Source organism: Brachypodium distachyon, chromosome 3, assembly GCF_000005505.3.
Source record: "Brachypodium distachyon strain Bd21 chromosome 3, Brachypodium_distachyon_v3.0, whole genome shotgun sequence".
Taxonomy (NCBI): domain Eukaryota; kingdom Viridiplantae; phylum Streptophyta; class Magnoliopsida; order Poales; family Poaceae; genus Brachypodium; species Brachypodium distachyon.
Window position 1 is genome coordinate 35,009,178 of NC_016133.3, and position 139,470 is coordinate 35,148,647.

A 139,470-nucleotide genomic window follows, 5' to 3' on the forward strand; every position below is an offset into this window, starting at 1 on the left:
GCACCGCCGGGCACACCGAGGAGACGAACACGGGCGCCCGCGGGCGCGCTGGAGTAGACAACCACGAGCGCCGCCGGAGCCGGGCGCACGGGAGGAGGAGGCCAGGAGCGTCGCGGGGCACGCTGGAGGCTGGCTAGGCGGGGGTTGACCAGCGGGTGCAGGCGGTGGACCGGCGGTGGCGGCCGAGGGGGAAGGCGAAGGACTGGCGTTGACGGCCGAGGAGGCCGGCGGCAGACCGGCAATGGCATGGGACAGAGACGGGAGTGAGGAGGAGAGAAGAGGAGGAGCTGGCGAAAGATCGGTATGGTTGACTAAAGGAGGGTGAATAGACGACTAACAAATTTTACATTTTCTTTTCACTTTTAAGGATACAAGTATCAATACACGGGTTCACTAAAATGTCTAAATGATGAACACCCCTAGTATGATGCAATAACCGAAGCACTAGCCGAAGCACAAGATAAACAATTAAGCTTAGTAAGTAAGTAAGTGGGCAAGAATGATACCACACGGGGAGACGAAGATTTCACCGGAGTTCCACCGGAGTGCTCTACCACAAAGGTAGAGGCACCACAAAGACTCACTCTATTCTCCAACTCACCACAACGCAAAGATGAGATGAGCTCTCACAGCACCACAAAGGCGATGTGAGTTCCACTAGTGGCTTCCTTGAGGACGAACGCCGAACCCGTACAAACAAGGAGAAGGGCACAACTCCACAACTTAATTGGAAGCTCCTTTCCGAATTCTCAAGCACCTCCTCACAAGATTGGAGGCCTTGAAGAGACACCTTCTGACTAGTGATCCCAAAATCCCAAGAGTAACAAAATACATAAAGGAAACAATGAGAATCAACTTTTTACTTTGGTGAAACCCTAGATCTAGGTCTTCTCCTCCAATCCTCAAAGAATCAACAAGGGGGGGGGGGCTCTATGGAGGGAGATCTAGCACTTTGAAGCTTTATAAATGGTGTGGAGAGAGTTGGACTTCGGATAAGTTCATCCCGGTAGGGGATAACTATTTATGGGGGTCCCGAAATCTAACCATTATGCACTTAGTCTACCAGGGGTGGAAGTTCCGGTGTAAGGGAGAAAGTTCCGGTACCCCAGAAGTTCCGCCCTTGCTCCGGTCCAACCTCCGGCCAACACAAATGAGTTCCAGTAGGATCACGAAGGTAGGCCGGAGGTAGGGTGGAAGTTCTGCCCTACCGGAGGTAGGCCGGAAGTTCCGGTCCTGGAACAGACTTGGCAACACAGTTAGACTTTGGGTGGCTCTCTCTCTCACTCTCTCTCTGTCTCTCTCTCTCACACGGGTAGGCTTTATGTGGGTGCAAATATAGAAGATTTGTGTACGTGAAGTTGATTCACCCAAACCTTTCCATGTGGACTCCCTCTTATTAGTACGGAGTTCCTACGACTGAATATAAATAAAAAGCCGCTAAACACCACTACGCTTCTTTCCTTTTTGAGGGAAGCGAACCGTCTTGTGCCATTTAATCTCAAATCTGAAACACTCGAGCACACGGTTAGTCCATGTGTCATGTTGTCATTAACACCAAAACACTTAGGGATCGAAATGCCTTTTCAGCTGGGCTGATGTGGCATGGATAGGGGCTTCCTTGGGGAGCCATTGTAAATGGGGGCTTGAAGGGGCATTCCCAGCGCCTTCCTGTTTTAGGGGCTCAAATAGAGGCCCTGTTGAAGACGGGTTTTCTTGCCTCTGGCCCCTATCATAGCATAGCATTGGACTGTTGGAAATATGCCCTAGAGGCAATAATAAATTTGTTATTATCATATTTCATTGTTCTTGATAAATGTTTATTGCCCATGCTATAATTGTATTGATTGGAAACTCAAATACATGTGTGGATAAATAAACAAATACCGTGTCCCTAATACGCCTCTACTAGATTAGCTCGTTGATTAAAGATGGTTAAGGTTTCCTAACCATAGACATGTGTTGTCATTTAATAACGAGATCATATCATTAGGAGAATGATGTGATGGACAGACCCAAACCTAAACATAGCTTTTGATCGTGTCACTTAAGTTTAAGTTGCTTATGTTTTATTATGTCAAGTATTATTTCTTTAGACCATGAGATCATGCCACTCCCTAGTACCGGAAGAATACTTTGTGGGCATCAACCGTCATCTCGTAACTGGGTGATCATAAAGGTGTTTTTCAGGTATCCCAGAAGGTGCTTGTTGGGTTGTATGGATCAAGACTGGGATTTGTCACTCCTTGTGACGGAGAGATATCTCTGGGCCCTCTCGGTAATATAACATCCTAATGAGCTTGCAAGCATGCGACTAATGTGTTTAGTTGCGGGGGTATTATATTACGGAACGAGTAAAGAGAACTTGCCGGTAACGAGATTAAACTAGGTATGGCGATACCGACGATCAAATCTCGGGCAAGTAATATATCGCGAGACAAAGAGAATTGGATACTGGATTAATTGAATCCTCGACATAGTGGTTCAACCGATGAGATCTTCGTGGAATATGTGGGAACTATTATGGACATCCAGGTCCCGCTATTGGTTATTGATATTTGATCATGTCCACATGTTCTCGAACCCGTAGGGTCACACACTTAACGTTTCATGTTGCTTGGGTTAGATGAGATAAATGATGATGATATCGAATTATGATTCGGAGTCTTGGATGGGATCCTACACGCAACGAGGAGCTCCGGAATGTTTCGGAGATAAAGATTTATATATGGAAAGTTGTTTTCAGGGTTCTGGAAAGTTTGGAATATTTCCCGGTTTTGACCGGGAAGCTTATAGAAGGTTCCGGAGGGATCCGGAGGGTTCCACCTTGAGGCCCACCTATCCCTAGGCTAAATGGGCCTGTGAGGGAGCACCCTGACCTTAATGGGCCGAGGGGCTAGCCCACAGGGCCCATGCGGCCAGGAGGAGAGTCCTGGCCGCGGGAGAGTCCTGGCCGCATGAGAGTCCTGGCCGCCGGAGAGTCCTGGCCACGGGATAGTCCTGGCCGGCCACGCCTCCTCTACCCCTATATAAATAGAAGGGGGGGCAAGGGAGAGAAACACCCCAAGCTTTCAGTTGGATCTCTCTCCCCTGAGCCCTCCTCTCCTCCTCTTCTCACGCGCACGGTGTAGCCCTGCCCGTGAGAATATTCACCATAGTCACCACGCCGTCGTGCTGCCGGGATCTCGTCTACCTCTCCCTCTCGCTTGCTGGATCGAGGAAGGAGGAGACAACGTGAAGCTGAACGTGTGGATACCAAGGAGGTGCTGTCCGTTCGGCACTGAGATTGATCTCATTGAAAGTTCCACTACACCAACAACGATCTCGTGATCGTAACGCTTAGCGGTCTACGAGGGTATGGTGTTCATGATCCCTCTCGTTACATACATCTAGTATATATATTCTTGGGTTTTCTTCCGCACTTCTCGTAGGAAATTTTTTGTTTCCTATGCAACGAACCTAACATGGACTACCTACGATGACAATTGGTGCTAAGAACATGGTAAGGGTATCCTATACTACTAGAAGAATCATAGCTAGCATAGGTACAATAATAATCCTAACAATGCAACTAGAAAATTCTAGTGCATAATAAAATAATAGGATGATGGTCAAAGTGAACTTGCCTTGATAGCAGTTGAATTCAAGCACTCTTCGCAATCACACAGTTCGCTCTCCGAGACAACTAAACGAAACAAACAATGCATACATAAACATACAATACAAGCAAAAAGAAATATATGCCATGATGCAATGCATATCATGTGACATGATTGGGTTGATTTTATTTGAATTAAAACCAGATTATATTTTTGGTCCAAAGCATTAGCAATTAAAAAAAATTATGCTAGGTTAAAAATCAAGGGATTAAAACCCTAAAACAAGATTTTATTGGCATCAGCCAATTAATTTAATTCAAAAAATTTATTTCTCTATCCCAATGGACAGAGGACAATAAAAAAAAATTGGGCACTGGTTTCAATTAAAAAGGATCTCTAAATTAAAAGATATGATTTAAATGGCATTGAAAGCCTTTCTGTAATTTGACTGTGGTTAAATTATTCAAATTGAAGTTTAAACTATGCTAAAAGATTCTACAGGTCAAGAGCTTTCCAAAAAGGTAAAATTTATTAAATTTGGCCCAGTGGTTTAAAAGATATGAACGTTTGAAGTTTCGGGGGCTTTTCTGCAAAAGTGCCATTTCAATTAATTCGGGAATAAAATTTACATTTTCTTTTTCTATTAAAGTGCCACGTGTCAACCTCTTATTGGTCGGTACCGGTTCACTTAAAAGATTAAAACGTTTTAATCTCGGCCGTTGGCCGAGATCTAACGGCCAGGATGCGTCAGGCTCACCTCCGGCGGGAACTAGGGTTCCGGCGGGCGTGTCCGGCGGCGGCGCGGTTTGGGCGGGGCGGCGGGCAGCGCTCCGGTGGTCTCCGGTCGTCGGGGAGGAGGTGGGCGGGGGCGGCGCGTCGGGGCGGAGACAGTGACGCGGTCGGCGCGGCGACGCGGGGTCGGGGACGACGCCTTGGACGGCAACAAGCGGCGGCGGCACGGTTCGGAACGCCGGCGAGCTCGACGGAGGGCGTCCGGGTGCTACGGTGCACAAAGTGAAGATCCGGCCGCGTCAAAATGTGCACAAGGAAAAGGGCAAAGGAGGTAGGCAGGGTGGCGGCGACTATTGACCTTTTGGTCACCGACGACGAGCCGAAGACGGTGGCGGCAGCGGGCTTCTCCGGTGAGGAATTCCGGCGGCCTGGGGGCGCTATCGGGAGTGGGGAAAGGGGGAAAAAAGAGAGGGGACAAAAGATTTATAGTGACGCGCAAGGGAACTCGCGAGGATCACGGGATTGACGGAATCCCGATGATGGCGGCGAGATTGGCGCCGCGGACGCGGCGGCGTGACGCGCGGCCGGTTTCCTTGCGGAGACGACGACCCTGACATGTGGGGTCCACTTGTCAGCGGCTCGGTGCGGGCGCGCGCGCCTAGGCTGGTCTGGCTCGGGCGGTTCGGGCGGGACGGGGCCGGTTCGGCCCATTTGGCCGGGCCAGTCCGGTTTTCTCTTCTTTTTTCCTTTTTCTTTTTCTGTTTATCCTTTGTAACTTTCTATTTTTGAACTCCAAATTGATCCAAATAAATTCCAGAAAAATTCTAAAATCATGTTTTATCATGATTCAATTTTTTGGGACAAAATTCCCTTCAAAATAAAATAGTTAAAATTAATTTTGCCTTATAAATGCCTTTAGGGCTTTATATCCATTTGAAATAAATAGTTTTTCAACTCCAAATTAAATCTTAAAAATTATGGGATAGCTCATTTATGCAATAAACCCCATTTATAGATAAACCCTATTGGTTTAAAGATCCAAGGCTCAAATGGGCGAAATGCTAGGGTTTTAAAATGAAATACAACATTTTCAAAGCCTTTTGAGATCCAAATTTGAATTCAAACATGCAAATGTGGCATGATGCTCATGGATGCAATGCATATGAAAGAGTTTGGAATTTTGGGGTGTTACAACCTCGGTTCCTTCCGGGACGGCCGGTAGCGAAGGGGCGACCGCGAGCTCCGTCGTAGCGACCATGCTTGCGGCGACGTCCGGATTGGTGAGGATTCCTTCTTCCTCGGGAGCCCCCGAGGCACTTGCTTTCTTCGTTTGTAACCGTGTAGACTTCGCGGCAAGTTGGGAACCCAAGGAAGTAGGCTTCGTCGGGGCCATTAAATCTTCAATTGCGGCGAGGATTTCTCACGGTCGGCGCCACTGTTGTTGTTCTCGACAACAATTAGAGTAAGGGGTGCTAATACTCGATGGCACAAGTGCGGGTATAAAAGTAGGGCGTGTACGCCGGCGTTATAGCGAAGGTCGCCGTACACTTGGACGAGTTGACACGTCGATATTTTTTTAATAGGTTCGGTCGACCCTGCGGGTGCGACTTAATCCTATGTTAGGAAAGGCTTCGAGGGGGTTGTTAGCCAAGTGCTTGGGCCGAGCGGATCTTCCCAAGACACCTTTAGCGAGAGATTCGTCGGGGCCGCCTCGTACTTGGACCGAACGCGTCTTTCCAAATATCGAGGTTAGGATAGCCTCGGAACTCTAACCCAACCCCTTCTCCTTCGAGCCCGTGCCAACCAAAGTTGGCTCGGAGCCTCGAAACTAGAGTCCCCTAGAAGACTTCCTCGAGGCCGATCGACTTTCAGTCGAGGGAGGCGCGCAAGAGCGAGCCTTAGAGGGAGCACTCTACCCCTCTCCCCTTGAGTTTATTCAAGTTGAGAGTGAATGATACATGCCCCCATGGGGGGTATTTATAGCCTAGGGGTCCATGACAAAAGACCATGGCTACCCTTAAGGGAGAGAGAAAAGCGGGAGCAAAGTGGTAAAAGTAGTTTTTTGGTCCATACCTTTTGTGTGCACCATGTGGAAAAAGTGAGGGTTCGTCCATGGTCCACCATGGACTAAAAGCCTCATCCCCACACCTTTCTTGCCCCTACTCTAACTCATTCCACCCTTTGACCCATTGCATGAGAGGCTTGACTTGTTGATTTGTCTTTTTTTGCCACGTAGAATTGACTATGACACGTGGGCATCTTAACTCACACTGGGAAATGTTGACTTAGTCGTCGTCACGTAGGATTTACGGCCCGGCTCATATAAATTTTTTATTTTACTATAACATATTTGTTTGGTCATATATGAGTAATTATATCTCGTTAGTTAAATAGGTGGCATAGGAACAAGCGCGAACCTTATAAATCCGGACAAAGAGAGTATTTGTAGCAAGATGTTCTTTTTTTTAAGGGAAATGCAAGATGTTCTTTTTTTTTTTTTGAGGGGATGCAAGATGTTGGGTTCTAGAGGTTTAGTGCCTCTGCAAGAATCCGGACAAAGAGAGTATTTGTATGTGGTTATTACTGATTGTTTGAATGCAAGATGTTCTCTCTTTTTTTAAGGGAAATGCAAGATGTTCTTTTTCTTTTTGAGGGGATGCAAGATGTTGGGTTCTAGAGGTTTAGTGCCTCTGCACGAATCCGGACAAAGAGAGTATTTCTATGTGGTTATTACTGATTGTTTGAATGCAAGATGTTCTCTCTTTTTTTAAAGGGAAATGCAAGATGTTCTTTCTTTTTTTGAGGGGATGCAAGATGTTGGGTTCTAGAGGTTTAGTGCCTCTGCACGGAAGTAACGGCCCATGACAGTCCATAACAGTACAGTAGGCTCATCCATAGACCATTACTAGGCCACCCACACGGAGTCCGAGTTTTCCCCTCGTCCAACCCACCAGCCCAAGCGACGGCCCAGCCTCCAAAATACCTGGAACAAAAATGACACACGATCCCACGGAACACGTGTATGACGCGGGTGGCGTGCGAAGCTGGAACACTCACGTGCACGGGACCCCGGAGACCCTGGACGGAATATTACGCCCCAAGATTCCGATGCCTTTTCTTTCGGTCGGTGGCGGTAGCTCTCCGTATCACGCTTCACGCACTCGACTAGACTACTTGCGCTGCGCGCGCTTATAGGAAGGAAAAACTATAAAACCAAACGATTTCTGGGAAAAAGAAAATAAAGAAGCAAGGGCAGGTATAATGGTTGATAAGACTGTCTTATCTTATGTGTTTCACGTCATTTAAAAAAGACAACAAAATATGTTGTACAATGATTTATCTTTTGATGTTATATCTTAAAATTAATTCTGAAATGAATAAAATTAACTAAATAAACGTTAAGAAAAGGCAAAATCCAGTACAACCTTATCTTTGTCTTATCATTCTTGTGAAGAGATCATATCTTAATTAAAAGAAGGTTTGCGACTTTTTTTCATTTCTCTTTTTTCCACGTCAGATTTTATACTATGTGGTATTGCTAAGAAAAGTCTGATGTCACCCCATTGTACACGCCCTAACACGAAGTCCACGGCGCTCAGGCGGACGTAATAAGTGACGTGTGTTCTGGTGTGACTCTCAGCTGAAAAGGCGGCGAAGCTTCGTCGCGTGATGTTAGCTAGCTGGTTAAGGATAATGCTAATCAATTAGTTAGGGCAACAGGAGAAAGGAATGGGATGACTGGTTGACCACTAGAGTCTGGACTCTGGAGCCGTCCATTCAAACGCGAGAGTAACAACATGTGCTTTCTTTGTTGACGTACAGATCTCACGGACAGAATCAGCAAAACAAATCTTAAGTAGTATATCATGCAAGGCTTTTGTGCAAACTGGTCAACAGTTCTGCCGGAGAAAAAAAACACACTCCTGACGACTTGAACTGCACTATTTTTCTAGTTGAGCTCGCTCTAACTCCGCAGCTCTAGTTGTTAGCAATGAAAAATATATAGAAGGATAGTCATGCAGACGCGACTTGATGATTTTACGTACACTGCTTTCTCTTTTCCAAATTGTTACGCCATCTCCGAGAGCTAAATTTGCAGAGCAATTAAACTTTGTCTTTTCCTCAAGACGTCGAGCGGATCAGCTAATCACAATACTCCCACCAGGCCACTTGGAGAAAAAAAGACAGGCTAATCTATCGCTTTACACCGCTGGAAGGATAGGATATATAAGTGGTATTATGATCATCATCTTACTACTGCAAAGATTAGTTGCATGATTATTAATATACATATGTTGTGTTGGGACCGGCCAGAAGCAACGTGTAGCTCATGCTCATGTCGGTGCCAGCCAAATTAACACACAGGACCCGTCGACGTCAAGCCGATTCAGCTCCGACTCGGCCAAGTCCCCCGGTCCTTTTCGGCCAGCTTCCCATGTCTGTTTGCTCGAATGCGCGCATATATGAGATGAGACCCTGCAGCTGCACGCGACGATTAATTAAAGCGAGGCGTTGGCAAACCAGGTTGGGGGGATCAGTGGGGGTTACGGGAACGAGCTAGTACTACGAGAGTACGACCGATGTGACGGGCGAAGGCTTGTGCGCCGTCATTTTGGGGTGTTGTCTGCGTGCATGGGGTGTCTCTTGGCTGGCAATGGCATGCTGGTGTCCCGGTGGTGGTGCCACTGGCTAGCCGACGATGGAGGTAGCTAGCGCGGAGTACGATCTAGGGGTGTGTGGGGCCCTGTCATAGCTTATCCTGTCGGCCGGCTGATTCGAGCCGTCCAGGTCGCCCTCCGTGCACGTGCTGGGTACGTAAAAGGACGGGGACGTAAACGGGGGCGTCTTTGGTTGGAGCAATCGGGTCGGTGAATTTACCTTGCTGTTTTCGCGCAAAGTCGCAAGCACGTAAACTGTATAGTAACCACACATTCAACAGGCAATGACTGGACATACATCTGTATATATCGAGCGTTGTGAAATGCGAACATCACATGGATATGAACCGCCGGCCCACGCTATTGCGGGCCCTAATTACGTAGCTACTACTCGATTAGATTAGTCCTGAGCTGAGCTAGTATCAGAACGTTCATGGCCGGTGCGTGTCTCTGCTGTTGCAATCTCCGTGGAAATTAACGTACTGTACGTCTTCCTGGACGGTCAGTGTGAGGTGTACGCGTAACGGCAGCATCAACGGGCGTCCGCGCATGCAACGCAACCATGTTACGTTGGGACAAATGTAATCCCGTCCGGCCGGCTGCCGATGGCTTAGCACGGAGTACGAACAAACGAGTTGACCACACAGATGCATGGCATCTTCGCATGCACCTCATCACAGGAGAAAAGAACAGTGAGTTGACCATGGCCGCATCAGTTTAGTTATGCTCCGACCGATCAGGAAACACTGTAGCATAGCATGCATGCCCACCACTTTGACTTTCTTTCCCTTCGCTGCAAAGCAACCACACACGTGTGCCAGGTAGGTAACTAGCCAGCACAGTGAACACGTCATCAAGACACGATCGTGGACGTGCTCTCGGCAGAAAACTAGGAAAAATAAGTCGTTCCGTCACCGGCCACTTATAACCGGCCGACCATGCAACGATCTTTTGGTTCACCATGCGGATCGAACTAGCAAACTGCTCCTCTCCTTTTTTTTCGCTTATCTTCTCCTTCCCGGTGCTGCTGGCAGCCAGCCAACGGCCCGTGCGCGCGGGCACGGCTCGTGCATACGAACACAGGTAAGGTACCATCAATATCCAGCAAAAGCGAGATCGCCACGATAGGATATGAATGCTGATGGATCACATGGTGGCCGGACCAGAGGATATCATATAAGTTGTCCTGGCACCGCGCCGTACGTTCCTGGATACTCCCTCCGGTGACGCAGCCACAGCTCAGCCTCAGCCTCAGCCAGCCAGCCAGCTCCCTCCACCGCCTTTGTATTTTCCTCTGGTTCCGTACGTGCGCGGTCCCGTGACCGGAGCCCCAGATTCGACGCGCTGCTAGCTGTTCTGGTAGTGCTAGCCTAGGACCAATCGCCAATGGATGCACGCAACAGGCTAGCATCGCGGGTGTACGCCGTCATTTCGAGCGAGCGACAGAGCTGTCCCTAGCGTTACGATGTGGACGCGGCCGTGCACGATAAAAAAAAAAAGGTGAAAAACTACTGTCTGGTCGCTGGGGCAGTGGAATGGAGTACATCATGCAACAACTCCTATTGCTTTTGGAGGGTTTATTAATTATGGTTGTATCTGGCCCGGCCGGGCAAATCAGAGAAAGCTATGGCTTGAATGAGATTTCATTAGAGTGAAACCCTGATAACGACACCAACGGGACGAGAGCCTGCAGCTCGTGGGGCCAACTACTTGTTACTGGACCAAATTAGTCAAGGAAAGCTATGCGGAATAAAGTTTATGCGAATATGCATGCTCTTATAATACGACAGAAAACGAGAACACGAGGTACACGATAAAATCAAACACTAAAGTCACTGATTAATAAAAGACCATTATTGCTAGTGGGTTCGTGTTGTTTTCATGAAATTATATACTCGTTTTTCATGCTCAATACGTGCGCTATTTACAACGATTGTAACCTACTTTTTCAGTGATAATTAATTCTCTCTACTTGATCGCAGAAAAGAAAAAGAAATAGGTGTGTAAAGTGTGTTATTTACAGTACATATTTTCACTCCTTCCTCCTTTGCATGTCGCCCAACTGATTCATGAGGAAATCATTCTTAGAGGCTTAGAGAGCTCCAGATGTTGTTGTAGGAGCTCAGCAGGAGGAACACTGTTGACTCCGTGACTTTTTTGTTTTGTTTTTTCGCCCGCTTCTATCTAATTATTTAAACTCTTCTTTCCAATCGAATGACAACCGACTGTATTTTTTTTAAAAAAAATGCAATATATTCCAACCAAAGATTCAACAACTATTATTGAAACGCTTCACAAAACTGGGTTTCTAGTCTTGCATGATTCTTTGGTATAATGGTATGTAAAACAGAGATGCCAACACAGTCGCCATCAATGAAGAAGACTCTTTGAAGTTGTGTTTCTTGGTGTAAGTCTAAATGATTATCAATACTACCCTATATGGTTCTAATTAATTTTGTTTATGTTTATTCGTACATGTCTGAAAATGTTTGTTAAAAAAATGTAACCTAGTGCCTACTCCGATGCTACAATCACTCATTGAATGTTTAAACTACTCCCTCCGTTTCAAAATAAGTGGCGTGGATTTGTATAAGAATCATTACAAATTCATGTCACTTATTTCGGGACGAAGGGAGTACCAAATTTCTCTACTTTAATTTGGATTTGGTACTTTCTTTGGGTATGTACCACGGTGTATTGAAATGCCATCTCCATCTAGTATTATGCTAGTGCTGGTCTCGCAGGGAAATTTTCTACATCAACTGCATTCCCCTTTCGTAGCGACCCTCCGACTCAAGATTGTTGGGTTCAGAGGTACTTTTACAAAAAAATTTGGTAATTTGGATTTATAGCTTATGTTTAACGTTTTTATATGAAGATTGTGTTGAGATGTATGTGAATTTTCAAGATGGAAGCCTGTTCCCCCAATCGAAAAGTTCTATCTCATTGAAGCTTCGTTCCATTTAACGTGTTGAAAGTTACAGAATCCAAGTAAAACTTCTGTACATCAATCCGGTTGAAAAATCTCCACGATCTTATCCAGGAATCGGCGGCTAAAAGATTCCAGATTCGCGGTTGAAAGTCACACTCCAGATTCCCTGTCACGACGAATAAATGGTGGTAAGAAAAATAGATCCATAACGAAAGTTACGCACCACCCCGATTCCCAGTCAACGACGTAGAAACAAAAGCACGATGACAAGGCGTGAAATGAAGGAAATGACAGGGAGAAAAATAAAATAAAGATTAGCTAGATAAGAAGGCGTGCAAGGAATGAAGATTGCCCTCTCCGCGCACGTTCCGATTCGCACTATTCCAATCTATTTCCACGGAGGATCCGAGTCAGGTCTCCGACCGAGTCAGCAGAATCCCCAGGGATCTCGCGGCATGGCAATGATGCCCGCTAACCTCTCACGTACCCCCACTGTGCTAATTTTTCAATCCTTTTTCCAGCTCACCTTTTCCTGCCCGTTTCGCGAGGCTTCCGAGCTCTCGATCTCTATAAGACCCGGCCGCCGCGCCTTCCTCCATTCTTGGATTCACCCATTCCTTCTTCCAAAGTCTCATCAGCCTTCCACCACCCCCTTGCCAGAGCCAGACGTGCACTGCACAAATCAAGAACAGAGACAGCCTCATCATCTCTCTTAGTCCCAGTCGGTTGATCGGTTTCAACCCTCGCAGCCTTGTTTGATTCGTTTTGTTCCGAGGAAGAAGAGATCGAGAGCAGAGTACGTGATTTGTTTCTCCATTTGCTTCTTCTCGCGTCCCTCCAGACTCCGACCTTCCATGGCCATCGCCTCCCGCGTCACGAAGCGCGCGCTCTCCACCTTCGCCGCCGCCGCCAAGCTCCCGGAGGCGGCCGTCTCGGCGGCCTCCATCGCCGCCGAGCCGGTGCATCCCGCGCCGCCGTCCGCGCAGCAGCAGGTGCTGGAGTTCGAGGACACCGGGAGGCTCTTCGTGGGCGAGCCGTCGGCCGCGCTGGTGCGCACGCTCGCGGCGCTGCAGCTCATGTCTGCGGGCCCGCTGGTGGACGTGTCCCTGGCGGCTCTCCGGTCCCCGGCCGTGGCCGCGAGCCCGCTGGTCCAGGCGGCCGCCCGCGCCACGGCGTACAAGCACTTCTGCGCCGGCGAGACCGCCGAGGAGGCCGCGGCGAGGGTGCAGCGCCTGTGGCATGGGGGCATGGGCGGGATCCTTGATTACGGCATCGAGGACGCTGAGGACGGCGCCGCCTGCGACCGCAACACCGCCGGCTTCCTCGCCGCCGTCGACGTGGCCGCCGCGCTCCCGCCGGGCTCGGTACGTGCTCCGCTTCGTTTCGTTTACTTTTCCTTTCTTTCTTTCTTTCCTCCGCCGTGGCGTGCGTTGGCGAACGGTGGTACGGAGAAGTGCCACGTCGGACGGAATCGGAATCCTCGGGCTCGGGGGGTGTTCGCCTGTCTGAGGTAGTGGACACGCGGATTCCTTGGGAATCTTCTCGTAGTGAAACGGGATCACACGGCTGTCACTGCTCCATGGGCCCTGAAAACATGCCGCCTAGTTTACTTCCGACAAGCTCGTCTTGGCTTTGGCTTCTCCGCCGCTCGTTTCCTTCACAACTTTATAAAACCGTACTAATCGTTTCCTTATTTAGACATTTCCCACTAGCTAAAATCAAAACAAGAGAATAAGGAAACGATTCCCTGAGAAAATGGTGTTTTTTGCGTGTCAGAATTAGTACTCCACTCCCGCACAAAAAAGAAAAGAATTAGCACTCCACTAAACTAAGTAGGCTAAGTAATTAGGCTTGAAGATTAAGCTTAACTAATTATGCTTTCGTTTTGTGCATGCGTGCAGGCGAGTGTGTGTATCAAGATCACGGCGCTGTGCCCGATCGCGCTGCTGGAGAAGACGAGCGACCTGCTCCGGTGGCAGCACAAGCACCCGTCGACGACGAAGCTGCCATGGAAGGCGCACTCGTTCCCGATCCTGGCCGACTCGAGCCCGCTGTACCTGACCCCGTCGGAGCCGGCGCCGCTGACGCCGGAGGAGGAGCGCGAGCTGCAGCTGGCCCACGAGCGGCTGCTGGTCGTGGGCGAGCGGTGCGCCGAGCACGGCATCGCGCTGCTGGTGGACGCCGAGTACGCCACGGTGCAGCCGGCCATCGACTACTTCACCTTCGCCGGCGCCCTCGCCTTCAATAGCTCCGGCTGCGGCGGCGGCGTGGGGGGCCGGCCCATCGTGCACGGCACCGTCCAGGCGTACCTCCGCGACGCGCGGGACCGGCTGGAGGCCATGGCGGGCGCCGCCGAGCGGGAGCGCGTCCGGCTCGGCGTCAAGGTCGTCCGGGGCGCGTACCTGACGCGGGAGACCCGGCTGGCGTCCGCCATGGGCGTGCCCTCGCCCATCCACGGCACCATCCAGGACACCCACGACTGCTACAACGGGTGCGCGGCGTTCCTCCTGGACCGCGTCCGGCGCGGGACGGCGTCGCTGATGCTCGCCACCCACAACGTGGAGTCCGGCCAGCTGGCGGCGGCCAGGGCGCAGGAGCTCGGGATCGGGAAAGGGGACGGCAACCTGCAGTTCGCGCAGCTCATGGGCATGGCGGACGGGCTCAGCCTCGGGCTCCGCAACGCCGGGTTCCAGGTCAGCAAGTACCTCCCCTACGGCCCCGTCGAGCACATCATCCCTTACCTCATCAGGCGAGCAGAGGAGAACAGGGGATTGCTCTCTGCTTCCTCCTTCGACAGGCACCTGCTCCGGTACGAACTGATGCCCAACACACGATGCATTTCTGGTCTAATCCTTCTGCAAACTTAATAATTCAAGCTTGTATTTTGCGACTGATATATGAATGATTGGATCGTGCAGGAAGGAGCTGGTGAGGAGGTTCAAGAACGCCGTGATGGGACGTGAGTGAGCCCTGCTCACTCAGTGAGGAGGTGATCGGTCGTCCGGAGCGTGGATTCGATGGGATGATAGAGAAGCAATCGAGTAGAAGTTTGTAAATACATCTTTCAGAATTATGCATTGATGTATCGCGATCTCAGTGAAATAAAGGAAATAATGTTTGTTCGCCTGCCTCTGGTCCATCAGTTCATCATCATCCTTGATCTTCAAGGTTCTCCTTTTCTTTTCTTTTTGGTATCCCCAAGTCTTTTAACCCGTCTTTTGTTAGCCGGTCTTGCTCAATGCTCACTAGTAGCCACAGAGCAGAAAGGAGGGAGTACCAAATGACGTAAATCCATGTCCAGTCATACGGTACACATTATGAATGAAGAACTCTAGCCATGATCATCTGATCCATTGCTGCCGCGCAGCATTTTTTGTTCATATATTTTCTCAGAGTTCTTTTTAGAACATATTTTCTCTTCCCAGAGGTTGGCACGGACATACTGGAGACGGGCTGATCAACGCGACAGTGGGCCGTTGTGCACAAGCACAAGTGGGCCTGGCTATCTCATCCAGCCCAAGTTAGCCAGCCCACGCACGCACGCTGCAGTGCCGATGGAGCTACGATTCCTCCTCTGAATCTCTGATGCATTGGGGGCAGTATCCCCAAATCTCGGAGACATCCTTTGTCGAAAAAAAAATCGCAGAGACATCCTCCTCCCCCGATCGAGTTCCTTCCTTCCTCCAAGCGAATCCCCAATCTCTCGCCGTCGAGTTACCGCCGAATGGTTTAGAAGTTGGCGTACGTTGCCGCGATAGTCAGGCGGCGAGATAGAGGAGATTTAATGGGGTGAGCATCGCCGGCGACAGGAGGGCAGGAGTTGGAGGTCAGGCGCGGCATCGGCGGCATTTCCATGGGCGACATGGGCGCGGTGCTACTTGGGTAAGAGCAACTGTGGTACCACTCGAATCCATTTAGTCCGAACTGCTCTTCGACTTCCAGCAAGCCTGGTTTGGCTTATAGACGCGGGTTGTAGCAGGGTTTGGCACTTTTTTTTTTGAGGGGAATGCCATTCGGCTAGCTTTATTGATCATCAAACAAAGTTACATCGTTCACCAAAGGCGAAAATAAAACGCTAGGGGGATCATCGTCCCAAACACAAGAGAATCTGGTGCTATAACAATTCTTAGCTATATCATGAGCTACCTCATTGGCTTCCCTACTTGGCAGCATTCACCAAGTAAGATACTCCAGATCAGAGTAAGTAGACTGTTTACGTCGTAGGGTCTAGTGTTAGAGTGGCGAGTGTACTTGAGGGGAGCTATGCCTCCCAGGATGGCGGGGGCAGGGGGGAGGGTAACTGGGTAAGCCCTGATCATTTATGGTTTCAAGTTTCCGCTGCCACGAGGCCTCATTTGTATCCCACCTATGAGGTTTCTCCCCAAATTGCTACTCCCTCCGATCCATAATAAGTGTTACTCCCTCCGTTCCATAATTCTTGTCTCAGATTTGCCCAAAAATGGATGTATCTATTCCTAAAAAGCGTTTAGATACATGTAATATTTTGACAAGAATTATGGGACAGAGGAAGTACTGATTTAGTATAGAGTTGTAAAATTTAGTGAAACAGGAATGAAACATCAATGGAATTCGAAATTTCCAATTTCATTACTGTTTCCTTAAGGTTTACGAAGATTTTCAACATTTATTTCCCTTGTGAGATAGGAGTGAAACCAGAGTGAAATCCCAGTGAAATAGAGACCTCGGTAAGCCTATTATATTTCGGTGGAACTTCTCTTTTTAAACTGAAAAAACAGCAGATGCACTATAGTATAGGCCAGTAAGGCAATGATCTTTTCAGATGATACAACCACAAGGCTGTCCTGATGATCTGAAAAGAGAGTGCATGAAGAAAAGAGTTGAGAAGACAGAAAATTAATAGGGAGTTCATAAAGTTATGGCCAAAGAATTTGAAATCCATATCAATGCTTTGATGAAGATTGAAATAAATGCAGTGTTTTTATTTATAGTGAGAGAACTTTACAAAGAAAAAGGGCTCCTATCCATTTGGAATATATTACTCATGTGTTCGTCCGTTTTGCATTTTCTGAACTTTTAAATATGAATGATAAGTCCTAAAATATTTAGAATAATAAAGTATTGCCAGACCTTTAAAGTAGCTTAGTCCCATATATGGTACTCCCGCCGTCCCATATTAAGTGACTCAAATTTGTCTAAATATGGACGTATCTATATACTAAAATACGTCTAGATACATGTAATATTTCGGCACTTAATATGGGACGGAGGGAGTAGTATTAGCTGTCAACTGGGGGTAACCATTGGAGTATAGGACCAGTTTTGGAATTAATCAGAGCAGTTTCTAACCTTTTTAAAAAGTACCGACTAATAATGAAGAATTGTCCTAAATACATCATCAATAAGCGGACTTTTTTTAAAAGAAAGTAGCCGTGTTAACTGTAGCTACCCAATACCTCAATACTACCATACTGCTTTAAGATGACCACTTCCATACTGCTTTAAGAGGAGTAGCTATCTGGCACGGTCTACTTTCTTAAAAAGCATGAAGCTCTAATCACTCGTCAAAACAATGAGCGTGCTTTATTTGCTATGAATAAGAACTCAGGAGAAATGGAGAATTGTGTTTTAGTTGATCTAGATATTTGGAACATACATTCATATGTGTTTGGAAACACAAACAATAGTGTGGAAAGGGATATGCTTTAACAGAAGGCTCAAGATTTCTTTGATGGCATCTTGCATTTTCTTTTTGTCGTCAAAATAGCAGTTTTCAGGAAAACAAGCCAGCTTATGCTTACTATATACAAAAATATTTAATCCACTGCCCTCTGGACCATCTGGTTTGCAAGGTATCTTATGTTGTTTGACAATATCATCGCTCCTACTATTCTTGTTACCAACATACTGAAACTCTGAAGCACAGTTACCGGATTCGTTCAAACCATCGTCAGACCCCGATTCCGATCGATCTAGATCGGGGTTCAAATTCACTCTGATTCGTACTGAATTCGATGTCCGATTAACGAACCACTCAGTGAACCCACAGGAGAAAAGCAAAGCATTGCTATCCGTCATTTCTGCTTGACCATGCTGCCCCCTTAGCTGCTGAAGCTCTGCTGCCACACCGGTGTCACCATCAGGAGTAGCAGGATGCAGTGCAGTATGGGAAGGATAATGGTAGGATGAGATGGGAGCAGCCAACAAGGCAGAAGGAGTATGGTGGAGGCTGGGTCGTTGGCTAGGGGAGTGGTGGCTGGGTATCAGCTTCTCAGGGAGCTGGGCAGAGAGGAGTTGGCCTTGAGATTGACGGTGCAGTTTAATACATTGAGCAATCCAATGGCTCTTGATCAACTGAGAAGAAGTGGCAGTAGCTGGGCTGGCCCAAGTACCGATGGGTCATCTTCTTTCTACTTTTATGCTTTAATCTTTGCCATGTGGGTATTCCATGTTTAATTGCTCAAATAAATATTGTATTTATCTTTGATTCACGAATTCTATCAAACCGATCTGATTCGCTGAAAGAGACAAAACCAAGCAAACTGCGAATCTGGTAACTGTGTTCTGAACTTTGGATGCATCTGGTGAAGCATAAGGAAAGATGGCCTTTCTTACACTGGATCGAGATGTGTCTAGATTAAGCTTTCTAGCTTTGTTTTTGACCGTTCGCCATGTGGTTCATGATGTACTTCTCTAGTTCTCTTCGTTTCTCTGATTCCCCTGTAACCTCCTTTCATACACTCCCCTATGTTGTTTTATTGAAAATTAGGTAGGGGCCTTCTGTCGTGAGGGTTGCTCCCTTAAAAGTGAGACTCAGCTACTGAATTGAGGTGCCGTGGTTGTGCAGCTCGCAGTATTGTGACCCCTGTTCCGGCTCATGTATCCTGCTGGTGTGATGTCAATATGCTGCGCAGCTTGCAGTATGTGACCGCTCTGCTGGCCCCTGGTATGCACAAAATCAAACTCATTTTGCTCTCAAGAAGTTGTGAGTAATGTGGCAGCTGAACGTTGAATTCCATTTATGCAAGATTAGTATGAGAGACACTAGTGTGTATTCTATTTACTGTGAGAAGAAGTAACGCCTGGTTTGTCTGTGCTTTTCCTCTGAAGTTTACAAAGAAAGGAGGATGCTTTTTCTTCCTTTCTATAGTTGCAGATTGCATGGTAATTAAGGGAGATCAAAGGGGCTAAATTGTTCTCCCGTGAACCAATTTTAAAAGTTTTTCTTAGTTGTAAATTATCCTGAAATGAAGTTTTTCTGAAGAATTTTTCCACTTGGATCTGGTGCAGGCACCAAGATAGTGCAGCTAGTTTGTGGAAGATGCCAGACTCTTCTAATGTACTTATGTGGCGTGACAAAGTATACAATGTTTCTTGCTGCCACTATCAACCTGGTCATGGAAGTCAACCAAAGCTTGTCTTTCTTTCTCTTTGTAATTGGTAGCAACCTGCATGTAAAATGCTCCTTCTTCTGAGGTTGGGAAAGCTCTAGCAATCAGTCTATAACCATTGGTGGCATAGGATGGCTTATCCTGAAGTCTGCTATATGCATTTTTTGTGATTCAGAAAGCAAAAGGTTTGACAATGATATCCTAAATCTGCCAAAGTTCTATGAATATCTCCTAGAGTTGCTGTGGACCTGCTAAACATGTCCTGCAATTATTAGAGGACTTACAAACACAAAGATACCGACTAGTGTTGATTCCTGACTTCCGAAGATCCTTGTTCCAGAACACACAAGAATGAGTGCCTGTCTAGTCTCAAACACTGTGAATGGCAAATGGTTCTCTTCTTCACTGCAGGAAATCAGGTTGTGCATTTAAACTGCATTATCTGCCGAATGGTGCAAGCTCTGTCAAATTTGCAGTCTGCAATTTTGTGACATCAGCTGGGGTAAGTATTCATCATCCAGACACCACTTAGTTCTGTGGATGGCTTATTGCAATTTTCTTATGGTATTTACATCATCTAATTGCCATTGTTGTTGTACTGCAACCTGAAATTTCATAACAAACATACCTGAAACACCTGGTGTCCTGGTCCGGCAGAAGCCCAGCAACTGAAATCTTGCAAGGGACAGCTTCCCTCCCTTGGTTGGACCTGACGAGCATCTGTACTTGTACCTGCCCTACGGCCTCTTGGAGCACATTATCTGCTTTCTCCTTTGACATGCAACTGCTCCGGCATGAAAACTTAGCACACGATGCATCTTTCTGACATGCAAATTGTTTGATAATGTGATTGTGTTAAGCTTGTATCACAACTGATGTGTGATCAGATGCAGGAAGGAACTGGTGAGGATGTTCAGGAACGTGATAATGGAACGGGAAGGAGGTGGCCAGTGGTTGACCGATTCAATTGAGTAGAAATTGGAAATACATCCTTAAGAAAATATGCAATGATGTACCACAACCTCCTGAGTTAGTGAATAAAATAAATGAAATGTTGTTGCTCCTCAAGCTCTGGTTCATCAATTCATCATCATTGTGTCATACAGTAATGTTACTTTTTTCATCCTTTGAGTGCCAATCTGTATTAATGCTTCGATGCACACTTACACCTGTTTTTCTGACTGGAATGCTAGCTTAAATTGAGCCGTTGCCATTGCGTGGAAACAGAATTTCAGCACAGTTTCTGAATCAGTTTATTTTACATAAGCATTTTTGCAGGTCTATGCTTGGTCACTTCCATTCAAGGGTATCAAAAGTAAAAACCGTAATTTAAATTTGTGGTATTTCACTCTCATGAGATCAAGAACTTATGGTTTGTCTCCATCATTTCTTATGACCATTCTGCAAATTTTGAAACTTTCGACTGAACAACCTCCAATTCCGTTATTTCAACTACACCAGATGATCTTTCGAATTTTTGAAAACTCTTGTTTATGGCCCCTCTTATTCTATATGGTGCCATTTATCTGAATCTGATTCATTAATAGGCTAGTGGTTTGACTTCGATTGTTATGGATTGGTACCAAAATCAAATCCTAGGCAAACGGATCTAATTTTAACAGACGGTATGGCAACAATGAAAGTTGCTCTTTCTTTAATGAGATTTTGTATGAGAAAATGTCACAAACCATATGTTTATTATGTTGCAACTTCAATTTATCAGATATGGTGATTTACTATGTCTCCTATCGGTGCATACATTTTGTTTGGAGAGAACTGTCCCTGCATATATTACTATTACAAGTCCAATAGGATAGCTATAACTATCCTGTTGTCCATCTCCTGTTTTTACGCCTATTATTTATCTTTGATTTCTGAGTTAGATTGTCATATGCTCCTAAATGAAATACATGTCATCCTGCAATATACCATGGGTGACCATTATTCAGTCCAGCTGTAGCCTCTTTCTGCAAAACTGGATCATCAACATGATACACATTCCAGGTACATTATATCATACTTTAGTCATCTTGGAAAGTATGTCTCAAAGGTTCTTTAATAAATCACATTTTCTTGGGTGAACCTTCTCCTGGAAGATGAAAGAGCATCTCCTTTCATCTTCTTTCTCATTGATCAGATGCCTTACGGCAGACATGTGGTCTGGTATCGGCGCATTAGCCAATTTCTAGTGATATATTCCTGCTTTATAGAAATTTACTAGATGGTATCATATTGTCAATTCTTTGTCAATTTAGCGCTACACAAGAAGCACGATGAGTTTAGTATTAGAAACAGACTTTGCATGTTTGATATGGACATGATATTCTGAGAAAAGCATAACTCACGAGCTTTGCTGGCATGAAGCTTGTTAGCAAGGACGGTTTCGAGAGCAAGATCTTTGATTCCCTCGTAGGTTGATGATTACTCCTAGTTGGTTCCTGGCTCTTCCTTTCTTTCTTGGACATGTCAAAATAATTTCTAGTCCCTTATATTGATCAGTGGCACCATTTCTGTTTTTGGCGTGAATTTAGTGACATTTAGTGAAGGTTTTTCTGCATGTTTTCCACATAAAGTTTTCTAGGGTATATTCAAGTTTAGTCAGTACATGATGAAGTTAGTGTTTTTTTAACAGGATGATGAGGTTAGTGTTTAGTTATGCAGAGCATGCAGCTTCGATTGAATCTTTTGACAGATACCAATTTAACTGACCAAGGTGAGTTGTTCTTTTAGAAATCTGTTACCAATTAGTGCACGTAATTTACACTCTTCTCGTTTCATATCACAAACAATTGTTCACTGATGCATTGGTTATTCTGTTACCAACTTGAGCTAGGATCATTGGACATCTCTTTGGACTTTGGCATATCTCTGCTCGCATATTCCCGAAAATAACTTAAGTGGTTGCAAAACCTTAGCATAAACATAGAATCTGCAGTTGACCCAAATAATGATCAACCAGACAACACTGAGAAATGTTGTCATTATTTATGCCTTATACACGGCTGATCCTTCAGATGGATGACTTGCTTGAGAGAACAATTCCATCACCTCCAAAGAACTGATTCGTAATGTCTATGTGTGATAATTAAACAAATAATAACTGCACTGACTTGACTTTCATTTATAGAGAGCAGGATAATGGCCCGTAGAAAATTGTCGGTAGAAAATGGCAGGATAACTTGTTTCACTAGCGACTTAGCTGTTACTGACAGAGCAGGATGGTGCAGAGAACTGGAAATAGGTACTAGTACCATTTTGCAACTAACTTATCTTTTTTCTAGCCACTTGCATAAGCTCTCCATGTGACCATGTCAGTTATAGATTCACTTCATGAAAATAGACCGGCAATGATAATTATAGATTTATTTATCTTTCCTGCTTTTCAGTTTCCTATTTTTACCCCTTTGCAATAAATAGTGTGACCTGTTTCATAAGACCACCTTTTCTCCGTTTCGAAAAAAGACCTAATTTTTCACCTTCCAATTCCCTTTCAGGTACCGGAGTGGTAACAAAATTCCGATAATCCAACTTCATCAGCCCTGGAATCACTCTTCACAGCAGGACCATACAGGACCTTGCTGAAGGAAAAAAGGAAAAATCAGTAGTACGTACGTAGACGCATGGCATGCATCATTCTGTCCGTTCCTTCCTTCTTTTTCAGATCAAAAGCAGGCCAAAAACTACCGTTCTTTCCCGGTCGGTCACCTCCTTTGATTGCTGCTTTCTCATTCCCTTCCCTGCTGCAACAGGCTCAACTCATTGCCCCATCACCGTTTGCACGTACTACTTGATAATGCTAGGCTATCTCTCACTAGCTGCTACAGCCAGGGCTTAACAGCCCTAAGCTATACACCATCTTTTCCCCATCAGAAACACTATCTTAGGGGCAAAAAGACGATGCAAAGGCTGGCTGGCCATTGCATGGTGCATGTGTTTGTCCGTGTGAGAGAGGGGGTGACCCCATGCCTGCCCTGCATCAACCTTGTAGTTGGCACCGAATCCCACTCTCCAAGGCGGCAGCGGCAGCTTCACCATGACACATCCATCTCTTTCTTTCTTTGCTCCATATCGTCATCATCATCATCTCCTACCCCCCACTTGGCTTTCTTCCTTTTGGCTCTCAAAAGTTGCGGATCCTTGGCTCTTCCCAAGGGAGGGAGTGTGTGTCTGTGTGCTTGGAGCCCACACACAATAAGCTGCTGCTACTCTACTGCTAGTAGGATTCTGCTACTGTTAGCTGGTCACTCCTCACTCGTCGTTGCATTGCATTGCTGCATTTCCTACTGGGCTCTGAATGAAATCTGAACCTGCCTGGATTTGAAAGATATCTGGAGGCCCCTTTGTGGCAGCGTCTTTGCGGCTTCTGATTCCCTGCTTGTTAAAGAAAGATACTCCGTAACAATATTTAGACCAATCGTCCCGCGCTGGATTCCTGCTGCTTTGACGGTTCTTGCAGGTGTGAAACCAAGCAGAGACTGAATTGTTTGGGTGCTGGAGGTGATTATGGGGGAATAAAGCGTGCTCTTGTCTTTGTGTTGGCACTGGCAGCAGATCACATTTCTAGCCGGCCTCCTTTTGTGGATGCATTGCTGGCTGTTTGGTTGGCTGATGAATTGATTCACGGAATACCTCGGCTAACACATGTACTAGTACCAAATATAGAACTATACATTTGGAGAATTAAAAGATGCAATGTTTCTCTCATTTTGTTCCTCGGACAAAAGATGCAGAAGTTTTACGAAAACAGGTCGGATGGGCTCCTGCAGAAACCGGGGAATTTTCTGGCACGCCAAAGAGACGGCAGGCTACTTGCCAAGAATTTTGTTTGATGATCTGAACCTTGGCACCGTCTCTGTAGCCATGAAGCAGGGCCACATGGCAGTGTCGCGGTGCCATGAACGAAGGACAGAATGCATGCAGCAAGCACGGGGTCCCTGCCTGGTGTGGGGGTGGTGCAGTCTGTTTGTCATGGCGCCTCTCGACGCGGCAGGCGGGTTTCCTTGCCTTGGGACGACGCTGCCGCCCCCTCCCCCGCTCCAGCCCCCGCGCCCCATTGCAGCCGGGGACCTGCCTGACCTGGCGCTTGATGTTAACCTGACCTGCTTCGTGCTGTCGCCGCAGCTGCAGCACAGAACAATGCGCTGTGTCTCTCCAGTGAATCACTGAGCACACATCCCGATCTGTCTCGCCATTCTGGAGATTGTCCCAGGTTATAAAAATAAATCTAAGCACGCATCCAGATATCCAATAGATCCAAAGGTACATACACCCAACGTTGCCGCTGCTGCTGTTCCTGACGTGCCACTGCCTACCCTGATCGATGATACATCACAGGTCCCCAGTCCAGTCCAGTCCCGTCCTGCTGGTTCAGAGCTCCAGGATCTACTATCTCCCAAGCGCGGGCGGCGTTCCAGCGACGTACGGCGGCCCACGGGGATAATTTTCCAGGGTCGGCTCAGACGGACAAAAACCAACCGGGGGGAGAGGCGATCAGGCGAAGGAAGAGGCAACCGGGGCTGGGCGAGCATGAGAATGCCAGTGGGGCGAGGCGAGGCTGATGCGAGCCATGTGCCGGTCGGCGACAAGGGTTCGACACGGCCGCGGTGGAGTAGTGCGCCGGCCGACCGACCGACCGACCGGCAGGCCGGGAGGGAGGTTCGTTTACATGGGCTAGACAGCTCCCGTTGTTCTGGCCGACGTTACGATATCGAACCAGATCTAACCGCACAGCGTGGCGAGATCCCGGACGCCCATCCGTTCGGGACCTAGTTACAACAGGTTCTAGTTTCACCTTTGTCAGTATTTCCATTTCTTTTTACCCCCTTATATCGGAGTCGTTGAGATTGAGATCATCAGGGTTGTGCAGTTTGATGTCGCTAGAGGCGAGCTATTGTCCTGAGTTCCAGATACTTATAGTCGAGCTCTTGGTCCAGTTCAGTCCTGCGACCTGATGCTGTCGTTCAGGAGCGATGCTATAGATGCAACTTAACTTGGTCGGTACGGTAATCAGACTCCTTTTTTGTCTACTGTCGGTAATCAAAGTCCTTCTGATATGTACATCGAGCAGAAAAAAAAAATGTATCGAGCAGAACCTGTTAGGCAACCGGCCGGTAGCTAGCTGCAGATAACACTACTTGGATGTCATTTCACGCACGCTAATTCGGCAGTAGTTCTACAATTGTGTCCTTGTAAAAGCTCTGTATTGTTATGTTAGCACACACACACCCGTCAGATGGTGCCGCTGGAATCGATTCCTTCACGTTCTTTAGCAAAATTCCTGCGCTCCACTCGCCGTAGCCACACGTACGACGCAGCCTGCGTTTTCGCGGCGACATTGACTTGGCCGACGACGGCATCATCGATCGGCATTGCTTACTCAATAAGGTTTCGGCCGACCTGCGCCGATCGATACTGGGAGGGGCCGGACGTTTTATTCCCTGCCCTTTGTACGCACGCCGTGGACGAATTCGGCACTCCGGTGAGTTAGGTTAGAGCCGGCCGGATCGGAGCTGTGTGATCCATGGCACGCACGCGCGAGATGCTGTGTGCTCGGTAAAGCTCGGCCGCTTTCCGGCACGCATGATTGCATGCCATCTTTGCATCTCCACCGCACGTACGCACACGTATATAAATTAACAAGCAGGATTCGGTATTGCCTCTAATGGCACGCACCCATCACTGTATGCTCTCTTCAAGGAGCAAGCAACGTGCATATGTATTGGCTAATCTGTCCGAACAAATTCTAACATGACGATTGTTTTGTCGTCGCGCGCTGTTGTCACCTTTTTTGTAAGGAGCTAGCAAAATGCATGAGCCTGCTGGTTTTAGCCGTCGTCGTGTGTGTGTGAATCTATGATTTGTGTGAGCTAGCTAGCGACACGTACGTAGACCGTGGTCCAGTTGGAACGAAATCGTGTGATTGATGCTCGACACACAGGAGTGTGCAATGAAGCTGCTAGTCGCAGTCATTACTCATTAGCACACCATCGTTGATTGATTAATTCCGGCCGATCGACCGATCAACGTGATGATCCGCTTACGACCTCGATGGGCGATGGCAACATGATGTTCGTCTAGTTTAATCTTCGGCGTAAGATCTGAGCCTGGTTCTGGATGTTTTCTGTAGGGGCTTGATTAAGCCATTTGGCTCGGCTAAGTCTAATCAGTTAGGATATCTTAACCGGGTGCAAGTTCTTGAGGATCCGACTGACGACGGAAAGATTTTGTGCTTGCTTGGGGCGCCCATGGCCGCTTTATTCGCTGTCGTTGTTTTTATTTCGCGGTCGTAACAGGAGGAGGAGGTCCTCGAGGTCACGCAATTCTCGTGCCATCCCGGCTATCAAGGTGTACGTACGGTACGTTCGTTTTTCCGGAAGATATTGTACTTACTCCGTCGTTTTTTACTGTACATATTAAATTCTGTTATCTCATTTATTATACCGATTTGTTAGGCGCAATCTGGCCTCCTCCAGGATTTCATAGCAAGAAGATAGTACGTACTCCGTAATTCAAATACTAGCCAGGAACTTGTCTGCTTTTTTGAAATTCTGCGAACCAAAAAGCACAAGTGTCTTACGAAATTTGCACCGTTTATTCCAGACTTGTCAGTAGCTAGGAACACCTGACACGATCAAAGGCAGAGGGTGCGAGCGGGACAGCAGACATTTCAAAACGCATTAGCCATTGATTTCACAGCAACAGAGCAGTAAGTACACAAGGTAGTCGTAGAGTAGAATGCAGCTGAGAAGCCAATCCTCTACTCATCGACCGACACGACGTACGGTTGTTTGAGCAGATCGAGCAGCAACCAGCCAGCGGCGACTCGATTAACGTAGTATATACTACTTCCAATTTAGGACACTTAACAACAACAAGCGAGGCGATCGGATCACACGGTCGATTCGGATCACATTACAACGACGAAACAACGACTCTGGGGGTAACTTGTAGGGTATGGACGGATTGGATTACTCGTGGTAGGATCATTAGTCCTAACTAAAAGTGTTGATCTTCTTCTTCTTTCACTCCGGCGCAAGGACGCCACCGGCGGCGATCGAGGTCGTCGATCAGCACCGCCACGCCGAGACGGATACGAGCTCGGCGCGCTGCCAGTAGAGGCACAGCGAGCCCGGGGCGCGCCTCTCGACGCGGAACCCGCGCACGGGCACCTTGTGCAGCAGCGACTCCGCCTGCGACTCCGCGAACGAGCTCGCCTGCGCCGGCGCGAACCCGGCCGCCGCGAACACCGCCCGCCACGGCATCATCCCCGGCGAGGCCCTGTCGCGGTGCCGCGCCACCACGCACTGCTCCACGGCCGGCTGGACCAGGAACCGCTCGACCCTCCCAGCCGTGTCCGGGTCCGCGCTTCCGAGCACGGCGTCGATGGACTCCAGGAGGAAGACGGCCGACTGGAACGCCTGGAACAGGTGCGCCGCGAAGGGCAGCTCCGCGCGGTCGCCGCCGCGGTCCACCGCGACCACGACCTTGGCGCCGAGGCGCTTCACGAGGCGGAGGACGGCCGGCGTGGATGCCGCGTGGGCCGCACCGACAGGGAGGTGGACGGCGAGGGCTTCGTCTCCGGCGCCGGCGACGATGGAGACGAGGTCGGCCGGGTCGAGGGTTTCGACGTTGAAGGCGGAGAACTGGAAGAGCACGCCGAGGTCGGCGGCGAAGCTGGAGAGGTTCTCGTGGATGAGCTGCAGCTCGAGCGGGTGGTGCGTCGCTGGCGAGACCAATGCGGTGACCTTCAGCGCCGCGGCTGCCGACGTGCGACGCTGTGACGAAGAAGCGAGCTCCTGCATCAGCGACGCCCACTGCTCGCCCATGCCGATGTCGAAGTCGAGCACGTGGACGCACCCCCTGTCGCCGAGCTCGTCCAGCACGGCCTGGACGCAGGTGAGGTGCGCGAACGGCAACACGGGGGAGGCCTCGGAGAAGGCCTTGTAGGCGCCGAGCTTGAGCACCACGTCGTAGGGCGTGGACGCCGGTGGCGTGGGGGAGTAGTACGCCTCGCCGCCGGCGGGGGTGGTGGAGAGCGCGAGGCGCAGCGCCTCCTTGAAGTAGAAGGCGGATCGGAGGAGGGGTGGCGTATTCCCGGCCGCTGGGGCGGCGGGGAGCCGATAATTGAGCCGCGCCAATATCTCGCGTGCGCCGTGGGCGTCGCCGGCCTCGGCCAGCTTGGCCGCCTCGGCTAGCTGTTCCACCGCGGCCATGGCCGCCGCCTCGTCCTGAGACGCCGCTGCCGCCTTGGGCTGCTTCAGGACGAACCCCCCGCCGCCGCTCGCCGGGGCGAGGTGGTGGGATGGGTAAGGAGGCAGCTTCGGCGGCGGCGCGGCGGCCATCGGGTGGTGCCGCTTCGTGGCCGCTGGCGGCGAGTCGAAGGACGGGTGCGAGCCGAAGAAGGCCGCGTGTGGCTGGGGGTGGTGAAGAAGGAAACCAGGGCCGTGGCCGAAAGGCTGCTGCGGCTTCGTGTCCTCCATGGCCGGCGCGAAGGACGACGACAGGTTGGGCGGCCCGAACGCCGCAGCGGCGGGCGAGGACATCATGGACGTGGCGTGGTCGAGCTCCAGGACGGGCGGATCCATGAGGACGCCACCGTCCTCGCCGCCGGCAATGATCCAGCGGAGGAACGAGCTGTCGGGGCCGGAGGGCGGCGCGGCGGCGGCGTCGTCCCAGTCGTCGCAGGGGGCGAGGCCCATGTTGTCGAGCGGCGCGAGCTGGTGCGCCCACTCCTCCTTAACCCCCGCGGCGTCCTCCCCGCCGCCGCCGCCAGGCCATGCCTGCTGCGGCGTCGGGGAGACGTTCTTGGCGTCGCCGCCGGCGAGGGCAGCCACTTCGGACGACGACAGCGTGGAAGCCGAAGATACGGGCGGGCTCGGGCTTGGGCTGTGCCGGAGGTCCAGCACAGACGTCGGCTCCCAGAGGGCGCCGCCGCTGCTTACCTTCCCGCCGCCGGCGAGAACCCCCTGTTGTTGTTGTTGCAGCAGCAGCAGCTGTATCCCCGCGTGGCTCTCTCCCGCAAAGGGCATTCCTCTCATCTAACCAAACAACAACACTTCATACCACCAATCCAGCTTCTTCTTCCTCCCCGCGCGGTACGCCTCCTTGTGCTGGGAGCTCTCGGCTCGAGTCTAGGGGGCCATTAGTAGTACTACTAGCAAGCTCAGCTCAGCTCAGCCTACCACCGCCAGCACCCTTCTCTCTGTGTGTCTACTGCTGTCGCTGTGGCCCCTGTCTCGATCTCTCTCCTCTTTGTCTATGTGAGGCTGTGCGGGAGGGAGAGAGTATTTTTATTCTCCTGACAGTGGCAGCGTCTTGATCTCGAAATGATAGCGTGCAACATGAAAAAGGCGATAAAGTGGCCTTCCCGCTGAGTACTTGCCTTCCTTCCCCTCCCTCCCTGGACCGGGGGACCGATTTCGCTTTCCCTCTCCCTCTCCCCCCTATCACTGTAGCTCGAGGCTCGGTGGCACTGGCAACGGAGAGGAAAGGCTGTGCAAAATTCCTGATGATGCAGGGAAGAAAGAGGGGTGTATGTATGTGGGACCAGACATAAAACTGTTTGCAGGAGCAGCACAGTGGTGGCGATCTCTCTACTGCATGTGCACCAATTTCCATGTCCTGTGCTACTGCCACAAACCTCTAGTCGCCAGGAAGTGCACGCTCCAGTGTCAAATTACTGCCTCCGTCCGATAACAAGGAAGCTATTAGCATCTTTTTGACCAATGTTTTGACCACAAATTACTCTATTAATATATAACTATATGTCATAGATTCATATCATTATATTCATACTCGAGGATATTTGCTTATGGTTATGATTTTGATCACATTAGTCACATATTCATGAAGTAATTTGTATTCAAAGACTTGATTAACCGAAATCTAATATGCCTCGTATTATCGGGGAATAATTATAATCCGTCTTTTCCTTATGTGTGAATTTTTATCAAGAACTGCACACGAAAGATCTCCATAATGTGGTCAGTGCAGGCAATGTTTCTCCTTGGTCACACCCAATCCTTGCCATACACCAAACAGCAGGAGCTGCAGAATTTCATCGTCTCGTGCAAGTGTTATCGTGAATCCGTTCATGCCGGCGTCTTGCTTTCCTTCAGCATATGCAGCTGCCGAACTAAATCAGGTCGGCAGGATATTGTACGTTTCAGCCTTTAGAATTTTTTCCTGCAGTGATCCCTGGCCAACGTTTTTGTCAATAGTAACCTCTTCTGAAAAGTATTGACAAAACTAATCTGATAAAAAGCTCAAAAAAAAAAGTGGACTATCCGTCCATGGCATCACACACAAGAAGAGGGTGAAAGTAGGGTAGAAAAGCTGAATCAGCTGTTTGCTCCCAAATGCATCATCATTTCACTCACTCGCATGGACACTTTTGACCTCGACGGCCAGTTAAACATTTCAAAATCGCTGCAATCTATGACTCTCTCTCTCCTCCTTTCCTTCCTCTCGATCTAGATTAGTTTGCTTGGGAGCATGCTAAAGCATCAGTGCTTCTACCCACAAAAAAAGCTGGCATATACTGTATATCTTTAGAGCTGATTACCTGTGTTTAAATCTGTAATCTCACCTTCAATAGCCTGTGATCAGTAGCGCAGGTTATTTGTATATCGAAACGTGGTTCAATGGTACGAGACAATAGAAGGTGCTTTGCTGATGAGATCTGATCAGCATCCTATGATTAATTCTTGCTTCATTGCTGCTGCCAATAGGTGTTGACTAAAAACCTTTTCTTCCATGCATCATTAGAAAAATATACATTTCTTTATCTTCCGAAAATGTACACTGACAAGTCCACATCCAATGCTGTTGGCAGCTAGAAAATTAGAAATTACATATGAATTCCTCTCGTTACTGACCTATCCGAATTTTTTAAATTAATTTGGAAGGTTGATGCATGCATCCACAAGGAAATTGGCACTAACTTGATTAACAACTTTTTTGCCCTACCCAGTCTAAATGGAATCCGGTTCTCGTCCTAGCTTTTTTTTTTGCCTTTTTTTTTGCTTCGGATGGTACGTCGACTTAGTTAATATTTTGAGGAGCTTCTAAGCCAGGGCTGAGGCGCACTATGTCTACGTCTGTATACACTCTGCCCATACCCAAGTCAAATCACATTGTATAAACCTGCAAAAAAAAAAACACATTGTATAAGAAACTGCTCATTTTTCTCTATCTTATATGATACTCCGTACATATAAACTATGGATTGTAATCAGTCCCACCGAACCACAAGTCCACAAGGTGGATTGTTGATGCTCATCAAGATAACAAGGAGTTGTTAATTCGTGGTGATGACGGTAAGTACTTCTACATGGTGATTGATGTTTAAATGCCAAAAATCGACCAAGATTGTGTCGTTTAGAATTCCATAGAAATCCACTCTACTTGATTCACATGATTCTCAAAACACGGGAGTTAGGGAAATTGAAACATCAAAGTGCCATGCCATATTCAATACTGCATGATTCAAATGATGTTTGAGGGGCCTCTTTGATATAAAGGTTTTTTTAAGGAGCTTTGGAGGATTCTAATCCTCTGAAATTTTCCTATGTTGATCGTTTGATTAATATGATTGCAAACTATATACAGGAAATATTTCATCCGCTCCAACCTCTTGAAAATAACCTACATTTTTAGTATGCACAATCAAACATCATTTGAATCCAGCAGTATTAAAGATGCACTTTGATCAAGCAATTTATCCCTATTTCTGTGTTTGCCAATCCCACGAATTAAAATGGCACAGGGTTTGAAAAAAAACATAAGAATCTTTTAAGAGGTTTTCGAGTGGATGAAATTTTCATAAAATATAGTGCAAATGAATCATAAGAAAAGATCCTTATGATTTGTAATTATATGATTTAAACTACTCACTCCGTCCAACAAAAGATGTCTCAAGTTTATTAAAATTTGAATGTATTTAGACATGACTTAATGTATAGATGCATACAAATTTAGTCAAAGTCAAGATATCATTTGTTTTGAACAGAGAAATATTTGAATCAAAGAAGTCCAACATCTTGATCCTTTATTTTTGTTCTGACTCCAAACAATCCTGTGCCAAAAGTGCAGAGTATTCATAGCTGCAGTAGATGGCACAGGGTACTTCCAACTTTGAAGCGAGGGGACAGGGCGAGGGGAGACATGACACATCGAACCATTGAATGCCATGTGAGCCCCCTGCATAGTTTATTCCGCAATCCCACAGTTCGTTTGATTAAGGATTACCAGTTGATTGATTGATTAATCCGGTCCCCTGGGGGCAGTTAGCTAACCAACAGCACGATTAATTGCACCGAGGCGGCCCTGCCTGTCGGTGCATTTCTCAATTAAATATAGTCCATAGTACTACGGAGTAGTACTGTACCAGTTTTTTCTCTCCCATTTATCGGAGATCGAGTTCACACAAATACAAATGCATGCCATTAGCCCAGCACCATATGATTGGATGATGTGAAGCCAGCAGGAGGGCGACCCTGGGCAGGAGACAGTCTGATTAATTAGCTAGGCTCTCTTCCGGCACCGTGATCTTTCGATGCGGATACATTGCTGAGACATCTGCATCTGATGTCGGCCGGCACCATGTGCAGCGTATTGTATTGCATTGCATGCTTAAACTTGGCTCCGGTGATTATTAAACAGGCGCAACTTGCTTGCTTGATGGCTTTGGTACGGTTAATCAGTCAGGTTGGTTAAGCCGTTAAGCTAAGCTCACTTCAAAGCTACTGCTAAGCTATCGCATGCTTGATATTGACGATGATGCTGCTGCACCAAGCAAGCAAGCGAGCGACCGTATCTGTCCAGTGCGCGCAGGGATTTCCGGCCAGACTTGCGACTCCACGAGGAGGAGAGGACGTAGAGGTCGCCGGGAGAAATGCTGTTTCGGTGCGCCCGGCGGCCGCGTGCCCCGTGTGGAATTTGTAACCGGCCGTTGCTAGGCTTTTCTTCGGCTTCGTGGGCTACTTGTCGGCCTGCAAGGTTAGGTGAACAAGTAGTTGTAAAGCCCAACGAGTGCAGACTCTCATTTGAGGAGCCCATTGGTGCCAAATGACTAGCCCAAGAAGGCCCGCAACTAGTTTCGCCTTCGCATGAACCAGAACCTGAGGCCCGAACCAGGCCCACGCTTGCTCAGTTGCTTCTGCCTCCGACCACGCCGCCGACGACGAGCGCAACCTCACGAGACGACACCACATCCGCAGGCGCAGATCTGAGCGTGAGCGAGAGAGAGAGATCGGTGGAGAGATGGCAGGGAGGCTGACCGCGATGGGGTCCCGCGTCCTTGGCGGCCACGGCGCCGCCGCACGCGCCGCAGCGTCCGCGCTGCGGCACCGCGCCGGCATGGGCCTCCCCGCCGGCAGGCACATCGTTCCCGACAAGCCCGTAAGCTAGGACACAGTCCCCCCCGTCTCTCCTTTTCTCTCTTCGTGTCATCTCCATCTCTAATCGATTCGATTTGGGGATTGGGGAATTTCGCCTCGCAGCTGCCGACGAACGACGAGCTGGTGTGGGACAACGGAACGCCCTTCCCGGAGCCCTGCGTCGATCGCCTCGCCCCGCACATCGGCAAGGTATACGCCATCCCATCCTCCTTTTTACTGCTGCTGTATGCGACGCCGTATGCGCTGCAATTTGTTGCGTCGCGTTGCATTGCGTCACAGGCGTCTGAATCGGTTTCATTTTGATGTGTCTTGGTTGCGGTGCCTGTGTGTTGGTTGCACAGTATGAGGCGCTGGCGTGGCTGTGCGGAGGGCTGAGCTTCTTCGCGGCTCTCGGCCTGGCTGCCGTTGCGAACGACAAGGCCTCCAAGATACCATTTGTGAGTATTCAGTGCCACTGCTTTGCCTTCTACTTCGTCATGTACTCATGTTTTCCTAGTTCCCAGTGTTGCTTTAGATACCCATCCTTGTATTGTTGATATGTTTGGCTACCTACTAAGATAACACCTGTGCTGTGCATTGCTACGGAAAGAGAAAAAAAACATGTTTAAAGAGATCTTTATAGGAGTAAAGAGATCAAATAATCCATTGCTGACTCACATCTCAATATTTTGTACCTAATTAAGTGCTGGTGCAGATGAACCAGCGCCACCAATTGAGATCTTTATAGGAGTAAAGATAAAAATGATATGGTGGAAACTTGCTTGTGTGCTGTTGCAAAACTTAATATGGATATTGCTTTAAGATGGTATGAACATTCTGTCATTGAGATAGGGTGCCTGCTGGTAACATTAGGTAGTTGCTTTGCTATGAGATTGAAGTTTTGCACGAGTCACACAAATTATAAACCAAGACGTGCTCCAAGCCCCGTCAATGCAATTAAACTACGACTGCATTACACTTTGAAGTTTTTTATTTGCAGCTAGCCTCATAGATTACTAGATGAAAGGAATCCTGTAGTTTCATGTCAACCTATTTTTCTCTCTGCGGTTATTGGTTGTGGTTCGTTTTCTAGTTTGTCTACTGCACAAGTTGTTTAGTTCTTAGATGGCAGTTTATATATATCTAATATCTAATTAAAGTAGCAGAAATTCTACGGCTGGGATTATGCAAAAGTTATCGTACTGTTAGTATCTGATCGAGCGTACAAGTTGTAATGCAATCTGACGAAGAAACCAAGGGTCCGAAGTCAATTCCAATTGGATCACGCACGCCCAGATCCAACAGCCGCCGCTGCCGCCTGACCACACGTGTAAAAGCACCTCCGCCGGCAGAAGTCGGCCACCTTCCTCAGCCACGCGGCATACACCAGCATGAGGCCGAGACGCCAGAGCTCATGCACCGCCTGGACCCTGGTGGGCTGGTGGCCGCGTCTTCGCTATGTGCTTCCTCGCGTTGCTGCTGTGTTTCCGCCACCGCTGCCGGGCGGCCGCATGTCCTCCTCTGGACCTTGGCCAACCTCGCTTGCGTCTACCTGTTTCTCTGGCCACCATGACCTACCGCATCTCCTACGTCCGCCTGTTGGGCTTTGCCGCCGTCCACCTGTTCGACCAAATGCATAGCATGCATGGTGCTCCTCTACAATCTTGGCCTAGCTCGCCTGCGTCTACAACTCCCGGTGTCCTTTGACGGCTTTGCTCATGGTGGCAGAGCACTCCAGTCCACGAGTGGGGATCCTCCGCCAAGTGACACGTCGCCGCGCTCCAGGGCTCCAGCCTCCAGGCCACACGCAATGCATCGGCACGGCCGGCGACGCGGCAGACGCACAGAACCTGATCGCCGTATATATGTGCTTCAGCCACCGCCTTCTCCTGATGCTTTGCGATCAACACAGCAAAAACGAATGGCTTCCTTTATACAAGGTTGATCAATTGTGCAGACTGTTTTAACGGCTAGCTTGGAGCTCAGTAGTTGAAGCCTTCAATGTCATCAGTGCGACAGTGCATGCAGCTTAACTGTAGGTCAAAATGTTAACTAAAAAGTACCGTAAATAAAGCACTTGCCTAACACCTCGGTAGTTTTCTCAAAACTGTGGGTTTAAAAAACTGCAGCATTCTTTACCAGGGACAAATAATATTTGAAAAAAAAGTATCCAAACAGAGCCATCGTCTTGAATACAAGACGAAACCTCCAGTAGTCAATTGGAACTGCCCTATGCAAATAGGTGATTATGTCATGGTTTTTTCAATCCGTTACGTGCCACCGTTTGATTGCAAATTAAGAGAAGTACTTATGCTACCTCGGTCTTGACCGGCTTGGCGATCAGGAGAAGAAGATGATGGCCTACAATTAATTAGTATCTAAAATTCAATGGTATCAAATTCCAAATATGTTTGTCCATAGAAGCTAAATTATCTTTGTTGTTCACGATGCGAAAAAGTATATGTACCTAATTTGGCTACAAGGTTTTGTATAATTATCTATTGATTTGACATATCTATCTAATGAAAAATAGTGGGTAAAAAAAGAGAAGCACACTATTTTATAATAAATCTAGCCGGACAAATGCACAGTACCAAAGTGATGCAACGATAACGAGGGGTGCTCAAGATCGGGGAGCCCAGGAAGCGGGAGCTACCCGGACTGTGGCGAAAGCACCGGCAGGCGTCGGCGGCAGCTTCCGCTGTAAAGCTAGCTGGGAAATGAAGAGGAGAACTCGATGGATAATTGATTGAGTCCTATAGGCAAATTCATATTTACGAAAAAGGAAACATGCTAGACGCAGGTAACATGCTGTAGCTGGGCATACAGCCCTATCCGCACTGTCTATCCGGACGAAATTTAGTCAACTCAAAATAATCTAACCATTCCAAATTTTAGAAATGAATTAAACTATAAAAATACATGAAAAATATTATTCATTATACAAACCTAGCCGCGCAATCTGCGCGGGTCACCCTGCTAGTTCATAAGAAAAATAAGAGCCTTCAAATGGGGAATTGATTAATAGTTGGACAAGATAACTGATTTCAGTTTGCAAAATATGATCCAGTGATCCATGTAAATTTAGAGGACTTTGTTGATTTCAGATTTATCTGTCGGGGCAACACCTAAATCTCTCAATAATAAGTTCTGTTTGCTACTTGGTGCTTAGCAAGTTGTTTTACTGACTTAACCTGCTGCTGCTGGCCTGAAATTTTCCTTGGATGGTCTCATTTTATGCTGACATCTTAGAGAGTGTGCGCTTCAATACACCCTTAAGTCCTTAACATACAAGTATGTCAGGCCCTGGATATTTGTGTTGAGCCTATTATTACTTCGGATTTTGGTCACCACAACCGTATCTTTATTCCCCCAAAACGTGGTGCCCTGAAATCTGTTACTGGATGAATACCACGGGTTATTAAGTCCAGATGGCTGATATATTCTGGTAACTGCGAACTACACTATCATCCTTTGTGGTACTCTGTTAAATTGAACAATTGGATAGTTCTGGTACTCCATAGTATGCTGCACATGACCTGTGTTGAACCCTTCAATCCCTAACCTCAAATGTCTTCCTTGCTCTGCAAAGTCCATATCCGATTCTCATTCTGAAGTGGAGGCGTTTGTATTAGGCGTTTGTATTAGCATTGCAGGACTCTCATGATGTAGTAGCCTAGTCTGTCGTAGCCTCTAAACCATGGAGGATCTTGTGATCTATACTCGTTATCTTATGTTGTGTTATATCCGCGTGGGTAAATGATACTCTTCTACTGGTGTCACATAGAGATAGAGCTATCTATCAAACTTATTCCCTTCGTCATAGATGAAGTTCCTTTCAACTAATTAGCCATTTAAAGTTAAACAGTTACTGCAGATGTTAACTGGACTTCGCTCTCTTGTATAATTGCTAGCTGTTATAACTCATAATTCTGTAATATATTTCAGAAATAGCGTCAGTACAATGACATGTCTTTTTCAGTTCAATGCAGCATACGTAAGCAAGAATTCCTATGATTTGTGAATGCAAAACTGATTAACTTGTATTTTTTTTCTCGAGTCGGTAAAGAAGGATACATGTTTTCAATATATTTGGTTGGCTAGCTAACCAAAACTGGTCATGCTGTTCCTTGCAGACTCCAAAAATCTACCCTTACGACAATTTGAGAGTGGAACTTGGTGATAGACAATGAAGACTATTTTCACTGTTTCAAGTGTTGCGAGGAACTGAGCTTGCGCGCATCCTTCACAGGAGAAAACTGGCATTTTATGAAGTTTTTTGTCGTCGTGGTTGTTCGTGCTATAAACCATGTTCATGTAATTTGCTGAGTCGAGATAATTGATCCCAGTTTGCGCAGCTCTCATCCAACAATCCATGTAATAAACAGACCTAGAGTATCTTGCTGATTTCAGCTGTATCATGGTGTTCTGCGCGAATGTTTCCCAACTAAGTGCAGTCAATCATATACCCTTTGTGGTACTTATTTGACTTGAACAGTGGCAGAATGTTGATAGTAAGCTGCAACGGTGAAGCCATCTAGAATTCAAACACACAGACGGGACATAAAACATGATCATTTCAAATCCATCAAATTAATTAAGCAACATTTGATACAATCTCTAAGACCTATCGAACTGAAAACAGCACAGGCACGCGCCGAAACATCATTACATACGGAAACGAACACACATTAAGCAAGACTCGACACTAACCGATCAGTTCAGCAAACCGAGAAACCTGGTAATTCGCACTCAGCTTCTACGACGACGCTCTACCAGCAAACAAACCAACGACGAAGTTAATGAAGTCCCCATGCATCCGCGCTCTTGTGCATGGATTACGAACGTCCTTACGGACGGACTCGGTCAATTATATAGCTGGAGCACCGGAACCCATCCGGGATCTTCTTGCCGCACTGGTTGACGAGGCGGAGCTGGACGGGGAGGTAGAGTTCCACGACGCCGAGCACGCGGGCCTTCACGGCGGTGCAGAGGCACACGGCGGCGTCCACGTCGGCGAGGCCAGCGACGAGCTCGCAGCACGGCTTCTTCTTTCCACTTCCGGACGACGCCGCCGCCGCCGGGGAGTCCCCCACCAGCAGGCTCGCCAGCCCGCCCAGCACGTCCGCGCACACCCCGAGCTTCAGCGCGTTCACCGGGCACTTCCCGCCGCGGCCGCCGCTTGGCACGGCCGCCGGCACCGTCGCTGGCGAGCTCTTGCCGCAGGCCGCCGCCTCCGAGGGGGCGGCGAAGGAGAGGAGGAAGAGGCTCACCGTTAGAGCCAGGGCTGCCAATGCGGTGCTGCTGGTTTTGCCCGCCGCCGCCATTGCTAATGGTAATGGCAGATGATTTGTACTGCAGGTGCTGCTGATCAGGTGCATATGCCCATTGCCATCCATGCGGTGGTATTTATAGGTGTGCGATCGGTCCAAGAGTCGCAAAAATTAACTTGAATCAGGTGTCCGATCGATCTAAAAGTAGCAAAATCGATCGGTGGCACTTACTGGAGCAGTGTGAACTTTTGCACTGTAGCTTTAGTACCACTGCAAGAGAAACCGTATTTCATGACAAAAATCCTCTTGACACTCGGCTTTACCGTCATAGAAATAGAGAATAAGTGACGCTCTGGACATGGCGTCTAATTAGTCAAGTGGGGCCCACACGACATGTGACGTTATTGGACAAACTGTCGTACTTATGTTTGCGCTGACCGTCATAGTTTATCTCGGCCAGGGCTGAGAATGCAGCGTGTATTTAGGTGACAGTTTTGGTCTAATGCACGACAGTATCGGCCTGGTCGTTGATCTTAACGATCTTTTGACCAAATCAATCCTGTCTTTGATCACCAAATCGTTCTCGTCTTCAATTACCTCTCTCCCATGTCCTGCTGTCCAAGAGAAATCCCTTTCTCTTGTCTCGTACAGATCCAGCTACCGGGGGAGGGGAACTGGTGAAGGGCGTGGCGAGGGGAGGACCTCGGCTGTGCGCGGCAGGGTGGGGAGGCGCGGCCCTCGGCTGTGCGCGGCGGGGCGGGGCCGCGGGGAGGCCCTCGGCGGGGCAGCGCTGCAGTGAGAGGAGGCGACGGTCGGCTGCACGCGGCGGGGCGAGGAAAGGAGGCCAGGCTTGGCTGGAAGCGGAGGGGAGGGTTGTGCGCGGAGAAAGAAGCAAGGTGAAAGGGGCTGCTGTGAGGGGGCACGGCGACCAGGTGCGTCAGAGCTCCATTCATAAGTGTGTGTGTGTACACCACACATTCATAAATTTCTGAATGAAATTGGCAGCACTAGTCAATTCGGTAGATAAGTTTGATTGTCTTTGCGTTCTTATAGGAATTTGGCTCTCCTCTATTCTTGACTAGAAATTTTTCTCTTTATTCCTGAAGAGCAACTGTAGTTTATAGTATACAATTGAGCTGTACATTAATAAAAAGGATACACACTGCAATGGTCAAACATGTAAAATTCTTAACATTTTCTTGTAACTAGTTGGAATCTAGCTACTGTTCATGTGGATAATGGCACAGGAGCTCCGTATCATCATTACTCTTGATGTTTTTCCTTACTACCTTCTGTTGTGTTACTTAAAAAATCCTGGCAAACATTTACCTGCAAAGAAAGCCAACAGAAAGATAAGATATAAATAAATTAACTGGGAATAAATTCTAGTGATAAATTAATAGCAATTTAAGTTGCATGACAAGATACATATACGAAGACTAAATATTGTGCCCACCATGCAAGATATAATTTGGACAGGTCATTCGATTCATGACCCATGATTAATTGATATATTTCTTGTATTTGCACGGAAATGTGGTTTATGCCTTGCCCAATTTTTGTAGTTAAGCTCTTCAAATTGAGACATGCATACGTATGCTATGAACTTTTAGAAAAATATTGTTGCCTATTACCCAGGTGTCAAGTTGTTATATTTATATCAATCACTTACAATAAATATTTGTATCAATCACTTGAAGAAAAATGGAAGTATAATTGCCTTAAAACAATAACTAAGGAGCAGTAAAGTGTGTAGCTTTTAGTTGATTCTCTTATGCTTATTTCAGCTTCTACAAGTTGATTCTTTAGATGAAAGAACATATTTGTTTTATGTTTGCAACAGCTAGGTAAACTGTCCCTTATTAATTCTGTGATATTTCTTAATGTAGATAATGGATAGAAGTTGGATACATGGGAAAAAGTTCAGCACACCATACGTAAACGGTGTTGACCAGTTTTTGTCATGCGTTCAGCAACACTTCAACAAAACTGATGACATATTGTGCCCATGCCGTCACTGCCTCAATCTAGAAAGCCTCAGCCAATCGGAGGTGAGGGAATACATACTCTGTAATGGTATGGACAGCAGATACACAAGGTGGGTCCATCATGGGGAAGAGTTGACTGATGATGAAGGTCATAATTTTGAGGAGGATGCTGATGGTCATAATTTTGAGGATGCTGGATATCAATTAGATGATGATGGATACGATCAAGGAAATCGTGATGATGTTTCAAATTTGTTAGATGACCTGTACAGATCTGGAAGGCAAGCTGATGGTCAGCCTAACCTATTTGCAAATCTGATGGAAGAAGCAAAGAAAGAGCTTTATGATGGATGCACAAACTTCACTCGGTTGTCATTCATTATCAAGCTTCTCCATGTGAAGTCCTACAACCGGGTAACAAATGCAGCATTTGACGGGTTCCTTAAGCTGTTCAATCTGGCATGTCCTAATGGAAATTTGGTGCCAAAATCATACAGTGAAGCTAAGAGTGTGCTTCGTGATGTTGGACTGGATTATGAGATAATCCATGTTTGCAAGTATGAGTGTGAATTATTTTGGGGGGAATATGCAAATCACGATCATTGTCCAACTTGTGGGACATCAAGATGGAAAGACACGCATGGTAAGAAGAAAGTTCCTCAGAAGGTGCTCCGATACTTTCCTATTATTCCAAGGCTTCAAAGGTTCTTCGCGTCAAAGTTTCTTGCAGAAATGGCTATGTGGCATAAGGTGAAGAGGGTTGTTGATAAAGATGTTATGAGGCACCCGGCCGACGGTGAAGCTTGGAAAGGATTTGACAGTGAGTATGGTTGGTTTGCTAGAGATCCACGCAACTTGAAGCTAGGTATTGCCACAGATGGGTTCAACCCTTTTGGAATGGGTAGTTCATACAGTATGTGGCCTGTTTTTGTGATTCCATACAATTTCCCTCCTTGGATGTGTATGGACCAATCCAATTTCATGATGGCTTTGCTTATTCCTGGAAAAAAATCACCTGGAAAAGATTTTCATGTTTACATGAAGCCACTGATGGCAGATATGAAGAAGCTTTGGGAAGGTGTAGACACGTTTGATGCGTTGACAGGAAAAAGATTTCCTCTCCATGCTGCAATTCTTTGGTCCATCCATGACTATCCAGGACTTGCCACTATATCAGGGCGTAGCACAAAAGGGTTTTATGCTTGTGTGCATTGCGATGAGAACCCTTGCTCGCAGTCATTGAGAAACAAAATTGGATATGTTGGGCATCGAAGGTTCCTTCCCACTAACCATCATTTTAGGACAAGCAAACTTTTCAATGGGAAAGCTGAGAGAAGAGGGCCACCTAGGAAATTCACAATTGAAGAAGTGATGGAGAAGTATCCAGATTTTAAGAAGCGAAAACGCGCAGAGAAAGGTACACCAAACTGGAGTCAAAAAGTGAGCTTTTATGACCTGCCATATTGGTCAAAACTCAAGTTACCACACAACCTTGATGTAATGCACATTGAGAAGAATATATGTGATAATATCCTTGGTACCCTTCTTGAGATTGATAAAAAATCGAAGGATACCACAAATGTTAGGAAAGATTTGGAAGATTTGCGAATAAGGAAAAAGTTGCACATGAGAACAGATGGAAAGGGAGGATTTGAGAAGCCACCTGCTTGCTACACGCTGAGTAAGGAAAATAAGAAGAAGTTGTGTCAGTTTTTGGTCAATGTGAAATTTCCAGATGGGTATGCTGCTAACCTAGCAAGATGTGTGGATCTTGATGCATGTAAAGTACATGATTTAAAGACCCATGACTGCCATATACTGCTGCAGCGTGTCCTACCAGCTGGGCTTAGAGGGCTTGTGAGACAAGACATCTATGAAGCTATTACTGAACTGGGAAATTTTTTTAAACAGTTGTGCTCCAAAACTCTTAGGCTTCATGTATTGCATCGATTGAAAGATAAAATTCCACTCATCCTTTGCAAGCTTGAGAAGATTTCCCCCCCTGCTTTCTTTGATGTTATGGTTCATCTAGCAGTTCACCTACCCGACGAGGCAATTCAAAGGGGCCCTGTCCATTATGGCTGGATGTACCCGGTGGAGCGTAGACTTGGTTACCTAAAGGGAACGGTGAGAAACAAAGCAAGACCGGAAGGGTCAATTGCAGAGACCTACGTTGTGGACGAATGCATGATCTATTGCTCCAGATTTTTGAATGATGATGTAGAAACAAGATTTAACAAAGATGAAAGGAACAGGGATGGGAAGAGAGTTGTTGATCCTGCTGAATTACCAGTTTTTTCAGTTGCTGCAAAAGCCTTTGGGGCTTGCAGACTCAAATATTTTGAAAAGGAATATGAAAAAATGGTATGGTATGTTATTGACAACTGTACCGAAGCACAGAAGTATGTTAAGTAAGTTCCCTTTTCCATCTTGCACAGAAGTATGTCCGTTTGGTAGCTCAGTTTTTTTGAAGTATTATGAGAGTACTACGATTGCTAAATTTACATAATTCGAAACAAAAGCTGCGACTGCTAAACGCCCCTGGTTTTTGTCAATACTGCAAAATACCGTAGCATTCGTAAATGATATGTAATTTTTTTTGTGTGTTTTTGTAGTGTTTGCCGAGAAGAACTACTAAGCAGGGGTGTCAATAACATTGACGAGACGGTTGAGAAGGAGTTCCCTCGCTGGTTTCGGAAGCATGTATGTTATTTTTTGTATGAAGCAATTATTCTAAATTATTAACTTGTGCATAAGTAACACGGTACCATTTTGGAACAGATTGAAAAATTATATTCTCAGGGAGATCCGGAGGTTTCTGATGATTTACACTCACTTGTGTTTGGATCGGACGAGCGTGTGCTTGTCCACTCTGCCTGCAATGTCAATGGTGTGAGGTTCCATACTGTGGATCGTGAGAAAAACAGAAGAACTCAAAATTCTGGCATCCTAACCATTGCACCGGATCATAATGGTGTAGAGAAGGAGTACTACGGTGTGCTAAAGCAGGTTCTTGAGTTGCAGTACCTGAAAAACAAGCATGGCGATAGATCGGTATTTCTGTTCCGGTGTGATTGGTTTGATCTTGATACAAAGAAAAATGGCTTGAGAGATGATGGCTATTTTAAAAGTGTTAATACCTCTGCATCTGCACTTAAGTACAAGAATGACCCATTCATTTTGGCAAGCCAAGCAAAAACAGTGTTTTACATGGATGACACAAGGTTTGGTAAAAGTTGGAAAGTCTTGCAGACGTACACACTTAGACATGTCTATGACGTTCCCGAAAGCGAAAATGGCGAAGATATTGATCAAGGGAACCAAGATGCATATCAGGAAGACAACTCCTCGTCAAATTTTATTTTGCAGGATGTCGAAGGAGAAGTAAATGACGAACAACGATCTGATCCTGATGATGAAGCTGCAAGTGATGCTGATGGTCAAACAATGGATGATGTAGGGGCTACTGAGCATGAAGAAATCAGCAGCAGTGATGATGATGAAGCTGCTGGTGATGGTGAGGAAGCAAACAATTTAGAGCATGAAAGTGATGATGACTAGGGATTAGTTATCTACATCGAACAATTCGATCTTTGTAGTGATTGTAAGCCATATGACGTTTAAATGATGAATTGTTGTCTGCTGGATTTTTCCAAGCATTCTTTTTCTCTTTTCAGATTCCTACAAAAGTAAATTTGGGGCAATTGTTGACATATTTTCTGAACACAATACTAGGCTAGTATCTTAGGAAATTTTCAGTAAGCTGATTTCAGTAAAGTTTCAGTTTCAGTACAACATCAGGTTCAAGTGAAATTTGTAACAGCATATGTACAGCTTTCAGTTTTAGGAAACTAAAGTTAGTAGGTTGATAGATTTTGGTAAAGTTTCAGTTTTAGTTTCTTGAACTGAACTGCTTTATTTTACTAAAGTTTCTGAATATAAATTAAAAGGCACTATTGCAGTTCCATCTAGTTGAGATGTGTACAAGAGAAGCTAAGAGCTCCTGTGATGGTTGTTGTCGGCTCAGCTCCTCCTGCATATGAACTGAACTGAATATTACAGGCTTTGCTTAGGTTCCTATTGGAGGATGTTACAGGCTTATTGATATTCCTATGAGCAATTGCTTCAACCTTGGCATAAATAATATTTCTGTCAATGTGATTCACAAAGAAGACGAGGAGGACGCGCGGGGCTTGTGACCTGCGGCTGCCCTTGGCATCGTAGGTGCTGACGTCGCCGGGGAAGGAGAAGCTGATGCGGGACCGCGATGCAGTAAAATAAAATTGAAAACTTGTCCATGAGTAAGCACAGGGGGTCGAACCAGTAACCTCAGTTCATATGGGCGAGACGAGATAGCGTGTTGTACCGTTGGGCTGTAAACATTTTGTTGTCAAAGTAAGGGAACGCCAGATTTTATCTCTTTACCGGAGCAAAAGAGAACTAAACATAGTGCACACTTTTTGTAATGAATATTTATCCAAGATGACTTAATTTTTTTTGTGTGAATTAAACAACATATTAGAGATGATTCCCAATTCTAATACCTTTATGATCTCATTTGCTACTTTCTATGTTAAGAAAGCATTTTTCGGGCATTTTTCATCAAAGAAAATAGAATCGACCCAAATATGGTCAGAAGGATCTTTTTTTTTGCACCAGCTCGCAATATAGGTCCAAACTCTCGGTGAAAAGGTCTCGCAAGATTTTTAAAAGGTTTGGTTGTATATTGTCTTGTAATGGATCCTTACCGAATGTTCTTAGATACCATAGCCAGCCTGTGATGTTTGTAATGAATATTTATCCAACATGATTCAGACTTTTCTGTGTGAACTAAACAACATATTAGAGATGATTTCCAATTCCAAGACTTCTCTGATCTCATTTGCTACTCTCTTTGTTTAAAAAGCATTTTCTGGAATTTTTCATGAAAAAATAGAGATCAACCTAAATATGGTCAAAAGGATCTAATTTGTTTGCAACAACTCACAGTATTGGTCCAAAATCTTAGCGAAAAAGTCGTTTTGTTGTATATTGTCTTGTACTTGATCAATCTCATTGAATGTCTCTTAGATACAAGAGCCTGTGATCTTTTTAGTGAATATTTATCCAACATGATCTAGACTTTTTCTGCATGGATCAAACAACATACTCCCTCCGTCCAACAAAAGATGTCTCAAATTTGTCAAAATTTGGATGTATCTAGACATGACTTACTATATAGATGCATTTTAATTTAGTTAAAGTTGAGACATCCTTTGTTGGACGGAGGGAATACTAGAAATGATGTTCAATTCTAAGACTTTTCTGATCTCAATTGGTATGTTCTATGTTTAAAAAGCATTTTTTAAAGTCTCCCAAGATTTTAAAAAGTTTTGTTGTATTTCCGATCTTGTAATCGGTCGATCTATATTGTTGTTTCCGATCTTTTAATGGGTCGATTTTTTTTTCCATTTATTTATGTATTTCCAAAATCCAAAAAGTCGCTGCACAGGTCCCGCCAAAATAATTTTATTTCCGCTCCACGAGCAGTTTTTATTTTTGTAGGAGCGCGCGCAATTTCCCCATTCCGCACGCAATTGCGTCAAAATATTTTTCGCTCCCTCCACTCCGCGTGGAGTGTCCCCACTCGTCAGCTGTACATACAGCCAGCCATATAAAAGAAATTTGTATCCCCTCTTTCTCCATCTCTGTGCCCACCTCCCTCGATCTCTCTCCGCTCCATCCAATTTGGACCTGAGGCCCTGCCGCCGCCAGCGCCAGTCGACGGCAGACCCCCTCCCCGGCATAGCGCTCGACGTCGTGCTCTCCCCTGTGATCAGGTCACTGCAGTCTCTTCTCTCCCCCACTTTGATTTGCATGTTAGGATTCACCATTTTGGGGAAAAATTGTACGGTGTGGGGGAAAAAGTTTGTTCATGACTTTGTTTCAGGGACAGCAACCATGATTCCTCATCTATTGATTTGGGGGCAAAATTAAGTGTACTGCTCGTATGTGTGCTGTTTCAATTGGGGGCTGGGTGGGGTGGGATGGGGACAACGAAATTGGGTTTATGATTTCAGGGAGCATGGGGTTCATCATCGAGGGTTCTTGTTTTGTGGACAGCATGCTACGGTTCATCATCTATGGAAAAGATTTGGGGGCGAAAAAAAATTACAGCAAGATTTGGGGGCGAAATTAATACTATTGTTCATCTGTACAGAGTTTCAATTGGGATGCAAAGTTATCTGGTTCATTATTTGTGCGAAAAAGCTATGGTTTATGATCTAGGGTTCATGATAATTTGGTTGATTTGCAATAGGATTGCACAAGATTTTCATGTATATGTTGCCTTGTTGGTACTGACAGTACCCATGCTCATGCATAAATCCTCAAGCCCTTCTTGTTCTTACCTCTTAGACTATCTCTGTTAGAATTCTACTATATTGCTATTAGTTCTGACAGTCCTTCCCATTTTCACCTAGTTACAATCTTGGTTGTAGAACAGTTGCAATGAGTGAAGAAGTACCTGCCTATGAGTTGGCTAGGAGGGAGAGAATGAGGCAAAACAACATTCTGATGGCATCAAGGGGCATTCCTACTTTACCTGAAATAACTAAGCTTGCTCGGAGCATTGTATATGGTACTCCTCGTCATGCAGATGTTCAAGAGGATAGCACTGATCAGTCATCTAATTATGATCCAACTGATGATGAAGAACATTCAAATGAAGAGGATGAACCAAATGCAGATGCAAGGCCAAGAGCAAAGGTGGTATAGACATGCATATTTCACCACTTTGAAAGTTTTTCTGTTGCTAATATACATGTTGTGTGTTATCTTTAAATATTAATATTGGTTCATTAATCTCTAGTCACGTTGTCCTACCAGAAAGCCAAGTCTTCAAGATTGCCACCTCATACAAAGCGTAACATATCCAAGAGCACCGCAACCCACACATCAACAAGATCTACAAGATCAACATTAAAATTGTTGCTGACCAACCCAACCAGTCAAACTGAAGCTCCGCCTCATCAACCCAGACCAAGTCCTGCAAGCACGTCCCATATTGATCCTTGTAATTCTAGAGGTAGCAATTCACCAGTGGGTACACCAGCTAATGATAGTCAAGGAATCAGTGATGACATTGTTCCAGCAACAACAGAAGGTATAAGCATGCACTAGGAAATTAATTTTACTTGCTATTTCCATGTATAGTATCCTCCAATTTCATATTCTATCCTGTCATGTAGATTCACAGCCCATCGTGCTAAACAAAAAGAGAGGTAGACGTCGAGAAACTATGGGGCATGGTCTGCAGGACTATTCCAGAAGGAATGGTGGTGCAAAGATGCACATTGAATTTAAAGAAGGAAAATCAAGGCCACCAGACCCAAACCAAGCTTCGAAGCTAAGTTCTGAGTGTGGTATTCACATCCGAAAAAATATGCCTCTTGTGCGGCACTGGAAGGAATACAAAGATAAAGAACTTAAAAATGTAGTTCCAAATGCTATTAAGTCAGTTGCGGTGAGAACACACAAAACTACTTAATTATGAGCTGCAAAATTTTATATATATGTAATTGTTCTGTCTAAGCATGCTTGCATATGATCAAGTCTTTATTTCCTTGAGTTCTTCACATTTCAAGATTGTGTTTACTACTTACGCATACAATCGGTACTTTTCCCTAAACATACTTCCATCTCATTTCGCTTTCGCAGAATAAGTTTGACATGGATAAGGACAGTGAACTTGCACAAGATGTATGCACTAGGATAATACAGAAGGGTGTTCGCAATCACCGGTACAAGCTAAAGCGTGACTACTTCACGAAGGTCTCCCCTGATAAAAGATTAGCAAACGTCCCACCAAAGATGAGCTGAGATAATTGGGAATTATTGTGCAACAGATGGTCCAATCCAAATTTCCAGGTTTGTTCTGCAAAAACCACAAGCAGAAATAATTATATCGCTATATGAAGTAATTACTTAGCATATCTATCCTTTATGTAGAGACTTTGTGCAAAGAACAAACAGAATAGAGAAGGCGTGAGGCAACATCAATGTACTGGGTCTAGGAGCTATGTGGCCCACCTCACCTTTTGTGTAATATTTCTATTCTCTCAATCTTTGCCTTATTTCAATTTATGAATGTGCAGATAGTTAATAGTACATTTCCCATATTTTGTAGAAGGCGAAGTACAACAATGAAGAACCAGATGTCGTAGACTTTTACAAAGAAAGCCACACTAAAAAGGATGGCTCCATGAGTGCAAACACAGCAGCAGCTCATGTAAGTTTCTTCTCTTTTACATAATTATGTTTACAAACAGTTGTCACACCCGACTTAATTTAAATGAAAGAGGCCGCTGCTTCTGCATGTGTTCTTCATCGCTGCTGCTACTAATAAATTCATTATTTAATTTTGTTGCTGTGTTGGCACTGCCGTTGCTGCTGCTACTATCTACGGGTTACTTTCTTTGCAGTGCTGCTACTATCTACAAGTTATTTTCTCTGCACTGCTACTGTTGGTACTATCTATTAGTTCATTTCATTGCAGTGCTGCTGCTGTTGTACTTGCATAAAGTAAAAGAGAGGTTTCTGCCGACTTTGGTTAGGTTGATATGAAGACATTTTTTACTTCTAAATGATCTACTTTATTCTGCAGTCTGCTATGCAAGCAAAACAGATGGAGTGTCAATCTGATGGTGCAACGTCCAAAAGTGACACTCAAATTGTGGCAGAAGTTCTGAGGGAAACGAGCTCGTCAAGCACCTTCCTTGCAAACCTTGGTTTCCCAGCAAGCTTGAGGAGGCCTCCCACTGCTTCAGCAAGGAAAATACAGGAGCTACAAGAAAGGTTGCACACACAAGAGAGGGATGCAGGAGAGGCACAGGAAAGGCAGCAGGAGCAGTTCAGCTCAAGGCTTCAAACACAACAAATGGAGATTGAAGATTTAAGAAGAAGACAACAGGAAGAGCTAGAAGAAATCAGAAAGAAGCATCAAGAAGAAATTGAAAACATGAAAAATAGCCAGCAAGAGAAAAATGGTGCTTTGGAAAAGAAGCAACAAGAAATGGATGCAGTTATGGGATATCTCTTAAGGCAACAGGCTCAAGCTTCAGCAACCTCAAGCGCAATACCAAACCCATAGCCGAAATCTGAGATCAATAGCACTTGATTGTGTGTTCAGATCTGAAATGGTTCTTTTGGGTTGCAGAGTATAGTATTATGCCAGTAGCTATCTTTTGGTTCTTAGGTTGTCTTAATAATAGTACTTCTGTGATGTGAACTTAGTTCAGGTTCTATTTTTCATTGGGTGCAAGTTGTGTTAATTGATGATGGCATCAGACTTGTTGATGCTTTGTGATATTTAATTCAGTGAAAGTATTGTTTGATCTGGATATGAGTTTGCATTATATTAAAAATTACTGTTTTAGATATATGTCATGAAATTACTGCTCTGGATATGAATATGCTGTGAGATCATATTCTATAAATATTTCAGCTATTTGAATTTAAATTGCGATGTAAATCAAATAATCTGAATTTCATACCATGACAGCCAGGAAACGTCACACAAATTGGGATCATACACTTCTGGCATTGTTCTAAAACGTCATGGTCTAATCAAATATATGACACCCAACCATATTTGTGTCATCGAATATTCTCATTCATGACCTAATTTCAACACATCCAAGACGAACATAGAGTGTCACAGACTACTACAATATATGACGCTCTCGGAAACTGTCATGTAATGTGCCAGATTCAGTGACGCCCGAAATGCAAACCGTCATGCCGGAGATTCTGTGACGCTGAATCCATGACGTTCTGCGTGACGCTCGAATACTGTCACCAAGATAATTTCCGTGACGCTTAGAGCACATTACATGACAGAAGTGCACTATCAAAAAAACCCTTTTCCCTTGTAGTGTACGATGCGTAGGGCGTGTTTATTCTTCCTGTCGGTGAGTTTTAGTGATAACCCACGCATTAATACAGGCACCACGCGCTTGCCTGTGCTACCCTCCGTCCTAGTTAAAGTATCTTGAGGCCGGGCCGACTGAGTTCTTCTGCTCCCCTGATCACCACCACTGTTTGGAGTTTGGAGAACTGCTTATTAACGCAGTCTGAGCCGTCCGTGGTTTGTTGAGATGACATCACGACACGAATAACCAATCCATCATGTTAATACCATGATGAGTAGTTCTCATTTACATTTAAGATTGGATCGATCACACTCTCTGATGGTATTGAAATTGATGCAAAATAAAATGGGGTCATGGCGGTCACGCACGCTTCGATCATCTAGCTATAGCACTGCTGACTGCTGTTCATAACGTAGCAGCAGCATATATAGTTTCAGGGTGTGGCTATATCGAAGACGCTTGATTATTAAGCAAAAGGCTGAAATTTCAGTCTAACGCATAGTCGTCGGATTAAGATTTGAGTGGACATCCCACTTTTCTCTCTCTCATGTGTGGCCGTTGGATTAAGATCTGACGGCCAAACTCATCGACTGATTTTTATAATAAAAAAACAGGCGACTTCTCCGCAGCAAACCGATAGTTTTATACTATTGGCAAGCTCTCTGCCCAAGTATAAATAGACACAAATATATAAGTGATATCCGATCCATAATAAGTGAATTTGAGTACAAATTTATACTAATTCAAAAACACTTATTATGAATTGGAGAGAGTATCTGATAGCAGTAATTAGGCAGGTAGAAAATTAACTTTAATATAACCACTCTCACATAATCATGATCCAGATGTAGAGAGAACATGTGCCAAGACCACTAGCGTACTTGAACATGCAAGGGTACGTACGTACTACATAGGGCGTTACATGCATGCTCCAAGCAGCCTCCAACAAGTTTTGACACGTCGTCTAGCTAGATCAAGTCAAATCGATCGATCAATATGTCGGTCGATGCCAAGGCCCAAGGAGATCTAGCAGCCAAACATTATTTATTTCTACTCCATTTCATAGTACGTACGCCCTCGATCGAACTACTCCGTATATAGGTAACCATGCATGCTAATTCATGCAACGGTTAGAGATCGATGCTTCATATGCTGGCATGCATGCATGATCCACGCAACGTCTCAAGTAGAGGAGCAGACGAAGCCGCCGCCGTCCTTGCCGCAGAAGGTGAGGAGGCGGCCGATGTCGGCGTTGACGTTGACGACGACGCCGAGGATGCTGGCCCTGATGGCGAGGCAGAGGCAGACGGCGGCGTCGAGGTCCACGAGCGCCCCCAGCCGCGGGCAGCACAGCTCGTCCTCCGGCGGCACGCCCACGTTCAGCCGGAGCAGGTTCAGCACGCTCGCGCACACCGCCAGCCTCAGCGTGTTCACCGGGCACGTCCCGTTGCTGCTGCCGCCGCCGCCGCTCGTCGGCGGCGGAGGCGGCGGGACGACGCCTGTAGGAGGCGGCGGAGGAGGCGTCGTGGGGGTGCCCGGAGCCTGAGGAGGCGGGACGATGCCTGTAGGAGGCGGAGGGGGCGTCGTGGGGGTGCTCGGAGGAGGAGGAGGCGTCGTGGGAGTGCTCGGTGGTGGCGGGGTCCTTGGATCAGTCCAGGTCGATGGTGGTTCGCAGGACTCCTCCCACTCCCTGCAGCCATGGTGATGGCCGTGGTGCCAGTGCCAGTGCCAGTAGTGGGCGAGGGCGGAGGAGGAGAGGAGGTTCACGACGAGGAACAAGGCGAGAAGCCCGCGTGGCGCCATTCTGCAAGAACAGCTTGAGCTAATTAGCTAGCCAAGTGCGCTGATTAAGGTGCTTCGTTGTGACTACGTATTTATAAGCGAATTTCAGCAACTGTTAAGCTTGTGATCGATCGACACGATCGACGACACTGACTGATCGCGGTAACGGGTAACTGTGTCCGCCACGGGCCGATCGATTTCATCTTTTCCTGCTTGGCTAGCTGGGTAGCAGCGCGTTCCTGCAGCCATTAATTAACGGCCGCTTAGGCTTAGCTACGGGCAGAAACATGCCAACGCTTTGGAGGTGAGAGGCTACAGGGGATGGAGTGATCTTGATTTGGCTAAGTAGGCACCAGCCTGAGAAAATAATCGTGCTTGCTTTGCCGGCATCGCGAGGCCAACAATAGTCACCCTATGCATGCCCACCACGACGGACGCGCCAAGGCCGCGGCCTTTTGTTTGGACCGCGGCCAGGGTGGACGCACGCCCAAGCCGGCCCAGCCTGGCTGTGGTAGCACGGCCTTTTTGTTTGTGGCTTTGTGCCGGGGGAGCAAGGACCAAATCTTGGGCTCGTGGGCCAGGTATGGGTCGGAACACATTCAAATGGGCCATACGCAATGAGCTCTCTCCCTCGCGCTCTCTCTGCGGAAAAACATCGACCTTTTCTTTTGGGAACGATTTAGGAGGAAAAATCGGGACCGATTTAGGGATTTTTTTTTCAACGAGCGATTTAGGGCGTGTACAATGGGGTAACGTTAGGCTTCTCTTAGCGATGTCACATAGGATAAAATCTGACGTGGAAGAGAAAGAAATGAAAAAAAAGTCAAAAGGCTTCTCTTAATTAAGAGATGATCTCTTCACAAGAATGATAAGACAAAGATAAGGCATATTTTCCATTGTATTGGATTTTGCTTTTTTTAACACTTATTTAGTTAATTTTATTCATCTAAGTATTAATTTTAAGATATAACACTAAGAGATAACTCATTGTACAACATGTTTTGTTGTCTTTTCTAATTGACGTGGTACACCTAAGATAAGATAGCCTTATCAACCATTGTACATGCCCTTAGTAATGTTTATACCATGAGAAGAGTAAACACAAAACATGAGGGAGAAAAAGTGGTGCTGCTATTTCTCAATCATCTGATTTTTTTTATCAAAATACATTCAATCTCAGTTGACGTATTACAACCGTTGTACTTAGATGTGAGGTTCATCCCAATCTGTCATTTTCCACTTGCTATCATTGGATTAAGATCCGACTACCAAACACATCAATTAATCTCTAACTAAAAAACAAACGACTTCTCTGTAGCAAAATCGGAGGAAAAAAACACCTTCGCATGGCCACGCCTGCTTCAACTCTTTAAAAAAAAAAAACTAGTACTCCGTCCGGCTTGTACTAGTTGTACTAAATCTGCGACAAGTAATTCCGGCCGGAGGGAATACCAGAATTACAGCAGAAACTAGTGCGCAAACTCAGTAGGTAAGGTGTAGAAAGACAGTGCTTCCTCCAATCGGACGTGCTTGTTTGCCGAACTTATGCATGCATATACGTGGACATGGTATTTTATTCGATCGGACTCAAAACCTTGGGCTCCAGTTGTTTCTGAGAGATAGGACAAGATCTTGGCAGGAGGAGATTGTCATGGTTTGGTTCATTGGTTTTGGAGACATATGTGGCCAGTTCAGCAATGTTACCCATGCATGTTAAGCAACAGTGCAAGGGTTTTAGTTTAATCAATGAATTAAATGGAGACAGAGCAAGACTGTTTCATATGGAATCAGTTATATTATTATATTATAGTACGAGTTTTGCTTGGTACACCACATGATAAATTTGTTAACAAATTCTAAAAATTAAAGCGTTTATTATTGAGAAATGATGTATTAACTCTGTGGTTTCCTTAATGAAACCAGGAGCGTCGCTCCATTCAAACACAGGCGATCGCTAAACATGCTCGATTTCGTGGTACATACGCAATAGATTGGGGCGGAAATTCTAGATCCAGATTTCATGGAGTGTATTGCAGCGGTCAGGGGCCGAGATACACCTGAGAAAAATAAGGCTACAGCCCCAGGTAATTTTTTCGTAACGGGCCAATAAGGAGCATCATCTTGTTCACGCGGGTGCCTGAACGGGAGCGGGAGATGAATAACTATGTTCCATGATTTCGAATCAATAGTTAACTAATAATAGCTTCCATCTCTAATATTTTGTCGCTAGAGAGCATGCACCCAATTGGTTAGTGCTGTTGTTAAGTTGTTTGCATCTCTTTGTTTGTTTTCTGCAATTACAAGGAGCAATGATACACCCATAACACATTTTGCTCTCGAAAAGGACACTCATGTCACATGCATAACTTCGCACATCCACAGCCTTCCTAACCACACGGTAGAACTTACGGATGCCGCTGATAGAAATCCAGGAACGTCTCGAACACACTTAATGTATGTGAAGCACAGCACTAGGATTTGAATCTTCACGAGTCAAGTAGTCATCTTCATATGACTATACCAACTAAGGTCCTAATGGAATTTTTTTATGGAGCTACTAGTATTTAGTTAAATTTTAGAGAAAATTGAAACACGTCGCTCCCACAAAAAAAAGGTACAATAATTAATCCAAACAGGACCTAAGAGGTTGTTTTTCCACATTTGAACATTTGAAGCAACTGAAACGTTGTTCTTTGCCGTGCTTACCAACCTGTCACACTAACCACGAGACTAGCTATTTTATGAAACTTCAATCTTTTGTTCTGCAAGGATCATACCGCATGCTGATTGAATTGTTTTGCTCCATCAATTGGTCCTCTTGCATATCGAGAGATCAAACTAAATTTTTTGTCGGTTTGAAGTACGTACAGTGGATTTCAAAATACGTACATCCAAGAACCCAAGTGATACGGTGGTCCTCTTTGACAAGTTAAAGACCCTGGATGCATTTTAGTTTCTCATGCATGGGGATGTATGTTATGTTGGCCTTGAAATGGTTGCCGAAGGTACTCGGCACGGAAGAGTTCTATGCACCGAACCAGTTTACCCAAAAGTTCAAACTGATGGGAAAAATGAGAGCAATCCATTCTTTTTGGCCTAAACGTGGTTATAAAGTGGCCGGGCTGCAATTTAATTGCGTGAACCGAAGGTGTTGAACTCAACACGTTTTTGTTGGATAATATTGTTGTATTTAGTTCATGCATGCATTAGTATAAGTAGTGAAGGTTGGCGTGCATGTATTTCCTTTGAGTTTAAGTATGCATAGTACTGTAGGATTGCATCATCGTGACGTATGAATGACATGTAGCTGATTAGAAGCTAGTAGTTTACGAGCTGATACGTGTGTATGTATGGCTCGATGAAGATATACGTTGCATGTAAGTAGGAGGATTAGTTAGTCGTTGGAATAGCTATCGTTAAGGCCAAGTCTTTCCAGTCATGGGAATGTGGGATGGCACGGTATAGGCGGATCACGGCGTGGAGTTCGGCCAGTTGAGCTGGTCACGTTGCAGAATAAATAAGAGAAGGAAAGGAAGAAAAGCTGTGAAGTTTGTACAGGCTTAAAAGAATTGTGTACGTGTGTGTTGTGCTTTGCCTTGAGCGCGTGAGTCTGGAGAAAGTACTTCCGGCTCCTGTGTCTTCTCCTACCTCCAACCCTCTCCCGTGTGTCTGTCCGTTGCGTGAACATGAAGAGTTTCATGAAAAAAAAAGAGTTCACTCAAAAGCTAAGCTGATGGGAAAGCAGCGCAATTCACTTCGTTTACCCACGGATTCTACGCTACTTAAAAAACGGTTATCGTAACGTTCGAAAAACCATATCAGTAAAGATCGGGGCCGCCGTTACTAACTTCGTGTTACTGGCGACCGTTAATCAGTAACGGTTACTGATGTATGTATACATCAGTAACGGTCGCGTCGCCCCATCAGTGTCGGTCCGCCGACCGACACTAATACATTTTCGGTATTTAAAAAAATAATTAAAACCATAGGAAATACACATCAAATTATATACAGCACAGCAAATTATATACAGAATGTATCTCATCACAGAAAAATATATCTCATCACAAAAAAATACATATAAAGCCGCATCACATCACATCATTTAAAGCATACAATTGTATATAAGCCGCATCATATAAAGCATATAAAGAATACAAATGTATCTCACTTCACGACATTGATTACAAAGTGTCAAAATTCCATAGAATCATAATTATAAAGTGTCAAAATTTCATGAAAGCATATAAAGAATACAAATGAATCTATTGTCGTGGGTGAACCCTAGACACGACTTGTTCCACGCGTTCGAAGAAGTTCCCACTAGGCTTGATGACCTCATTGTTTATGAGATGGGCGAACTCCCTTTGAATTTTATACACGACCCATTTAGGTCGATGTCCCATTGTCATTCGGGGCCGCCAGTACTCTTCCATCGCCGCAACTAACCCCTTCCACTCAGGCTTGAACATGCTGGCATTCTCCATAAGGATGTGACAGTAGTAGTAGCCACAGAACACACTGCCGGACGGCTGTTGCTGGCAAGGAAACCTGTGGTTGTGGTGAGGCTCGTCTTTATAGCCTTTACCAGCTAGTTTTCCCTTAGTCGCTACTTTCCAGACAGTGTTAATGAGTGATTTGATGGGTTTCCAGAACCTACCTCGAACACTCTTCTTCGGAAGCAGTGAATCGAAGTAGTACACCGCGGACCAAGGCAAACAAATAAGTATTGTCACCAAATGGTCTCTGTTTTCAAAAGAAACAAACTTTAGTATCTAAGGGTGTATAAGAAAGACTGAATTAGAAAAAAAAACGGTTCCATATATAAAATTGAACTTACTCCAAATTAAGGAAGAAGATGATGAAGTCGTCGTCCGCGTATTTCTCGAGACATGCCACCAAGTATTTAGATGCCATGGTTCTTGAGGCATTGTTTTTAGGCTCAAGACCGATGTCACCGTAGTTGAACATCGCGCGGTCTAGAAAGGCTACTTTTTTGACCTCCAATCGCCGCAGTTCTCTTATTTGGTAGGCAGACCACAGCCTTAAAAGGTTGATATCAAGCTTTTGGCGGTTGAAGAGGTGGAACAGTTCGTTGAACTCCACACCAAAGGTGATAGGATGTTTCTGAATGCTCCCAGTTTCTTGGTCAAAGAAGCCATAGTCTCGTGGCATTCTAACATTGATCTGTTGGGCATGCTGTTCAAAACCAGCTGATGCTTGCATGTAGAACTGATGAAACTCTTGCATCTCTCTGGAAATGTCATGTAGGGAATCTTCGGTGACCATCGGTCTTCCAGGATAGTAAAGAAGCACCCGGTCGAACTCCCTAGCCACGAAATAGGATCCGTTTTCAAATCTCTGGCCTTGATATGGGTTCTTGATGAGAATGTCAGGCCTATTGTCCTCCCAGACTCCAGTTATGTCAGGCACATGGTGCATCTCATCTTGAGTGACAGTGGAGGACTCCTTGATGGTCTTGCCGCCGCGCCCCCTCTTTTTATGCCTCCTCGTACTATCCCATGCCTTCTGCTCCTCTGCCTTGTACTTCTCATCGATCTTGCGGCCACCCATGGACTCAGCGGCACCCAAGAGAGAGAAGGTGGGAGGGACGCTTCCAGCCTGTGCCGACCCTGTGGTCTGGCTATCTTTGAGCTGTGCAGGCATCGACATTGCCCACTCTTCATCTCCGCCGGCATCTACAGGAGGAAGTATCCTAGGAGAAAGGCCGAGCGGCGAATGAGAAGTACCTTTCTAGGCGGAGGGAGATGGAGTCATAGAGGGCCAGCGCTGGTTGTAGAGAGATACCAAGCTCCTAGGCCACATAATTCGGTAGTTTGGACAACCGCCTAGGATATCCACGCCTTCCTCCGGAGGTAGCGGGATAGCATAATCCCGATGGTCGTCGACGACGGAGTCCACCATCACACTCACTTGTGCGTCGTTCATGAGAATACCGTGCACCAGTGGCGGTGATTGTCTGGGCATCAGGCGGCCAATGGCGCCTACAGACTTCCCAGGCTTGTCAACGTGGATACGACACTTCACCGGTGCCTGCGCGTAACAAGAAGAAGGCATATGTGTGTAAGATCTTTATTCATGAAGGTAAGGATTGAAAAAGAGTTTCAAAAGATTGCTTACAAGGATGTTGTCGCTCGGACCCTAATCGTTATCCCGGCTGCCCTCGCTTGGGGAAGGTTGGCTAGCGGGGGGGTTGTCCATGCTAGGAGCCGGGCTGTAACCTGGGTTGTAGGTTTCTTTGTCCTCCATACGTGTGTCGGAGGCGGCGCTGCTCTTCAGCGGGGTGCTCTTTTGCGGGGGAAGAGGAGGAAGAGGAGGAGGGAGGTTCCTCAAACCTTCCACTCCTCCCCCGAGTATGGCGCCAAGGGCGGGGTGGTCTTTGGCCAATGCCGACACCAAATGATGGACGGCTTGCACTGCATATTCCCACGACACCTCTTGAGACACGATAGATGCCTGCTCTCGCGCCTCCGCCTTAGCTTGTTCTATTATCTCATAAGAAGTGGGGAGTTTTTTCTGGACCCAGCTTCGCTTCGGAGCAGGCGGAAAATAATCATCCCAGCAGGCCCCTTCGCCTTCTCCTAGAACACGGCCCGTGTGCTCCGCCTTTTGCAAGCCGGCGGTCACAGCCGACTCCCACCTCTTGCTCTGCACGGAGTTGTCGGAGGTTTCTGACCTCTTGCTCTCCTCCCATTTGTGGGCATTTTCCTGTTATCATATAAGACAGGATATGAGTCTATATGGATCAGGAGTGTCATAATTAACGTCGAAAACAACTAAATGCACGTGAATCCTTACCGTAAAATTTTTAACAGGCGGCTGCATTGGCTCAATGCCCGTCCACTGCTCGGGTGTCATGTGCTGACGTGCATATTCTCTAGCACGTTGGTCCTCCAGCATGTCATGCACTGGAGGCACCCTGCCTGCCGCCTCGAGAATTCGGTCCTGCTTGCGCCAAACCTTTTTCTTCCCCTCTTTCCTTGCACTCCCTAGCCTGTGGTTCAAGGGCTTCCTTAAGCGCAGCGCCCTCATGCGTTCACTCTTCGCAATGAAGGCAGGGTCAGACGATTCGTTCTTCAACTTTTCCCATTCGGCCTCATCAGTTACCGACGGCCATTTCTTCTTGATTATCTCGTACGGTTTGTCCATCCACCTTCTAGCGGTGGTTTTCTAATTAGCAAGTCCATTGCGGACTGCTATGTTGACGGCCGCTAGGAATCGCTCGCGCCACTCGTCGGTGACTTGGAACCTCCTTGCAACGTCCGCGATGCACGTTTCTCTAACGACTTGGGAGATGTCACCCCACTCGTCGATGATCTTGCAATACTTGCGTGCAACGGCTCCACAGGTCGTTGTGAAGCCTTCTGTGCCCTCTCAGGCGACTCCGGGCGGCCTCTCTCAGAGTGCCGGGTGACCACGTAACAGAACTCCTTCAAGTTGTGGCTCCCCCTCGGCGTCTTCTTCCTTGGCTTCTTAGCGGGAGTTTCAGAAGGTTGCGGGTTACTCTCGTTGTTGCGCTCTTCTGAACTCTTCTGAACTAGAGGGGCCTGAGCCAGAGCTGGCAATTTGCTCTCCCGATGAAGACTCTTCATCGACACGATCTACCTCCTCCCGATCAAGAACTGGGTTCTGGCTACTCTTGTCCATTTCGTACCTATGCCATCAAAACCATCAAATATGTATCGGCCAAAAATTTCGGCATGACCTATGCTAAAAAACTAGCAAATTTTCTCTACTAGGAGCTCGAAACCTGCATAAAAAACCCACCCGCATATGTACCCCCTCGGCACGATGGCCGGCCCCTTCTCGAATGACCCGACACGATGGTCAGGCCCACAATTCATTACTCATGTGTATATAGCATATAAAAAATCATGTATATAATGCATATACTCATGTGTGCCCATCTAACTCAATTATCCACTACGACAAACTACAAATCATGCTCTTATAAATCAGCAAGCTAACACTTGTATACATATGACAGCAACATATAAACAGCAACAAACAATATATATGACAGCATCATATAAAGAACCTAATTATATAGCAGCAGCAGTAAACAACATGTTAAGGTGGCACAGAATCTGCAATAAGGCTAAACAATATAAACAATATAAACAATAAGCAGTAAACTCAATTATATAGCTACATAATTCAAACCTTAACAGTGAACAAATTCAAATCATGCTCTTTAATTATCAAATTAACAGTGAACAAATTCAATTATTAAATTAATAGTGAACTAAATTATATAGCTAGATAATTCAAATCATGCTCTTTAATTCAAACCCTAACAGTGAACTAAATTATTAGAATCCTAACCCTAATCCTAACCCTAAATTAACAGCAGAGAAGTAGGCAGAGAAGGCAGAGGAGGTGCGCACCTGTGGGAGGACGGAGACGAGGCGGGCTCGGTGAGGAGGGAGACGGCGGCGGGGGCGTCAGGCTGGGCGAGGAGGAAGACGACGCGGGCTCAGTGAGGAGGAAGACGACGCGGTGGGGGCTCGGTGAGGAGGGAGACGGCGGCGGGGGCGTCGGGCTTGGCGGAGGCGGCGGCCGGAGGGGCGCGTCGGGTCGGGGGCGTCTGGCTCGGGCGCTCGACGCGGGGCGGCTGGCTCGACGAGGACGAGGAGGAAGACGACGCGGGGCGGTGGGCTTGGCGAGGAGGAAGACGATGCGGGGTGGCGGCGCTCGACGCGGGGTGGCGGGCTCGGGGTTGACGACGGCGGTGGCAGAAAAAACCGGCAGGGCTTTGCCTCTCGTAGGGTTTTGCCCACTGCTGGTCTGCGAGGTTACGCGACGCGCAGGCGAGGAAAGTGACGGGCTAGGGTTCGGCCGCTCGCTTTTATATGCGGAAGCACATCAGTGGCGGTCGGGTAACCCCGCGACCGTTACTGATGATCACCCACACATTAGTAACGGGCGGGAGGTTTCGCAACCGTTACTGATGTGCTCACATCAGTAACGGGCGGCAGAGCGACCGACCGTTACTGATGTGCTTGTTGCCTTTTGCATTTCCCTGGACAAGAGCTTTTCTCTAGTATTTGTGCTACATTAAATTCAAAAAATTCATCACACACATAATTTCACTTATAGTACAAAGTTTGCATTAAGATTTCTCTAGTACAAAATTCACACACACATAATTTCATCACATAATTCATGCATTTTTCTAGTACAAATTTTACAATGTGACTACTAGTGCTTCTCCTTCCTTCGGTAAGTCATAACTTAACTCCTCGCAGAACTACTTCTGAGGTAGGGTTTTTGTGGTATTTTCTCGCTGTCGCTCGCATCACTTCTTCTTTTCCCTCTCCTTTTCCTCGTTAATATCGTGCGTTCCGCTTCTTCGTCTTCTGCAGCGGTCGTCGGATCATGGAAACCTTCGTAGTCTTCTTGTGAAGTAACTCCGTCCACTCCAACAATGCTTCTTTTACCTCTTCTTACTACGACGCGGCCTTTATTTGCTGGGTCGTCTATGTAGAAAACCTGCTTGCATTGTTTAGCAAAGACCCATGGTTTCTCTCTTGTCGGGATTTTTCTCACGTCAACTTGTTCACGAGGGATCTCAGGAGGTAGCACCATCGTCGTGAACCTGTGACTTTCTTCTTTGTCACCTTTGGTCCATCTTACACGGAACATTGGGATCTTTGTGATCGAGTACTCCAATTCCCAGATCTCCTCGATAATGCCGAAGAACGTTTTGGTTTTGCAGTTGTCGTCGGTCGCGGTCTCAAAAGTCATGACTACACCACTATTTTGATACGTGCTTTTACGGTCCTGAGACGCGGTGTAGAATTTATAGCCGTTGATCGCATATGACTGCCAAGTAGAGACGTGGAAAGCAGGTTGCCGTGACAAACATGCAACTGTCTCTTCTGCTACATTGGTCGTCTCCCTGCCATACCAATAATTTTTCAGCCACGCTGCGAATGTTTTATTGTGCTCCCAGTGGATCCAGACTTCTCCTCTTTTAGGGTTTTCATTTCGCAGTTGTTCCATGTGCATTTCCTGATAAGGCCGGCAGCAACCGACAGTTTGCAACACAACCAAATGTGCTCTTTCAAAGTCCGCTTCCCTTCCTCTTCCATAGACATTAAGGTATGTATGTCCAAGGCCACCTTCGCCATAGAGCTTGCCCTTGTGCCGTGATTCGGGAACACCTATTGATTTCTGATCGGCCAACCAATCCGTGCAGAACTCGATGCACTCTTCTGCCCTAAAGCCTTCCACGATGCTACCTTCCGGACGTGATCTGTTACGAACGTACCGCTTCAGAACCCCGTTGTATCGTTCAGGGCCTACATGTTATGCAGGAACGAGGGCCCTAGGGACAGGATCTCATCGCATATGTGGATCATTAGATGGACCATGATATCGAAGAATGATGGAGGGAAGAACATCTCGAGCTCGCACAGAATCTATATCATACTATCCTTCAGTATCTGGCATCGTCTAACGGTGATTGACTTCTGCGAGATGCTGTCAAAGAAGTCAGAAAGCTTCATGATTGTCTCCCTTACGTGCGGCTCCATGATACCTCTGATTGCGACTAAAAGTAACTGAGTGAGTATGACATGGTTGTCGTGAGACTTCATGCCAGATATCTTGTGACTCTTCATGTCAACTAGATGCTTGATGCTCGACGAGTAGTTCGATGGGACTGGCACATCCTATGCAACTCGTCTTTGTACGGGTTGTAACCATTCTTGTCGGCTGCCGACACTTGATCTTTGCCCCACAACTCTTTCCTGATAGACATGAGTTCCAGGTCCTTCCGTGCGTTGGGTCCATCTTTCGTCTTCTCTGGAATGTTCATCAGCAACCCCAGCACGCTGTCGCATACATTTTTCTCCACGTGCATGACATCTGCTGTGGCGGCATTCTAAATGTGCCCAGTACTCCAGGTCCCAGAATACGGACCTCCTTTTCCACACGACGCCTTCAGGTTCCTTATATTTCTTCGCAGCAATCTTTCTGGGGACAACCTCAAGATCGTTCACAATTTCGAGGATTTGCATACCAGACTTCTCCTTCGGCGCTGTCCCGTGCTCCGTCTTCCCATTGAACATTTCCTTGTCATCTCTCCAAGGGTTTTTAGCATCGAACCACTTTCGGTGGTCCATGTACACAATTTTGGATGAAGCGGGCAACTTCTCCGATGTCGTGTTTTCCCCGCACTTTGTACAGGCCTTGTAGACATGTGTCATCTTACATGAAGTATTTCCATTCGCGGGATAGTCATGCACGCAGGTCAGAAGCGCTGCTCTCATCGTGAAGTACTCCCTCCTGTTTGCGTCCCAAACCACTCTGCCAGGGTTCCAAAGCTGCTTCAGCTCATCCTTCACTAGCTGCAGATACACATTTAGGTCAGCTCCCGGCTGCTTTGGACCCTGTATGAGCATGCACATGTGGATATACTTTCTCTTCAGGATTAACCATGGAGGAAGGTTGTAGACAAACAAGATCACTGGCCATGTGCTGTGCTTGTTGTTCATGTTTTCGAAAGGATTTATCCCGTCAGTGATAAGACCGAGCCTCAGGTTTTTGGGCTCTGCCCCAAAATCCGGAAATGCCGTGTCGAAGTTCCTCCACTGAGTCCCATCGGCAGGATGTCTTAGGACCCCAGGTTCATCCACACAGTAGTGTCCGTCAGGATCGAATGCAGCCTGCACCGGATTGTGATGGACGAGATACCTCGCGTCATTAACGTTCTGCATCCAACGTTCAACTCGGCCACCTGTCGTAAGATACCAGACAGTCTTTGCCGGCCTGCCCTTCATCACTTCTTCCCCATCGTCTTCGCCAGCTCTGGCGTTTTTCTTCTTGTACCTCGATGCACCGCATCTGTGGCAGCTCTCATGGTTCTCATACCCTCCAATGTATACCATGCAGTCGTTTGAACATGAATGATGTTTCACGCAATCCAATCCGAGTGGGCATGTAATCTTCTTCGCCTCGTATGTGCTCTTGGGCAACTTGTTTGGCTGTGGAAAAACCGAAGCAAGGTAACTGAACAAGCCCGTGAAGCCCTTGTCTGACCAGCATGATGCTGCCTTCAGTCTCAAAAGTTCGAGCGTCACTTCGAGCACGTTGTTTTCTTTGCTAGCTCCATCATACAAGGGTGTGTTTGCGTCCTCCAGCATTTTTTTGAACTGAGCAGACTCTGCCTCATCTTCGGGGTCTTCCAACTGGTCCCGTAGGTACGGGTCATCTAGCATCTCGGCAATCCTGCCATGTGGAGCTCCTTCACCTTCCACATTAGCCTCCTCATCGACCCTTGTTTCTTCCTCGGAATCATACGCCAGATCATACCGCAGGACATCATCATCTTCGCTACCGCTACCGACATCAACCGCATCCTCCCCGTGACAAGTCCAGCGAGAATAGCCTTCCACAAAACCCGATGCCATCACGTGCATCTGAACATCTTCAGGCTTCATCATGCATGTGTTTCCACATTTGCGACATGGACAGCGCATCATCAAAAGTCCTTTTCGTTCCATATCACCTTTCGCGACTCCAAAAAAGACCGTCCATTCGGTTATCCATCGAGCATTGATTTTTTCCTTGGCATACATCCAAGAACGGTTCTTCGATCTACAACACAATACATAAGAAAATAAACAAAACAAAATAGTTAGCCTAATCATTGACAAGGAGATTAAGGTGTTAATTAACCGAAGCTAACTAATAATTTGAAATTATAGACATTCAAAATTATAAACACTCGGAGAGAAATTGGAGGCTGGGGAGAAAGATCGGGAGGGAGAGAGAGCCCGCAAGTGAGAGGGAAGCTCCGGGCGACGACGAGGAGGCCGCATTTTGGCCGACGACCGAAGTTTAAAATTTTGAAATTGGAAAACTTCGGAGAGAAATTGGAGGCCGGTGAGAGAGATCGGGAGGGAGAGAGAGCTCGCAAGTGAGAGAAATGCTTAGGGCTCGAAAAATGGAGCTCACTGGCCGCTGCCGGCCGGAGCTTCAAAAATGGAGCTGGTCGGAGTCCGGTGGCCGAATATGGAGATGGAGGCCGGCCGGGGAAGAGAGGAAGAAGGGAGAGGGAGGGAGGGGATACCTGCTGCCGGTCCCGTCGGCCGCCATGGGGAAATTCGGCAGGGCTCCGCCGGATTTGGAGGAGAAGGGCCGCAGCTGGTCTCGGTGAAGACGCGCAGCACGACCAGCTGCGGCTCTGTGCAGTGCAATTAAACGGCGACGCTCATCAGTGTCGGTCGCGACATGGCCGACCGTTACTGATAACAGGGGCGACATCAGTGACGGTCGCTAAACACCAGCCCGTTATAGATGAACCATACATCAGTAACGGTCGGGCCACAAACGACCGTTACTGATATGCTCTGTTCATTAGTGGCGGGCGCGTCGGGTCGACCGACGGTCGACACGTAAGCGACCGCCACTGATGTCTCTCGCGAGGTATGATGGTTCATCAGTGGCAGTCGTCTCGCGCGACCGCCAGTGATGTATGGTTGGGTGGGGACGGGCAGACCCCGCTCTGTTCATCAGTAACGGTCACGGCCGCGACCGACACTGATGTTATTCATCAGTAACGGTCGCGCCGGACCCGTTACTAATGTGCCGTTACATATAGACCATTTTGTAGTAGTGCTACCTCGACACTCCAGTAGTGCGACTCCAAAAAGTCTTCATGTTTAGGGAAACAGTAAGAGAATATCATACTGAAATCAAATTAAAGCTTCACTAAAGGATGTACGTACAGCAATGTGGTCCTGTTGAGCGAAGTTAGAAAAAACTATGGGAGCGCCTATGTCTCAGTCGACTGAGAAACACTTGTTTCTCAGTCGATGAGTCTTGAAGGGAGTCCATCGATATTTACAGCGCTTTGTTCCTTCACGTGAGTGTATTTTTTTTTGGGGGGCTGACTGTGTGCCTTTTTTAGGATTGATGAGCTGGGCTACGTATGGGCTGAATTGGCCACAAATAAAATCTTAGACATGATTTTTTCAAACGTGCACATTGAAATGATTTGTATTGCACATGAATGGAATATGAAACTTCCTCTAAAAAAATGAATGGAACATGAAACTTTCCAAAAATATTATTTATAGAAGACATGTTCACCGTTCATGATAGCCTGAATCATGTTTGTGTTCTTGGGTATCATGCATGGTTGTCGTAGAAAGCAAAAAAAAACATTTGTTGCATAGCCCAATTCCTCGGTCCATTTGTTCCCTTTGTGTTTCATTTGATATGGAAAAACTGATATGGAGACGATTTATGACCCGTACATAGCAAATATTTGTTCTGGGAAAATGAAACACTTGTTTTGAAAATAAATAGAAGGCAAACATCTACCATTTTTTTCCATCAATCTGATCAGGGGCAATCAATTAATTAATTTCCGCAAAGAAAAATTATCAAAAGACATTATGCAGACCACTTTAATCAAAAACACATGCGCAAGACCAGCCTTGCCTTTCCATTAAAAAAACTTCTTGTTGTTCTATGGTTTTCCTCATAAATTGGGTGTGTCTAGGCTAAATTCTCTGAGATATAAGAAAAACACTTAAATCTTAGTCATGTGCAACTCATACACACAAAACTCAATTGCACATAATGAGTTTTAATGTGCACCTCATCTCCTAAAACAAAACAAAAATTGCACAGCATGAGAGATCATGCGCAACTAAAAAAAATCAATTGCACATCACGAGTCTTAATGTGCAACTCATCTCCTAAAAAAATGAAATTGTACATCATGAAAGGTCGTGTGCAACCAAATTAAAAAAAATCATTTGCAACTCATTCCCTAAAACAACTAAATTACACAACATGAGAGATCTTGTGCAACTAAATTAAACAAACTCAGTTGCACATCACGAGTTTTAATGTGCAACTCATACTCTAAAACAACTAAATTACACAGCACGAGAGATCATGCCTAACTAAAAAAAATCAATTGCACATCACGAGTCTTAATGTGCAACTCATCTCCTAAAACAACTAAATTGTACATCATGAGAGATCATGCGAACTAAATTAAAAAAACTCAGTTGCACACCATGAGTCTTAAGGTGCAACTCACCGCTAAAACAAATAAATTTCATATTAGGAGAGATGATGTGCAACTCACAAAAAAAAATCAGTTGCACATCAAGTGCTTTAATGTGCAACTCACCCTAAAAAATTAATAAGTTACACAACTAGAGAGGTGATGTGCAACTAATCCAAAACAAACCATTTATCGGACTTATGCTAGACCTATTTCTTGAATAGTGTATATTTTTGCAAAATCTATAGAAAGTTCATCTACTTGACAGACAACAATAACACACAAAATGGGAGAACTAGAAAAATAAGTTGTTTCTTCTTTAATATTTTTTAAACAAGTGAAATTAGTGAAGCTGAACATATTTATAACCATTGTTGCAAAAAAAAGCTATGGCTTGGCTATATTGGTTTCTGCAACTTAAGCAAGCTGTCGTCCACAAAAGAATACAAAAGGAAAGAACTTTGCCCAATAGAGGCACTAGTGTGGGTCCACGAAACGCTAAAAAGAAAAAAAAAACTAAAAAGCCCACACATAGAGACGACAGATGCACATTGATGGTAAAAAAGCCCACGAACCTAAAAAAAAAGAGCAAGCAAAAAGGCCCCAGCCACATGCCAGCCCATCTCGGATGGCCTGCTCGAATGACTGCAACCGGCCACGCCATACTAAATTCCTAAGGGAGATCAACGTAAATAACACCTTGGGTGCACAAATCTTAACACACAAATCAACAGTCCATAACGTCGAGAAATGGCAAAATCACCCTAAAAACATCCTTTGCCCCGTTGCACATATTGATGCATGGTGTGCAACTTGCGTCCTCTTCGACCATACTAACTTGCACATAGAAAACCAAAAAAGTCCTTTTGGTAAGTTGGACATGTTGATACATGTTGTGCACCTCGGTTATTTTGGACCATACTAAGTTACCCATGCAGGGCACACAATGTGCAAGTCGTACATGGAAAATAGAAAAAGGGTCAACTCGTCAAACCAAAAAAACTCACTGCCCACTAACACAGCCTTGAAAACAGTGCCATACTTTGCAGCTAAAAAGTACACAATATCGTCAGCCTTCAACTTGTGGGTCTTTGCAAAAAGTTTTCAGTAAGCGCCGCATAGCAAAGTGTCGTCGTTCCCAATTTGGATGTGCAAGTCATACTTGAACTCATGGCAGTCCATGACAACAAGAAAATTCTCAGCGAAATCGTTGAGGCGATCCCTGAAGAACCGAGGGACAACCTGCTTAACAAAAACATTGGATTTTTTTTAAAACATCCAAATTAAAAATAGTGGAGGCACAACAATTTCATTACCACAAACTTGGCACACCCTTCAACCATGGGGATTGTGAAGGCTGAATGACAAACATCAGTGCATTTGCACAGTACATTGCACTCATTGCAACGACGAGCCATGATCAGTACATAGAAAACACCCAAAGTTAATGAAAAACGGTTGCAAAGCCCAATACAAAAATGAGACACCCTGTCACTAGGTGCATGACAACATGTTGAACCTATCTACAAACCTAAAAATCATACAGTAAATGACCATCTTGAAATGCTATACATTGATGAAAACAAAATAAACATGCTCACTGCTATCATGTTATAGAAAATAAAATCAACATAAGTTGATGTGTTAATTCCTAAAGTTTGTGGACAGTGGACTAGAGCAAATATGCAAGGCATTCACCCCAGAAAAAACCGATAAAAACACTACCTCCCTCCCGAGTGACATGGCCAGCATACAAAATTTGCATCAAAAACGGATACATCTAACAGCACAAAAGAAAACTTTCCGGCCGCCAGACACCCATCCTGCCGCCTCCCCTCCCGACCTCTGGTCTCTCCAGAAGAATAACGATCGGTGGAACAACTCTCGTCGTGCTCCCTCCCATCACTCTATCGTGAAGCCCAAAAGCCCACAAGCGTGAATGACAACCTCAGCCCAACAACAACCCACAGCGAGACAACACACAAAAAAAAGAAAACGCACCAATCTCCGTGCAAACAAACAGATGGACGGTCCGTACGCGTCGACTGAGAAATACTTTTCTCAGACGCCTGATCAATAGCAAATTCGAAAAACTATATAATGCATATGAAGTAGTTAAACAAGGAACTAGATCCGCAAATAAATTTACACGCCACATGACACTAGTAACTGGATGCACGATGCCTATAGATCCGCATGTGCCTAAGCTAGCAAGCAAACAGAAAAAGGGAACATACACATAACGTGCAAACGGAATATATAACGCAAGGCCGGCCAACACGGTTCAAGTGGCCAGTCACGGATCCATGGCTCCATGCACGTCCAAATCGAAGGAACATACAATTAACGGTACCATTAATACTATCAAAATGCCGGCGGCTGATCCCAGCCGGCCGCCAGCTCGGAGAGTCACATGCCATCTCTCTCAATGCAAGTCCTCCAGAAGGCCATAGCCGCTATAAATACCACTCGCCATGCACACACTCACTCACACCACCACACAACACAAGCACAAGCACAAGCAGCTAGCTAGCCTGCAGCTCGATCACACTAGCTAGCACTTTTGCTCTCGATCAGTAGTAGCATCATCATCTTCCATGGCAATGGCACCGAGAGCGGCGCTCCTCCTGGCCATGGCGCTGACGGTTCTGGCGTCGACGGCGAGCGCGCACGGTGGGTACGGCCACGGGACGTGCCCCAAGGACGGGCTGAAGCTGAAGGCGTGCGTGGACGTGCTGGGCCTGCTCAAGGTGAAGGTGAACGTGCCGCGGTACGAGCCCTGCTGCTCGCTGCTCGACGGGCTCGTGGGCCTCGACGCCGCGCTCTGCCTCTGCACCAGGCTCACCGCCGACGTGCTCGGCCTAGTCCAGCTCGACCTCCCCATCGACCTCCGCCTCCTCCTCAACAACTGCGGCAAGGTCTGCCCCGACGACTTCCGGTGCCCCGGCCACTACTAGAAGCACATCATCAGCCACTGCGTGGAGTTTGATGAACAAGCGCGTTTCGATTGCGCGGTGATGTTGTTTTGGTTTTAATTGTGATTTGTAAACTTGTTTGCATGTTTTTGTTGTTGTTTTGGAGCGCGCTGCGCATATGTATTTCTTACTTTCACGTCATATGTTAAGTTACATTTTGTTTTCCGAATGAAATATGCAATATCGAGTACTTTCGTGACACTGAGAATACCTTGGCAGTTTAGAATAGCTCGCATATACTCGGATACACACAACCATATACCGTTATCAAAATTATGTCAAACGTCAAGGCTAACTCATTAATAAAAGCAGAAAACCCGGAACCCAATATATAGTCTGCTGACAAGACATTTCCAAACTCTTACACAAACCTGTCACCGCTGCCGAAAATCCAATGAGCATGGCACTCAAGGACATGACCTTCTAGAAGGAATCACTGCTTGTATGCCGGTGTTGTCGAGTTTAACCAATAGGTTAAAACTTGGGGTTATCACCCCAAAAGCAAACTTTTGAGCCAACACCTTGAACAAGAGTATGACATACGTACACTAAATCTGCTTGATCCAGCCAGAAAGGCTAGATCATGAGTTTTCACACAGACGAACCTGCATACTCATTTGCCACTTTTGAGTGTTTGTTGACATAGAGCATCGTGTTAATCGACTTCCGACACGCAGGGCCCTTGGCCCGCTCGCATTGATGGTGCAATCATCAAAAGTAGATTGAGGCCACAACACCCATATTTACCACCGAACACTTTGGAAGAGTCTAGACCAGCTCGGCAGCAAGAGGGGTACCGACATATTGGGAGCCCGGTGGGAAGAGGATGGGGAAAGGGTTTAGAACGAGCACGGTACAAGGTGGGGGTTGTGCCGCATGCTTGGCCCAAATTTTTTTGTTTGTGGATCTAATTTGTTTGTCCACTTTGGCTCTAGACACTACAATTTCCAACGCCCCACAAAAATGTACCGAGTATCCTAGTGAGTCACAAGAATAGGCACTTCGGTAACTTCGAACCTCCGTCCATGGTTCAGTCAACTTAAGTGTACCTGCTCTTTCTATCAATTGACCAAAAGAGTAAGATGTCTAAATGACAAAAGCTCTAATTAATCTCACGAAAAAGTTCCGACGTAATAAATTTTATTCAACGAACTTAAGCTCATGAAAAACAAAATAATCAATAGTAAATCATAGCAACAAACAAAATAAAAAATCAAGCGAAAGATCACAAAAGAAAATTAACAATATCATGATACGACATGATGTAACTCAAATGATCACTGGCTGCGTAGTGGCACTGATCGATCTCCTAGTGGCGGTGGGGGCATCGGAAGTTGTCGGGGCACTTCATGCCGCAGTTGTTGAGGAGGAGGCGGAGGTTGACGGGGAGGTCGAGATTGACGAGGCCGAGGCCAAGGCCGCCGAGCACGTCGGCGGTGAGCCTGGAGCAGAGGCAGAGCGCGGCGTCGACGCCAGCGAGCCCGTCCAGAAGCGAGCAGCAGGCCTTGTCCTGCGGCACGTTCACCCTCAGCTTCAGGGCTCCCAGCACGTCCACGCACGCCTTCAGCTTCAGCCCGTCCTTCGGGCACGTGAGCGCGCTCGCCGCCGACGCCATGGCCAGGAGGCTCACTGCCAGCAGGAGCACTGCTCTCGGTGCCATTGCCATGGATCGATCGAGAGCAAGCTGGTGATAGCTTAGTGTGGGGATCGAGCTAGCTTGCTGCTTGTGCTTGCTGCGTGTGTGAGTGAGTGAGTGAGTGAATGCATGGAGGAGTGGTATTTATAGCGGCTCATGGAGGCCAATCGAGGCGATGTGGAATTGCGAGTGCATGTGGCTCCGAGCTGGAAAGTCGGGATCATTGCCCATATGATATCTCATCTCCCCTGCTTAATTTGGAATCGCGCGCGTCCCGGCGCCCGTGATAGATCGGTTAAGGTGCGTTGGGCTTGTACTTCATATTCCTTTTGCATGTTCGCGCTTATTCCTTTTTTGGCAGGTTACCGGATTAAGCATGTGAGATCGATCGGCGGTGCATGTTTGGAACTGTTGATGGCGTAAATCTGGTGATCCAGGTAAAAGTTAAGTTGGATCAGGTAGATCGGTCGTCTACCCTAGTGGATCTTGACTCAATTCAGGCTAAGATCGAGTAAGCATGGCTTTGATTGTAACTACAGGCCGTTAAGACACCGACGCTTGCAGAAAAACAAGCTAGCCATCATGCATCATTTCACCGTCTTCCAAATTAACCGAGCATTGGAAGGTGGTCTCCCAAATTATTGGCTATCGACCATGGGCAAACCAAAATATTGGCTTCCATCCGGTAAAAAACCTGATAAAAAACAAATATTGGCTACCATTTATATAAACAAGTGCCGAACTTTTGGTCATGCCCAAATAATAACACCCTTCTGTTTGCCAAAGTTGGCAATAAAAAATTAAACTAGATTAAAGAGGCATTGGGTTGTCACAAAGGTAATCATAATCCAAACAAACACTAAAAATTTGGTCATGGCCAGTTTTTTTTGTTAAGATGGACTTTGGACACTATCCAAACACACCCTAGAACAAAGCATCCCAGGAGGAGCGCAACTCCAAGGCAGCATTTCACTCGGTACTCTGGTTAGGTCAGCACCTGGCATGGCCGAGCATCATGGTCATTTTGCTGACAGTGAAGAACGGTACTGACATCTTTATTACTTAGATAAAGGCTTACAATCAGCTGAGATAGGCTTTAAAATGAAGTCCAGTAACCATCTTAACAAAACGTTAGTGCACTCCATTGTGATTACTTGCCTTTTCGAGCAGGAACTCCTAATTTCCATCAGCCGCATAGCCAGCAGACGGGAAAACCTCAATCTGTCTTCAGAGGTCTTGGAGATTTATAGCATTGGATAAAGAAGAAAAGAAAAGTAAGAGTTTCTCCTTGTGCTCAAATTCCCTAATACAGCCAGCGAAGGTGTGTATGGTACATGAATGGGTTGCGCATCCTAGTTTCATTATGTGCTGACCATAGCAATCGATGGGTTAAAAAATCTATAGCGTCTCAAACAACAGCTGATACCTGCAACCATCTCCTGACTATACGAAGGACTGAACTGAAACCATCTTCGACTAAATGAATGCCTCTCGTAATTCAGTAGGTAGCTTAAGCTCAGGCTCGAATTCCCCCAGAGGGGCGAAGTACGAATCAACCATGTCCTCCGAGACGAACTCAAGCGCTGGAGGATCCCACTGCAAGAACAAAAATTCTAAGAAAAATGCACAACAGGATTCCACTGCAAGAACAAAATTCTAAGAAAAACAGATGATAGAAGAATGCAATTGTGCAGCCAGTGGAAGAAATTACCTTCGGAGCCAAGTCCTTGTCCACTAATCGTGCTCTAACACCCTGCCCAGCATCAAGAGTTACTCGACATTTTGTACAATGGTAACTAGGTCACTTACTAAGATGTTTTTATAGCATTTCCTATCTGTGAAAAGTTATGTTATGAAAATGATAAAACATACCTCACAGAATTCATGAGAAAATGGCTTTGAGATTCCATTGATGGACATGCGGTATTCACGTACAAGGCATTCATCAAGTGTCTGATATCTACCTTCACGTATCTACATGATGGGCATATTAAATAATAAAATCTAAACAAACAACATAACACAAACAAGCAAATAAACAAAGTTTTTCAACTTTCTACATACCGATCGCAGCGAGACTTTCAAGGCAAGTGGAGAGGCCTCTTTCAATCGTTTCAATGCCAACGTACACCATTCTTCATTCAACCTAGCCGCTTCACCTTCCTGATTACAAGATAAAAAGCCCTTAGGTTCTAAATCAGAGGCAACGTAGACAAACTTTCTGTCATTGGAAGCAAAACCTTGAACTCCCGAAAGGGGGATGGCAAAACTGGTGCACTAACACGCAGAGTAAATTATTACAGAATCAAATTCGTACATGAATAATACTTTCCTACAAAAAGCTGAGAAATCCAAAAGAACCATAAAAGTTCTATGCAAGTACTCTTTAAACAAGGTGTGAACAAAAAGTAATTCTCAAAAAGAACGTCTAAACTAATTGTACCAGCTAAGTGCCCCCAGGTTGCTGCTTAGTTCATTATAGTACTTTTGTAGTTTTAATCTAACAAATGTTTTCCACGTAAGGAATGCGTCTTTCATTATTTGGACATTTTTCTCTTTGTTAGGTCTTAACTTTTGAAAAATCTGGTGCTAATTGCATATACATAGGAATATGCTAACTGTATATACCAACTGTAAATCTATAAGTAGTAAAGATAAAGATTTTGTGTCTGCTCGTGTCAAAATGAATCAAGCAATAAACAATGTCGCCTTCAAAGTAAAATGCTAAACCATCACTCACCAATGCATCCACAATCTCTTCAACTGTTTCATGGCTGAAGCATTTATCTATAACCTCCAGCCTAAAGTAGCACAAAGGGCACAAATGAGCTATGAGTCCAATAATAAGACACAATAATAAGACACGAAGATGGCTGCATGAGGGAATTGGCGAAAACTATAGCTTGTAACTTCACTTTATTAAATAAAAAAAAACCAATAATGTGGCTATCCATATAATGGTAAAAAGGACATCAATGAGTGTTCTATGTCAGATAAATTCTATGGACCAAACGCATTACGGAAATCATTTTGGATTGAATTCTAAATCTTGTGGCTATTTTAGAAGGGAGCTCACAGAATTGACTTCAGGAACACAATGGTTTTGATTTACCCATGAACAAAAAGACAAATAGCAAAATATACTAATCTGTTGCTGATAAATTGGATCATGGATTAAAACCTTGCTGTCAGCCATAGAAAGAGCAGTCATGGCAAGAAATAAATGAAGCAAATCAGCTAGAGGATGATTTCATGTATAGTGAACAATGGCATGGTACTAACAGTACTCATGGTCGCTGTAGTGACCGATGGCATGGTAAAATATTTAACTAGACAAATGATCAGTCTAAAATTCTGTTCATTTTCATATGGCCATTCTATGTTTTACCTATGCACAATGCTTTTCTTGTCTGGATAAACAAGGTCCCCATATTGTGCAAGAGAAGTATCAATAACAGATGGATCATCAGTGACCAATGTCGCAAGTCGTTCATCAACCAGATCAAGGTGCTGTCAAAAGAAGTGGAACTTATAAGGTTGGTCCTAACTTGATGCAACGTGTAACAGGGTAGAACTATAAGAATATGTTTAAAATCTACATGGTTTAACAAGCAGGATCTTACCTCACTCATGGAATAGTGTGTAGCAAGCCCAAGTGCAAGCATATCAACTCCATTGAGTCTTTCACCGGTCAAGGCCAGGTATTCTCCTAAAAATGATCAAGGGCAAAAAGTCAAAGGATGTTATATGTTTCTATTGTGTAATATACTATTAACACACATTGGGCACAACATTAAATGAGTAAAGAATGTAGGGAACTAATAAGAACAGTTAACACCAACCAACATGACCAGTTAGATGTGACAAATAAAAGGAGGCAGCAGCATCAGGATGGAAGCCAATATGTACTTCTGGAGTGGCAAACACCTGAAATTAGTAATGGTACAGAGACTTACATTTGCGAATACCCAACTTCAATTGTTCATACATGCATAAGTAAAATGAAGCATCTAGGCAGATATACTGCAGCAAAATGACTCAGCTCCTTCACAGCAACATAACAGATACAAATCAAGCAAAATGTTTTGACGTTACTGTTCTGTCAGTGGCAATGCGAAATGTTCCAGGAATGGAAACACCTCCTCCGCCGCCCATAGTAACACCATCAAGAATGGCAACCTACAGGCAATATAAATGCAATATCAGCCGGCATCCAAGAAAAAATGCATAATTGAACTAACGAGTCTGTCTACTTACATGCGGTTTCAAGTACGTGCCTAGAACATAGATGAAACTGTACAAAGTCCGGAAAAAATCCTTACCCTCATCCATCTTGCCTGATTCAATACAAGAGAAGCTTAGCACTGAAGAAAACCTTTGAAATAAGACTAAAACAGGTACATGTAAATTACCACTGGAAGTATGTGATTTAACTACTTTAATATGGATGCTCTTAAAAGAACTATTGACATGCAAACCTTTCAAAAAGAAATGGAGGATGCCATGAAGAAAATAGGAGATTCACTATCATAACCCTTCTGTTCTTCTAATGTAAACGTACAGACACTTTACTCTATTGAATAGGTCAGTATCCCTATATAATGCAAGCAACAACAATGTTTAAAAAGGAAATGTAATTATGTTATGTACATGGCCTACACAATCACCTTCACTGATAAGTTGGTGCAATCCAACAACATCCCCACCAGCACAGAATGCTCGGCCGCTGCCCTTCATACAATACAGGCCTCACTTTAGATTGTCTAGTGGCATTCATATCATGCAAATGATGAAGCACCATACCTTCATCATGACGAAACCAATATCTGGGCTGTCCTCCCATGACTCGTAGAACTTATTCAGCCTAGCCCCCTATCAAGACAGCCATTTCATTAAAAAATCAGATCCATGTGCCGGAACATATAACCATCACTCCATCAGAAATCATACATGCAGTAAACATAAAAACGAAGTGAACATCACTACTGCATATATGCCCATGGGTTAAACAAAGTAAGAGGACTTGCAATGTCATTAAGGCACCAAATCAAGTACATGGAGCAGTACAATGAAAATGCAGATATTAAACCGAGGGTCACACTCTACAAGCAGACATTCAATTCCTCACACTCATGATCAGGTATGAAAGCACAGAATTGTCTTTGCGGAGCAGCCATGTACAGCGCTCAGAGGGAAAGGTCATGTACACGCATCAGAGGGAAATTATTCGCAAAGGTGCACCACACATTCAATCAAACATCATAAAGCATAACAAGGAAGTGGCTTTGCGAGGCACACAGCGCACGCACATGATAGCACAGAACACTAACATTTCAAATAAGACGATCACATTTCATCCAAGAGCAATGGCGATTGGCACGTGAACGCTAAGCCATTTCATCAAATACCACGCATACAGTTCGCCGAGGTGCTCCAACAAGCCAACAAACTAGACGAGGGACAGAAAACACACGAACCATGGTGGTGGTGAGGGCATTGAGATGGCCGGGGCGGTTGAGCACAGCGGCGCGGGCACTGGCCTTGCCTTCCACAATCACCTGAAACACCCGCCAGATGACAACGGAAATGTCAGCGATAGAAGATCTCGCATCCGATCTCGGAGGGGGAGCAACGACTGGCGCGCAGTTACCTCGTCGCTGTCGGGGCCGGCGGCAGCGGCGGCGGCGGGCGCGGGCGACGCTGTAGAGGAGGAGAGGGACCGCATACCTCCCATGACGCCGCGGCGAAGGGCCTCCCCGGCGCGGCGGGCGGCAGCGGCGGCGGCGAGGCTCGGCATGGTGGGGGCAGGGCGTAGGGTTTTGGGGGGGAGAGAGGAAGAATGGGGAAAGGAGGGTGACCACCGGTGAGAAATGCCGAAATGGGACGAAACCTCCGTGTGTGCTGGGCTCTGGGGTAGCAAAGGCTCCTCATTGGGCGGAAGAGTCCTGGGCTAGATAGCGGGCCTAAATGTTTCGCTAAAAAAAAGATAGCGGGCCTAAACCTTTGCGCCGTCAATTCTATTGAGCTGTCCTCGTTGTCCGCTCAAAAATAAAAATGGGCCGTCCTCGTTGTGTTTCCTTCCTAGAAAATTCTCCTTTCATATTCGTTGCTAGTAGTACTTGAGAACTGACGAAGACCTTTTTTTGTTTTGACGAAAAGAACTGAAGACTTCCCAAATTGCATCTCTTTGTGTTGCAAACAAAATTCTTTGCTACTCCTCCCATAGAAAGTGTCGTCCGTACAAATTTTGTTTATGGTAAATGGACGACACCTTTTATAAATCGGGTTGTTATTTTCATTTTTCTGTAAAAATTATTTGGCCATGTTGTCATTTGTTGATAAGTTCAGCATCCCATTAGATCCATCCACAGGCATATTTCCTCACAACAAATTATAAAATAAGTTTAGTGCAGCAAGCAACCACGAAATTATATTTGTCACGCCGTGGAAGCATATTGCAATTTACATAAGCATTTGGCATTTTGTAAAGCAAACGCCACCAGGAATGCAATTTACATAGAATAAAAATAATGAACACCCTTTCATAAGCCTTGAAACATACACAGGCAGGAAAATTTCCAATTTATATTGATATATACTAATAAAGGAACCGAAACAATAAAAGAATGGAATGGATCAGAATCCCAGTAACAAAAAGAAGGCCAAAAATTGCGGCAGCCTCTTTTACAAAATGCCAAATCGAAAAAGCTTTGGCCTGACTCCTCCATATCAGCCAACTTATTGGTTAGCCTGTATTTATAATTGGTGCTTCTCCAGGTCAGCAAAACCGGTAGTGTTCTTCCCCTTCTCCTCAGCTGGATTCCTCCTCCTTCCATGCAGCCAGTTTACTCAGAAATTCCATCACCTATAATGTAAGAAAATTTCATTCTGAGGTTACTGATTCTTTAGATGGGGTTACTGGTTCTTAACATGAACTTATCGTCACAATTTTGTAGAAAGAAACCAAAGGATGTGAGCAGATGTACCTCAGCTGGATCCTTCAAGGAGTAGAAGGCATCACTGTCCTTGGGCACAGATGACACCAGAATTCCAAAGCCACGGTTATTTGCCTTCAGAACCTAATTATGCCAAGGGGACACCTTTATACCTCAGGAGACAACGAAAGCACTTTGACTTATGGGGTTTGCAGGTCAAGAAAGACATGGTTTACCTTGAATGCATCTTCATCAGTCTTGTCATCTCCAACATAGATAGGCAGAACATCATCACTCTCGCTTAGTCCAAGCGATTCAAGTAGGAATTCCACAGCCTTCCCCTTGTTCCAGTCAATCACAGGACGAACTTCAAGAACCTGTATTCAAGTGCACAACTGAATACAAAATATTGTAATTTAGAAATAATATAACATAGAGCCTGTTGTTGTGCATAATCCTCACCTTCCTCCCATGGGTAAGCCTAAGACAAGGGTAGTCCTTCAGAACGTTGGTTACACGTTGATGAACTTTTTCGTAGTCCTAGGAAGACATCATAATGGAAGAGGAGATGATTATCAAGCTAACATTTTTCAATCAAATGGTTCCTGTGTAGAACTGAAAGTTACTCTCAGATTCAGACTTACATGTGGTGCGACGTTTCTGTAATGCACAGACACACAAAACTTGTTATCTTCCATCCTTGCGCCATCAATGTCCCTGATACTCCCACTAAGATTATGGAACACCTGACAAGCCAAGAATGTGAGCAAGCTGCACCGTATGGCATAAAATGGCAGACTGAGCTTAAAACATCGATACATACCTCAGCGATCATAGGCAAAAACTCACTGGCGGGCTGGAAGAGATTGACCTCCTTACCCTATGAGTGAAAGTAAGTGAGCAGTTGAAGTTATGAAACAGAGGAATAAATTGTGGTGGCACAAATCAAAACAAAGTTGTTTCACCTCTGAATCAGTGGACCTAACACATTCCACAGGGTGACCACTGGACTCAGACTTCCTAACAGGTCCCATGATGTCCATTCCATGACTTCCAGCATAGTACAATTCAGTTAGTTTCACGAAGTCAAACACCTGGGGAGGGTGAAAATACATTGACGAGAGATACGATTCAATAAAAGAGGTGAAATGCAGACATAGACAGGATGACAGGAAGAGCAGTTCACCTGATGAACATGAACATCATACCTTATCACGAGATCTTCCACTAATGATTGCAGTTGGGAAAAGCGACGCTACATGCCTCACAGCAGCACGCATCTGTGCAAAGAAAAAATTAGAATTCTGGATGGCAAACTTATCTGATAATACATAGGTCTGACACTTTAAATTGTACATGGACCAAGGGTTTAAGAAAAAACCTCATCCGACATTACTGCATTTGCAGGATTGTCCACAATCGGAGAAAGAGTTCCATCGTAGTCGAGAAACAATGCCAACCTTTTACCTCTGGCAAGCTCAGTAATTGCCTCAAATGAGGTTAAAGCTGAAGGATACTTTACCTACAAAACGGAACAACCGGATCATTTATTATGGGTTTTGCAGTTTCCTTTAAACTCTATCGAATACGACGGATTCAAATACGTACCATCCAATTATGATATCTCAAATCAAGATCGTCAGCTTGAATATCGTTGGGCAGGAATTCCTTGCCCTGCCTCTTGCGAGGAGGTGACGAAGCCAGCATGAGGTCGAGCCATCCAGCTGCACGAACTTCTTCGATCTTGCTGGGCAGCGGCTTCTTCTTTGGAGTGTTTAAGTACAGCCCCGAAGCAGGGAAGCTAGTAGGTGTTGTGTACGTCATCACAGCAGATGGCAAGGCTAATGAAGGGAGAGGATCCACAAAAACAGGAGAGTTGAGGCTTGTCTTCAAATCCATCAACAGAACAAGACTTCCTCTTAGTACTGCTGCAAACTGACTATCAACAGCTATGAAGAACACAAGGAGAGTGCTGGATTGAAGAATGACAGAGAACACTCAACCAACCCTCTTATCAATGAAAAACCAACGTCTTAATGTCTTGTCACCGCAAACATGCATGAACCGCATCAACCCCATCAAGTGAGAAGATCCTGCATTCTGTGTTAACAAACAAATTTAGCTGGGAAACGTAACGGATATCAGATCAACAATAAAAGAATATCTGGGCGCATACTGGTCATATAAAGGAAAGCTCCTGCATCTGACTGATCTACTCCAAGATCAATAATTGTAGGCAGTCACTAGCAACACTGCATTAAGAAAAAGATGACCACGTCTGTTATTTAATGGAAGACCAAACCTAAAGCAAGAACAGCTGACAACACTGCTCTTGTTGCTTTACAGCATAGCTACTATTTTTGTCTTGCAAGTTAAATAAGGATATAGAGTAGTGCAACTTTCTGCTAAGATTCCTGAGCGACAAGGGAAAAAAATGGTAAGACATCAATTCGTTAGGTCTAGTTCCTTTTATGCACAACCAAATATTACTTGGAAAATGGCATTTCATCCATCCATCGTCAGCAGCTCAAAATGCAAACTTGGAACAAATGATACAAGTACAGAATATAGCAAGCTCATAGTTCCAGTTTTACAGAGAAACCGCCTACACAAAATTCTGACGAAAGGCAACCGATGACATACAAGAAAATGATTAAAAAGGTACAGCTGACTTGTATGCAAAAGGGAAACATGCAGTTGGAAATCAAGAATGTATAATTGACAAGTCCAGAACGTGCGCACATGGCCATTGTTAGTGCTATCGGTTAACGGTAGCAAGTAGCAACTAAAACGTAAACAAAATCAACAATTAAACAACGCAACAATTAAATCAGCTGAGCTGCCTTTTACATCATAATGGAACCAATCAATCTGATTTTTGATGGAGCCAAGCCAACGATTGAATCAGCAGTACAACAACCAATCTGCCTTCACATCATAATGGAGCCAGGCCGATACAACATGCCCCGCGCAACGGCGGCAGTGAAAGCCACAGCCCCCATCAACCCCAACCAACGAGGACAATCGCACGCGACGACAAGGGGAAGCCAGCGAGTGTACTGCGGCAATCATCGAGGCTTTGCTTCCTTTTTCTTTTATTTCCCGTCTCTCCTCGCAGTGCATCCAAAAAGGAACGGGGAAAAGGGCAAGAAAAGGTACGGCCATGGGACCCCTCGCGAAGAATCCCACACCGCCAACCACCGCCACGATCCATCCACGACCTCCCCTTCCCACCGATTAATTGCCAAAAAATCGCATCTTTTGGGGGGCTCCGGTACAGTTGAGCGTATGGAACAGGACGGGGACGGCTTTTATTTCTGGCTGGCTCCCCGTCGGGTGGCCGGGGCCGGGGCCGCCGCACGGAGGAACAGAGACCGAGCACCCAAGCACCAAGAGCGAGCACGCCGAGGTTCCACGCGAAACCAAAGCGGGAAAGAATCAATTCCGAGCGAGATCTACCAGACGAACGCCGCGACAAGACAAGGTCGTAAAGAAATAAAAAGAAAATAAATCCTACGGAACCAACGGCGCCGATCCCGGGAGGAGGAGGAACCTTACCGGACGGAGAAACCTCCGGGTGTGCGTCCGCAATGCCGTCGCCGGAGAAGAGCACCAACGGCGGCGAGAGGCGGGGGGGCAATGGAGGAGGGGGATTGGTTCGTGGGGGAGAAGACCGGAAAGAGAGGAGAAGAGACAGAGGCGGCCTCGTATTAATAGGCGGCGACTCTCTCCCTCCTCTAGTGTCTTCTGCCCCCTCTGTTCTCCACCTTTCTCTTTCTCTCTGTCTAGGATCCCGGAAAAGTAGTTACCTGCCGTTTCCCGTCACGGGCGTTCCGTTATGTTTCGCTTTCGCCATCACGGGGGCCTGGGAGGCGGGTCATGCTCTTTCCGATTACTACGTGGAAGGATCCTGGCGGGTCACGTCCGTGGAGGCAACGGCGATGGCGAGCTTGTGGGCGGGGAGGGGGCTCCGGGCTTTGTAGGGGTCCACACGTGCGTGGGTTATTAAATAATAAAGCGCGGAGTGGTCCGGGGATCTATGTGTGTGTAGGTCCGTTGCGGAAGGAAATTGGGAATCCTTGACCGTCTAGGTTGAGACGACACGTGGTGCCGAGTGGGCAGCGGGCGGGCTCTACGCCCTCTACCGGGTCTACACGTGGGTGGGCGCTGGCCACTCGTGGCGCCATGTGAGCAGCTGTGTGGTCTAGTATGACTGGTTTTAGGTCTTTTTGACTCCCCGAAAGTTGAACTGAAAGAATTATCAGTCTGCCACTTAAACTACTCGTACATGGTCGCATACGACCTAAACCATTGAAAGCCACAAGTAATCCTGTCAAAAGTGTTTGGGTAGATGCCGTGCTGGTACCTGAGCCAACGTGCGTTTGTTACTGTTTCGGGCACGGTACAGGGCCGGACCGAACCCCCGATCGAGCGAGAGAACCCCGAAACGGGGAGGCACGCGATGGCGCCACGGGAAAGGTCGCAGCTGGCAGCGATGTCTCCCCGCGCACTGAAGCATGGTCTGTCTTTCTCTTTTTTTGAGAGGATGAAGCATGGTCTGTCTCGTGTAACTTGTGTTACAGCAATTGTTTTCATCTCCTTCCCTCTCCGGATGGGGAAGCGATCGACAGGCAAACGGGAAACACTGTGCACTTCCCTGTTGCGTTGCGTTGCTCGTTGCTCGTGGTACGCAGAGCTCCGGATCTTGTCTGTTGCATCGCATGCGATGGGATGGGATGTACGGCCGGCATGGGGCGTCACGCTTCCCCGTACGTATTGCTTTGCATTTATATATGACTTCTTTAACTTAAGGCGCCGGGCCCGGTCTAGCAGCAGCAGCAGTGCATGGCATCAGCTTTTGGAGTTTAATTTTCTGGAGCTGCAACTGCACAGACAGACCAAGCCGAAGAGTATCAGTTTATACTATTTGAAAACAATTTAAATATTTGCCCTTCTTAAGCATCCATTGCCAATTCAGCGTCAAAGATGTTGACCAATTTTAATTCTAAATGGATGTTGAATATTGAAACTTCTAACGACGAAAATTCTGAAGTGACATGTTGTTGTAGGACTAGGACGGAATATCTGTGGTATAGTACTTTAGCGAATGATTCGAAGGAGGCGGCTGGGTGCATATGCGTGACTGTATGAACGTACAGATGGAGGAACTGACTAAACTGATTCCAGTTTGTCGTTCAGATTAGCGGTAGCATGCATTCTAGACTGGATTCGGGTTCGGGGTCCCGATTCACGAAACGAGTTATGTAGTGCAAGAGGTAATGTATACCGAAAAAAATACTCACAATATTCATGTGATACCAACAACAGCTAAGAGACAGATAGTCCTGTGCAGCGGAAGTTTCTGGCTCCACAAATCGATTCGAAGCAACCCTTCTACGGTCCGCCTACTCTTGCAGCCACAAGAAAGTTCACGTGTCCAGCTAATGCGTACGTGCATGCGAGCGGTGCTGTTTGGCGCGCGCGCGCACGTACGCTAGTTGATTTATTTATTTATTTTGTTACATCACGTGCACTCCTCCCTCTGAGAATACAACGCCAATTAAATTTAGAAGCAAAATAACCTTATTTTTCTAAATATAATTTCATAGAATTTGGTTAACTTTTTTGTGTGCAAGAATTTGGTTAACTGAAGGAAGCATAGTTGCTAATTACTCCGTAACTTTCTTGTACGTAGACGTAATGTGGTATTAGAAGTAGTTCTGGAAAATTAGTGCACGATCGACGTATGTACTCGGTCGGTCCTCGCAATTTGCAACTTCCTTGTACGTGCACGTCAAGAGAAAAACCCAAAAAACATCGGCCGAATGGCAGTAGTACTCCGTAGCTCATAGGCGTAGCTTGTCGCTGGCGACTACGTACGCGAGATCACACGCCAACGCGGGCGCCGCCCGGTACCTACGACGCTACTACATGATATGACTGCGACGTAGGCAGGCGTTGTTGTGTGTCGGTGCAAGTTACCGCGAAATGGTCACGAAAGCTGGTCGATGCGCGCGCGTGCGTGGCCGTGACGGTGCACCGTGCAAGCAAGGGAACGGACGCGCGGAAGAGTCAAGGGGACCGGGGAAGGAACAGGAACGAACAAGAAGGAAAAGGTCGGTGCCTACTGCCTACGCGCGTCCATGTCATCGCGGCGGGGGCCGATCGAGGCTCCCGCGTACGTATGTGTGTGCGAGCGGCGGCAACGACTTGGCATTGCACACGACGCAATGTGCAGCTATATATAATCAAGTGCACGCACAGCTCCACTTGACCCGTTGAGGTCAAGATGTCAGGCAGTACGTCACCACAGACCGATTAATTTGACAGGTATGTATACGCTCGCTGTCATGAATATACTTCCTAACAATTTTTTGAAGGACCGAGATCGACTAGTACTCTTGACTCGTTCGTTATTCCGTCCAGGCTTGCTACCCCCCTTCCCCGCCGTAAGGAGGCTTGTCAGCATTTTCAAGGAAAGAATGGTCTGGACGTATTGATCTTTAAGGTTTTTTTTTAGGCTATTGATCTTTAAGGTTAAAAATATTAATTGTTCCTATTGTTGGTGTATTGAGAAAACCTCAGAGTGTGAATCCTGCAGAAGCTTTTAGAAAAAATGTTGGTACACAATATCTTTATGCATGCTGAAATGGAGGTGTCAAATACGAGTACCAGGATATATCTTGGTAGCACCAAGCTTGGTCCAAACCCTTGTGGAGCACGAGTCGATCCTCGGGATCAAACCGGGGTGGTCAGGCTGCCCAACTGCAATCATAACCGGACCCAAGTGGTCCTTATTGTTTTTGTAATATTTAGATTATATTTTCATGATCGTGTGCACTGATGTTTGATGTAGTTAGTGACCAAAAAGTTTTGCTTATATCTCAAACATGAAAAAGAATTGTTACTACTTTTGTTCCTAGATATAATAAACTAGGCCTACGGAGGTGAAGAAACCCCCGGTACCGTTTGAAAGAAGAAAACCTTCTCACACAGGCCTATAAAATCTCCGAACCTCATACCCCACCCATACACAGCGACACCGCGGCACCACGTGAGATCAAAACCGGCCTTAGACCTGTGCTTTGGTATGTGACAGACGAGGGGATTTTTTTTAACCCTCCGGCCTGAAATTCGCTCCAAATGGGAGTCGAACCCAGAACCACCAGAGGGTGCAACTAGAGCCCCTAGCAACTACGCTAGAACCCAGGACCAGAGGAGTGTTCCTAGATATGAATATTCTAATTTTGTCCTAAGTTACACTTTTAGAATTTTGACCAAATTTATAGACTCAGTTTGTACAGAAACTTGGAGGATGGATGATGTCGTCGAGACACCACAGCTTTACGGCCGGATCGCCCTGTCTCACATTGCTATTGGCTTATATTGCTTTCTTTATGTTCGTCCTTTCACGGATTGCACGGAGCAGCGTGCATAACTGCATATGCGTGCATGCATGTCTTCTCCTCCAAGAAAGGCACGGAGGACCAGATCGATCAAGCTCTCTTCAGCAGCCTGGAAACAACGCACGTACCGTACGTACTCCGTGCATAACTCACCGACACGTACGTCGATCGCGACTGGACCATATATGAGACTCTGTCTACAGTAGCTCTAGCTAGCTAGCTGCTTATAGATGTTCGCAAAAAAAAACTGCAAATATGGAGTACGGAGTACTCACTACGTGATGGAGTAGTAGTATTCTTAGGTGTATGTGGATCCCGTCAAAAGAAAAATTACTCCGGTGTATGTGAACCTAATTAAAGCCATCTTTGCTAAAATGCCTCTCGTTCGTTCAAGATCCAGTTTGAGTCGGTCAAACCATGAGAATAACAGCCGTCGATCTCGCTCGTGCCAACAATTTTAGCCAGACAGGCATGCGGCGGCGAAGGCCAGAATCAACCGCGCGCGGGTGTCCCCACGCTGTCAAACCATGTGATCGAGATCAAACACGTACGGCACCATCTTCTGACGGCGACGTTTTCTGTCGGTGGAAGATAGCGAAGAGCTGATTGGTTGCCTATGCCTAGACGTGGCGGTGACGGTGCATGAGGCGGATCCGAGAATCTTGGTTCCGAGGAGCAAAAAACAAAGGAACAAGAATGAAAGGTCGGTCCAATGTATGCACACGCGCGCCCCTGTCACCGTCGTCTGCCGATCTCTGGGAAGTAGGTTGCCGTTCGTTGTTGTCACGTAAAACTATGTCAATTTGTTCGAGAAGGATATTGTTTTCCTGCGTGCGTACGTATGAAAAATTCAGCTGCTAATAGTTACTCCTTTTAAGACAGAAAATTTAAGACAAGATGTCAACTTTGTTTTGCTCTCCTAATCTGATTGAAGTCTTTTTGTCAGTTTGAACAAAGATGGAGGCATGCCTTCTCCTCCAAGAAAGATGAATTAAATAAAGCTCCCGGACAGCCATAGTATACTCCAAGTACGAGACACAACATCACCATGACATATCGATGACGGCGGTTGTCCCAACCCAAGGGGCGGTACCACCATCACTCACCTCTCACCTTATATACATATACCACTAGTAATTAAAAAGACGTCGTTCCATAATTAAGAGTACCATATGCTACCAGGAGTCGTGCGTGTAGGCTGGCAGCTCTCTTCCCCATCCACATTTTTTGTTTTTGTGAAGCCGGCAGCCAAATCAGCCAGAACCACTTGATGAAGTATTTTTACCAGGAGTACAACAGTCCACCCACGCGAAACCTAATCAGGTAATACATTCAAGAAGGTGTATCATCCATTAAAGAAGAAGCCTGCGACGCATTAACTGCACTACGCAACAGAACCGGTTCTCAGGTAAGCTGATGGAGTTGCGTACAGGAAAACAAATCCCAGTTGCATTATATAATGACGGGGCTGCGTACAGGAAAACAAATCCCAGTTGCATTATATAATGACCAACTGTCCAACACTCCAACTGCATTAACTGCACTACGCAACAGAACTGCACGGATCGAGATATGTACATGTACACAGGTCGGTCAATATGCATGCACCGCGCGAGATAGTACTGCGTACAGCTCGATCAAATACATATATGCATAATTGCATACAATACTCCCGGCTGCCGGCGGTTGCAACTTGCGGCAGTTGCTGGACAATTAAACGTCTAGACAAGTCAGAGGAAGACGACCCAATTAAGCAGGCAACCGAGGCAACCCCCCGCACATGCATGCCCGACGGCGCGTGCGCGCACTATACTCTCCTACCCGGCCGAAACCTCTCCAACTCCAAGCACTGCTACTGTTTTTTTTTTTTGACACGTTCCAAGTAGTGCTAATTTTTTTGTGGAGGAGTCAAGTAGTGCTAATTAACTTCGTATTCCACGCGAATCGACGAGCTGCGGCCGGCCTTTCGGTTGCCCAAGTTCCCCCCATCCCCTCAGGCCATCTCGATCGGGGTCGTCCTTGCATGGCGCGGCCGGTCTCCGTCTCACCGCGCGTCCGTCTGGCCGACGAGCGAGATAAGCTAGCGCTCGCCGTCGCCAATCCAAGCAGCAAAATATACATCGCTGCGCGCAAGCCAAGAACCAAACAAGCTGGACCAAATTTGCGACATCACTGACCAGCGTGATGCGACGGGTGTAAGTTTCGACGTTACATGCTGCCGTGTGCTGGGGTATGACGAGCAGTGCAGGGGAGCACGGAGGGGACAACGGCCATGCTGGGTTGGGCAACGGGCGGGCATTTCGGTCATCCAATGTCACGTGATCGGTCAAACAAGAGTCAACAAACCTAATCAGTCTCTAAACCGTCTTAAATGTGTCACGTCGGCCCTAAAACCGTTAAGGGTGTGATTTATCTGGTATTAGTGATTTCAGGATGTAAATTAAACGGTTTTCTGGTTCAAAGAGGTATGCAGCTATAGAGATACATTTGGAGGCGAAATTTGGGGACGAAATATGAACTTCTCAATTTTAAAATGGGCTAATGGCCTACCTGTCTACCACGGTCTACTCTATGGCCTTTGCAACGTAGCCCCCAAACATTTAGCCCGTCCTCTTAGTTTGCTTTGGGCTTGACAGCCTTCGGGCCCATTCAGTTATCGACAGTTACGGCCTTTTACATGTGTAAACTTCTAAAAAAAAAACTAACAACTGCGTCAGACCACCACACCACTCTGTCTCTCTCCATCTCCACTGATTCGCACAGCATCCAAAATGCCCAATCCCGTCCTGCTCCTCCTCTTACCCGTCCTCCTCCATGCCGTCGCCGCCGTCTCCAGCGAAGACTCGGCGGAGGACCCCTGCGCGGGCCGCCGGATCCACATCCGGGCTCTGCCCCCGCGCTTCAACACGCACCTCCTCCGCCACTGCGACGCCGCCTTCCCGCTCGCCGACCCATCCGCCTCCGCCCCGCCGTCCTGCGCGTCGCTGGCCAACCACGGCCTCGGCCCGCGCACCCACCCGCGGAGCCGCTCCTGGTACCGCACAGACGCGCGCCTCCTCGAGCCCTTCTTCCACCGCCGCATCCTCGAGCGCCGCTGCCTCGCCGCCGACCCAGCCCTCGCCGACGCCGTCTTCGTCCCCTACTACGCGTCCCTCGACGCCCTCCCCTACCTCCTCGACCCCGCTCTCCTCGACTCCTCCGCCTCGCACGGCGCCTCCCTCGCCGAGTTCCTCGCCCACGACCGGCCCCAGATCCTCTCGCGACGGCACGGCCATGACCATTTCCTCGTCCTCGCCGGGTCCGCGTGGGACCACTCTCAGCCGCCGGAGCTGGAGAAGGGGCAGCAGCCCAGGATGTGGGGCTCCACGTCGCTGATCCGCCGGCCGGAGTTCGAGAACTTCACGGTCCTGGCCCTGGAGTCGCGCACGTGGCCATGGCAGGAGCACGCGATCCCCCATCCGACCTCCTTCCACCCGTCGTCGCTCCGCCGGCTCCAGGCCTGGCTCGACCGCGCCCGCCGCTCCCGCCGTCCCGTGCTGATGCTCTTCGCCGGCGGCGTTTCCCGCCCGTCGCGGCCCAACATCCGGGGCTCCATCCTCGCCGAGTGCGCGAACCGCACCGACGCCTGCGTCGTGGTCGACTGCTCGGCCGGCAAGTGCGCGCACGACCCCGTCCGCTACACGCGCCCCATGCTCCGGTCCAGGTTCTGCCTGGAGCCGCCCGGAGACACACCGACGCGGCGGTCGACGTTCGACGCGATCCTCGCCGGCTGCGTGCCGGTGTTCTTCGAGGACGCGGCGGCGAGAAGGCAGTACGGCTGGCACCTGCCCCCGGCGCGGTACGACGAGTTCTCGGTCTACATACAGAAGGAGACGGTGGTGCTGGGCGGCGTCAGGATCGCCGAGACGCTGGCCGCCGTGCCTGAGGCGGAGGTGCGGAGGATGCGGGAGCGCGCGCTGGAGATGGCCCCCCGGGTGATGTACCGGCGGCACGGGAGCACGGCGGAGCTGAGGCGCGCGGGGATGGACGCCGTCGACCTCGCCGTGGAAGGCACGCTCCGGAGGATACGCGGGCGGACGCGCGCGCTGGAGGACGGCCAGCCGGAGAGGATATACGCGCTGGAAGACGACAGCATCGAGCCGTAGGAGGACTACGAAATGGAATGCTCTTGAGGACATTCGCGTAGTCTAGATTTGAACATTTCTGTACCATCGTGCAGTTCCTTCCATCTTCCGTGTCGGAGATCGAGTGTATCAGTGTAGGAAGAGAGATTCATCCTGTTTTGTGAATGTAGCAAAGTCTTTCTTTCGCAGGTGTGAATGTAGCAAAATCACCTCCATCTCTCGAGTGTTGCTTCAGTACTAGCTACTCCTATTTGATCACAGCTTGGTTGTCACCTATCATTTGGGACTAGAATCGTGGATTTCATTTTAAATTTTAAAAACTAACTTGTTTGGTTGGCACGGAATTAACTAAATGAATTCAATTTGTAATTCCATGGAATCACAATACAGCTAACCTCAATTCTTTTCTGCAAGCCATCATTTTTCTGGAATTGTGTCTAACTCTACAAATCCATGTGGTAGACAAACATGATTTTTGAATCCGGAATTCAAATCCAACCAAATAAAATCCTACCAAAAATTAGATTTCATTTCATTTGGTACATGAGGGGTGCCAAACGAGCTGTAATGAAAACTTGTTGTGATAATACAAACGTTAGGAGTAAACGCCAAATCTTCAGTTGTTCCATCTTGGGTGTGTGTGACGGGTGAAATGAACTTCGTAAACATTTGTGCATAGTAATATAGTCAGTGTTGATCGCTGCACTCGACAAGCACCAGTGGTCTAGTGGTAGAATAGTACCCTGCCACTGTACAGACCCGGGTTCGATTCCCGGCTGGTGCAAATTTTATAATTTTGCCTCAAATTAGTGAACAGGATATACATGTTTGCAAGTCAATGGGCCAGTTTTTTTCGGTTTCTTCGAGAAGTCGCCACCTAAATTTGATTAGACTATCAAATTAGTTTAGGCTAAACTAATTTAGAAGTCAAGCTAAATTTATGATGTGATTTCTCCAGGAAGTTAGGTGAGGGCAGCTTTTAGGAGAAACCGGTTATAAAACCCGAAAAAAACGCAGCCAATGTCCATTTTGGCCCAAGAACTTACGGGATCCATTTCGGCCCAAGCAATCTCCCTCCTTCCGCTTCCCCGTTCTAGATAAAATCTGCCTCTTCCTCCACTCGTCCTCTCCAGGCCTTCCTCCTCTTCCTCCACCCGTCCTTTTTTTTGAGAAGCGCTGGTTTGCTGCTTCATCTGGCTCGCGTGCCCTTGAAACCAATACCACAGTTTTTTTTTAGCGTGAATACCATAGGTTAATTTGCCAGAACAAACGGAAAGAAGTCAAGAACCTTCAGCCTTCCACTAAGAGTGTCGGGTTACTTTTACTTTTACTTGTGTTTACCAATTCTGCAAAATCATACTCCAGTTTACAGAGGCGTCTGTCGTCTCAATCCTGTGACGATATATGACAGTAAATCCATGATTGTTAGGCCAGGGATGCGGCCTATCTTTGCACTTTGGCTGGTTGTACTGATATCACTGAGGAGAATCACAATCATAATATATATATATATATATATCTGTGGGGGGGGGGGGGGGGGGGGGCGCGCGCGCGCGCGCGCGCGCTTTTGCTTTACAAATGTTTCCTGAAGTCTTCATTTGCTTGTGCCACCAGATGATCATCGTCCCACTCGTCGCGGTAATTCTCCGGGCGAGCTGCCTTGTTCCTCGCATTAGCAGCATACATCATCTTCCTCCATTCTTCAATAGGTGGATGGCCACATTGCTCCGCGAGCCAGTCATCGTACTCAAACTGCAAATAGAGCACACTTATTAGCAGAGGACAACGATCAAAACTATGCTAATTTCTAATCGGCATAAATTTTCCTAACTGACACTCATAACAGACATCTCTACACTACCTGATAGTCACCACTAAAATTGTGGGTGTATCTCTTGGGCCATCCATGAGCTTCTCGTCTCAAGTAGATGGCTTTCACATCCTCCATCATTTCGGATTTGGACGGGAGATTGATCCGTCCTGACAGAACACCGGCCACCCACTTGCTTTGTAGTTCAAACAGTGGAAAAGGGATAATCTGGATGAAACAGAGACTGGCAGGTTTTAGATCCTAGAGCTTTGCAAAGTCAGTTAAAAGTGTATCTAAACAGAGGAAGGCAATTTGCACCCAGATTGACCTTCCATGGCAATCCGATGAAGGACAGGTCAGGGGCCACTTCTATAGGGAAAACATGCTTGTATAGCGGATCGACACAGTTGTCCTCCACAGTGATGGTGCTATCATCCCCAAGGAACGGGAAGTCATACAGGTAGCTGGATAGCATAAATGCAGGGAATACATCATTTGCTTCAACCAACATAGCAAAATGGAAAGATGTATGAAATGAGTTGCAGCCTTGCAGGTATGCTGCAGATGTATACCCAGTGCAATGCATGATGACATCCACTTTGATTGTGCTGCCATCCCGGAACACCACACAGCCATCTTCCTGAGCACGGTCGGTCTGCAAGTCGGGCATTAATTTGTTACATAACAAGATTAATATGTTCTGTAGAAATACTGGCAGCCCCTTCCATGGATAAAGCCACCATATTGCACTCACCACAAAAAAGGGCGTTTACCATGGAATGAAGCCACATATTATTATATCCAGGCTGCAGCTCACAAGTGGAAGCCGGTGCTGATCTATCGGCAATGTGGACCTCCTTCGCAACGCTTGCAATGTCCCTCGAAATGTCAACCGCACTTGCTGAGGCCCCGATTACGATCACTACCTACCAATGCGACGTATACTTCAAGTTTAAGGCGGTCAGGCAACAGATAAGGGGAGGAGAAATCACAGTGAGAAATATACACACCTGATCAACGAATGGCTCAGGCACACGGTAACTGTGGCTATGCAACTGCTTTCCAGGCCAGGTATCTGCCCCTGTCAATGTTTGAAAAATACAGATCTGGTGACCAATCTCAAATCTATTCTTACAATTTCAAATGCTCAGAAATAACTTCTAGTTTCACAATAATTTTGTGGATCTGATGATCATAACATTATAAGTTTCTAACTAAACATTGGAGGGTGTAAGGCAAAACTTCCTTTAAAAATCAAGATTTGGCTTTGGCTGTTCTGCATAATGCAATAGCAACAAAAGATAACATGATTCGTAGAAATTGGGTGGGAGATACACTTTGTCGTTTCTGTGATAAACCTGAGACAATACATCACCTGTTCTTTGGTTGTGTCGCAGCAAAATATGTGTGGGGTGTTCTGAGTAAGACAATTGGCGCTCCTACTAGGCCTGGCATGTTCTGTCAATATTTCTGGTGGATTACGCAATATTTACCTGCTTCTAGGAATCTTCAAATCATTGGGGTGGCTGCCATTTGCTGGGCCATCTGGAAACTTAAAACCGAGCTTGCTTTGAGAAAAAACTCATACGATCTCCTGCTGAGATGGTGTGTTATGCCTGTGCTTTCATGAGATACTGGGCAGGGAAGCAAACTGACCAGGACAAAGTTCATCTTTTAACAGGTGTTGCGGCATTCCAGGCTGAGGCGCTGCGCCACCATGAAGATCAGGTGAGGATGGATACGGGGAGAATCCAAGATACTTCTGATGGGGGCTCAACATCAACTGAGGACTCGGAGAAGAAGCAGGCAGGGGGAGTATGATCAGCTCTGTGCACTTTATGATCAGATCAAGACTCCTCTCTGCTGGAACAAACTTGAGATTTTGTTTACTGGCCCTGAGTGCCAGCGTCTTTCCTCCTTTAGTTATATCAGTTATATTACTGCTACCTGTTTTGTATCCTTTTCTTTTGAGCATTGTTTCTTGCCTGCTCTGTCAGCAAGATTGCAAACTCGTTGGGGGTGAACTGTGTATTCCGTTATTATCTGATAATGAAATCCGGTCGATGACCGTTTAAAAAAAAAACTAGATCGTGCACCTCCTCCCAGAATTTATATGCATATGAGTTCAGACTAAATTTAAATTTGCACGATAACAAGTTGGCGGTGCGGAGTATGATTACCTGGTATGGAGGCGACGCGAGGCTCTGTGTAGTGTCCATTGCAAACCACGACGGCATCATAAATCTCCTCGTCCAGCTCCCCCTTCTCCCCGAGCTTTTTCGACGTCACCGCCCACCTCCCGCTGGCCTCCCTCCGGACTCCAACCACCTCCGTCTCGAACCGGACGAGATCGCACAGATCGAATCGCCTCGCGAAGTCCTCGAGGTACCGGAGCACCTCTCGGTGGCCGGGGAACCTGCGTGCGTCGATGGCGGCGGCCGGGGAGCTGAGCTTGGGCGCGGTGAAGGGGAAGTCGAGGAATCCCATGACCTCGCGAGGGAGGTTGGTGCGGAGCGAGGCGTAGAGGCTGGAGTGGGTGGCGGCGGCACCGAGCGGGTCGGCGTGCGATGGGGATGCGTAGAGCCAGGTGCCGCCCACGGCGGCGGCGCGCTCGAAGACGACGGGGGCGTGGCCCTCGCGGCGGAGCTCCCGCGCCGCCACAAGGCCCGCCGCGCCTGCGCCAACGACGGCGAGCCGGAGCGAGGGCGACGGCATGGTAGGCTTGTGGAGCTGCGAGGCCGAATGGTTTGGATTCGCCGTCGGGTCCGGGGGTTTTTCTCGTCGCGGAGTCGTGTACGATTGCAATTCTGTTGGTTTGCTTGACATGAGTGGACTTGGGCGATTTGGAGGGAAGCGGACGGGGCTTCCCTGCTGCCAAAGTGCCAAACACGGAAGTGGACATTCACGGTTTAAACCGACCAAAAATTCTGTTTGGTTTTCCGTTGCGGTTGTTTCATTCGCTAAATCATATCGGTTCCAGGTCTGACAAACAAATTGGTGTTCTAAATCAACAAACCGATTCTCAACCGTCGAAAGAGTTTCATGCATCCAGCCAGTTCACCCAAAAACTCAAACTGATGGAAAAAAAATAAAAACAATCTACTTATGCTTCAACCCGGCAATTCAGTTTGATTTAAACCAAAAAACATCTCAGATTGAACTAACTAATAATTGCTTAATATGGTTTAATATGGTTTCAGTTCATGCTTTGGTTTTTATGCCCATCCCGACTCCGCTATACTCCATAGTTCCATCCACACTGTAGGCCCGTTCGATGATTTCCTTGCTCCAAGCTTGCAGGTGCGCACACACTTACACCACCACACATATCACATATTTTCCCAGTCCAACAAAGGATGTCTCAACTTCGATCAAATTTGAATGCATCTATACACTAATTCATGTCTAGATACATCCAAATTTTGACAAACTTAAGACATCTTTTGTTGGACGGAGGAACTACCTTGTACCTGCCAAAGACGGGAGTTGCGGAGATTCAACATGATAAATTACCAGCGACGTCTCGTTATCGATGCTTCCATTGCATGCTGAATTGTTGATGGAAGGAATATACCTCTTTTAATGAGATGCATGTGGGGTTAGATTTGGGGCTTGATATCTGGTTTGGGACTATAATCATCCCATTAACCACCCAAACTATGCTTAGTTTTCACTTCAATTGTTGTTTCGATCAACAAAGTTCCAAAAACATGCGCACATGGGGTCTGCTTTTGAAGAAAAATAAACAAAATCTGTGCTGAATTTGAAGTCGCAGGAGACTTCTGTAATACCACATATTAAGATGTGACACCATGTAGAACTATTGCTGGTTAGAGCAGAGAGAAAAGGAGAGTAACAAGATATCACCCACTTTTGTTGTACAAGAGATAATAAAAGTTAATATCAACAAATATGAAATTTTCCCCGTGTAAAGTGTAAATGTTCGGATCATTTGTCCACTCAAAAAAATGTCTCTTTCGCACCCCTGGAAAAAAAATTGATGCTAAAAAGCATGTTTTTTAGCAATAAACTTGTGTTTTCATACGGCAACAAAAAAATGTTTCTTCAGGAAAAACTGGAAGCACGCATATGGCTCAAACATCTAAATATATATTGCACCAATAGCTCATGCGAATGGGTTGTATGGGACGCATGCGTGGCACTGTAGTATAGATTGGCTACGCTATGGGCCTATGGGACCAAAACTAGCTTATATTCTACGGGCCTTTTGAATTTTTTTTTGGGGAATTCCGCTAAAAAAAGAAAAGGTATTTTTGGGAGTTGCTCTTGAAAAACCTAGCTTATACACTTCGTTTATCAAGCCTTGGGTTTATTCTGGCGTAAGACTTTCTATTGATTAATAAAGGCTGTGTCTTGGGAGTTGTTCTAAATTAAAAAATATATTTTTACGAGTGTACCACGCAATGCACTAAGCCACTAGCCATTCTTAGGAAATGTTCTATAAAATGTTGTTAAAAAAAGAAAGAAAATGTTCTAAAAGAACTTTAAAAATAAAATGTTCTAAAAAAGACATTAAATTAAGGGAGTGGCTAGGTCTAAGTCGACTGAAAGTTTCTCAGTCGATGTGTGTGTGTGCTTGTGTGAGTCCGTGTGTGTTTGTGTTCGTGTGTGCGCTTGCGCGTGCGCGTGCATCTGTGCGTGTGTCTACCAACACGAAATTTTAAGTATACTTACCAAAATTGCATTTGAAATTTTTAAAAAAATGCTGGTGAAAGTTTTAAACTGTACTGAACCTTTTGTGTGCAACTTCAAAATTTGCATGGATATTTATATGCAATTTTCATAGGCTGAAACTATAAGAACGATCTAATTTTTAAAAAATGCAAGTGAAATTTATGTACAGTTTTAAAAATTGCAGCTGGAATTTTATGCGCGGTTTTAAAAATTACAGGTGAAAGTTTATGCGCGATTCTCAAAAATTGCAGGTGAAATTTTTGAGCAATCCTAAAAATTGTAGGTGAAAGTTTATGCGCGATTCTAAAAATTGCGGGTGAAATCAGAAGGATATTTTAATAAAAAATAATTTTTAAAATAAAAAAGATTTCACATTGTTGACATGGGAATTGCCCATTGGGTGGACGCTCAATTTTACTACTAAAAGAAGTGTAAGTGATCCGAATACTAATACATTTGTCTAGGCATAAAAACAATCCTTAAACGACATGAAAAATTGCTGTTGCAACCCGCATGTATGGTGTTCCGAATATTCAACTCGTACAAAAAAAATAAAATAAATGTGAAAATTAGCTAGTGCAGAATAGAAGCCATAATGAAAGAAAGGAAGTGAACGGAAAAAAAAGCAAAAGAGGAAAAATGAAATAAAAATGCATTTTTAAAATTAGAGTTGTATATAATGTTGTTGTTCTAGAAAACAACAAGAGTAAGGGGTGCCAATGCTCGATGGAACAATGCGAGAATAGTATATAGGACGTGTACGCCGGCCTTATAGCAACGGTCACCGTACACTTGGACAAGTTGATACGTCGATTTTTTTTAATAGGTTCGTTCGACCCTGCGGGTACGACTTAGTCCTATGTTAGGAGAGGCTTCGAGGGGGTCGTTAGCCAGGTGCTTGGGCCGAACTTGTCTTCCCAAGTCACCTATGGGAAGAGATCTCTCGGAACCGCCTCAGACTTGGGCCGAACTCGTCTTCCCAAATAGCGAGGTTAGGATACCCTCGAGACTCTAATCCGATCCCTCTACTTCGAGTCGAGGCCATACTAGATGACCCAGAACCTCGAAACTAGGCTTCCTAAGGTGCGTCCCTGAGGTCGAGTCGAGACTAGGTTCGACCTAAGCACTCGAGAGCGGACTCCTTAGGTTGCTCTAGCCCTCTCGCCTTTGATGTTATTGAAGTTGAGAGTGAATGCTACATGCTTTCATGGGGGTATTTATAACCTAGGGGTTCATGACAAAAGACCATGGCTACCCTTAAGGCAGAGGGAAAGTTAGAGCAAGTAGTAAAAAGTGCTTCTCGGTCCATATCTTTTGTGTGCACCAAGTGGGAAAAGCCTCGTCTCTACACCTTTCTTTGTCCCTACTCAAACTCCTCTTCCCTTTTTGACCATGACATGAGGGGCTTGACTCATTGACTATTTTGAACGGCGCCTAGTTGGCATGACTATGCCTTGTTGGCAAATTGACCGATCTTTGGAGTTTGTTGACTTGGTCGTCGTCACGTTGGGTTATGGTCTGGCTCATGTAAAGATTTTATTATATTACAACATATAAAACACATGAGTAATGAAAACAAGAAAAAATCAAGAGATAAAAAAGCAAATAGATAAAAAAAAGAAATAATAAAGGACTCAAAAGTAGAAAGAATAATACAAACAAAGGAAAGTCAAAGGGACAAAAAATAAAAAGAAAAAGAAAAGAAAAGGTCACTGGGCCTCGAACACACTACCTAGGCAGAAAGACAGCCTATACAAACCACTGAACCAACCTGCTCTTGCTCGTCGTCAGTCATTTCCCTACTTACATAGAAGCTGTCTGCACACAATACCAGCAACTCATGACGCGGATCCGACAGACCACGCTGTCGACCGGAGAAAAATAAATTCTCAGGCGACTGTTACCTAGCAATTCCGTTAAATTAATGATCGACATTTTGCCAATCCTAGGGCACACAACAGTTTTTTGCTCTCGTGGTTCACACTGCCTATATGCACATGTAATTAAGCGATTCTTCTCAAGACTGAGGTGATTGAACTGCCTGTGTGAGTAACACTTAACAGCCACGAGAATTAGGCGATCCTCCTTGCAAAAAGAAGAAGAGATAATCAGTCCTTGTATTTAATTTTGCTATGTGGGTCGTCTGATCATCATGCCATTGATGAACAAGAGGACGTTGTAGACTTCCGTGCACAGAGCATCGTAAATTAACGCCTAGCTAGCCAGTGTCACGAGACACCAAACCGATCAAAGGCCCAGTTCAAGTTCCGTGGGGCGTCAGTGCTGAATCCACTACTACAAAACAGGCTATATGCGACCCCTATCAGTGGCGTGTCTCCAAAACCTGCCACTGCTAACCCACCATCAGTGGCGGGCCAAAAAAACACCCACTGATGGCTTCCTCGTGGAACGCGAAAAAGGTAAAAATCAACCATCAGTGGCGGTTTTTCTAAAACCCGCCACTGATGACCCCCTAGCAATGGCCACGCCATCAGTGGCGGTTTTTACATGAAAACCCCGCCAGTGATGCCCCTCCTATCAGTGGCGGGTCAAGATAAAACCCGCCACTGATGACTCCCCCGAAAACCGCTTAAATTTGAAAAATTCATAACTAACTCATAAAAAATCAGAAAAATATGATTCTTTTTTGCAGAAGTTAGATCTTGCCATTCCAAACAATATTGCCAAATAATATTACAACATTATGTTATAAATAAATGATTTTACATTTTCTAAATGCAAAAATTGGTGTATTTTGAGAAGCAATTACAATTTTTATGGTTGGAAATGGAACATATCCAATTTTCACACGAAGTAGACCATATTTAATTGCTAGTGTCCAAAGGTTTTGAGTTTTCTAGCTTCATAGCGACTTTTTCCAATTTAAATGGATTTCTAGCTATTTCCCAAAAGTAATTCAAATTTGAACTACAAGTGTGTGATAGTTCGGTTTTTTTTCCAAAAATTATTTTAAGGTATCCAAGTAAAAGTTATGTAGGATTCATAGAGGATGTTGAAATATTCAACGCCTTGCTATGTAAAAATGTACAGACTATTTCCACCCCCATCTTGAAAAAAGTCAAATAATACGAAGATGTCAAAAAAGTGAATTCTTTGGCATGGAGTCTTTTTATGGGTACTAGTTGCCAGCAAAAATGATAAACTTGAATTTTGAAAACAGTCCAAAAAATTTCTTCACAGAATGGACAATCAAGTATGAATGTTTATGGCCTTCAAGCCAAATGGCTGAAGTCACGGACATTTCTATTCCATAGTTCATGATAATGTATCCATTTTTTGCATGGAGATGCATCTTGCCATCCCAAACAATATTGCCAAAGATGATTACATCTTTTTAATTAAAAAACTATTTTTCTATTTTGTAAATACAAAAATGGAGTATTTTGTGATGCAAATACCATTGTTATGGTTCAAAATTACACCTATCCCATTTTAATACAAAGTAGACCATTATTATAGAACTTTAGACTATTTAGATATATAATATACTTGTATATCATGCTAAAAATGAAGGAAACAAAAATTTTAGAACCCATCAGTGTCGGGTTTAGTGCGAGACCCGCCACTAATGGGTTTTGGCTAAAGTACCTACTAAGGCCCAGCCCAGGTTGCGTATATAAAACGCACCGAGGCACCCCAAATATCCAAACCCTAACTTCTCTTCCTCCTCCTCAGCCGCCAACCTGGCCATCTATCTCCCTCCTCTGTTCCCTCTCCTCTGCAACTACCCGCCCGAGCTCCCCTCCTCCTCCACCGCCCCCGGCCTTCTCTCTCACTTCTCCCCTCCCTCTCCTTGCGAACTACCAGCCCGAGCCCAGCTCCCTCTACCTCACGCAATGGCAACCAAATCGGCAGGCAGCGGCGGCGTGCGGGAAGCTGCCCGCGGCGGACGAGAGCTTCGCGGGTGTCCACATCGCCAGATCCGGCCTTACCCGGCCCCGACGCGGGTGGATCCAGCCTTCCCCGGCGCCGCTGCCGCAGCCGTGAAAACCGCCACCCTCGGCCCCGCGGGCCACCCGCCCCGCCCGCCGTTGACTAGACGGAACCTCCCCGAGGTCTCTCTGTTCCCCTCTCTCTCTCTCTCTCTCTCTCTCTCTCTCTCTCCTACCGGAACTGCTAGATCCGGCCCAAATCGGCGGATCTGACCTTGCTGCCACCAGATCCACGGGCCGCGCCCTTGGCTGACGGCGACGGTGGAAGGATGCTGCCGTTTCTATTGAAGTTAGACATGATGGAGCTCGAGTTCTTCCAAGCTAGCCCCCTGTCCCTCCCTCTCTCATGCTGTTACTTCAATCTCTTGATGCTTGTGATTTTCAATCTTCTGTGATTTCTATGTTCATGATTATTTCAATCTTCTTCAACTGTGTAGGTTCTTGACTTGGAGAAGGCAAGGGAGATCTTAAGTGGACTGCATGTACACCTAATTTAGATTAGATTTTGTTTTTTATTTGAGATTCAACAAAGCTGGATGTTGTATGTAATTTTTGTGCCAATTCGTGCGTGTCGCTGTAATGATTCTCATGTGTTAAATTTGATCTGAGAATTGCATATGGAATAAATAATTGCATCGATTGTCTATATAAAAATAATATGTAATTATATTTTTGTTTATTTCCTAAATGCCCATTAGTGTCGGGTGTGCACTGGCTGCCATTGTTAGCAGAAAGTGTTACTGGCAGGTGTGCCTTGACCGACACTGATGGGTCACCCATCAGTGGCGTGTTTTGAACCCGACACTGATAGCATGACTATTAGTGGCCAGAAGTCAGTGGCGGGCGGGCAACACGCCACTGATAGCTTTTTTTGACCGACACTAATAGCCTCTTTTGTACTAGTGATCCCAGCAAGCAAAATTTACGATGTCTAATCCCATTCATGGGCTCACTCGTCCATGGGCCACTGATCCGCTCATGCTGGCACACATAATGACGCGCCACTGTTAAGATCGACTCCAGAGAATCTTACAGGTCTGCACGCAAGGTGCTCCCCAGGCGCTCTCCCCCTTTCTGCGCCGGCCGCCACTCCCTCCTGTCCCTCGCCTCCCCGGCGACCGACAGCCTCCCCTCCTCTCTCCTGATGGATGGCAGCCCTGCCCCTTGCGGCTCCTCGGACCGTGTGGATCTGAGCTGCGGTTCTTTCGACAGTGGGCGCTCCTACAGCGCGGTGGCCTGTGGTGTGGGCTCGCCGGCGTTGGTGGTGGCTCCCGCGGCCGCTAACCGCCTCGCGTCCATCGTGGTGGCTCCTCCTGTGGCGAACTGTCGCCCCCCCTCCGGCACGCGTGGAGATGGCTCTCCGTCTTGGTCCGCGGGTTGAGCCATCGGAGCCGGATGAGGGGGGTTGGGTGCGCGCGGGCAAGCGTAGACCGCGCCGACGCCGTCGGGTGGACCAGGTTCTCCCTGCGTTGACGGTGCGGAAGGAGATCCCGCCGGACCTCGCGGGGAAGTGTTTCAACTGCCTCAGCGATGACCACGTCGTGGCGGTCTGCACCAAGGAGTGATGTTGCCGCCGGTGTTTCCAATCCGGCCACCATGCGAAGGATTGCTCTCTCCCTCGTAGTTCGGTGTCGTCACGTTCTTCTGCTTCCCCTCCCTCTGGTGGCTCACCGTCTCGGGCTGGGGTCTCGGCGAGGCGCGCGGCGCCTCCACCCGCCGCTGCCCTCGCCGCTCCGGCCCCGGCGGCGGCCGTGTCGCGCTCCGCGCAGGCGGCGACCGTCACACCTACCCATGTGGCCCCGGCTTCACAGCCACCTCTGCAGGCGCGTGCCCTCATCCTCGGCGAGCCGGAGTCGCGTCCCCGCTGTGAGTACGTTGTCATCCCGCGCTCCAAGGAGATCGACGCAGTTGAGGACACCCTGGCTTGGAGTCTCGTGGTCACTGTCTCCGGCGCAAGGCGGAGCGTTTCGGTGTCGGAGGCTGTGGGGGTGATCGGCCGTTGTTGCCCAACGGTGGTTGGCCACGTCTCGATCGATCGGTTCTGGCCGGCAGAATTCCTCTGTGTGTTGGATTCAGAGGTGGCGCGCGAGGTGGTGTTGACCGCCGGGTTGATGGGTGGTAGTGGTTTTACCATGAGATTCGGCCGGTGGAACCGACAACTGCAGGCGAGGCTTCGCTCCCTCCGTTATCGGGTTCACCTGGAGATGGAGGGTGTGCCGCCGCATGCTTAGAATGCCGACACGGCTGCTGCCATCCTTGGCTCGGCTTGCTGCATGGAGCGTCTTGGCACGTCGACGGCGCTCCGGGAGGACTTGGGACGATTACACGTCATTGCCTGGACGGCTGACCCCTCGGTGATCGCGAGGGAGAAGCTCCTCGGCATTCCAGAGCCCTTGCCTCCCGTGCTGTGCCTTAAGCCAGAAGACATCATCCCTGACTCCAAGGAGGTGCTGGATTACTCCATTATCATCCACCTGCTGCGTTCGGAGGTTCGGGGTCAGAACTCGGATTACTCCGATGATGACTCTGGTTCCAACCAGGGTGGTGACGGTGATGGGGCGGGGCCATCAAGGCGCCGCCGTCGCCGTCGGCGAGATCGTCGCTAGCGTTCGCGATCTTTTCAGTGTGCTCATGGAGTGGTCGACGGCGAACCTCCGGTGCCGAGGGGTGATCGTGGTGGCGGCGGTGGTGGGGGTTCGGGCTTGGCTTGGTCCTGCAAATCATCTTCTTTGCCAGCAACGATGGTGGTCCCTTGGTCGACAGTCTCTCCGGTGGGCGACCAGGGGTCGATTCAAACTTTGCATGTGGATGCTGGGCCCACCCCGAAACCGAAAGAGAAAGTGGATTCTCCTGCTGCGGGGGCCCGGTTGACGAGCAAAGTGGAGCGACGACCGGAGCTCTTTTGCCCGGCTTCGTCCCTTCTCCTAGGGCCCATTCTGGAGGAACGGTCGGACCCTATGGTTCTAGAGGCTTTGTTTTTGTCGTTTTCGTCTGCTCTCTCATGGCCGGTCCCATGTGGAGCCCAAACTCCCCTCTGGTGGTGTATCAGCCACGCGTAGACGAGGTGGGCTTCCGGCTTCTTTCGGAGGCCGCTTCCTCCTCCTCGGGCCGGCCCATGACTTCGGTGGGTCTCATCTCACTGGACTCCCGGGCTTTGAGCTCCGTAGGCCCGGTGTTTCCTCTTCAGCCGACGGGTTGGGCTGCCTCTCCCCCAGTGCCTTCACGGTTGAGATCTCTTCGCTCTCGGCCCAGGCTGAGCCTTTCTCCCCTGTTAGGGCTGAGGCGCCATCGCCTGACTTGGAGCTGCAGAACTTCCGATCAATCCTGTGTGTCGATCCTCCGGCGATTCTCCCACCTCCCGCGGTCAAGCCCAAGAGGCGTGTTGCTCGTCCGGTGGCGTGCTCTCCTAGACGCAGCTCCCGCCTGGCGAGTCGGCTCCGTCCTGGCTCATCGATCAAGAGACAACAGAAACTCCTCATCTCTCGACTAGGAATCGCGAGGGAGGGTGAGCGTGTGGACGAGGCCTCCTTGCAGGCGTACCTGAAGTTGTTCGAGTAACCCCTTCCTCAACGTCACATTGCGGCCATCTTATCGCTATTCGGCTGGGACGAGGGCGCGGCTCCTTTGATGGATGAGGAGCTGCCCGGGTCACCGGCTGCCATCCAGGCCTGAGCCATGCGATGGCGGTGGAGCTTTGGGTGGTTCTTGCCATGTCTATGAACCCCAAATGCTTGGTGTGGAACATGCGCGGGCTTAATTCTCTTGCCAAGCGCACGGCAGTGTTTCAGGTTGTTTCTGTGGTTAATCCGACGATTGTCTGTCTCCAGGAGACTAAATTGTGTTCTTGTGACGCTGCTACCGTTGCCTAGTGTTTGGGCCGAAACTTTGATTTCTTTTATCTTGCGGCGTCCGGGACTCGTGGTGGCATTTTGTTGGGTTGGCAGCTGGCCCTTGTCTCGCTCTCCAATTCTCACTTCTCGGACCATTCTCTGTCCGCGAGAGTGTCCTCGTCTGAAGGCGATTGGTGGCTTACTGGGGTGTACGGTCCCCACCGGGTGGCTGAGAAACCGGCATTCCTATAGGAGCTACGGGAGGTTCGCGACCTGCTAGTTGGTTCGTGGGCGTTGATGGGGGATTTCAACCTCATCCTCTACCCGAAGGGCAAGAGCAATGGTCGACTCCACCGGGCTCTTATGGGGAGATTTCGGCGCTTCCTCGCGGACCTGGATCTCAAGGAGCTTTTCCTTGCCGGTAGGCGATATACGTGGTCGAACGAGCGGGAGAACCCCACCTTGGAGCGATTAGATCGGGTGTTTGTTTCGATTGACTGGGAGATGCCGCGGCCTAACGCGTTCCTTTCAGCCATCTCTACGACCACTTCGGATCACGCTCCGCTCCTTCTTGAGCTTGATGCTGACATTTGTTTTGGTCGCCGTTTCCACTTCGAGGCTCATTGGGTGAAGGCCCCAAGTTTCATTGAGGTGGTGTTCAATGCTTGGAATTCATTGCCGTTGATCATTAACCCCTTCAGACGGGTGGCGGCCAAGTTGCGGTTGTGGGCGAAGCGGTTGCGCAGCTGGAGTGACAAACTTATCGGTGACATTAAGATCCAGCTGCTTGTTGCCTCGGAGGTGATTTTGAGACTGGATGTGGCCATGGAGTCCCGCGCTCTCTCATCGGATGAACGCACCCTCCGCGCCAAGTTGAAGTTGAAGTTCCTTGGTCTCTCCTCGTTGGAGCGATCCATCGCCCGACAACGCTCTGGACTCCTGCGGTTGAAGGAGGGGGATGCGAATACTAGGTTCTTTCACCTTCACGCGAGTCACCGAAGGCGTAAGAACTTCGTCTCCCAACTCCTGGTGGACGGGCCCTGATCACCGACCATGACCCCATGTCGGCTGCGGCGGACGAGTTCTTCACTAACCTCCTAGTCAATTCTGTCGAACGACCCTTTGCTCTCAACCTTGAGTTCCTTGGGGTGGAAAGACATGATCTTTCCGGGCTTGAGGGTGAGTTCTCAGAGGAGGAGGTGTGGAAGGTCTTCCGGGAGCTGCCCATGGACAAGTGCCCGGGGTCGGACGGCTTCACCGGCAGATTCTATGCCGTTTGTTGGCCGGTGATCAAGACGGATATCATGGATTGCTTCCATTCGTTGTCTCGACAGGATTCTCGTGGTCTCGTTGAGGTCAATCGGGCTTTCATTTCCTTGTTGCCTAAGAGGCCTGACGCAAGGGAGCTTAGGAACTTTCATCCCAGTAGTCTTATCCATAGTTTCGCTAAACTCATGGCTAAGGTGTTGGCGTGCCGCTTAGCCCCCAGATTGCCGGAGTTGATTGGATCTAATCAAAGCGCCTTCATCCGTGGCCGTTGCCTTCATGATAACTTCGCTCTCGTCCAGGGTTCTGCGAAGTTACTGCATGTGGCGCGGAGAGCTTCGGTTATCACGAAGGCGTTCGACTCCGTCCGCTGGTCCTTCGTCCTGGATGTCCTCTCCTGGATGGGCTTTGGTTCTCGTTGGTTGTCGTGGATTTGCGGTCTCCTTCGGATGGCTTCTACCAGGGTTCTCATGAATGGCATCCCCGGGGAGGAAATTGTCCATCGCCATGGCCTTCGGCAGGGAGACCCACTCTCTCCCATGTTGTTCGTCTTGGCGATGGATGTGTTGAACAATTGTTGATCCGGGCCTCAGAGTTTGGCATCCGTGCAGACTGTGGCCTGCGACGTCGCACTTCGATCTTCGCTGATGATGTGGTGGTCTTCCTGCGACCTAACACATGGGAGCTCTGCTCCTGTTCTGCCCTCCTTGCGGATTTCGGTCTCGCGTCGGGTCTCAGGGCGAACATTTCGAAGAGCGCGGCCCATCTCATTCGTTGCTGGGAGGCCCAGCGGAGCTTAGTTGCCGGTTAACTTCAATGCCCAATCGCTCCGTTCCCATGCACTTACCTGGGCTTGCCTTTGGGTATCCGGAAGCTTTCTGCGGCCTAGTTCGAGCCATTGGTGGACAAGGTTGTGTCCCGGTTGCAGTCTTGGGCCACGCCGATGCTGTCTAGTGGGGGCCGCCTTACTTTCGTCAAATCAACGCTCTGCGCCATGCCTATCTACTCCATGCTTTCTCTCGATATTCCCATGAGTTCCATTGGCGCCATTGACAAGATTTGTCGTGGCTTTCTTTGGAAGGGGAGGAGAGAGGCTCGCGGAGGTCACTGCCTGGTTGCGTGGGAGACAATCTGCGTGCCTAAGCAGGTCGGGGGTCTCGGCATTCCCAATCTCCGCCTCCTCAACGTGGCGTTGCGTGCGCGCTGGTGTTGGCTTGAGAGAACAGAGCCTTGGCGACCGTGGCATGGCCTGGGGTTTTCGGTCCCTACAGGCCCGATGGCTCTATTCGAGGCAACCACCTCGGTTGCCCTTGGCGATGGCCGCGACACGAGCGTCTGGCTGGACCCATGGTTGGATGGTGAGCGGCCGAAGGATCTGGCCCCCGCCCTTATTCCGGGCAATGTTGCTTCCCTCTCAGTGGCGGCAGGCTGCCTTGGCAACTCGTGGACGGCGTCGATTAACCCCAACTTGTGCGAGGAAGGCATCCGGCAATTTCTCCTCCTTTGGGATAGGATTGCCGATGTTGAGCTGGGGTCCGGCGTTGACGCCTTTCGCTAGAATTGGACGTCCACTGGCCAATTCTTAGCCAAGTCGGCCTACTTGGCCTTCTTTGAGGGGAGAGTGGACTTTGCCGGCTTGGATCTAGTCTGGAGCTCCAAGCCTCCCAGCAGGTGCAAATTTTTCCTCTGGCTGGCCTGTAGGGAGCGTTGTTGGTCGGCGGATAGACTGGCTCGTCGGGGTCTTGAGCATCCGGCTAGATGTCCTCTTTGTGATCAGGAACAAGAGCACATCTCCCATCTCTTGTTGGGTTGTTCGGTCACGCGTCTGATTTGGTGGATGCTCCTGTCGTTTTGGGGCAAGGAGGAGTGGATGCCCGATGGCAACGCTACGATTATTGACTGGTGGGCTTCTATCCCGCTGGTTGGTAAGGACCGGATGGACTTCGCGACGACCTCGACCTTGGTATTTTGGTCGGTTTGGAAGCATCGGAACAGGGTTGTCTTTGACCATGCCCGGGTCAATCATTTGGAGTTGTTGAGAGAAATTGGTAGAGGCGGAAAACTGGAGTAGGGCCGGGCCCTTTAAGAACCAGGCCTTTGCTAGGTTGCCACGTGAGTGGAGAGATAACGGTTGAATTATTTGTATCCCCCTAGTTGGGGTTTGTAGCTGCATCCCAGCAACTCTTTCTTTAATGAAATGATACACTGCAAGGATGTATTCTAGAAAAAAAAAAACTGTTAAGATCGACGATACATAGGATCTCACCATGATGACTGACTGGAACTGGCTGGGGCGCTATAGTAAGCAATAAAGGAAGGGCAATGCAGTTGCATGGCCGGTGGGAAGGTCAGCTAGTGCAGCTGCGCGCATCACTGTTGCACAACATTTACATTTACTACCGTCCCGTCACAGAATCAAGCAAAATCCTCAGCACTGCATATACGAATATAAAGATCATCACATCGTCAGAATTGAACTCAGGGCTGTATCTAGCTACTCCAGCTCCCAGCAACTTAGTAATAGCAGTCTGCCATTAGGTCAAACTATAGATTCTTGACTCTCGTACTTACTCACTCTGATTCTAAATTTTTGACTCAAATTTGTCCAAATATGGATGTACCTATTTTTAAAAAACGTTTAGATACACGTGATATTTCGACAACAATTTAGAATGGAGAGAGTACTCGCGAGTATACTCAGTACCCACAGACCACAGTGTGCTGGATCGTCGTCTCTGCTGGAAGACTGGAACAAAGTCTAAGTTATGCCTAATTATACCTGTGCAGAGATATACACAGAAGTCTGCTGCAGCTTGTCGCGGCAGTACTAGCACATGCAGCAGTGAAGCGTAAATAACAAGAGCAGAGCTAGCATGAGTACTGGCCAGTGGTTTACTGTTGCGGGCTCCAGGGATATCGATCCATGGATTGAGTATCACTTACTGGTCTTCAGACTGCTACTTGACCACATGTATGGCCGTGATCTGCAGCTGGTGACTATCCAGCTCCGTTTGGTTCAGGGGGTGCACTGGTGCAGCATGGAGTAGCTACACATCCTCTCGATCATTAAAAGCTGTAGCTACTGGTAGTGTATTGCTAGTGCTAGGAGTGGCATGCAGTTAACATTGGCATAATTAAGCTCCAACTGTTTTACCATAAGAACATGCCCCTACATATACGATCCTATCCAACTATGCTCTGTCTGCCCAAATGATTCATCGTGACACAGAGAGTGAGTGGTCCGGCGAGAGTTCAGACATGGGGCTGAGTGTTGGCTGCAGTGAGCTGGATTATGCCTCAACAAGAGACACCTTAACATGCCGATATCTTACACGCATGCACCCTGATCCCTGCTACCGGCCGGCCGGCCGTGCATAATGATGCAAGATCCAGGAGTGAAAATCTTGCGGGGACATGTTACTATTTTGCTGGAGCTACATGTCAGCCATCGGATAACTATACAGGCACCTGGTAGTAGCATGAATAAAATGGACGAGAAACGAGATCATGCCCGAACAGAGACGAGAACCACGTCGCAACCTAAAGATCATGTGCAATTTGATTCATCCAGAGAACCTAATACTCCGTAGCAATATTTCTCGAACAAATAATATCGACTAGTCTGCTGCTTGCTAGTTGCCATAACAAACGAGCTATTTGGTCTTCGTATGCAACGAAAATGTCACTGAAATATTGTATACTGCACAAAAGAATGCAACATTACATATACACGTGAGTAATACTACTACTACGCGTCCTGCAGAACTGTCAGTATTACTGTAGGACAACGAGAGAGCAACCAACTTGCAAGCCTAGCTGCGTATGGCAATTTGGCTAAGATCGCGATGGATGGATACGTACAAGCGGCAAGGGACCAAGAAGCTAGCATCCAACCCAACCAACCACAGGTACACTTTTTTTCCTCAGACAAACGAGACCACGAGCCCGGAAACTTTGCGTTTGGTATCTGGAGATGTTGCCAACTTCCTTTTATGTCCTACTCCTACGTACCCTGCCAAATCTCTCACTGAAACCTAAGCCGCTAATCATCTCAAGCAGGCAGCGACAAGCCAATTCTGACTGGTCATGACGGAAAGGGCAAGCTCACACGAGAGCAAGCTCTGCCACGATCGACGACAAGAAATCTTTAAACCTGCGGCGACAAATCTCTGAGCTCGCTGGAGAAAAGAGGAAAAGTTGCAACTAAAGATGAAATTTCAGAGCAGAGCTGGTACGTAGTACATACATGGATGGAGGATTAGAGGGAGAGAAGAGATGTTTGAATCGACGGGAGGGGAAATAACAATTAAGAGGAGCAAAAACGTTTCTATACCATTTCACGGTTCAAGACCAAGAGAAAAAGGAGCGATCTTTTACACAAGCGCGCGATCTTCTCTGTTAATCGTACGGGATGTTAGAGAAGAGACAAAAAGATGAGGAGACGGTGATTAGCGAGCGGTTAAGTACGAGTGGAGTAGAGCTGACGGTGGTTAATGGCTGCGCTCGCGGCGCGCGGCGCGGGCTAGACCTTGTAGATGATGAGGAAGCAGGGCAGCACGGCGCGGCTGTCGAGGACGACGAGCTCGCCGCCGCCCATGTCGACGGAGTCGTACTGCGACTGGTGATGATGATGATGGTCTCCGTCGTCGTGCGCAGTGCGGACGCGCCCCGCGATGACGCGGCACACCAGCATCGCCCTTCGGCGCGAGGCCGGCGACGGCGAGGACGCGGCGCTCGCGTGGGCGTGGGCGGCGCCGCTGCAGGCGAAGGTGCGGACCGCGGAGCCGGCCGGGCCGAGGCGGCAGGTGGCCACGCCGGCGCCGAAGACGCCTCCCGAGCCGGCGCCCGCGGCGGGCCGGCACTGGAAGCGCATCATCTCGTTGCCGTCGGCGCCGCAGCGCGCCGCCGCGCCGTGCGCGCGGGCGGCCGCCCTGGCCTCCTCGAACCGCGCCACTGCCCTCGCCGCGCCGTGCACCCGGAACATCGCCTCCACCTCCGGCGGCGCGTCCGCGGCGGACCACCCGGACGAGAAGATCAGCTCCACCACCCGCCGCGACGAGTGGCCACCCGGCAGCTCCGCCATCGTCAGGAACGCCGAGCTAGCCACAGGCACGGGTGACGGCATGAACAACGCGGCAGCCGGGATCTGCTTCTTCGGCTTCTTTTTCGACGGAATCATCGTTGTCTCCAGCTGCTCGGCTCTCGTCCGCCTCTCCCGCCGCGGCTTGAGCTGCGTCCTGGCGCGCCGCGCGGACGCCACCGTGTCCCTCACCTCTGCCGCGGTGGCGCACGAGACTGCGGGGAGGAGCGTGTGGCTCTTCCTGCTCGGGGACGGCGCGACCGCGGCGTCCGCAACGCCGTACGACCTGCAGCTCAGGGACCGCACCCACGCCGTCGCCATTGACACGGCAAACGCACGCGAGCTCCCAAGAGCAGGGCAGAGAGCTGCGCTTGCCGGATGCCTAGTCCAGTCCGCCTTCACGCCGGCGCTCTGCCCTTCTTCACGCCTTGAGGCTGTGGTTGGGCTCGCTCGGGTGGATGGAAGATGGCCGCGGCTGTCTTTGGCTTGGTTTGGCTCCGGGCGTTATTATGGTGGGGCGGGTTTATTCGCCACCACTGTGACCTGTACGCCGCTGTGCCACTGACATCACGCCGCTGGCTTTTCCCTCCTTCACCACTAATGACATGTGGCACATACTCCGTGGGGCCATTTGGCCAGTGAGTGGGTGTGCCAATGTTGTTGGTGCAAGGAGATGACGGCCAAGTACTGCTGGCAGTAGTACTAGCAGTAGTACTGCGCTTTGAGCTGGTCTTTTCAGCTGTGCTCGGTGCTCGATTTGATCTTGTTTTATTTAAGTTTTCGAATTGGAGCTCATGATTCGGGCGAATGGGAGACCGGTCCCGCCCAGCCGAGAGAAGCTGTGGCCATCATTTGTCTTCGGATTTCGGATGCCTTGCCTTTGTTTTTCTTTTCTCCTTTCCGTGGAGGAGCTGTGTGTGTAGCACGGCCGGTGGTGGTGGTGGACTGGTGGTGCCCGCTTTACTATCTGGTCGTGGGACTCCAGCTCTGTATCGCAGCTGCTCCGTGGCACGCGCCGGCGCTGGTCGCTACATTTGCGGCGCTGGTGTCTGGGGCATCCACGAAAGAAGCTTGCCTTTTTGTCAATTTTTGCTGCCCCGGCCCAGCCAGCCCTCTCTTCTCTCCGTTCCTCTATTTGCCCCTGGTCACTTTCGTTTGCAACTCATAAAAGAATCAAAGTGAGAAACGAAAAGCGAAAAAGAAGAAGGGCAACAAACTTGAAACCGAATGGCACTAAGGTGATATGCTACCGATGAACGGTCTTTACACGCGTCCAAAGATTTTTTTTTAAAAACGTGCTTTCTACGGGTTTTCCTCGGCAGTTACGGGCCTAACGGCAGACACATTAGACAAAGATCGCAAGCTGAACTGAATGTTAGGAGTTAATGCAGCAAGAAAATGGTTTGGAGGTTAGCACGTGTCGACGGTGTTCTGTTGGTCTACGAGACTACGAGAGACGGACAGTATCCTGGCATCCTGATTGTTAATTAAGCGCCTCGGATTTCGTTAACGGCATCAAACAAAAAGGATTCGTCAGATACTCACATCAACCGATCGATTAATTGATCCCTCTCCTCGAACTGGTTAATTTCTTATTGACCGGCCCGCTACCTACACAAAGCATTCGGCTAGTTGCGACATCCCCTTCCTCACCGCTTCGTTCGACAACTGCAAGCAAAGCCACTTGTTTAATTTATCTGATAAGGGTTTTTTTAAAACGATATTTTCGATCGGATTCCACTGTCAGAAAGACAGGGCCGTATACTGGCAGGTGCGAGGTGTGCAGTTGTTGAGGGCCTCCAAATCTAAACTTAGTGTTAATCAGCTATTTTAATTAGCAGCATATCTAGGCCTATTAAACGGAAAGGTGAGAAGCCCGTGACAAGAAGGAGAGGAAAGAGGCCAAACGTCGTGAGTTCCCATCCAATCAATGATCTCGATCGATCTTTTTCCCTAAAAAAAAGTTATCAGAAGCCCTTACGGTGCAGATACTTCTCTCATTCCTGATGTTCAGCGGAAGTACATTGATTCTGCAACATCTTACGTTTCACATCAATTTTAGGGTGACGTCTTACATTTTGCACTGATTTTAGGGTCATGCACGTCTTACGTTTCGCACCAGGACCTCGAATTCCTAAAGACGGCACTGCAAAAAGATAACGGGATACACCCGAGTTCGCCCACAGAGTTCACACATACTTGCTGCCTGGTGGCTAACAAGAACGCACGCCAAGTCAGACAGCAAACAAACATAAAGGTTAACAAGAACAGGAAAAAAAGTCCAGCACATAGGGCTGGGGCAATGTAGTACTAATATATATGTAATCAAAACCCTCCGAATAATTAATCCCAGTACTCAGTATAATTAGTTGATAGAGAAACGGCGGTTGCATGTACATGTCTGTGATAGCTAGCGTGAAAGTCTCGGCTAACTTCCCTTTCACAGGAAGAGAGACAAGAGCCAGGAATATCTGAACCGACGACAGCCTATATATGTACACGGCAACACTACTCCGTATACTAATATGCACGACAATCTATCTCGCTTCAGTTACTTTCTTAAATAAGCGTAAGTGTAGTTAATTAGTTCTGACACGTGAAATCTGCAGAGAAGACTTACGGCGCCATGCATGCCATCCGGAGATCTAACCTCGGCCGCCTCGATCCACGGCCATGAATGATAGCGTGCAATCGAGCTAGCTATCTCACTCGTGTGATCATGATGGCGTCCAACGAGGCTGCTGAATATATGCACGCAGCACGCTCAAACAAGCAACTCTGATCCATCGATCTCCTCCTCATTTCCCCAAAGATCTCGACGAATTATCATTGCGCTTCGACATCGATCCGGTCGACCACACTTCAGACTTATCCGAGAGTTTAAAAAAGCCTTGATTAGTACTCCGTAATAAGGCTTGCCCAAGATCTAGCTTGTCTATGAGAAATAGTAAATGACTGATCGATGGGCAAGTCAGATTTTGGTATGTCACGGCCGGCGGCCACTTTTTCAATCCAAGCCCCCAAATCAATTCCTCCCGATTAATCAATCAAGAGTGGGTCGGGAATTCAGGGTTCTTCGTTGCGGTTGCACCTAACCGACCGGCCAACTCACAGACCGTCGACCGACGCAGCAATTGCATATTGCCAGCCATGGTTCGACCTCTACACCCATATACTACTAGTGTGCAGTCTCTGCTTTTGCTTGGCGCCCAAGAGAGGACTGCACTAGCTAGCTCTACCTCTACCACTACCAGTAGTCGTATAGCTATACTATTTGATCGATAAGGTCAGCACCTACATGTATTTGGTATACATCAGTGTCATCGTAAGAGCAGACATCCACATCCACCACCGGTAAACGGGGAATTCTTTTCACGTTGGACATCGATCAAGCATGCAAAGGATGGGGCGGTGAAAGTAAAACAAGAGAAAAGTTGGCAGCTCCACCAGCAGTGCACGAAGCACACATAGCCGGTCGGTAAGGTCTTGAGCAGGTCGCAAAAGGCCAACGAGAAAGGCACCAGCTTTTGCATTTTTGGCAGCGCGAAAGAGGAGAGGGATCAGAAGGGGGGCAAGCGGTAGAGGGCAGCAGATGGGATAGGGAATATCCAAATGTTAAAAGAAGAGCTAGCCCAAAAAACAAAGAATATGAAAAGCATAAAGCAACGGCGACGAGAGATGGAAACGGCAACGACAAAAGCAGAGCCATGCACAAACAAAAGCATGAGAGTTTGGAAACACCTAGTACTATTACTAGTAGCGTACGAGTAGTAGCAAGGAGCCAAGGGGTAGATACGCGTATGGAAAGGTGCGCTTTGATTTCCGTGCCGCCGTCTTTCGGCCCAGTAGTTTGCATACCGTCCACTGGGCTCATCCGGTGATACTGGTACAGGTAGGAGCAGTAGCAGCATGGGGCTAGCATGGGAGTGGCTGTGGCCTGTGGGCCGACGGCCGGGTTCAAACTCGAGACGACAACGCGTGCAGCAGGGCAGGCTCAGTTCGTCGTCGTCGTATTGCGTGCGAGCTTTCCCGGAGCGTGTCTTTTCTGTTGGGTGTTGGCCCAGCTAGCACGCTTCAAAGTGGAACGGCAGGCTGCTTTGCACGATCTTGGCGCTAGTCCTAGTTTTTTTTTTTTGAGGAATTAGTCCTAGGGTTAGATCAGGATTCAGTTAAGATTTCCTGATCGCCCCTGCGTGGCTGCTGAATCTCAGTTATTTTCTGGAGTTCATGCAGGTAGGTCGATTTGTGGTGGTACAGTAGCATAATTTTCCGCGGTTCCTTAATTAAAGCGGAGGGTGCCCTCTTTCATAAAATAACATTTAGGAAGAAACTAAAAAAAGTTACTTCGTCCACAGCTAGCTTGTCACGTGTTTTTCTTGAGCGAATTTCGTCAACCAACCAGCTCAGTCCCGTGGCGTCGAAAACGGGAACCGAAAACAGGTTGGGGAAGATAGCGTGGCATCTGATTGGTGGCCCCATGTTGTCGAAAACATCATCAACCAACTTAATTATCAAAATTAAGGTTTTCTTAGAGCAGGTGCCACAAAAGTTGTGGTTTTGTGAGACTATTACAAACAACCGTGGTTTTGTGAGATACAAACAACTGTTATGAAAAGTGTGGTTCTGTGAAATTTACTCAAATATAGAGAAAATAATATACACAAACAAGATGCTGAAAAATTAAAAGATGTTACGACAAAATATTTTTCAAACCAAATATACAGAAGTTGTTGAATATGCCCTAAGCTAACCAAGCTTAATTTGCTAAGAAAAATAATCCGGCAACAAGTGTCGCCTCGGCCAGCAGTCCAGCACGCATGTTGTTAGTGCCATGCAGGTGCTCTTTGCCTATCTCTCCACCATGTTGTCGGCAGGTGTTTTCTTTTTTCCAATTCTATTTCATTTCATATGTATATGAACCGGTACGTATGGTGCCGTTGATTTTCAATATAATCAAATTCTCCTTCCTTCATCGGTGATGTTGGTATGTAAATAAATTGGTCAATAGGTTGCCTGATCACGATCGACGTAGTGTCTCAGAGCAGGCGCGGAGGCAGGAAAAAATCATAGGGAGGACCGAATGAAGAAGACAACACTTTTATACTCAAAATTTGCTAAAAATTGGAAGTGTAGTACCATAATATTTTTTTGTGACCACATCTTTGTCGACTGTTCAGGGCAGAGACTGGTTGAGCAGGGCCACATGGATGGAAATCACAAAATCAGGAAGAGCTGATGTCGGGTCTTATAAATTTTTTGTTATTCTTTGAAATGTATACTATCCCGGATGTTGTAATACATCAGCACATTCTCATGTACATACACCAATAACATATTGTTAGTGCTTAGTTGTATATTCAGATTAATTTGACCGAAAAGACTAGTGACTTTCTATATTTGTTCCTAACTTCTATGTATGCAAATATCAAAGAACCGATTCCCACATCAACGCGCGGGAAATCCACTAGTTTTTCAGATTCGCAGATCATCGTCTAACAATTTGTGTGGGCCTAGGGTTCACAGCAGTTGTTCCTAGTCTACGAGGCCCAGTTCTACTTTCAAAAGCCCAGAGCCGAATCAACCTGTCCGATATTGTTTTTTTCGCTCAAAGAAAAATGAAACGACTCGGCTAAATATCACATGTATCTATAGACGTATAAATACATGTGAATCCAGACAAATCCAAATCAGTTATTTTTCAGACGGAGTGAGTACTCTTTAATTTTAAAAGTAACCTTATAGTAAAACTCAACGCAATGTACAGTTGAAACCATACAGAAATACAATCAGAATTGTTCAGTAGTAGCAACCATGCAGAAACACAATATGAACAGTTAAAATACTACATAAATACAAGAGAAATGCGCTGGAACCAGTTCAGAGAGAAAGTTACAAATATGCACTTTGAACCAAACGCTAGTATAAAATCATGGTAGAAAAGAAGTCTTCGAAACGTATGTGGAATCTGTCTGGAAGATCTCGTTCAAACGGACAGAGATGAAAACGAATTTTGATTAGTAGAATACTTCGTTAAAGAGCAGTGATTTATTAAATTCTTAAATTGGTTTGAGAAATATTGCCATCATCTATTTTGGGGCAGCTCGTTAGGATAATGGAATACCAAAACTGGCAGAAATAGAAAAAACCGACAATGAAAACTTTTTCTTTTCTTTTGTCAGCACCGAACATGAAAACTTGCCCAAATTAGAAAGTGTTACCCGAGATGGTGCCCTGTTTTTTCTAGTGATGCTTACTCGGCATTCCTCTTTTTCTAAGAAACACCAATTTCTGAAAAAAAAATATCAAGTATATATCGCGTGAGAACGTGGACACACATACACATTCATATATTGTCTACAAAATTAACTACGGATCGCCGAGATTAGCGAAGTAGCTTTTCTCGCATTTGGAGATTCAAATTAGAATAGCTTTCTTTTATCCGCATATGGTAATTAGCTATTTCGGAGGAGACCGAGAAATAACTATTTCTAAATCGATGCTAACAAATGTCTCATTCAACCATTAAAGTTCATGCAATATTCATCCAAATGAAAAAAAAGTTATAGTCGGATGGTGTTGGAGCACGGGTCTCCGGCACCGGGGCTGCTGAGCACCCCCTTGTTGTTCGGTGAGAGGCGAGGCGAGCGCTCCGGCGAGCGCCGGTGTGACGTAAGACATGAAGTGTTGACACTCGGATTTACCCAGGTTCGGGCCACCCGGAGGTGTAACACTCTACGTCCTGTTTAAAGTTGTATTCACGAAATGTGTGTGTTCTTACAGATTGCCTCGGGGAGTTGCCGGGTGAGCTACTTGTTCTAAGAGATTCTACTGTGAACGGGGGCAATACTAGTTGCTACTGACTGGGATTCGAACCCTTTGACCGATGGCATTGGTCCTCCTTTTATAGTCAAGGGGATACCACAGGTGTCGATGCATGCAAGGCCTGCACCCACCGCCGCCCAAAGATCCGCCAACAAGAATCAAAATACATTCGAAATCACTTCAGATCCAAGTATTTTCAGAGAAATACATGCTGTACTTGAACACCGGAGTAATACATAACACATACATTGATCCAAAGAAACAAAAGACAAAGCCATCTAAAAAAGAACAACAAAAGCAACATCACGGCTGCAGTGACCGGAGGTGGAGAGGCCCCGCCCTCCTCGTCTCCATGGCGGCGGCGACCCTTGGATTAGGAGACCGGCAGCGACAGCGGACGACACCTACAGGAGAGGAGATCGAGAGGCCGTGAGAGAGAGAGAGCGGGGGGGGGGGGGGGGGGGGGAGGGAGGGAGGGAGAGGCGTACCGAGGCGTGCCCACAGTGAGGGAGCGGCGGCGTCTGGACCTGGGCCGGCCTGATCCGACGGCCACGAGACCCACACCGGCCAGATCCAGCGGCCACGAGACCCGTGCCGGCCAGATCTGACTTAACCAGACAAACGGCGGTCCTCCCTTGCGGCACTCGGGGACGGGAGGCTGCGCTCGGTGGCAGAGGAGGACGGACCGCCAGACTGGCAGCGCTCGGTGGCGGAGGAGGACTGATGAGGGAAATGAGCTCGGTGGGGGGAGATGTGGGGAGGAAGAAAAGAAGCAGTACAGCAGGGAGAGAGATTGAGAGAGGGAGGGAGATGGAGAGAAGAAGGATCAGGAGAGGAGAAGAGTCATGGGCTAGGGGGAGATGGAGTCACGTGTAAGTAAGGAAGGGTTGGGGGCAGGCCACCTCATCGATCCGTGCCCTCCAGCCTCAGCCAATCAAGTGCGCCCGCAGCATATGTGTCGGATCATGTGTTTTCTCGTTGCAAAAAAATTAGTGACCTTCCAGTGGCGGGTTTAATGCAAAACAGCCACTGGAGGGGCTAAATGCCATGCAATTAATTTTTTTAGTATAATATACTTGTATTACGGGTTATAACTAAATAGATTTATAAGCTTCTAGACGTGGTCTATTTTGTGTGAAAATTGGGTGCTATTTTGAGACATATTTGAACTACTTCCTTCACAAAACCCTCATTTCTTGTGTTCAGAAAATGTAAAAACATTTTTCTAAAACTAAAACTTCCTAAACTCTTTGACAATATTGTTTGGAATGCAAAGACACACCTCTGTGCAAAAATTGGATTCATTATCACAAACTATGATATAGAAATGGTCGTGCATTTGGTCATTTGGCTTGAAACTCATAAACATTCGTACTTGATAGTCCATTTTGTGGAAAAAAATTAAACATTTGTCAAAATTCAAGTTTATCATTTTTCGTGGCAACTAGTACACATAGAAGGACTCCATGCCAAAGAACGGACTTTTTTGACATTTTCTTCGTATTATTAGAATTTTCGTAAGATGAGATGAAAATTGTCGACACATTTTTCCATAGCAAGGTATTGAATACTTCAACACCTTATATGAATGTTACATAATTATTACTTGGGTACCCTAAAATGATTTTTTGAATTTCATTGGAACAATCTATCACACACTGGTAGTTCAAATTTGAATTACTTTTGGGAAATAGCTAGAAATTCATTTAAATGGGGGAAAAGTATCAATATAGCTATAAAATTCAAATACTTTAGACACGGCCATTTAAATATGTTCTAGTTTGTGTGAAAATTGTACATGTGCCATTTTGAACCATAAAGATGGTACTTGCTTCACAAAATACTTCATTGTTTGCATTGCAAAAATGGAAAATCATATTTTATGAGAAAGACCATGTGATATTATTATTTCAACATGTTAAGGAATAGAGTTGAAGACTACAACAAAAAGAATCACATTGTTTGGACTTTTTTTGAATTAGTTATGATTTTTTCAAGTTTCCCGAGGGTCACCAGTGGCGGGTTCAGGCTTAGGACAGCCACTGGTAGGTGGGGGGTCACCAATGCCTGTTCTAAGAGGTCACCAGTGGCTGTGCATAATGACCGCCACTGGTGAGGGTTCATGGAAAGGGTATTCTGTAGTAGTGTGGTAACTTCTCGGGTTCGTCCTTCTGGGAAGCCAGCCTAGCGGGATCTCATCAGTCGCGACCCACGCGTCCCGTGCCAGTGGGGCCCCGCGGGCCACTCAGGGCCGGCCCGGGGGGGGGGGGGCAGGGGTGGCGGCCGCCCTAGGCCCCCACCCCATATACGGTTCTACAGCAGCCTGGTGCTTGTTGTTGCTGAATGCTGAGAAAAAAAATGGCCAATTCGGCCAGCACAACAGAGACAAGAGGCAGCATCCCAGCGGGAGGGGTAGAAGATGGAACGACCGCAAGTCATGCACGAGGAGTTGCCGTACGCCCGGACGCACGCAGATTGGACTGGAATCTGGAGAAGAAAAAGGAAAGATAGAGGCACAGAAAAACGATCGGGGTGATCAGCCGTCGACGGCTCGGCATGCAACGATTTGGGAGGAAGAAGAAAAAAGGAAAGAGAGAGGAGAAAGCAATCAACGCTCACCATTTGTCGAGCCGAGTCACCGGACCAACGCAACTGCAGTCTGCAGCCGGCCGGCGAGTTGCAAATTTGGGATCCATCCGACCATCGCAGCGAATGATTAATTCAAGGTGTTCTATTACTTAATTTGAAATTATTGAAGAACTATTTGAGGTCAACAATGTCTCAGAAGAGGTTAAATGGTCTGGCAACATTATGCATCGAGAATAAATTATTGGATGAGATCGACATCGATGCCATCATAACTGACTTTGCATCGAAGAATGTTAGAAGAGTTTTTAAAGGTAGTATGCTTAAATTAGTTAATACGTGTACTACTTTTGCATGCATTTAAGTGTTAGCGACAATCTATCTTCTATGCGTATGTTCGTTATTATTATTATGATCTCTGTACTAAACGCCTGGGAGTTTAAGTTTCGCCCCAGGCCCCCAAAATCCCAGGGCCGGCCCTGGGGCCACTGGTACGACAGATGGTTATAATTGTCGAATGGGAGATCAGTGTTCCTGAGTTGAGTGAGAAATTGACACATGGTTTTTTTTTACACGAGAGGGAGAGTAATGGACCTCCGTTACCATCTTTAAGGAAGGGAGGCGAAGGACCATAGGAAACGGGGGAAGAGGAATCGAAGCTGGCTGCTGCCGCCGCCATTAAAGGCTAAGGGAGGCGAACCAGGCGAGCCGATGCGATGCAGTAGAGAGGAGAGACCGGCAGACGGGAAGGCAATGTTTTTTCAGTTGGACAATGGGCCGCCGGCCCAGTTAACCAAAACTTTCCGATTTTTCTGGCGGAGCCGCGCCCAGTTAACGGGATCCAACGGTGGGCGATCATAGTGACGTTTAATCGGACGGTTAGCATCGTAGATGGCGTGAGAACGCTCGAAGTCCGCCGAGTTTTGTTGTCTCTAATATCTCAGTCCGTGGTTGGCTTGGCTGCATCCTTCTGTTCGATCCGTCAACGAGCAACCACACCCAAGCTAGCATAGCCGAACATGCATGGCCAAAGGGCCAAGGCCCAAAGAGCACTCCAATTAAGCTGGCTACGGCACACGCACGGCACCAGCATGGACGCAACGTACCCGTACATGCACCACGTCGAATCTCGTCCGATATATCTCGTGGGGACGGTGGCTTCCGTTGCCTACTGTTCACCGCCAGATCGATAGATCGAGGCAGGCATGCCGCGCCAGCTGACTCGTCGGTGCGGCGCCTCGGCGCGACGGATTTCTCCAGTTATTTGCTTAGGTTAAACTTAGCTTGGTTTGGCTTGAAAGTGGCATGCATACGTACGTACATACGCGCACGATTTGGCACCATATACGTGCTTATACGCTTGGCACGGCGGCGCATGCACGCGGATAACGTGCCGTTGTTGGGTGGGCTGTCGTCTAGCCATGGATGGAGCTGGGGGGCGAGAATTACGTACAGATTCTTTTTTCTTTTCTTAGGGATAATTACGTGCTATCGATTGTGGAACACTGGAAGGGCCAGCCGTACGGACCAGCGAACACGGCTATACTACTACTCGGCAAGCCGGCAACCTCCATTAATTTCACACGTTTGAGTTAGGTCTCCCATTAATCGAATTAATTAATTAAAAGGCTATATATTTACTCTCAAATAAAGTACGAATCATGAACACGTGGTCTTAAAAAATGTATTATTAATCAACCTTAGTATGCCTAAGAAGTAGATTTTGCCGATTCCACCACATCCAGAAGCACACATATCAAGTCAAATGATGTTTTGAATACGAAACAATTGTTTATTATTTGTAGTTTTAGAACGTATTACTCCCTCCGTCACATATTAAGTCTAGATATTACATGTATGTAGGCGTATTTTAATATATAGACACATTCATATTTAGACAAATTTGATTTACTTGCCATGTGACGAAGGGAGTATGAATTAAAGTTTAGACGGGAGATGATTGGTTGATCAACGTCCGACACATGACTTAGATCGTTTGTATACTACTCCCTCTCCCTCTGTTCCTAATTAATTGGCACCGGAAATTTAAAAAAAAAACCTTGCTATTTCCGAAAATCGATCTGCAGTCCACGTTCTACTAGAACTTTTGCAAAAAAAACATGTAGTTTTTTGAAATCAACGCGAAGTCCAAGCTCAATTGAAGATGTGTACTGCATGTTGATTTCATGAATTAATAGGGTTTTTTTCTTGTAAAATGACCGGCGTCAGTTAATTGGACTCGGATGGAGTATTAGATAAGTATGAATAAAAAATTGGACTACATGCGAGCCTATGGTCTCGCATATCACATATAGTCATGTATCAGTGGCCATCTAGGGGGTTCGATGTGTACCATGGCGACCCCTCAAAAGATGCAAGCAAATTTATACTATGTACTGTAGTATTTATACCTTAGTCTAGTTGTATAATTGCTTAGTGTCTATTCTAAATCTATTTGTTAAAAGTAATATGTTGTTGGGACTATATTATACTTCTTGCGTTGTATTTTTGACAGATTTTAAATTCATAAGTTGAATTTCTATGCTTACAAAATCACAACTGAACAGACTGAAGTTGTGGCACCCCCGGTGATTTGGTCCTAGATCCGCCGCTGCGTGTACTCCAACGCAATGCAACGCAATGCGAGACGACTGAGTATAAGACGGAATACTATAGGGCACCTAATTCGGCAAGCAAGCCTGCAACATATTGTTGCTTTTTGTTTCTTGAGCGAAACAACGTAATGTTTGCTGGTCGACTGAGTCGACTCTGCTACCAACCACCTGGTAGTGAAACCAAAGCCACGCGTCCGGAACAACACGAAAGAACGAGCAACACGATCGGGAGAGGGGGATCGCGCGCTCAACTCAAAGATGCCGTTACAAAAGCGAAGAAGCAGTAGGCGTTAAGCACAAGGCTGCCTGCGTGGCCTGCGCGCATCAGAGTCTCCTCCTCCTCCTCCCGTCCCGACCCACCTCGCCTCTACTCTACTCTACTCGCCACCGAGACCGAATCCAGTCCACCGCGTGGAGCTGCTGTACGACGCGCAGCTCGTGCGGTGCAGGCGGAGCTAGCGGACAGGCATCAATAAACAAATCCGGGCGGGCGGAGGCGTCCGCGCCGTGAGAGGAGAGAGGGGAAGCGATCGTGGTGAGGGGGGCGATGCGGGCGAGAGAGATGCACCCGCTCTGCTGCCTCGCCGGCGCCGCCGAATACTGCCCCGGCGGCGGCGCCGGGGACCGCTCCCCGCCGCCGCCGCCCGCCCCGGCCTTGGATGGGGCGCCCGCGGCGGTTGCGGGGGTGCTGTACAAGTGGACCAACATCGGCAGCGGCTGGCGCCCGCGCTGGTTCGCGATCCGCGGGGGCGTGCTCGCCTACTCGAAGATCCGCCGCCGCGTCGCCGCGGAGGAGACGCCGCCGCCGCCGCGCCACGAGGCCGCCGGCGTGAGGCTGATCGGTGGCGCGGCCCGCGCTGCCGGGGAGCAGCCCGTCGGATTCGTCCATCTCAAGGTTCGCCTCGGTTCCCGTCCCCCCTTCCGTTCCGCCATCGCCGTCCATTCCAATCTTCGACACAACTCGTGGCACCTCGATTGATCCGCCCCCCCCCCCCCCCCCCCCCCAAATGCTCGATTCGTTCGTCAAGGACCCAACGTGCCACGCATTTCGTCTGGCGATCGAACTTACATCCCCCAAAGTCCCAGCGATTTCGTATTCTATTTTCATTACCTAGAAGACGAGTTGGTGTCCGCGACTACTCGATCGGAACAGTTCAACAAACGGAAGGGCAACCGCCGCATCCCAGCTGTAAAGCAACCCCCGTGCTCCCCCAATGCCCCATCGAGGGGACAACGCCAGCCGCACATCGAGGCGATCTACGGCTGGAGATCTCTTGCGGCCGGGAGCTATCTGTCGCGTGTGTCGGATAAAGCGAGAGAGAGAGAGATGCCTTGCTTGGATCATCTAGCCGGCCTTTTCCAGATTTTCGCTAGCAGCAGCGGGGATCGGCTACTAGTGCGCGCTGTGAAAGAACAGTGCCTGCATCGCCGTGCTGCTACAGCTGCGTCCTTGTCGCCGCGTGGCACGCGTTTGCTCAGGGGAGAAAGGGCCGGCTGGCAAGATGCTTTAAGTCGCGGCTCCCAGCTGTATTTTGTTCAAATGGAATGATGGCTTGCCGCCTCGGTCTGTATCGCATTGGATAGATGTCCGTGAGTTTATTGGGACGGGACGTGAGGTAGTACGGAGTACTCTGTTCGTAGCCATTGAAGGGGCCGGGAGCTTTTAATTGAGCCTTGCTCTTTTTCTTCACTGAACGGTCTCTTGGTCTTGGTTGCTGCTTGGATCAGCGGGCTTTATGCAAGCCTGTCTTGTACCTCCAACCAGTATCAAGTTGTTACTATTCAGTGCTCATCTATTGGATTTTACAGTAGGCCACTGACAAAAATGTTTAGTCCTATAAGTGAAATGCTTACTGGTGTTGGTTTATACTTTATATGAATGCAGATGCTGGGAAATGATCTCCATTATCTGAAAAAGAATGTCTAATCGGTTTATGTATCTATAAAAGCATTGTGCATCACAATGTCCATCGATAATTTGTGTGCCTTTAAAACACAGGATCTAATTTGTTTGGTTTAAAACGCCGGTCTCATAGCTGATTTTCTAACTCTTTCATACTGTTTGCAGATCTCATCATTTAGCGAAAGTAAATCAGATGACAAGCGATTTTATATTATTACTCCAACCAAGACACTTCAGCTGAGGACTGGCTGTGCTAAAGATCGTGTGGCTTGGATTGAAGCACTTGTTTCTGCCAGAAGTGAATATTCTCTTTGTGGGGTTTTACCATGTGACCAGAATGATGGATCATTTTCTACAGAAAAGCTCAGGGACCGCTTGCATGCGGAAGGTGTTGGTGCATCAATTGTTAAAGACTGTGAGCAGATTGTTCATTCAGAATTTTCACAGTATCACACACAGATGAAGCAACGCTGTGAATCATACTTAAGCTTTATTGGCAGCCTTCCACGGGAACTTGAGGTAATGCTTTCTCAGAACCCTGCAGGTAGAATAAGAAGCTCATGGAGTTCTCCATGGGCAAATGAACAATGGTGAGCGAACTTGATGGTCATTCTGACCAACTTTAGTGAAAAATACATGGCATAAAAATTGCAGACCTCTTTAGAACTCTATATCCACGTGATTTTTAAAGTTGTGCCAAAAGATAACTCATGACTTGTGTATTTTTGTTCTATGTATTTGTCTTGTATTCAGTTGATAACCAGCTTTGGATTGCACAAATTCTTTTTTTTTATCAATAATCGACTTGTTATATGTGATAAGGTTAACCCAACTGTGACTAAACATATCCGCAGTGCTGGTGTAATTTAGTTTTATTAGGAAAGGATGGGTGTGTTTGGATTCTTTAAAACAAAAAGTAAAAAGGTTGTTTTGGGTTCTAGTCTCAAAATCAAATACTCCCTCTGTCCAACAAAAGATGTCTCAAGTTTGTCAAAATTTGGATGTATCTAGATGTGACTTAGTGTATAGACGCATTCAAATTTAGTCCAAGTTGAGACATCCTTTGTTGCACGGAGGGAGTAGTAAATTGCTGGTAGGCTATCTGCCATCGTGAGATTATCTGCTGACATGTTGTGTTCTCTCAGGTAGTTAATTCAGGAGATGCAACTATTGTTGACAATCTAGAGCTGCAATTGTTCAAGCCTGATTGTTCCAGCTCTGGAAAATGTAGTGGTACTTGTTTTTCTTTTTAAGTCTCCTATTTTCTTCCCATAGTTATGACTAAACTTAAATAGAAATGTAGTTGCATTACTGGCACATGATTTTTCCTTACCGCAGTATGCCTTTGCTTTGTATTTTCATTTCTATCTATTTCTCCAAGTACCTGTAACTCCATTTGCCATGACAAGAAAACATTTCAAGCAGAATTAATAGTTTTCCATCATACCTACTTGAAAATTAATACCAATGACTAACATTGTACATTAGGCATCAGTAGTTCAAGGCCATGATGATATTCAAGCATATTTGAAGTTTTGAACTGTTATGACTCATCTATATCGTCTTTCTAGAACAATACACTTTATGTTTTTCCATGGATTAATCTGATTATCAAAGGTTGGAATGCATGGCATAGACCGCATATCACTAAAACTTTATTTGATGCCTTTTAGCTGTAGACACTTCTTCCATCTCTAGTTTATCTTATGCTTTTATTTCATGCCTTTTTCCCCCCATCAGAATACAGCAATACAGAATCTTCTGATGATGCTGTCAAACAAGAAATATGTCAGGTGTCAGATGAAGACGAGTTTCATTTCTATGACACAAGACAAAGTTTCAGCGATTGCACTGCTAGTCCTGATTTTAAAACAAGACACTTAGATCATGGGAATGAAGCTCACAAATTTGCCAACTTACTAGCTGCTGATAGGACCAATGAATATTCATTGTCGTCTTCGAAGAGGCGCTCCAAGTTGCCTGAACCAGTAGAAAAGGAGAAAAGTGTTAGCCTTTGGTCAATGATCAAAGATAATGTTGGCAAGGATCTTACAAGAGTCTGTCTCCCTGTTTACTTTAATGAACCATTATCGTCTCTTCAAAAATGCTTTGAAGATCTGGAGTATTCATACTTATTGGACCGTGCATATGAATGTGGTGTAAGGGTATGCCTATTTCTACACCTTCCAGCTTTCTTGATGCAACATCCAAGCACCATAAAATTAAATACAGGGAAACATTACTTTGCACATAATCGAATTGATGTACTGTGTGTAAATTTGCATGTAGCACAAAGTGAGGAGCATGCATTAGATCTTAAACAGAACACTTGAATTTGCAGTAGCACTGTAGCAATATTAGGTTGCAGCTAATGAAGTTATTTCTCAGTTAAGAAAACTTAACATCTAAAATGCTGACTGCTGTAATTTCATATGTACTTATCCCTGAATGGAGTTGATAATAATATCTTAATTTTGCCTGTACACTTAGGGGAACGGTCTGATGAGAATTCTTTATGTTGCTGCCTTTGCGGTCTCCGGATATGCCTCCACAGATAGCCGTCCTTGCAAGCCTTTCAATCCATTATTAGGGGAAACCTATGAAGCTGATTACCCTGAAAAGGGAATACGTTTCTTCTCTGAAAAGGTCAGTCTGATATCCAACACATCTGCACTCTGTCTTTCAGTCCAGCGCACAGTAATGAGATCAAATTATTTCGTCAACACAGAGCAGTAATGCGGTGCGAAGTGTCGTGACTGTTGTTTGATTTAAAGCATGGAAGTGTCATACATTGATATGATGTCTGGCCTTCTAGGAATTTTGTTACACATGATATAACACACCACCTTTGAATCTTTGAGTTAGTTTGCTACTTTATTCTTGGCACTAGGTTAGTCATCATCCGATGGCCATGGCATGCCATTGCGAAGGGAAAGGTTGGAAATTTTGGGGAGACAGCAATCTGAAGAGTAAATTCTGGGGACAGTCCATTCAACTGGATCCTAGCGGCGTTTTAACTCTAGAGTTTGATGATGGAGAAACTTTCCAGTGGAGCAAGGTACAGATTCTTTGCACTCATACTGATCTGCTTTTTCATTCATCCAGACTAGTACACCATTTTTATTCTACGTAGGTTGTATGATGCATTCCAAATTCAACAACCCTAGATCTCTTCTCTTTCTAGAAAACATTGCCTCTGCACACACTAAGTTCAGAGATCTTCAAGAGAAAAGAAGTACCGAATACCCCTTTTGTAAATAATGCCTAATTATTTGTTTTCCTTGTAAGGTTACAACAACCATTAATAACCTTATCATTGGACGAGTCTATTGCCATCACCATGGCACGATGAACATTCGTGGAAACAGACAATATTCATGCAAGCTGATGTTTAAAGAGCAGTCTTTCCTCGAACGCAATCCTCGCCAGGTATGACAATTTCTCAACCAAATTTCCCTCTGTGTGCTCTGCTTATATAGATCTTACTAATATATACAGTTCTATGCAAGGTTCAAGGCTTTGTTAAATATTCCGATGGGACCAAGGTTGCATCCTTGATGGGCAAGTGGGACGAGAGCATGTATTGCATTATTAGTGATGATGCTTCGAAAGTGAGCTCTCATGTTTCACATCAGAGTGCTGGTACTACTTTGTTGTGGGAGAAAAATGAGCCTCCAGACAACCCAACTCGATATAATTTATCATCATTTGCGATCACTTTAAATGAGCTGACACCAGGGCTCAAGGTAGACATGCAACATGGAATATATTGCTCATTATTGCACGCTTTTTTCCCTCTGAACCTAAAGATTTTTTTATCAATTGTCAAGGAGAAGCTTCCACCAACAGATTCAAGACTCAGACCTGACCAACGACATCTAGAGAATGGAGAGTACGAGAAGGCCAACGCTGAGAAACTGCGGTTGGAGACAAGGCAACGAATGGTAATACCGTCATTCTCTATACTGCTCTTCGTTTTCCATGAAATGTACATATTGCCCACCTGATTCACATTGCTTGTACATGGCACCACGCGGAGTTCCTGATAGGGAAATTACACATAAGAACCACCTGCCTGGTGCAGTGGTGCTTATCTGCTCAATAACTGCAATAAATGTTTCTTCTTCCTCTGAAACAGGCAAGGAACATGCAGGAGAGTGGCTGGAGGCCAAGATGGTTCCAGAGAGACGCAGAAGATGGAACATACCGCTACGTCGGAGGTTACTGGGAGGCCAGGGAGCAGAGAAGGTGGGTTGGCTGCAATGACATATTTGGCAATTTCACTGACACTCCAAAGCTACACACCGGTGCAACTGTCTAAGGGAGTCCTGGTCTGCTGGAGCACTAGGCGTTGACATTACACTGATTTTTGAAGGTACATAATTGATCTGTTCCTCTCACACTGTAGTATCCTACAAAGAAGAGCTAAGATGCTCTTCTTGTCGTCTTATATACACAATAGCTGTGACATTAAGCCGAACGAAAACCATATTTCGATATGGTTTTCTTTTACTGAGTCCGAGCCTTGCTAACATTGTTGCTAAATATGTCAATAATAGCATTCGACCCCTTGTATTTGATGAGGATGGCATGTTTGATGCTGGCAAAGCCTGCCCCTATGATTGTACTCTGGTGGACAGTGGACGCCTCATAATCCTGGACAAAGTCCTGTTGCCCCTTGTATTGTCGTGCCTATCACTGTCTGTCAATAGACTAGTAGTTTCTCCTCGCAGATGAAAAACTTTTGGCAAACAAAAAGTGATGGGTATTAGGGAAGTTGCTGCCTTGTCTGTTTGACAGCAGAAGTTGCTGCCTTGTCGATGATGAACAACCGCCGCCAAATAAAAAGATCTAAAGCGTGCTTTCAAAAAGAGAAAGGTATAAAACATTATGGGCCGTTGGTGGGCTGCAGCTGTTGGACCCTAGTGCTAGTGGGCTTGTCTCCAGTGCTCGCAGGCTCACTTACGCACAAGCCGCATAAAGCACCGCACACTACGCATCCCTCCCGACCGACGATTTTATTTTGATCAAACATGTTTTTCATATGCACTTGGGCATTAATTTGTAATCTATCTAACTACCCCAAATAATAAAGGGAAGAAAGTTTCCGTGGTTGGTTTGGTACGTCGTCCTCTGATTCCTCCCCACGTGATCTCGATCGCTATTACATAGGAAAAGCAATATGGGTGTCAAGGAGAGTTTTCACGTTGATCCGCATCACCCCAATTAATTTTACCCGTTGGATCTTATACTTAACGATCAAGATTTAATGAGCAGATATATTTCTGTTTAAAGTCCACGTACGTAGACCCATGCCAATAGGGATTACTACGTTTCTAATAGGACTCACGATTACTCAAATACTCCATCTCATTGGTAAAGCTTGCCGTATGTTAAGAAAACTCATCATTAGAGGGTTCGATTGTGAAGCTGAACGGGTGCATGATAGTTGACTGTTTACATATGCATGCTTTTTTTTCATGATGGAACCATGGGTTGTGGCAGAAAAACATCTTGCTGGATCACGGCAAAAAAAACTATAACATAAAAAATTTCACAGCAGTGAAAACAATTTTTTTCATATATTAAAGCAACATACTCTTACGATACTATACTCAATTAAACAAAAAACAATTACACAGCTATTACGAAAAAATGACTTCGGACTTTTAAACTACGTCGAAGTTTGGACAACGTTTTTGACGTGGCAGGCGGGAAGTAGTCGGTCTGAGTCAGAAGATGCCTGCGACATTGATCTGAGAAGCACACCGTTTTACCGGAGAAAGGTGACAACAATGGTCGGATGACAACGGTAGATTTGGCCAGACAAATCTGTCGAGGCCTAACCTTACTAGCTTTGAGACGAAGCCGAAGTTGGTCGAATCTCGCCGATCAGACAAAATGCACCAAGACAATAAAAGCATCTGCAAAACACGAAGAAAGAACCAAATCGTCTACTCCCGAAGAGTTGCCGTCAATGAGATCATTGTTGATTCTTAAACCGCACGACGTCGCCATATCCACCATAGCGTTGCAGGGGAGGAACCAAATCTAACTCTAAAAAAACTAACTACCACCCCACAATGCATGTTGGAGTCCCACCCACCAAAACGCATAGCATCACAACCGAGGAATCAAACTTAACTCTAAGAAACCTAACTACCACCCCTCAACGCAGGTCGGAGTCCCACCCACAATAGGGTCGTAGCCGAGGAACCAAACCTAACTCTAAGATACATAACTACCACCCCTCAACATAGGTCGGAGTCCCACCCTCCTGCCGTAGCGGCATGCAGGGGAGGAGGGGTCCTTCGCATTGCCGGCAGGGAGCAGTGTAACGAAAATGAATGTTTTTTGGAAGAGGTGGCTACGGTTTTAGGAGATAGGGACCTTTTAATTTTGACAAGTTGTGGCAACCTTAGGCAAGACATCATGTCAACGACATATGATGAAGAGTTCGCTATAACATGATACACTTCGATACTTCAAGATGTACTGAGGTTGGTTAACTCTACTTTTGTAGATGTAATAGGGTTGATTAATTTTGCATTTATAAGTTATAACAACCAAACATGCTCGTAATTTTTACTTTATTCAGATGTATTACTCCAATGTCGGATATACAGATACGACATGTCAGGTTTTAGAGTAAATTTTAGAAAACCACACTTCTCCAGTCACTTGTCTCATAGAACCACACTTGTCGCTAATTTGTCCGCTGCACCACAACCATTCAGAATAAATGTAACAGAGAACCCAAAACACAAGGATTGGCGACTTTGACGGGACTTTGACGGGATTCCTTACAGGTGGGTCCCACTTTTCGGGAGAAAAGACGGATCCGACCCGACCCGACCCTTCTTCTTCTTCCTTGTCCCAATTTGGTTCCACGACTCGCCGTGCTGGCCGTGCTGGCACTGGCGGGGGCGTGGAGGAGGAGGCCACGCGGACGCAGGCCGTGCGGTGCGGCGTCGTTAAGTTGGGGGAGGCCGGCGGCGGGCGCATGCGGGCGAAGGCCGGCCGCGGGGCGCGCGACGCAGCACGAGGGGCGCGCGCTGGCGGAGGCCGGCGGCGGGCGCGCGACGCAGCACGAGGGGGGCGCGCGTGCGGAGGCCGGCGGCGGGGCGCACGACGCCGAAGGAGGGGCGCGTGCGGGCGGAGGCCGGCGGCGGGGCGTGCGAGGCAGCAGGCGAGGCACTTGCGGGCGGAGGCCCGTAGAGGAGTGCGGGAGGCTGCTGGCGGGCCGCATGAGGCACCGAGGCAGCAGGCGGGCGTCGTCGTACACGCGAGTTGTTCTGGTGGGGAAAAGGTTGGAGGAAGAAGAAAGAGTCGTTATTGGATCGGGTATTGTTTTCAGGTGGGCTCCATTCGTCAGAAATCACATCAAGGCGCTAATTCGTGCTGTTGTTACATTTTGGCCGGATAATTGTGGCATAACGAACAAATTAGCGATAAGTGTGGTTCTGTGAGACAAGTGATTAAAGAAGTGTGATTTTATGAAATTTACTTCAGGTTTTACAAACAATAATTGACATATTGTGACCATACACATGAATGATACACCTATCGTTGGTTAGTGTTTTTTTTAGGGATATTGTTGGTTAGTGTTTTTAAAATAATATAGCAACACATATGTGTCTGAAAACCTAAAAAGGTTATAAAGACGTTTCTCGCGCAACTTGCTAGTTATAATAATAACAGGTTATATCTTAGGGAGTGATTTCGGACAAATGTCTTAGAACGAACAAAAATAAACCGGTAAACACCCCTCGGAGGAAGCTCTCTTGCGATTGCCTCCAAAGCCCAAACCAAGGAACCTGTGCGCTACGGCGTGATAGAAAGCACCGCATTATCGTGCGCGGCTACTCCGTGCTACATTTTTGCAAGAGTTTTTACTATACAATTCTTTTCTTCTTCAAAAATAATAATTTAGGATGTGCGGTAGAAACCAGTAAAAAAGTGCAACATAAATCAGTAGACAAGTGCAGTAAAAACCAACAAGATTTTGCAGTTAGAAACCTCTAAAAAAGTACTATTCCCGACCAAGATGTCAACTTTTAGGATAAGACAATATCAAAAATAGTACTCCTATGTTGAATGTTCCTACGGAGAGAAAACTACTAGTACCACAATCACAAAACATTTACCAGATTTTTCTCGATAGACATTTACCCATTATAGCATTCCAAGTAAATTGTAGTATCATTATTGTGGTCTCTATACAACATGAGGGCCACGGAAGAAACTGTTTTGTTTACAACATTGAGATGGTATAAAAGCTTCGGAACTGGTTCTACCGAACAGTACTAATGCAATGTAAATAACACCTCAATAATCATACAAACACTAATCATAATAAGGTCAACACCATCTCCGTGTCTAACCGGAAATAAACAGTACTCCCTCCGTTTCATAATTCTTGTCGAATCTTACACGTATCTAGACACATTTTAGGAATAGATACATCCATTTTTGAGCAAATTTGAGACAAGAATTATGAAACGGAGGGAGTAACTGAGATTTGCCTAGATTTGTATATATCTATATGCGTTCTAGTGTATAAATATATGCGAATTTAAACGAATTTGAGTCACTTGTTTCCAGATGGACTAGTACTCCACTAGTACTCCACTTGTCCCCAAGCCGTCCCTCAACCTTCCAGATAAGATCATAAAAGGGGTGGAAAAAATCTGTCGTGGTTTCCTTTGGCGTGGACAGAAGGACGCTAAAGGGGGCAATTGTATGGTGGCTTGGGATGTGTTGTGTTCGCCGAAGCCTTTTGGTGGGTCGGAATTCCAAATCTTCGCATGCTCAACGAGGCCTTGAGGGTCCGCTGAAGGTGGCTTGAGAGGGTGGACGATTCCAAATCATGGGTCAGTTTCATGATTGAGACGAGGTTGATGTTATCTTTGAGGCGGCCACTTCCTCTCTCGTGGGCGATGGCCGGAGGACTCTCTTCTGGACCGATCATTGGCTACATGGCGTCCGTCTTCGGGATGCGTTCCCGATTCTCGTGAGCCATGTTCGCCCCAGGTTCTTGCGCACATGCACTGTGCGAGAGGCTCTACATGGGACATGGACTGGCGACATGGGTCCGGACCTGGAGGAAGCTGCCCTTGAGGAGTTCTTCACTCTCTAGGACTGGCTTCGTGGGGTCCAACTGGAGGAGGGGAGGGCCAACTCTCTTCTTTGGAACTGGTCTCGCGGTGGAAGCTACGCGACGAAGACTGCTTACGCGAACCTCTTCGCCGGCCACATGGTTGACCGCTAGCGGCTGAGATCTGGGGTTCGCGGGCTCCGGAGAGGTGTCGTTTCTTCGTCTGGCTCGCAGTCCGAAATAGATGCTGGACGGCGGATTGGCTTGCGAGATGTGGGCTTCCTCCCGTGCGATCAGGAGAGGGAAACCATTTCCCATCTGCTCTTGGGGTGTGTCTTTGCGAGGCAGGTTTGGGAGCGCTTGTGGACGGCTTGGGGACACGTGGAGTGGGCTCCGAATGCGGATGCTACTATGCGGGAATGGTGGTGTTCTCTTCCCTTCCCGCGGCGAGCCCGGAGAAACTTCCGGACGGGGATCATACTTGTCCTTTGGACCATGTGGAACCATCGGAATGATGTGGCCTTCAACGGAGTGTCGCCGTCCTTGCAGCTTGTCGTGCTTTGCCTCCAGGAGGAGTTTGGTCGGTGGGCGCACGCAGGACTCTTTAGGGGTAGGGTGTCTATTCCGGCCTCGATGGTGAGTGGTTGGATAGATAGCACGTAGTCCTTTTTTCTCTTCTTGCCACTTGGTGGCGTTGTATTGTCGCTTCGGCGTTGTACTAGCCTTCTGGTTTTTCTTCTTTAATCGATGATGCACCCGATGGGTGGCGTTCTTGAAAAAAAAAAAAAAGTACTCCACTTATGTGCACCCTGAAACCCTTACCATCCCTGCACGACAACGCATTCGCGTTTCTACACACCGCGGCTTCTTCCATACTTTTGTTCGAGCGTATGCACTGCCGTCTGGCCTCCGGGGAAAGCCGAAGCTGGCCCGGACGCGACGCCTCGTCCCACATCGACACTTGGCTCCTGGTGGGCTTCAGGTGATCACCTCCCCAGATGCGAGCACAGCGCACGCACGCCGGAATCCAGGAAGACCAAATGAATAACAGCAACAACAAAGCGTCGCCGCTGCCATCTCGCACTGCTCCCTGGGCTCGCGGGCGGCAGCAGCAGCCATGTACCACGGGTTTACAAGGTTCATATCCTCCGGTTACCACCTCCCTCTGCGCGTCAACCATGGACACTGCATTACAGCTTACAGAGATAAATTGTAGTATCTCAGTATCTCACGCTCTCTCTCTAATTAGGCTGCGTTTCTCTGACTTGAATTATGCTGCGTAAACAATGGTTGGCCGGTAGCCGTGCAGCTGATCGCTTATCAGCAGGAATTGGGTTAATTTAGGTTCTGTTTCCCGGGTCTCACTGGCTCTTGGAGATACCCAAAAGAGGGGGGAGGAATCTTGCCGCGGATAGACTTCGCGAGCTAATTAGTTTTTGCTCAATAATTGTTGGTGGTTTTGACCTGAGGAGATCGACGACGTGTGCATACTTGATTAGTGGTACGATGTGGCTTCTTCCAAGTTGAGCTTTGGAAAATGTATGGGCTAGCGGAGAGGCCAGATCGGATGGGCGGCAGCTAGCCATGCACAGATAATTCCAAGTAATGCTTTTTTTTTTAAGATCCAGCAATTGCTGGCTTTCCATGTATTAGCAGAAGAGAATTCCAAGTAATGCTTGATATCCTTATTTAGAGAAGTTGGAAAAAAAATGGTGGCATAAGTATAGTACGGAGTAGGTGTATACTTAATAATCTGTTCTGATGGGTAGTGCAAAATAAGAGAAATAAGATGGAGTCAAACTTAGTTTAATGTCGACTTTGCGATCTCGAGCCTGGAAAAGCCATGATGGTTCATACGAACTGTCAATTACGTTTTTCTGAAAAACTGCCAGTTACGTTTTTCTGAAAACTGTTACTGTATTTTTTTCGAGAAGATTCTGAAGAACTCCTCATGAACAGTTCTAAGTTTACAGAAGAATACACTTCCAGATCTTCTAGTCAAATTCTCTGGTCCACTGTAACTAATTTCCGACGGTGTGCTTTTTAATCTTCTCCTTGTTCAGGAGTGAAGATTAACATAGGGAGATTGATTGCAAAACCTGTTTCGGAAATTCCAGCAGCCGGAAGCTGGAATCGATCGGTTGGCTTAATTAAGATGAACACGAAACTGTTTGCCGGGCGCCTGCTCCCTAAGCAGGAGCAAAGTTCGAGCTAATCCTCAAGATGCATGATTACTCTTCCCAGCTCACAGCTCACAGCTCAGATTCTCTCCAGCTGCACACTGGCTCCATTCATGCATTCTCACACCATGTGATTCTCACTCTGTCATTCAGCATGCATGATCTGTTCTGTATGTTCATGTATAATGTCCAACTCGATCTCCCTTTTTGTTAATTAGCTCCAAGGTTTTGAGTAAACTGGCCGCCCAGTGTATGCAGTTCAATAAGATGGTTACAATTTTGTGCCATGGGAATGTCATACTAGATGCTAGGCCTATAAGATGGTTATCCCGAAAGTTCTTTCTGAATTATTGACACAGCACTTGTACTATATGATTAGACGCTCCCGATAATTTATCTCTAGTTCCATCCTTTTTTAACCGATCTTGTGTGAGGCATGAAAAGGAGGACATATGTTTTCCCAAATCAAAGCAGACAAATATTGTGAAGTATTACCCTGCATAGAAAGGTATAATAATCTAATATACAGTATTTGCTACTCCCTCCGTCCCATAATTTTTGTCTCAAATTTACCCAAATATGGATGTATCTATTCTTAAAAAGCGTCTAGATACATGTAATATTTCGACAAGAATTATGGAACGGAGGGAGTATATATAAATGTCTATCTCATGGTTCTAATTTCGCTGCCGCGACAGACACGCATCACCAAAAATGGTTTGTCCCACAGATGCCCTTATTAGCCCTTGAGATTGCGGAACGGCGTGATTAGCAAATGATTATCTTAGCCCTAAACGAGACAAGTAACCAAACACACGTACATGTCACCTCTTATGACGTGGCAGATTAAGTCAAGGCGCTGATCGATCGATGAAATTGGCCAAACAGGATGAATGTGATTAGCTAGGATTTGTGGCCTACATATTCTCTCCCTTAAGAACTTGGACTGGACCCACACTGAATCACTGATGACATGAAGCTTAATTATGATGCTTCTGCACAATATGTCCATGTTGCAAGTATTTTCGAAAGAAAAATGTTGCAGGTACGTAACGCACGCTTTTGCTGTGGAAACTTCAGAGTAGTGACAAATGACAATACTGATGAGCTACGAACGATCCGACAAGGATACGACCGTGACCGTTCAAAAGGTTTTAGTTTCTTATTCTACCCTCACCGTTTCCTTTTAGAAGACGAGTTTAACAATAGAAAATTTAGTTTTATTAAATCCATCGTCATACGTTATCTTCCTGCTATAGTTATTTGATATTATAAAAATCAGTATATTTTTTTATGAAAACTTGTCAAACTTCAAACCTTAAGAAGTTTGACTTATGATAAAGTAGTATGTTAAAACATCTTTATCTTATAAAAAGAAACGGACAAAGTAGTATGTTAATCCGGATTTGTGATAACTTTAGCTGTTTGAGGATTTCATTACTCCGTTCGATCCATAAAAAATATCGTCCACTTAGTACAAAATTTCTACTAATTTAGTATAAAATGGGTGACACTTTTTATGGATCGGAGGGAGTACTATTTTTACAAAGTTGCACATGATTTTACGATGTGCAGTTTGTTTTTATTTATTTCATTATCCGTCGGATAAAAGAATCAATATTCATCTTCGTCCACGGAAAGTTACTCCTACAGTTTGTAGTAAATAGAGAAATAGGAGTACGGCAACAAGATCAAGGCAAGAACCGCGCATAGAAGAAAAAACTGGAGTAAATTTAGCAGTGCCATCAGTACATCCAATTAACTGCCAGTGCTGTCAAAAAAAAACTGTATACTGCCAGCAGTCAGCAATTAACTTCTGTAACTGTCGGATCATTTTATATCTATCACCCATTTGCATTACATTAAGTATGGTGTCAATTCTAGTAATTAGCTGAAATGCCAAGTTGGTTCTACAATACTCGAAAATGCGAACCTGATAAACTCGAAGATGTGAACGAACAGTCAAGCGAGAACTGGTGGAATTATAAATAGAGGCCTGAGATAATACTCGAAGTTGTGAACAGTCTGATATACATAGAGAACTTGGAAGTCTCTTAGTTACTTTTTTTTCTTTCAGAAGAAACGAATGGTCGTTTAAAATTCGTTTACCGCGCATGCAACTAGCAGCTACTTGCACCGGATTGGCTACAGTAATACGGGGTAGTACTAAATTGTTCCTGCGTGCATGCGCATATAGCTCACATGATCATCTGCGAAACAGAGCTTGGCTAATTGCCAAACAGTAAACTAAAACAGCTAGTTGGAAGAAGGATTTTGCTAGGAGCTAGCTAAATAATATATGTTGATTAAAGATTGGATCTCATGCATCTACTGCTTCTGAATTATGTGTTCATTACCAAGCTAGCCTGAGTACATGTGGTTGATCCCCAGCCCCTGGTGGTAATTAATTCCAGCTAGCTAGTACAGTAGCTAGCTAAGTCCGTGCTAATGCGAGCTCAAACAATTTGTACCCGGGAATTCTTATGCGGATCCATCGAGCAAAACATTTGAGTGGAATCTTGGGTTGTACATATACATTCCATTTTTTTTCACATTCGCGGAGTCAGGCGAGATGCATGTACGATCGCAGAGGAATCCGATTCTCAGGTGGAACCTTCTCTCAATTCCGGTACAAAAATGATTAGTTAATTAACTAAAGCGTGTTTTTTCCTCCAGGTGTAATTACCCCACAAACAACCTAACTACTAGTAGCTTTTACTACAAAAGAAGGTAGATGTACCGAAACCATGAAACTTTAAGTACTGAAATCATCGTCTCAGAATTCATCTTTTTATCCTCCACTAATTTGAGAGAGTAGTGATCAATAATGGCGCAGTTACTTGACCACTGTAGTAGTACATGCCAGAGTCATGGGAAGGAAGGAA

General features: G+C 46.7%; 13 protein-coding genes, 1 long non-coding RNA gene and 1 other non-coding gene across 20 annotated transcripts; 7 read left to right on the forward strand and 8 right to left on the reverse strand.

Moving 5' to 3' along the window:
• The first annotated feature begins 12,350 nt into the window (after window positions 1-12,350).
• On the forward strand, window positions 12,351-15,048 carry LOC100838313 (proline dehydrogenase 2, mitochondrial). The gene is made up of 3 exons (XM_003574255.4): window positions 12,351-13,282; window positions 13,820-14,727; window positions 14,837-15,048. The coding sequence occupies exons 1-3, from the start codon at window positions 12,773-12,775 to the stop codon at window positions 14,883-14,885; spliced, it is 1,467 nt and encodes a 488-aa protein (XP_003574303.1). The 5' UTR covers window positions 12,351-12,772; the 3' UTR covers window positions 14,886-15,048.
• A 6,959-nt stretch (window positions 15,049-22,007) lies between these two features.
• Window positions 22,008-23,995, forward strand: LOC100838921. The gene is made up of 2 exons (XR_002964894.1): window positions 22,008-22,529; window positions 22,783-23,995. It is a non-coding gene; the product is annotated as an uncharacterized LOC100838921 (long non-coding RNA).
• Window positions 23,996-26,952: 2,957 nt separating this feature from the next.
• LOC100822245 (scarecrow-like protein 6) lies at window positions 26,953-29,654 on the reverse strand. The gene has a single exon (XM_010236682.3). The coding sequence runs from the start codon at window positions 29,323-29,325 to the stop codon at window positions 27,355-27,357; it is 1,971 nt and encodes a 656-aa protein (XP_010234984.1). The 5' UTR covers window positions 29,326-29,654; the 3' UTR covers window positions 26,953-27,354.
• A 3,755-nt stretch (window positions 29,655-33,409) lies between these two features.
• On the forward strand, window positions 33,410-38,161 carry LOC100839227 (NADH dehydrogenase [ubiquinone] 1 beta subcomplex subunit 8, mitochondrial). The gene is made up of 4 exons (XM_003574258.4): window positions 33,410-33,688; window positions 33,790-33,876; window positions 34,029-34,124; window positions 37,803-38,161. The coding sequence occupies exons 1-4, from the start codon at window positions 33,551-33,553 to the stop codon at window positions 37,857-37,859; spliced, it is 378 nt and encodes a 125-aa protein (XP_003574306.1). The 5' UTR covers window positions 33,410-33,550; the 3' UTR covers window positions 37,860-38,161.
• Window positions 38,162-38,516: 355 nt separating this feature from the next.
• On the reverse strand, window positions 38,517-38,993 carry LOC100822556 (putative lipid-binding protein AIR1). The gene has a single exon (XM_003572006.1). It carries the CDS (start codon window positions 38,991-38,993, stop codon window positions 38,517-38,519), a length of 477 nt encoding a protein of 158 aa, XP_003572054.1.
• Window positions 38,994-52,020: 13,027 nt separating this feature from the next.
• On the reverse strand, window positions 52,021-52,641 carry LOC100823177 (pEARLI1-like lipid transfer protein 3). The gene has a single exon (XM_003572008.3). The coding sequence runs from the start codon at window positions 52,639-52,641 to the stop codon at window positions 52,021-52,023; it is 621 nt and encodes a 206-aa protein (XP_003572056.1).
• Window positions 52,642-70,168: 17,527 nt separating this feature from the next.
• LOC100823483 (cortical cell-delineating protein) lies at window positions 70,169-70,848 on the forward strand. Its single transcript, XM_003572009.4, has one exon. The coding sequence runs from the start codon at window positions 70,270-70,272 to the stop codon at window positions 70,627-70,629; it is 360 nt and encodes a 119-aa protein (XP_003572057.2). The 5' UTR covers window positions 70,169-70,269; the 3' UTR covers window positions 70,630-70,848.
• Window positions 70,849-71,753: 905 nt separating this feature from the next.
• LOC104583695 (putative lipid-binding protein AIR1) lies at window positions 71,754-72,414 on the reverse strand. Its single transcript, XM_014900719.2, has one exon. The coding sequence runs from the start codon at window positions 72,311-72,313 to the stop codon at window positions 71,957-71,959; it is 357 nt and encodes a 118-aa protein (XP_014756205.1). The 5' UTR covers window positions 72,314-72,414; the 3' UTR covers window positions 71,754-71,956.
• Window positions 72,415-73,311: 897 nt separating this feature from the next.
• LOC100839535 (3-hydroxyisobutyryl-CoA hydrolase-like protein 1, mitochondrial) lies at window positions 73,312-78,147 on the reverse strand. The gene is made up of 14 exons (XM_003574259.4): window positions 77,934-78,147; window positions 77,761-77,841; window positions 77,087-77,155; window positions 76,951-77,014; window positions 76,541-76,620; window positions 76,379-76,462; window positions 76,126-76,210; window positions 75,907-75,992; window positions 75,672-75,793; window positions 75,024-75,084; window positions 74,348-74,446; window positions 74,156-74,257; window positions 73,995-74,036; window positions 73,312-73,879 (listed from the first exon to the last, which is right to left on the reverse strand). Exons 1-14 carry the CDS (start codon window positions 78,078-78,080, stop codon window positions 73,760-73,762), a joined length of 1,242 nt encoding a protein of 413 aa, XP_003574307.1. The 5' UTR covers window positions 78,081-78,147; the 3' UTR covers window positions 73,312-73,759.
• Window positions 78,148-78,794: 647 nt separating this feature from the next.
• On the reverse strand, window positions 78,795-83,000 carry LOC100839839 (probable trehalose-phosphate phosphatase 2). Of its 3 annotated transcripts, XM_024461857.1 has the most exons (13): window positions 82,777-83,000; window positions 81,395-81,470; window positions 81,226-81,318; window positions 80,827-81,143; window positions 80,600-80,740; window positions 80,427-80,498; window positions 80,184-80,312; window positions 80,042-80,098; window positions 79,863-79,964; window positions 79,681-79,758; window positions 79,455-79,595; window positions 79,270-79,362; window positions 78,795-79,148 (listed from the first exon to the last, which is right to left on the reverse strand). In XM_024461857.1, the coding sequence occupies exons 4-13, from the start codon at window positions 81,115-81,117 to the stop codon at window positions 79,095-79,097; spliced, it is 1,158 nt and encodes a 385-aa protein (XP_024317625.1). In that variant the 5' UTR covers window positions 81,118-81,143; window positions 81,226-81,318; window positions 81,395-81,470; window positions 82,777-83,000; the 3' UTR covers window positions 78,795-79,094. The 3 variants fall into 3 exon arrangements, with proteins under 3 accessions (XP_024317625.1, XP_024317626.1, XP_010234985.1); XM_024461858.1 differs by lacking the exon at window positions 81,395-81,470; XM_010236683.3 differs by lacking the exon at window positions 81,395-81,470 and having other exon boundaries at window positions 80,827-81,318.
• Window positions 83,001-89,343: 6,343 nt separating this feature from the next.
• On the forward strand, window positions 89,344-91,027 carry LOC100840137 (probable xyloglucan galactosyltransferase GT19). The gene has a single exon (XM_003574261.4). The coding sequence runs from the start codon at window positions 89,396-89,398 to the stop codon at window positions 90,767-90,769; it is 1,374 nt and encodes a 457-aa protein (XP_003574309.1). The 5' UTR covers window positions 89,344-89,395; the 3' UTR covers window positions 90,770-91,027.
• Window positions 91,028-91,461: 434 nt separating this feature from the next.
• Window positions 91,462-91,532, forward strand: TRNAG-GCC. Its single transcript has one exon. It is a non-coding gene; the product is annotated as a tRNA-Gly (tRNA).
• A 531-nt stretch (window positions 91,533-92,063) lies between these two features.
• LOC100824094 (flavin-containing monooxygenase FMO GS-OX-like 4) lies at window positions 92,064-95,333 on the reverse strand. 2 transcript variants are annotated; one of them, XM_003572011.4, is made up of 7 exons: window positions 94,739-95,320; window positions 93,569-93,639; window positions 93,332-93,484; window positions 93,131-93,213; window positions 92,887-93,022; window positions 92,610-92,786; window positions 92,064-92,500 (listed from the first exon to the last, which is right to left on the reverse strand). In XM_003572011.4, the coding sequence occupies exons 1-7, from the start codon at window positions 95,271-95,273 to the stop codon at window positions 92,321-92,323; spliced, it is 1,335 nt and encodes a 444-aa protein (XP_003572059.2). In that variant the 5' UTR covers window positions 95,274-95,320; the 3' UTR covers window positions 92,064-92,320. The 2 variants fall into 2 exon arrangements, with proteins under 2 accessions (XP_003572059.2, XP_024317888.1); XM_024462120.1 differs by lacking the exon at window positions 92,064-92,500 and having other exon boundaries at window positions 92,616-92,786; window positions 92,877-93,022; window positions 94,739-95,333.
• Window positions 95,334-110,497: 15,164 nt separating this feature from the next.
• Window positions 110,498-112,183, reverse strand: LOC100840443. Its single transcript, XM_024460518.1, has one exon. It carries the CDS (start codon window positions 111,701-111,703, stop codon window positions 110,825-110,827), a length of 879 nt encoding a protein of 292 aa, XP_024316286.1. The 5' UTR covers window positions 111,704-112,183; the 3' UTR covers window positions 110,498-110,824.
• Window positions 112,184-123,662: 11,479 nt separating this feature from the next.
• On the forward strand, window positions 123,663-129,989 carry LOC100840749 (oxysterol-binding protein-related protein 1B). 3 transcript variants are annotated; one of them, XM_010236684.3, is made up of 10 exons: window positions 123,672-124,300; window positions 125,474-125,827; window positions 126,454-126,541; window positions 127,049-127,473; window positions 127,799-127,954; window positions 128,199-128,366; window positions 128,597-128,737; window positions 128,818-129,054; window positions 129,145-129,252; window positions 129,447-129,989. In XM_010236684.3, the coding sequence occupies exons 1-10, from the start codon at window positions 123,953-123,955 to the stop codon at window positions 129,627-129,629; spliced, it is 2,208 nt and encodes a 735-aa protein (XP_010234986.2). In that variant the 5' UTR covers window positions 123,672-123,952; the 3' UTR covers window positions 129,630-129,989. The 3 variants fall into 3 exon arrangements, with proteins under 3 accessions (XP_014757142.1, XP_010234986.2, XP_014757141.1); XM_014901655.2 differs by having other exon boundaries at window positions 123,675-124,300; window positions 129,139-129,252; XM_014901656.2 differs by lacking the exons at window positions 129,145-129,252; window positions 129,447-129,989 and having other exon boundaries at window positions 123,663-124,300; window positions 128,807-129,001.
• Window positions 129,990-139,470: the final 9,481 nt, after the last annotated feature.

Excerpts from the sequence above, each read along its gene's own strand:
- LOC100823483 (XM_003572009.4), top strand. The coding sequence starts at position 70,270 with ATGGCAATGGCACCGAGAGCGGCGCTCCTCCTGGCCATGGCGCTGACG.
- LOC100822245 (XM_010236682.3), bottom strand. The coding sequence starts at position 29,325 with ATGAGAGGAATGCCCTTTGCGGGAGAGAGCCACGCGGGGATACAGCTG.
- LOC100838313 (XM_003574255.4), top strand. The coding sequence starts at position 12,773 with ATGGCCATCGCCTCCCGCGTCACGAAGCGCGCGCTCTCCACCTTCGCC. Across the intron at positions 13,283-13,819 it reads CCGCGCTCCCGCCGGGCTCG|GCGAGTGTGTGTATCAAGAT; the intron begins GTACGTGCTCCG and ends GCATGCGTGCAG. Across the intron at positions 14,728-14,836 it reads TTCGACAGGCACCTGCTCCG|GAAGGAGCTGGTGAGGAGGT; the intron begins GTACGAACTGAT and ends TGGATCGTGCAG.
- LOC104583695 (XM_014900719.2), bottom strand. The coding sequence starts at position 72,313 with ATGGCAATGGCACCGAGAGCAGTGCTCCTGCTGGCAGTGAGCCTCCTG.
- LOC100822556 (XM_003572006.1), bottom strand. The coding sequence starts at position 38,993 with ATGGCGGCGGCGGGCAAAACCAGCAGCACCGCATTGGCAGCCCTGGCT.
- LOC100823177 (XM_003572008.3), bottom strand. The coding sequence starts at position 52,641 with ATGGCGCCACGCGGGCTTCTCGCCTTGTTCCTCGTCGTGAACCTCCTC.
- LOC100839839 (XM_024461858.1), bottom strand. The coding sequence starts at position 81,117 with ATGGATTTGAAGACAAGCCTCAACTCTCCTGTTTTTGTGGATCCTCTC. Across the intron at positions 79,596-79,680 it reads GGCTTACCCATGGGAGGAAG|GTTCTTGAAGTTCGTCCTGT; the intron begins GTGAGGATTATG and ends ACTTGAATACAG. Across the intron at positions 79,149-79,269 it reads CCTTGAAGGATCCAGCTGAG|GTGATGGAATTTCTGAGTAA; the intron begins GTACATCTGCTC and ends CTTACATTATAG.
- LOC100840443 (XM_024460518.1), bottom strand. The coding sequence starts at position 111,703 with ATGGCGACGGCGTGGGTGCGGTCCCTGAGCTGCAGGTCGTACGGCGTT.
- LOC100840137 (XM_003574261.4), top strand. The coding sequence starts at position 89,396 with ATGCCCAATCCCGTCCTGCTCCTCCTCTTACCCGTCCTCCTCCATGCC.
- LOC100839227 (XM_003574258.4), top strand. The coding sequence starts at position 33,551 with ATGGCAGGGAGGCTGACCGCGATGGGGTCCCGCGTCCTTGGCGGCCAC. Across the intron at positions 33,877-34,028 it reads TCGCCCCGCACATCGGCAAG|TATGAGGCGCTGGCGTGGCT; the intron begins GTATACGCCATC and ends TTGGTTGCACAG. Across the intron at positions 34,125-37,802 it reads AGGCCTCCAAGATACCATTT|ACTCCAAAAATCTACCCTTA; the intron begins GTGAGTATTCAG and ends TGTTCCTTGCAG.
- LOC100839535 (XM_003574259.4), bottom strand. The coding sequence starts at position 78,080 with ATGCCGAGCCTCGCCGCCGCCGCTGCCGCCCGCCGCGCCGGGGAGGCC. Across the intron at positions 74,447-75,023 it reads AAGAGATTGTGGATGCATTG|GAAGGTGAAGCGGCTAGGTT; the intron begins GTGAGTGATGGT and ends TCTTGTAATCAG. Across the intron at positions 74,258-74,347 it reads TGAAAGTCTCGCTGCGATCG|ATACGTGAAGGTAGATATCA; the intron begins GTATGTAGAAAG and ends CCCATCATGTAG.
- LOC100840749 (XM_014901655.2), top strand. The coding sequence starts at position 123,953 with ATGCGGGCGAGAGAGATGCACCCGCTCTGCTGCCTCGCCGGCGCCGCC. Across the intron at positions 125,828-126,453 it reads GCCTTCCACGGGAACTTGAG|GTAGTTAATTCAGGAGATGC; the intron begins GTAATGCTTTCT and ends GTGTTCTCTCAG. Across the intron at positions 127,955-128,198 it reads TACGTTTCTTCTCTGAAAAG|GTTAGTCATCATCCGATGGC; the intron begins GTCAGTCTGATA and ends TCTTGGCACTAG.
- LOC100824094 (XM_003572011.4), bottom strand. The coding sequence starts at position 95,273 with ATGCCGTCGCCCTCGCTCCGGCTCGCCGTCGTTGGCGCAGGCGCGGCG. Across the intron at positions 93,023-93,130 it reads GTCATCATGCATTGCACTGG|CTACCTGTATGACTTCCCGT; the intron begins GTATACATCTGC and ends TATGCTATCCAG. Across the intron at positions 92,501-92,609 it reads ATTTTAGTGGTGACTATCAG|TTTGAGTACGATGACTGGCT; the intron begins GTAGTGTAGAGA and ends CTCTATTTGCAG.